Here is a 127,983-nt window from a genome sequence, read left to right on the forward strand (position 1 = left end):
GTTTAATCCCAGTGAGAGTCAAGTTGGGAATTGATAATTTCCTTTTTTTTTTTACAGAAGATCAGTTTAGTATGCATTAAGTAAAGATTTCAATCGTTTGCACCCCCATAGAAACACAAAGTACAATATACTGTTTGAGTACTCGTTATAGCATTAAATCTCAATGTACAGCACATTAAGGACAGAGATCCTACATGAGGAGTAAGTGCACAGTGACTCCTGTTGTTGACTTAACAAATTGACACTCCTGTCTATGGCATCAGTAATCTCCCTATGCTCCAGTCATGACTTTCCAAGGCTATGGAAGCCCTCTGAGTTCTCCGACTCTTATCTTGTTTAGACAAGGTCATAGTCAAAGTGGAGGTTCTCTCCTCCCTTCAGAGAAAGGTACCTCCTTCTTTGAAGACCTGTTCTTTCCACTGGGATCTCACTCACAGAGATCTTTTTGCCAGAGTGTCTTGGCTTTCCATGCCTGAAACACTCTCATGGGCTTTTCAGCCAGATCCGAATGCCTTTAGGGCTGATTCTGAGGCCAGAGTGCTATTTAGGACATCCGCCATTCTATGAGTCTGCTGAGTATCTCACTTCCCATGTTGGATCACTCTCCCCTTTATTTATTCTATCGGTTAGTATTAGCGGTACTAGACTTGTTTATGTGCTCCCTTTGACTCTTAGTCCTTTCATTATGATCAATTGTGAACTGAAATTGATCACTTGGAATAGTGAGATGGCATTGGTACATGCCACCTTGATGGGATTGTATTAAAATCCCCTGGTATGTCTCTAACTCTACCATTTGGGGCAAGTCAGCTTGAGCATGTCCCAAATTATACATCTCTTCCCTCTCTTATTCCCACTCTTATGTTTAACAGGGATCACATTTCAGTTAATTTTCAACACTTAAGAATAACTGTGTGATAATTACAGAATTAAACCAGTCATATTAAGTAGAACAGACAAAAAAAAAATACTAAGAGGGATAGTGTATTAAGTTGTTCATTAACAGTTAGGGCTATGCTGATCAAGTCACCGTTTCTCATAGTGTCCATTTCACTTCAACAGGTTTCCTTTTTGTGGGGAGCAGCCCGGACTGGACTGAGTTACTGGAATTAAGACTTATTCTATGCATCTGCTCTCCCACAATATGGCGCTGGGAGAGAAGTAAACAGCTTCCGCACAGCTGCCTCCAGTTCAACCAATAAACTGTAGGACTTGCTCCTGATTGGAGAGCAGCGTACTCGGCGTGTGGGCAGCCGAGTTGGGATTGGCGGAGGAGGACTATAAAGGAGGAGAGAGACGGCATGCACCAGGAACATCTAAGGGGAACACCTAAGGGGAACACCTGTGCAGCCCCCGAGAAAGCCGGCCGGCGGTGTGCCGCTCCCCTGCGGAAGTGGGGAATGTGGCCAGGGGGAACTGCCCTTCCACGGAGGTGGAAGGGACAGTAGCCAACCCGGGAAGAACCAGCAGCAAACCCGGGGAGGGCCGAGCAGACGAAAGAACAGCGCAGGGTCCTGTGTCGTTCCTCCACGAAGACGGGGAGCGACACTTTTTGGTGTTCAGTCAGTTGTCACCGATCAGGGAGAACATATGGTATTTGTCCCTTTGGGACTGGCTTACTTCACTCAGCATGATGTGTTCCAGATTCCTCCATTTTGTTGCAAATGACTGGATTTCGTTGTTTCTTACTGCGGTATAGTATTCTAAAGAGTACATATCCCATAATTTCTTTATCCAGTCTACCGTTGATGGGCATTTAGGTTGGTTCCAGGTCTTGGCTATTATGAATTGTGCTGCGATAAACATTAGGGTGCAGACCGCTTTTTTAAAAACACAGATTTTTGAAGGCAATTTTACAATACCATTTCTCAAAATATACTAAAAAATGGCAGTCATATTTGTCAGAAGATGTTTAAAAGACACCAAGTGAATACTTCAGAAAATAATAATGGACATTCTATGGATTCTGGTCTGTCGAATTAGGACTAGTTAAATGTCAGAGCAGCCAGGCCATGTTAAGCACCTGTGTTCTTCAACACACAATGCTCTACCCTGTGAGAAGTACAAAAATAAATCAGATCCCAAATGTTTTCCATACTGAATTGATATGTTTGAGAATAAAAGGAAAAGATACATGTTAAACAGTTTTTAACTATCTAAATCAATGGGGAAAGTAACTGGAATGGCTCAGTCACAAGTGACAAATCCAGTGGATTTTTTTTAAAAGTGGAGGAAGGATTTATTGGCTCTAGAGGTTAAAATCCATGAATATTTAGCTTCGAGAATGGCTAGATCAAAATACTCAAGTGATGTTGTAATCTATTTCTCTGTGTGTGCGTGTGCATGTCAACTCCAGTCCAGCATTTTTCCTTTGTTGATTTCTTTTTCAGACCAGTTATCCTTTGTGCTAATAAGAACCTCAAATTCCAGTCCTCAAAACTCAGTAACTATAGGAGTAATAAAGCTTCTTTTCCCCATTGGCTAAAACAAAAGCCCCAGGCTGCCTCTCCTTAGTTGGTATGGATCACGTGACCATCCTAAGTGAATTACTGAGGCTCAGCAGATGAAATTCTACAATGGGCAAGGTAAGTCTCATATGACTTTCCCTGGAATTGGAGTGCTCAGGTCAACCTCTTTTAATCACACGGACAAAAATGAAAAAATCTTGGTGGTGTTCCCTGAGGAACTGGAAGTGTATGTTGCATATGAAAAAATACTACAGAGCATATCAGGTAAGATAAAGTTAGAATCTAAGTGCCAGAATAACTGCAAACCATACTACTTTAGGCGAAAATAGAAGTTCATTTTTCACAGTCAAGTATCCCAGTGAATCAGACTGAAACTGCTAAGGTGCACCAAGGTGTAAGAGATCCTGGCTCAGCTATCTTGTGACTGCCTCTTTTGGGATTTCTGCTGTTTTTTGTTTTGTTTTTGGTTTTTGTTTGTTTGTTTGGGTTTTTTTTTTTTAAAGATTTCATTTTATTTATTTGAAAGAGTTACAGAGAGAGGTGGAGACAGAGAGAGAGAGGTCTTCCATCTGCTGGTTCACTCCCCAATTGGCCGCAACGGCCGGAGCTGCACCGATCCGAAGCCAGAAGCCAGGAGCTTCTTCCATGTCTCCCATGTGGGTGCAGGGGCCCAATGACTTGGGCCATCTTCTACTGCTTTCCCAGGCTGTAGCAGAGAGCTGGATCAGAAGAGGAGCAGCTGGGACTAATACCAGTGCCCACATGGGGCGCTTCAGGCCAGGGCTTAGCCCGCTGAGCCACAGTGCCAGCCCCATGTTTGCTTGTTTGCTTTTTAAGATTGATTGATTTGAAAGACAGAGTGTAGGGGGGTAGAGAAAAGAACAAAAGAGAGAGAGAAAGGAGATCTTCCTTCTCTGGTTCACTCCCCAAATGGCTGCAACAGCCAGATGATTGCCAGACCAAAGCCAGGAGCCAGGATGTCCATCCCAGTCTCCCACATGTGTGGTAGGGGCCCAAGTACTTGAGCCATCATCCACTGTCTCCCCAGGCACAGCAGATGGAAGCCGGATTGGAAGTAGAGTATCCAGGACTCAAACCAACACTGGTATGGGCTACCAATGTTTCCAAGTATGGCTTATCACACTGTGCCATAATGCTGGCCCCTGGAGATTTCCACTGCAGAGATCATCTCACAGTCCAAAATGGTTGCTTTAGCTGCAATGATTACATCCCTATTCTATCCAACAGTTAGAAAGCAGTATACAAGAAATGCAGGGTCCTCCTGCAATAAACATCACTTCCAGTTACACATCACTGAACATTTGGCCACATTAAGCTACAAAGGAGGCCGAAAAGAATGATCTTTATTCTGGAGAACCTTAAATCCAATAAAGATTTTGGACTTAGTATCACCATTGAATAAAGGAGGGATGAATACTAGAGAGGGAGAAGCCTAGAAATCTTTACCACATCTATTTAAATAATTGAAATACAGCAAAGCTAGTAACTGCTAATAAAACCAAATAAGAAGATGATGGTTTTGACTTTATATTTCTGGAAGGCTAAACAGTATGATTAAAATTATTCTCCTGATAACACTGTAAATTAGGGAATTGTTCATCCAGAGGAATACTAGGAAATGATAAAAATAAAATTGTGGCAGCCAGATACTTCAGGCACATTATTTGAATATCGTTAGAATAATGCTAAACAATGATCAAAGTAAACCTGAGACAGCCAGAGACTTCAAACCTATCACTTCCATGGCTTTAAACACTCACCAAAGACATAGTTTTGAAAATAATAATGAAATAATTTCTTACACATCAGATCTTCAAATCATGTCACAAACAGTAACAAGTAATTTATAGACAACTTTGAGAATAATATTAAATAAATGTCATCTCTGTTCTATGACAAAGCATACAGAATCAAAGCTAAGAGTACTTTGAACTCTACAGAGTCCGCAGAACAAATGAAGAGCCTGGTTTCAGAGGTTCTTACCACTTCCTGCCTCTTCTCCCAGAAATCCCCAGTACAGTGAGTGCTGCAACCTAACTATGGGTTAGCAGGAATGTGAGGGTAGTAAAGGTGATGCAGGCAGGCATATAGGATAAAATTGATTAGATTTGTGAGCTGGAAGACCAGGCCCCCTGTGTGATTTCATGCCCCTACCTGACCACACCTGTGCGCCCACCTACCAATCAGACTAATTAACCACCCCCCTTTGGAAGTGGATTAAAGGCCTGAGACACAGTGGGCCCAGGTCTTTTAACCTTTGCCCTTCTTTTCCTCCCTGCCCTTGATCCCCTTGCTCCCTTCCCACCTTCGGGGCGCGTGGCCTTCCAGCCACCCCCTCCATGCTTCGCAGCATGCATGCTCCTCCATGTGGTTGCTCCTGGCCTACTCTCTGCTCAGTAGGAATCCAGATTTCTCTTTCTCTCTTAGATAGAGCCCTCACTCTCCTATGTACTTCTCTCATTAAATAAAAAGCTTAAAACTTACCACGCTGCCTGGTTTCTTTGAGCCACTATTCAGAATTCTCTGAATTCGTGGCAAGAACCCACGGACAGCTTATTAATTTCAGATATGTTAATAAGCAAATCGGTAACAAAGGCAGAAAATGCACAAAGAAGGAAAACAATAAAACTATAACCACGAATGGTGGACAAAGACAGCAATACTGTGTTGCACAAAAATGTGTTATATTAGGGGTTAGGCAAAAGGGAGCCAGGCTATGGAAGGAGCTGAAATGCAGGTCCAATGCTCAGGAAACCAAAACTAAAATAGGAAAAGCAGTTTTCTGTATTCAGAGGGCTTCCTGCAAGAAAAGAAATAGGATGAAGTTTTAAAAATAAAACAGAGTAAGTTGGCACTTTATATGATTTTATTTAAAGTGAGCACTAAATAATTAAAAAGCTAAAATGTACTTAAAAATATAAGTCCCACTCCCCAGTACCTGTGAATATGACCTTATTTGGAAATAGGGTCTTTTCGGATGTAGTCAAGATGACCTCTTAGCAGGGTGGGCTCTAAACCCAGTGACTGGTATCCTTATAAAGACAGGGAGATTCAGAGGAATCAACACAACAAAGGGGGAGGAAAGGCCACAGAAAGACACAGAGATTAGTCAGACAACAATAAACCAAGGGACCCCAAGAGTTGCTGGGAGCTACCAGAAGCTGGGAATACACAAGACAGGAGCCCTTGTGGTTGCAGGGAGAGCAAGTCTCGCCTTAACCAACACCTGAATTAGGACTTCAGAATGGAGAGAGAATAAATTACTGCTGTGTTAAACCACGGAGTTATGGTAATTTTGTTAACAGCAGCCCTAGAAAACAGATGCAAATAGTTTGTGCAACTTTTCTCGGTCAAAATTCTACACTGCATCATCAGGAGTTAGTGGCAGATAGTAGACCCTCAGAGATATAGGAAAATCTGGCGCTGATTATTCAAGCTTAAGAGTGAAACTCGGGCCGGCACCGCGGCTCACTAGGCTAATCCTCCGCCTTGCGGCGCCAGCACACCGGGTTCTAGTCCCGGTCGGGGCACCGGATTCTGTCCCTGTTGCCCCTCTTCCAGGCCAGCTCTCTGCTGTGGCCCGGGAGTGCAGTGGAGGATGGCCCAAGTGCTTGGGCCCTGCACCCCATGGGAGACCAGGATAAGCACCTGGCTCCTGCCATCGGATCAGCACAGTGCGCTGGCCGCAGCGCGCCGGCCGCGGTGGCCATTGGGGGGTGAATCAACGGCAAAGGAAGGGAAGACCTTCCTCTCTGTCTCTCTCTCTCTCACTATCCACTCTGCCTGTCAAAAAAAAAAAAAAGAGTGAAACTCATGTTAATGCTTAGAAACAGACTTTTGTAGCAGCCCATAGCACGCTGTGGTGAATTATCTCATTAAACTAATTCCTGGGATTACCTGGAATAAATTGACCTTTAAACAGATTTAGGAAAACTGAGCTGTTCTCTGGTCTTAGAGTAATGTGAATATGAGGAATTCAAAACTGAAGGATAGCCACTTTAAACAAAATCAGATTTAAATGAGAAGAGAGTGTCAAATTCTTAAATTCTCTGGGCTATGATAAACTAAAGTCTTTCTATTGTTATCCAGGACCAGGGCAGATATAACTGGGAACCAAACTCCTTCAGGTTGCTGAGTTTAATCTCATCATTTCTTACATGACAATTGCAGTATTGTTCCCAAAGGGGTAGGACATCAAGAATTCTACTGACGGGGTGGGCATATAGCACAGCAGTTAAGATGTCACTTAGGATGCCTCCATCTCATTGCACAGTGCCTGGGTGTCAGTCCTGGCTCTGCTAATTCCACCTTCCTTGTGATATATGTACCATGGGAGACAGCAAATGATGCCCCAGGCTCCTGGCTTTAGCCTGGCACAAGCAGATGTCTGTCTGTCTGTCTCTCTCTCGTTTTATATCTCTCTGCCTTTGAAAATAGACCAATTTTTGGGGGAAAAAAAGGTTTTTACTTAGTACACACAGCAGGCTTTAGAAAATCTGGGTACCCCCAAGACTCCTGCATGACCAATCTCAAACAAGTGATTCAGCCTCTCTGGCCCCACTGAAGTAGGCAGGCATACAGGTTAAAATTGATTAGGTTTGTGAGCTAGACCACGCCTTTGTCATGCCTTCACCATGCCCCTGTGTGACCTCATGCTCCTACCTGGCCACACTTGAATGCCCACCAGCCAATCAGCTTAATTAACCACTCCCCTTTGAGATTGGATTAAAAGTCTGGGACAGGGTATGTCTGACCCTTTCCTCCCTCCCTCACCCTGGCTTCTGGCCACGATGGGGCTGGCTGTAGCCCTGTGCCTCCAGGGCGCCCTAGGCTTCCTGGCCTAGATGCTCTTCCATGTGGCTGGTTCCTGGTGCTCGGTATGAACCCAGATTTATCCCTCTCTCTCTTAGATAAAGCTCTCACTCTCCTATCCATCTTTCACACTAAATAAAAGCTTAAAATGTACCATGCTACCTTGTTCATTTATGACGGTACTTAGAATTCTGTAAATATTAGGCAAGAATACACTCAGGCTTATTAATACTGAGGATTTATAAGCATATGGCGATATTGTATGGTGCCCCAAATTTTGATAACATATGTGGCACCCCAGACTCGACTTCTGGGGAACTTTAAGGGGCCACATTTCAATGTAATTTTAAGGGGTCAAATTCCGATATTACCGCCTGATTCCTTGCCTGAGCAAGACACTTTGCCAAAGGAAGCAGATTCTCAATTCTCATCTGAGTCTCTCCCTCCCCTCCTTACAGTCTTGTCATACTAACTAGAGGAAGATATAGCACATGCTCAGAGACTAAATCTAGGAGGAAAAATCACTGCTTAAGTTTCAGGAAAGATGCTGCCTCAAAAATATTTTTAGAAATTATAGTTAATAGATATCTCAAAAAGATGCTGAAATTGTGTCATTTATAGCATACACTTGCTAGATGTTCTGTAAATAATGAATTAAAATAACATTTTTAAAATTTTGCTTACTATCTTTCAATAGAATTACTTTCTTATTTTATATCTCCTTGTATTTTATCTTATTTTATGTATCTAAAAGCAAGACTGAGAAAAGGAATCAGATTAACAAGGGTACATTTCTTGTCAGGTCAGACTGACCACTTCTGCATGGGAGATTTGAAAAGGCATACATTTAACCTTTGTTGTAATTGTGTAACCCTCCCAATTACATTTTCTATTTGCCATTCAGCAATGCTAGTCATGAGAATACAACAAATAAAAATTTTTTAGGGCAGAAGCAAAAAAAAAATAAAAAAAAAAAGCTTTACTCCTTAAGGCTTTTGTGATAATGAAAGTGGACTAATATATATGCTGTTAGAACAGCTGGCACGTGATCAGCGCCATGCATGTCTGAGCCATCATTGGATGTTGCATTAAGCTAGCTTTAGGATGCAATCTGCTTGGGCTCTGCACAGCAATTGCTTCTTCGTGTGGTTGGACTCAGACCTTTGCCGCCATGCAGGCTCCATACTGATGTGCTTTGTACCACTGTAGACATAAACAGTCTATACATCTTCTATTGTGAGTAGGTGCCTGCAGCCAACGAAGCAGACACAGCCCCAAAGCTGTATGGCTCACGATCAGTTCCATCTTACTTAAGCTGCAACATGGGAAAGTGGAAGCACACAGTGATACCAAGACAGTGAGGCCCAGTTTACAGCTTCATCATTCAGTGTGACAGATATTGTTTGCTTTCCCCTATACAAGCTGTTGTGAACTGGAAGTTTATATGCCACCGCCTCTGCCCAAAAGTGTATGTTAAACTGCTCTTGCAGTGTGATGGTATTTGAAGATAGGGCTATTGGGAGATCATTAGATGCCCTCACAAAGGGATTAGTTTACAAGAGCTTGTGCTAGAGATCTCTCCGTGGTCCTATCCACTACGTGAGGGCACACAGAGAAGGTAGCAGCTGTTTTTATAAGGCAGGAAGAGCTCACCAGAACCTGACCAAGTTGACACCCTGATCTCAGATTTCCGGAGCTGTGAGAAAATACATTCTATTGTTCAACCCACTCGGTCCACAGCATTTGTTATGGGAACCCAAGCTGACTCAGGCACAGGTACTGTCCTTTGTCCTCTCTAGAGTGCACAAGTTGCAGACCCTGCTCTAAGAGAACTTCCAGCTTGTTGACTCAGTACTAACATTCGAGTGAACAGGCACAGTGAGAGGGAAGTGCACCAAGCAGAGCTGAGGGAAGGAATCTATAAGCCATCCCCTTAACACACACACAACTCTGCCAAGTGAAAGGCTTTGCTTGTTTCTTTTTTCTGGTGATAGCAAGCAATTTGAAAACAACATCAACAATGTGGAATATATGTTTCTTGTCACACTTTGCCCAGCAAACTCTAAGAAGCACTCTGCCTCCCACACTCTCACCCTCCCTCACTCCCTCCCTTCCTCTCTCCTTCTCCCGCTATATGTGTGTGTGTGTGTGCGTGTGCATGCATGTTCCCTCACTTCTGTCCCCACATGCTTAGAATTCTTGGAAGAGATTGGACCAGAAGTCACCAGTATCCTGAGATTTCCAATCAGGCCCTGCTGGATGTGGTGGTTTCAGAACCAAGGACAGCACTCTGTCCACTTGCTGAGCTTACAATTTTTATTGGTAGTAGTATGATTGGATTTCCCCCAAAGTCACAGTTAAGACAGATCTCTTGTATATCACTCCAAGAAAATAATATTAATAGTAAAATAATATTGGCCATATCTAACATTTATTGAGTGTTTAATAGAGGTTATGCATGTACTATTTCATTTTATTCCTATAAACAACCATGTCAGGTAGCTATTTTGATTAACCCCATGTTAAAATTGACTAATTCAAGAGGAGGAGAACTGGTTTGTCTAAGGTCACAAGAATAGTAAAAATCAGAACCAGAACTGGAATCGAAATTAGGCATCTATCATTATGCTACTTGACATCTCTATTTGTATATGTGCCAAAATTACTGCTTTTGTGAATAATTTTTCTGTCATAAGGTATTTTTCCAGGAACACTGTTTGAATTATCTGCATTTCACTGTGTGAACCTTATACTGACATGATTTAATTAATTATAGGACATAGCATATCCATGAATCAGATAACATGCAGAGTCTCCTGCAAGGAGCCATATTGTGAGGCTGAGAGAAAACATCCCAATTAACTACTGCCTTTATGTGGACACTGGTGAGTTACTGCATCCTTGAGGAAGAAATGATAAGGGTAAGTAATATTTCTGAAAAATTGCTCTTTTGGGGGGAGACTTTGCTAGGCATTTTTGTAATATTTTGAAATTTTATGTTCATTGCTTAAAATACAGTTTAGTGTAGGTTTTCAATTCATATAGTTGCTTCATATCTAAGAGTTAACTAGAACCAAAAAGTAAAATACCTTTATTATCAAATAACCAGAAATAATCATTCTTTCTGTTTTTGTGTATTTCTCACAGTGTTTTCTGCATAAAGTTAATTTCACTAAGTGGGGAAGCAAGTGCATCAAAGTTTGTAGGTATTTTTGTATTGAGAATTTTGGATAATATCATGGAGATTTCAGGTTGATTTTCAATTATAAATCTTAAATGTGATTCCATAGGACAAAATCTAGAATCAGAATTTCTAAAATTTCAGTATCAACTTGCAATATGCATATACAACACTAGGTGGTACTAGGAGACTTTCTTCTCTGCTTAAAAGCTTGGGAGGATGTCCTGTGTGTGTGTGTGTGTGTGTGTGTGTGTTATTCTCTACTTTGTGCCTGTCAAAATGTAAAATTAAGCTTGTGGGAAAATTTGGGGTTACAGAAAATTTCCAAAACTGGATTGTGTTGATGGCTCATAAATTTATATAAACAAACTTGCCACAAAATCTTGAATTGTAACTTAGTAAAGCTGTTAAAAAATTAAAATAAACTTTTTCATAACTAGTCTTTCTTGAGAATCTAAAAATTTTGTCTATATTGTTCATAATAAGCCTCTCTGGTTTGCTGTATGATAAAATTCTTAATTCATCTATATGACCTAGACATGCCTCCACCATTGTACTCCTGTAATCTGCATCCTTTCAAAATTGCCTTAAAACATCAGAAAACAACAAGAATGTTACAAGTAACTAATTCACCTGTATAACTAAATGCTTATTTAAAAACTGTTTTTCCGGGGCCCGTGCTGTGGCACAGCAGGTTAATGCCCTGGCCTGAAGTGCTGGCATCCCATGTGGGCGCCAGTTCAAGACCCAGCTGCTCCACTTCCCATCCAGCTCTCTGCTGTGGCCTGGGAAAGCAGTAGAAGGTGGCCCAAGTCCTTGGGCCCCTGCACCCACGTGGGAGACCTGGAGGAGGCTCCTGGCTCCTGGCTTCGGATCGGCGCAGTTCCAGCCGTTGTGGCCAATTGAGGAGTGAACCATCTGATGGAAGACTCTCCTCTCTCTTTCTCTGCCTCTCCTCTCTCTGTGTAACTCTGACTTTCAAGCAAAATTTTAAAAAAAGACGTTGTTGCTGTCAAAATAAATAGAAAAATAAAAACTTTTTCCTGGGGGTATACAGTACTCTAAATGAGAAATTATCCGATTTTTAGTTCTGGCTTTCCAGTGTCTTTTCTTTACCACTCAGAGTAGCTCCATGAAGAGCAATCTCCATGCACCCACCTTTCATTAATTTGGACCTTTTCAGCATGCTATTGTGTTTTTCTACAAGGTTAGTACATGGAAAAGCATATTCTCACAAATCCAGGCTTACCGTGTTACAGAAGTTAGAGAATTGGAAAGCAGGCAAAATAAGTGCTGTAAATACCTTGCCTCTTAGATCTACGGTGAACTCTTGGTACTAAGCTCTGGGAATGTGGACAAAGCAAGTAGGAAGTTGTCTAACCTGTGCAGACCATCTCCTCATGTGTAAATATGGAGAAAAAAAAACTTTCTCATAGAAATTTTGTGAGGATTAAATGGTTTCAACATCAGCAATGTAGAAGGGAAAAGCATGAAAACTGCCTGGCCAACTGTGCTTGTCAGAAAGTAGCTAGCACGACATTTCAGTAAAACTCAATCTCCAGTCTTCTACTTAACAAACATGGATGAGAAATCCGGGAACAAAACACAAAATGAAAGCTTTGGCTAAAGTAGTCAGAGAGCCAGTTGTTTTTAATAAAGACATTAAAGATGCAGATAGAGGAACTATCAAAAACTCTAGGCAAGAGGGATATAGGGACAAAACAATAGATTATAACATGCATGTTTAACATTCTATTTTAACGCATTTGCACTATTGCAGCATAACCAAATTTACCATTTCCAAGTCTCTTAAGCCTGCTACACAAAGGCTCAAAGTGAGTCTTGTAACATAATTACAGGACAGTTATAATCAAAACAGCATGGTACTGGTACAGAAACAGATGGATAGACCAATGGAGCAGAATTGAAACACCAGAAATCAATCCAAACATCTAAAGCCAACTTATATTTGATCAAGGATCTAAAACCAATTCCTGGAGCAAGGACAGTCTATTCACCAAATGGTGCTGGGAAAACTGGATTTCCACATGCAGAAGCATGAAGCAAGACCCCTACCTTACACCTTACACAAAAATCCACTCAACGTGGATTAAAGATCTAAATCTATTACCCGACACCATCAAATTATTAGAGAAATCAGGGAAACCCTACAAGATATAGGCACAGGCAAAGACTTCTTGGAAAAGACCCCAGAGGCACAAGCAGTCAAAACCAAAATTAACAATTGGGATTACATCAAACTGAGAAGTTTCTGTATTGCAAAAGAAACAGTCAGTAAAGTGAAGAGGCAACCAAAAGAATGGGAGAAAATATTTGCAAATTATGCAACCGATAAAGGATTAATAACCAGAATCTACAAAGAGATAAAGAAACTCCACAACAACAAAACAAACAACCCACTTAAGAGATGGGCCAAGGGCCTAAATAGACATTTTTCAAAAGAGGAAATCCAAATGGCCAACAGGCACATGAAAAAAATGTTCAGGATGATCACAAGCCATCAGGGAAATGCAAATCAAAACCACAATGAGGTTTCACCTCACCCCAGTTAGAATGGCTTAAATTCAGAAATCAACTAACAACAGATGCTGGCAAGGATGTGAAGGAAAAGGCAAACTAATCCACTGTTGGTGGAAATACAAACTGGTAAAGCTACTATGGAAGACAGTTTGGAGATTCCTCGGAAACCTGAATATGACCCTCTGCAAGACCCAGCTACTCCTCGGAATTTACCCAAGGGAAATTAAATTGGCAAATAAAAGAGCTATCTGCACCTCAATGTTTATTGCAGCTCAATTCACAATAGCTAAGAGCACCTAAAAGGAAATCTGTAGAAGTGAAACGGACACTATGAGAAACAATGTCTTGATCAGCCCTTGTCCAAACTGTCGAGGAACAGCTTACAATTTTATTCTTTTTAGTATTTTCTTTTTCTACTTAATACCATTGGTTGAACTCTTTAATTATCACACAATTATTCTTAGGAATTTAAATCCAACTGAAAAGTGATCCCTGTTAAATATAAGAGTAGGAATAAGAGAGGGAGGAAATATACAGTTCAGCACATGCTCACTCAGACTTACACCAATGGTAGCACTAGAAATGTGCCATGGGACTCCAAATCCCATTAAGTTGGCAGGTACCAATGCCATCTTACTAGTTCAAGTGATCAGTTTAAGTTCATAATTGATCATAAAGATAGGATTAAGTGTCAAAGGGATCACGTAAACAAGACTAGTGTCTGCTAATACTAACTGATAGAATTAAAAAAGAGAGAATGATCCAACATGGAAAGCAGGATACACAGCAGACTCATAGAATGGAAGATGCCCTAAACAGCACTCTGGCCTCAGAATCAGCCCTTAAGGCATTCGGATCTGACTAAAAAGCCCATGAGAGTTTCTCAGGCATGGAAAGCAAAGACACTGTGGCAAAAAATGACCTAAATGAAAGATCTCTGTGAGTGAGATCCCAGTGGAAAGAAGGCACCATCAAAGAAGGAGGTACCTTTCTCTGAAGGGAGGAGAGAACTTCACTTTGATTATGGCCTTGTCTAAGTAAAGTGGGAGTTTGTGAACTCAAGAGGCTTCCATAGCCTTGGCAACTCATGACAAGAGCCTTGGGTGATTACTGATGTCATAAATAAGAGTTTCAATCGTTAAATCAACAACGGGAGTCGCTGTGCACTTGCTCCCCATGCAGGATCTCTGTCCTTAATGAGTTATACAATGAGAATTAACAGTAAAACTTGTCTTCAAACAGTACTTTATGTGTCTGTGTGTGGGTACAAACTGTTGAAATCTTTACTTAATATATACTGTCAATCTTCTGTATATAAAGATAATTAAAAATGAATCATGATGAAGAATGGGATGGGAGAGGGAATAGGAAATGGGATAGTTTGTGGGTAGGAGGGTGGTTATGGGGGGGGGATCGCTATAATCCAGAAGTTGTACTTTCTAAATTTATATTTATTAAATAAAAGTTTTCTAAACAAAAATAAAACTGAATGGTACAAAAAAAGTGAGTCTTGTAGGATGAACTCAAAGAAAGGGAGTTGAGTTCCACCTCTAGCTTGAAATAGAGCAGAAAGAGCAGCTGCAGAGACCAGCAAGATCAAGGGCTTAGGAGGAATACAACTGGAGGTAGTTTCTATTGAACACAAAACCCCAGGATTGCACAAACTTCTTGGAAACATATATCAAATTCTTTTTTAAAAAAGATTTATTTATTTATTTATTTGAAAGGAAGAGTTACAGAGAGGCAGAAGCTGAGAGAGAGAGGTCTTCCATCTGCTGGTTCACTCCCCAATTGGCCGCAATGGCAAGAGCTGCACTAATCCAAAGCCAGGAGCCAGGAACTTCTTCCGGGTCTCCCACATGGGTGCAGGGGCCCAAGGACTTGGGCCATCTTCCACTGCTTTCCCAGGCCACAGCAGAGAGCTGGATCAGAGTGGAGCAGCTTGGACTCGAACCGGTGCCCATATTGGATGCTGGCACTGCAGGTGGTGGCATTACCCGCTACACACCATAGAGCCGGCTCCTCAAACTTTATAGGATGTGGGGTAGAAGGTTCCAACCAAATGTATATGTATACAGTCAATCTTCATTATTCAAGGATTCAATATTCACAAATTCACTTACTCACTAAAATTTATTTTTAGTCCCAAAACCAGTATTGGAGGCATTTTCTCACTCATCTGTAGACACACACAGCAGCAAATTATTTAAGTCCTCCATTGTATATGTTCCCAACTAAAATCAAACAAACAAGGAAACGTTCCACCTTCTCATTTCAACTCTCATATCAAAAATAAGTGTCTTCCACACCCTAGGAAGTACCACAATTTTTGCATTTTGGTACTTTATGAGTGACATTACTGTTTAAAATGGCCCTCCCAAATATAGCACTGTTAAAGAAAAGGTGAGGGGCTAGCACTGTGTCACAACAGGTTAAGTCACTGCTTGCCATACTGGCATCCTATGTTGTAGTTCTGCTTTGAATCATGACTGCTCTGCTTCTGATCCATCTTCCTGCTAGTGCACCTAGGAAGTCAGCAGAGCATGGCCCAAGGACTTGGGACCCTCCCATACATGTGGGAGACCAGAATGGAGTTCCTGGCTCCAGGCTTCAGCTTAGCCCAGACATGGCTGTTACAGAAAATGAGTGTGTGTGTGTGTGTGTGACTCTTTCAATAAATAGATCTTTTCATAAAAAGAAAGAAGACTGAAACCAGTTCACCTCAACAGTTTCTTCAAGCAGAAAAATGTTCTAGAATTGGGCAACACTTCCTATTCAAAGCCAGTTCTGAATGTCCCTTGCTACAATGCAGTAAGTTACTTTTATAACCAGAAGACAGGAAATGAAGTACAGAGATTACAGGATTGGTGCAGTCTGGTGTTTGCCTTTTTTTTTTTTTTTTTTTTTTGGCATGATCTGGCAGCCTTCAGCCTGAATCTGGCTAAGGGGTCCTCTGCTGAAACTGGCCAAGGCTCAGTTATAATAGTACACACATAGGGTAGGTTATGGCCTGCTTACCGTTCAAGCCAGGACCAAGTTCATTACATTTGGAGGTCCCTCTGGGCCAAACCCATTGTTGAACTACAGTGGCTGGTTTAAGCCAATTTATTCAAGGTCAGCTGAAGGGTCAGTAATGAAGGGTTGTCTAGTGTCCCTAAATGTGGAAGGCTGTGACAGGCCTGAAGAAGGAAATACTTGTGTAGATAAGCTGTGCTCAAACAAGACCTTGTGCTCTTGGTTAGAAGTTCAATACCAATGAAATCAACAATAAGCATGAGCAGCAACTGAGATGTCTTTAAACAGAAACACATGTTAAGGAACTAAAATACAATTGTGACACTAACCATCTACCCATAGTTGGCATTCATCATCATAGGTTGGAGGGCGGAGTCCCCAGCCCTGGCTGTTGTAAGCATTTGGAAAGTGAATCAGTAGATGGGAGACCTCTGTCTATCTCTGTCTGCCTTTCAAATACATAAATAAAAAATTTTAAAAAGGAAGAGAGAAACTGCTGAAAGACCAGTACAACAAAAGGAAACAAGAACACTGCACGTTAGAGCTACTTACATTCAAACAGCTCCGTAATCTTTCAAAGCCCCCAAAGACATTGGTCACAGGATCCCAATATTTCTTCAGAGTATTTCTGTTCTGAATTTTAGAGTCACCAAAATGTCACTACTCAAGTATTTATCCTTTTTTTAAACAATAAACACAGACTCTGTGCTGAGCAGTTCTCCGTGGACTGTAGGGGCAGAAGATTGATACATTCCTCAGCCCTCGCGTGGGAGCTTTCAGAAATGAAGACCCAGAGATTCTGGGGAACTGTCTTTGCCTATGCTTAGATTTGAGGAAGAATGGACAGCCATGCCGAAATGTGACCAGAGGGGCCGGTGCTGTGGCATAGCAGACAAAGCTGCCACCTACAATGCACGCATCCTTTATGGGCGCCAGTTCGCATCCCAGCTGCTCCACTTATGATCTAAGACTCTGCCTGGGAAAAGCAGCAAAAGATGGCAACAAGTGCTTGGGTCCCCGACTCAGATGAAGCTCCTGGCTCCTAACTTCTGCCTGGCTCCACCCTGGATGTTGCTGCCAGTTGAATCAGTGGATGGAAGCTCTCTCCCTCCCTCTCTGTGTAACTCTGACTTTCAAATAAGTAAATAAACCGTGACACACACACACACACACACACACACACACACACACGTGCGCACAAAACCCCAGAAATGTGATTGGAATAAAAGAGTAGCAGATTTGGGGGAGGGGAGCCACTGGTGAGGGCTGGGAGACCAGGGCAGCAAAGCCTGTTGATTTGGATTCTTGGCCTCTGTGTTGCAAATGAAGTCCTGCCTCTGGATACAAGAATGGTCAAAGATTATAGCCAGGTCGGAGTTATATTGCGAGAATTTAGGGCTTATTTTGTGAGAAAGCTGTTCTAATTTCTAGGATCCACCTTAGGGAAAGGGAATTCTGGTTTCTAAGGCCTGTCTTGTTTTCTTGGGGAATAAAAGGACCAGAGAAAATCACAAAGGGACTTTGCTTCTGAGGCCCCTTCAATGTCCTTTAGTTCAAAATACTCAGCCCAGGGACAGTGTCTGGCCTAGCAGTTCCCATGCCAGTTAGGACGCTCCTGGTCCCACAGTGGAGTGTCTAGGTTTAATACCTGGCTCCCCTCTTGATTGCAACTTCAAGTTAATGCAGACCCTAGGAGGCAACAGTGATGGCTCAAATAATCGGGTTCCTGCAACCCACATGAGAAACCTGGATGAAGGGCTAGAGTATGGGATTACCAAGGGTCACAGAAGAATTTTTATAGTTGACTTGTATGTTCACTTTTTTGTATTATGGTGATGATTTCAAGGGTATATGCAAATAACAAAACTTATCAAATTGTGCATTTTAAATGTGTGCAGGTTATAGTATATCAGTTACATAATAAAAGTGTTAAAATTGATTTTATCTGTTTGGGTCTACTCCTGAACAATCTATTCTTTTCCATGTATCTATGTATCTGTCTATTCTACAATACCACAGTGTTATTAAGAGATTTATATTTATTTGAAATGGCAGAGTGGCACAGAGAGAGAGTGAGTGAAAGAGAGAGAGAATTTCCATTCTCTGGGTCAAGGCTGGGTCAGGCTGAAGCCAGGAGTCCAGAACACCATCTGGGTCTCACACATGGGTAGTAGGGGCCAAGCACTTGGCCTATCATCTGCTGCTTTCCCAAGGGCATTAGCAGGAAGCCAGACCAGAAACAGGACTGACGAAACTTGAAACAGCATTCCAGTATGGGCTGTTGTCTCCACAAGCAATGGCCTAACCTGCTGCACGTACGATTCCAGCACCCCAAATTTACTTTAGCTTTGTAGTCAGTCTTGGAATCTTGTGGTTTGAGTCCTACAACTTCATTCTTAAAATAGTTTTGACTATTCTACTTATTTTTGCCTTTCCATACAGATTTTAGAACCAGATTGTTGATTTCTAAAGGAAAGAAAAAAATCTGGGGCAAGCATTGTGGTGTAGTGAATTAACCCACTGCCTGCAATATCAGCATCCCGTACAGGATCTGGTTGCTCCACTTCCGGTCCAGCTCCCTGCTAGCATGCATGGGAAAACAACGGAAGATGGCCCATGTGAGACCTGGAGGAAGCTCCTGGATCCTGCCTTTGGCCTGGCCCAGTTCTATTGTTGCTTTTTGAGGAATGAACCAGTGGATGGAAGATCTCCTTCTCTTTCAAATAAATAAGCCCTTTTTAAAAAATCCACTAGAATTTTAATTAGGATTGTGTTAAAATCTATAGGTCATTTTGGTCATTGGAATCTTCCAATCCATAAATACAGTATACATTGCCTATTAAATTCATGACTTTTCATCAGTGCTTTGCTGATTTTTAAACTTTACATATGAAGAGACTATATTACCTACAAGTTTAAGATAGCAAATATGGTATATAACACATTGATTATTAAATATATTTGATATTTATATATTTGTTTTATATTTGTTATATATATTATATCCTATATAAATATATATTAAATGTTTAATTAAAGGTTATTAAGGCTAATTGGGTTTGAGAACCTGACCTGTCGCATCAAAGAGAGGACTGATCTTCTAAGTATACTAGGACTCGAAGCTTCGTGAAGGAAAAGCAGGATGCAGTAAGAGACTGAGAAGGCAGACGCTGCAGACAAAAAGGAAAATGAGTTATCAACAAGGACATATGAAGAAAGAAATTTATACAGGAGGGCTTGATCCAATTGTGTCAAAGACTCACCATGTTGTATAAAAGGAGTGGTCAGAATTTGCCTACAAATTTCCTAATATAACCATCATTGGTGATCTTGACAAGAACTGTTTCTATTAATAGAAGTGGTAGGAGTGGGAGTATGAAAGCCTGATTGGAATGAGTTGACAGAGAATAGAAGTGGAAATAAATCTTCATGAAAAAGGAGCAAAGAAATGGTGTAGTATATGCTGAGGAAAGAGAAAGTCAACAAAAGATGCTTCTGTGGGGGTTTTATAAGTATGGGAAGTCTTACAAGGATAGTGATGGGAATGATACAATAGAAAGGGACAAATTCAAGTTGCAGGAGAGAGGACATGTAACTGCACCACTGATTTGTGTGTATGTGTGTGTGTGTTTAATATTGAATCTAAGGGCAACCGAAGAGTTGATTTAAATTGGCAGCACTCATCCATTTTAGGGAAGAAAAAAATATATGGATCTAGAAGGAGATATACAGGTAGCTTTGAGGATTAGATGATGTAAAAGTTCTTTTGATTGGTATCATCTTCTTAATGAAACACTAAAATCATGGACTAAGAGAAAATGAGATGAGGCACGGTAAAACCAATCTCAGTGATGGATTGAATTGAATTGGGAAGTGTAGTCAGATTACCTTGACAGTACTGAGAACCACTTAAGAGTTTGAAGTCATAAATTACAAGTGATATTAATAGGATGGCTATATTTTTCTCTAAACATTTTCGGCTCTAAGGTACAGATAAGTTGATAGAAAATCAAATAAAATCAGGTTTAAGTTTTCCAGGTGAATACGATGGACACAGATGCGGGTTTGTAGCTCTGTGTATGAGGATGGCTGCAGCAAAGGACTTTTGAATACAAGTTGTGTAAGGACTAAAACAAGGATATAAATATGATGAACAATGCAATGGTTAAGATCACTGCACTGGAGGCGGCGCCGCAGCTCACTAGGCTAATCCTCCACCTTGCGGCGCCAGCACACCAGGTTCTAGTACCAGTCGGGGCGCCAGATTCTGTCCCAGTTGCCCCTCTTCCAGGCCAGCTCTCTGCTGTGGCCCGGGAGTGCAGTGGAGGATGGCCCAAGTGCTTGGGCCCTGCACTCCATGGGAGACCAGGATAAGTACCTGGCTCCTGCCATCAGATAAGCACGGTGCGCTGGCCACAGCGCTCCGGCCCCAGCGGCCATTGGAGGGTAAACCAACGGCAAAAGAAGACCTTTCTCTCTGTCTTTCTCTCTCACTGTCCACTCTGCCTGTCCAAAAAAAAAAAAAAAAAAAAAAATCACTGCACTGGATCTGGGTGGGACAAAATAAATAGTTGCCGTAACCACACACACACACACACACACACACACACACACAGAGAGAGAGAGAGAGAGAGAGAGAGAGAAAGTAGATAGATATGGGGGACAAAGAGAAATGAATTGTCTCCAAAATCTTTCTGTGGAAATCCTCTATTAAAACTTCTCCTGCATTTGCCTTCCCAGATTCAGTGGACCTGAACAGCAATTCCTTCCCCAATAAACACAACTCTGTCCACTTTTTTTTGTCAACAATCTTGAGGTGCTTTATCAAATTATATCGATAATAACTACAAAGAGTTTCTAAACTTATCTCTTAGAAACACAGTTGACGGCCCTAAATCAATTTTACCACTTATGCCCAAAGCATTCCAAGAATGTTGTCAGATGGTCCATACCACATAGCTCATAAGCATATGCAGAACATTTTCTTCATTTGGTACAGCAGTCGCCATTCACACAGATTAACTATGTCATGAGTAATATAAAAATGATGTCCATTATTATACGACCCAAACTTCTCACAGGTGGTAGTTTAAAGTCCTAACACAGCTAATGAACTCTAACCAACAGAGAATGGCCAGTAATACCTTGACCCATTGCTGGCTATATTCTCTCACATCCTAAACCCATTTCTTTCTGTTGCTAGCACTCATAGCTCTACCAATTCTGGTGGCATCTCTGCTCTAAGTCCTCCAAACTCTACTATATACCACACACTCAAGGAACTTTGTGCACATCTTGGCAGTGTGGTCCACAGACCAGCAGCATCACAAGCCCTTCCGAGGCCTATTTTTAAGCCTTCATTTGTAATGTCCAAATGACTTTTATTCTAATTATTTTTACTTTGATTTCAACTTTGAGTCTTTATACTTTAACTTAAGGACTGAAACACAGGAGTTCAGTAGCAGTCTTCACCAGAACAAAGGAGAAACTACTTCACCCAGATCACTCCTCTCCAAAGTAGACAAGGCAACAGGTGTAAAGGCTAAACTCAATAAACCTTCCGGAGCACTGACTTAAGTGGCTTTGATGCTGTGAATCACACAGCTCTTTCTGCCTCTTGATATTAAAACTGACTCCTCTAACACACAACTCTGCTGGATATTGAGAGCTATGAATCACCACTGAGTAGCTTCTTGTCCCACTTTTACCTTTTTTCTTACCAGCACGTATCTTGAAAACAAGTACTGAATCTTATTAAACTCTTCAAAATCCCCAAAGGTAAACAAGTGCTGTGCAGATATCTGACAGAGTCCTTTGCAAACTAATGAATGAAAATAATAATCTGGTTGCTGATTCAATTCAAACACATGCAAAACTGTCTTATCTACTTCTTAGGTTTTAAAACTACAGAATATATATTTTACTTAATTTATTTCTTCTTGGGTGCACTTCTACTCTAGGTAGATTCCAAAGATTTTAGGTCATACATTGTAGTTTCCATGATTTGTCATTTCCCATGTGTATATACCCTATCTCATCTGTGCATCCAGAATGACTCCTATAGGCTCTGGTCCAGACCTGTTAAATGAATGAGTAATTTTCAAACTACAAGGAAGGCATGTGCTGGCATGTTACAATTAATGGGAAAAAAAGGTTCCAATGCAAAACATTTTAATAGGATGTCAAATATACAGTTATTAGAATTATCTAAATATCACTTATAAAAATTGGTATATCACATTAGATGATTCTATAAAATAAAAACACAAATCACATTGACAATAACCCCTGCAATCCAAGAATACCCCACATCAATAGTACAAATTACAAACACATAAAAAGACATTAAGACATTTAAACCAAAGTGTAACTAAATACATTCATTCATCAAGTACAATTAACATAGCATTGCTGCTTATAGTCACTAAGAACACAATTCTAGGTGCAATTTCACATGCTTTCATAAATCTTCCAGTACAGTCCCCATAGTAAAGTGTCTTTGTGCACACTATTTTCATTTATATGCAAGTGCATCACATTTCATACTTAAGACTATTTCACCTCATAATTAAACTGTTTATATATTGCAAGTGAACACCAGGCCAAAATTCAACCCCAATCATGACAAAAATTTTAAAAGTAAAAAAAAAAAAATTATTGAAAGTACATCCCAATTTGTTTAATTGCAGAGGCTACCAGAATGAACTTAATAAGAACTTGAAAAAGATGGAGAATGTAATCTTCCTAAAATATTAATAGGCATTTTAAGCAACAGTACTGTCAGTCAAAAAGTAATTTCATATTCATTGCCAATTTAAAATACCAGTGATGAAGATAAGTTTGAGGCCTAATATATTTGTATTAAATTGAGAAATTAAAAAAAAGTGCAGTTAGTTTGCCTGTGAATATGTAATGGAATGTTTTTCACAGTACTTATGTTCAACACTACTCTAAATGGACAGTCTAATTAAACGTACCTTTACCAGCAAGAAAAGTGAAAAATTAAGGCTTTCATTATATTACATATAACTACTGCCCTAATTCAAAAGTCTAAAAGAGGTCACAATGCTGCAAAATATTATTTCTAACCTAACATACTGTTGCTCCATCTCAACTTGATATTTATCCCTTATTTTTACACAAACTCAAATGCTAGTTATCTTTAAATACATATTTGCTTACATCTCTAAGTCCCACATCATCCCATCTAGACATAATGCTGGAAAAGGTTAGTCTTAACTCATTAAATCACAACTGTACATTTGTGAGCTAAAAATGCATCACACTGGGTTTATATCCAATAAATATTTTTGAATGAACTAAGAGTAAGCAGGTTGACCTCCAAAGGCAAACCTACTGTTTCTTCAAAGTATTAACAGGTAATGGTTATATCTTTAGATAACCACATCAACAATTAAAAAAAAATTGATGACTTCTAGGCTATGAAAACATAGGATGCAATAGAAAGGATAACTGAGGTGACAAATATATCAAATCAAGGTTAAAGGCACTGGATAATTACAAAGCATTGTAAACAGTTTTTTAAAGCAAATTAAGTTTTAAAAGTATAAAAAGCCAAATTGCTAAGAGAGAACTGATAAAATGGTAATGCTTTAAAGTAGTGGACACAATTTATATAATTTCACATATAAAATCCTTTCACTGTCCTATCATTTTCTTTTAGCCTATGTCTTTTCCAATATTCCAAATCTTTTAAAAATGTGTTTTCATCTGCATGAAGCAAAAAAACTTGCAAATGAAACACATATTTTTAACTGATGTTATAAATTTGATATTTAGACTTTATAGATATGATATAAAGAAAAATACCTAGGAAATCATTAAGTATTATATTCAAAATTCAGAAAAAATTCTTATTCAACTGAACACAGTCTAGAGCCCCTCAATAACAAAACTGTAGTGTAAAGAGGCATAGTAAGTACAATCTTCCCAGACACATCAAACAAAGAATCAGGAATAGAGTTGAAATACCACAAGCTCCATGGTAGAGCCATTTAATATACATATTTTCATAACTGTTTCTTGAAAAACTATTTAGATAAAATATTAGCATTTATAATTGATTTTAATTTGAATCTATGCAACTTCCATTGATATTAAAATATCAAGTATTGTAAATACTTTATTATAAAACTATTATACAATTTAAGTTTTTATTAGAGAAATGTTTTATTCACAGCCACATTCCTTTAGAAGTCTTTTTTATGAATGCATTCCATAGAAATACACTAAAATCACTATGTTTCCTAGGGCAAAAAAGCTATGATAATCCTATTACCCCAAATGATATCCTTACTTTACTTATTTCTTAAACGTTTACACGTTTAAAATACACTTGGTGAATAGTGATCATTTATCCCCACAGTGGTAAATTTCAACATAATCATAATTGACAGGAACTAGATACAGATACTTATTCTGTTACATGTAAGTTTACTTATAAAATAACATAAAATCAGCATTGGATAACAGTGATAAAAAATGTAAACAAAAGAATTAGATGTTAATCCCTTCCCTGAAAAACAAAAGATAGAAATGCTTGTTTTATTTAAACAAAACATGCTCTATTGTATCAAAAAGATACGACACAGATTTTACAAAACTATATTTCCAAATACAGATAAAAGAAAATCTGGAACAGTTGATTCAGACTTTATTGAGCTAAAATGTGCAAAAAAATCTGATAATACTTCAGTTTATTAAATTCATTGTACATAGGCTGACACCATCCCATACAAAAAAGCCTCTTGTCTTCTAAGATTGAAAATAGTGTTTATTATTTAGCTTAAGGTTTATTGAACCACTACCCAAACAATAACAAAAGTCCATATCATAATGGAAAAAAAAAACTAAAAACTTGTATTAATTATGACTTAAATCCAATCCCACAAAAATCTATAGCCAATACCCATTTGGGCAGCAGAGTAAGGCCATTAAGTCCATATGAAAAATACTTATACTGATTCTAAATAAAAAAATTAAAAGAAATCAAATTTTGCTGTAACAAAATGCATATGAATTTTCAAGTGATTTTAGTTTAATAGATTTACTAAGCACGGAATTCACAAAGCATTTGGTACTTTTATTTGGCTTCAAATATTTGAAAAGTACCCTCAAAAACAGTTGGAAAATAAAGAAACATAAAATTGTGATACTTTCCTCCAGGACACAAAAAAAGTGCTTAGATTTAAAGTGTAATTTGTAAATTGAAGGGAAAAAGGAGGAGAAAATAACAATTTACAAGCCCAGAACATATTCCAGGATTGTGGTGAGCAAGACTGTTGATTGCTTAAATGAGTTAGTAGTGAATCACAGTGTAGGGGATGGCAGAATTGACAAACATATTCACAGGTTTAAGTATGAAGTTTTATATGTTTTCATGGCAAACAACTAGTTAGCCTGTGAAAAGTGGTGAGTATGAAACATAGCTAAATCCTTACAAATCCATGTTTCCAGGAAATGTAGCTTTGTCCCTGTCCACCATAGAATTATAGTAACTCTGCTGAATATGACAGAAAACTGTTTTTGAGAAATAGAAACATGCATCTCAATACACACCAAACCCTGTGTGATGCACTAATTTTGTTAACTCAAGATTGGATATTGTCTTTCATTGTCTAACAGGAATTCTGAGAAACACTATTTTAAACAACAAAATTTTCATATTACTGATGAACTAAATAGAGACAAGTATAAAGTTTTAAAGAAAAATCTCAAAATGTCACTTAAAGGAGAAATAAAACAAGGCTTCAATCAGTCAGCTTTTTGATGCTGCAGTTACAGAAAAAGGTATTCTATGGTAAACTCTACTTTTCACAATGTAGTAAATGTAGATTCTAATTTTCCCATAGATCAAAGATTTCTAAGAAAATATTTTGCTCCTTATAAATAATCTTTCTCTTCTTAATCCCAGTAAGAATATTTAGCATTCTTAATTTGAAGATTTTTGTTGTTGTTGTTGTGCATTTCGGTTATCTTCTTTATTAAGTATGATATTTTGTAAGATATCTACAAATGGAAATTAAATGGAAAATCTGCTTTTGGAATGCAACAATTTTAAGTAATTTCACTATGAAGCACCTTTTGATATGCTGTTCTGACTTTTAATGTAAAACCTAATGAGTATTTAGTTCTGAAGCAATTTTCTCCAGTTTTAATCACTTTATACATAGCAATACTAATGATATCAATCTGTGCTTTCTAGATTTTAGTAGGTATAGTAATAACATAGCAGTTTAGATATGGCTCACTGTCAAGGTGGGTGGACAGAGACTTCATGATAAATTGGCTACAGAAAGCGAAATAAACTCTTAATGACTAAAGAATGATTTCCATTTTGCTTGAGCCAAAAAGGTGTTTATGCCATGTACCACCACATTCCCTGCTGAACACTTCACTTCTAAGTGTCTTTTTCTTCATAGTTTTCTAATGAACAAATTAGTTTTCCTGAGTAAGATTATAAAAAAGTTAACCTTTCTACCAAAAGTATAAAGACAAATAAAATGTCAACACACAATACAAACTTTTTACACAGCATTAGAGGGGCAGCTATAACAACTGCTGCTCTTCATTGTGATCAACCCACCCCTTAAAAAGACTGCAGCAAAGGAGTCAATTGTCTAAAACACTTCGAAGTACAGTGATTAAATGCTTTAGCCCATAAACATATCCCTCATCTATTGCGTTGCTAGGAAACACATGAGCAAAATCTATCATTCGCACTTCTACTTCTGCAATCTCTTGGCAACCAGTGGGAAGATGGTAGAAAACTTTTTCCAGTTGGGAAAGTACATTTCCGTTTAAATGCTCCTGTGACGTGCTTTTCCACCCATTGTCTTGCTCTATATTTTCAACTTTCAAGGAAGTCTGACTGTGATGCTTTTTTGAATACATTTTTCTGTGTCGAGCATATATCTTGGATAAGCTTTTGCCTACAGAAGCCTCTATTCTTCCATTCACTGGGGAACTTAACACATGAAAGTTATTGTTGTACTCCAGTACTTCGGTATCTGACAGTTGTCCTTTGGACAAAAACTTTTCTGCCAAAGTTCTGTCATTCGATTTTGTAGTGGTTATCTGAGATGAACCTTCATAAACAAACAGTAATGAACTTGCATAAAAGTTAAGCTGCTTCTGGCTTTCAAACCACTGAAGAATTTTCTCAATCTTCTGAATACTGGCAGCAACAGCATCTTTTCTTAAGCACAACCCATTATGAAAAAACTTGGAGACTCCTATACAAAAACAAAATCATTAGGATTATTACCCAATTATGAAATAGACAGGAAGAAAATTCATCATAGATACAATTCTTCAATTATTTCCCTATCATAATTCCTTGCAATTAATTCAACAACTAATCACAGAAATTTAAGAATTCTAGTCAGAGAAATTTAGACCTCAATTGAATTTTTGGTGAAGATGCTTACTAGAAAGCATTTAAACAACACTGACAGGAACAGGCATTGTAGTACAGCAAGTAAACCTGCTGCCTGTGACTCCAGCATCCTATATGGGTGCTGATTCGTGTCCTAGCTGTTCTACTTCTGATCCAATTCCCTGATAATGTGCCTGGGAAAGCAGCAGATGATGGCCCAAGAAATTGGGACCCTGCCACCCACTTGGAAGACCCAAACGAAGCTCCTGGCTTAAGCCTGACCCAGCCCAGGCTATTGTGGCCACTTGTGGAGTGAACCAATGGATCAAATATCTCTTTCTCATGTCTCTCCCTCTCTCTCTGTAACTATGACTTTCAAATAAATAAATAAATCTTTAAAAATAAAACGATACTAACGTAAAATGAAACATTCTATTTAGATAAAGTAGAAGTTTATTACAGATAGACTACTAGTTTAGTTCTACTATAAGAAATCTAATGCCAATATTTGCTCTATTTACTCTTGGGAGGAATTTTACAGTAAATTACTTGATTACTTGTTTTTTTTTTTTTTTTTTTTTTTTTTTTTTTTTTTGGGATTCACATTAAAGAGCTACTCTAAAAACCCAGAGTCAAATGAAAACCATTATTAATAGTGTTAACAGGCCAGTGCCGTGGCTCATTAGGTTAATCCTCTGCCTGTGGCGCTGGCACGCTGGGTTCTAGTCCCGGTCAGGGCGCCGGATTCTGTCCCAGTTGCTCCTCTTCCAGTCCAGCTCTCTGCTGTGGTCCGGGAGGGCAGTGGAGGATGGCCCAAGTGCTTGGGCCCCTGCACCCGCCTGGGAGACCAGGAAGAAGCACCTAGCTCCTGGCTTTGGATTGGCACAGCTCCAGCTGTGTTGGCCATTTGGAGAGTGAACCAACGGAAGGAAGACATTTCTTTCTCTCTCACACTCACTGTCTATAACTCTACCTGTCAAATAAATAAATAAATAAATAAATAAATAAATAAAATAGTCAATTTGGATAATTATCTTGGTGTTGACTAAGTATACCAAGGCAAACACTAACTGCTAAGTTCCCACTGTGGGTGTTTGTTCTCTATACATAAAAAATTCTTTCATAAATTCTATACAGAGCTCTTCTCTATCTCAGCAGATGTAAAAATAATCTAATATCACTTCAAGAAATCTTGGCGGCCGGCGCCGCGGCTCACTAGGCTAATCCTCCGCCTGCGGCACCGGCACACCGGGTTCTAGTCCCAGTCGGGGCGCCGGATTCTGTCCCAGTTGCCCCTCTTCCAGGCCAGCTCTCTGCTGTGGCCAGGGAGTGCAGTGGAGGATGGCCCAACTGCTTGGGCCCTGCACCCCATGGGAGACCAGGAGAAGCACCTGGCTCCTGGCTTCGGATCAGCGCGGTGCGCCGGCTGCAGCACACTGGCTGCGGCGGCCCTTGGAGGGTGAACCGACGGCAAAGGAAGGCCTTTCTCTCTGTCTCTCTCTCTCACTGTCCACTCTGCCTGTCAAAAAAAAAAAAAATCTTGGCTATCACTACTTTTCTAATATCTCAGCCACAAATGTTTTAGAAGCATATACTTATACGTTAACAGACTTTATTTAAACACTTTAATGTCACTTGATTATTCACTATAATAGTTCAACTACAGATGAGAAATTTCAGTAAAAATACACTATATTTCAGTAGAAATACACATTTTGAAGTCTCTCAGATAGTGGCTTATTTCAATACACCACTATCTAAACTTTTATTTGAAAAATGATTTTTAAAGAGGATCATTTGTTATGGTGATTAGGATGACATTTGGGATGCCCAAATCCCTTAGCATAGTGCATGAATTTAAGTACTAACTCCACTTTTAATCCACCTTCCTACTAAATGCTATCCTGGGAGATCCTTGAGTCCTTGCCATGCACACAAGACATGTGGATGGTGTTGACAGCTCTGGCAGGTATCAGGGGATGAACCAGCAGACAGAAGATCTCTGTGTGAATGTGTGTGTCCATCACTTGCTTTTTGAATAAATAATATTAAATAAAATTTTAAAATAAAAGATAATTTAAAAGACTCCTAAGTCCGGTATTCAGCCAGATATCTGGTTCACAGACTTTTTTTTCCCCCTAAAAAAAGCATACTAATAAGAATAAAAATGTAAAACAGGACTATCCATGGATTCATGGTTTGGGTGCATCATGAACCAGAGATTATCATTAATCCAATTTTGTGAGTATAAATTTCTTTTTGTAAAAAAATGGTTTATTTTTATTTAGTCATCATTCAAAAGTAAATTAAAAGTGAAATAACTTGGGGCCGGCGCTGTGGCGTAGCAGGTAAAGCCGCCACCTGCAGTGCCAGCATCCCATACAGGCGCCAGTATCCTGGCTGCTCCACTTCCCATCCAGCTCTTTGCTATGGCCTGGGAAAGCAGTAGAAGATAGCCCAAGTCCTTGGGCCCCTGTACCCGCGTGGGAGACCTGGAAGAAGCTCCTGGCTCCTGGCTCCAGATCAGAGCAGCTCCGGCCATTGTGGCCATTTGGGGAGTGAACTAGCGATGGAAGACTTCTCTCTCTCTCTGCCTCTCCTTCTCTCTGTGTAACTCTGATTTTCAAGTAAATAAATAAATCTTTTTTTTAAATTTAATTTAATTTAATTTATTTTTTTGACAGGCAGAGTGGACAGTGAGAGAGAGACAGAGAGAAAGGTCTTCCTTTGCTGTTGGTTCACCCCTCGATGGCCACTGTGGCCGGTGCACTACGCTGATCCGAAGCCAGGAGCCAGGTGCTTCTCCTGGTCTCCCATGGGGTGCAGGGCCCAAGCACTTGGGCCATCCTCCACTGCACTCCTGGGCCACAGCAGAGAGCTGGACTGGCAGAGGGGCAGCCAGGACAGAATCCGGCGCCCCAACAGGGACAAGAACCCAATGTGCCAGTGCCGCAGGTGGAAGATTAGGCTACTGAGCCGTGGCGCCAGCCAATAAATCTTTTTTAAAAAAAGTGAAATAACTCTAGAATTATTTTAACTATCCAATAATAAGAGCATTATTTAAAACTAATTTATTTACTTCTCTGAAAGAGTTACAGTGAAGGAGAAGGAGAGGGAGAGAGAGATCGATCTTCTCATCTAATGGTTCATTCCTCAGATGGCTGCAATGGCCAGGGCTGGGCCAGGCTAAAGCCAGGAGCTTCATCTGGGCCTCCCACGTGGATGCAGGGGCCCAAGAACCATGGCCATTTTCTGCTACTTTTCCCAGGCCACCAGCAGGGAGCTGGATAGGAAATGGAGCAGCTGGGAATCAAACCAGCGTTCATATGGGATGCCAGCATTGCAAGCAGTGGCTTTACCCACTACAACACAACCAATAAAGGCATTTTAAATTGCTTACCATCCTTTATAGTTTCTTTTGTTAAGTTTCTTCCATAGTGCTGGTTCTGTGTCTCATAGCTATCAGAATGAACATGATAAACCTGTCAAAGACAAGCAATTAAAAGTTAAAAAACTAACGCTTTACCAAGAAAAAAAAAAAAAAAGAAAACACACACACACACAGCTAACTAACTAATGTTTCTTGACCATGAGGGGTTTATTCTAGCAACACAAGGGTGAGGAAAGATGAGATCTACTGATGTAATAGATTTCTGAAGAAAAAAATCAGTCTTAAGAATGAAGCAGAAAGACATTTTACTAATTTAATATCCACTATCGATGAAAATGTTTATAAGAAGAATAAATATTTCCAATATTAAAAGTTATTTACTTTAATCCACCAAAAGTTAACCTGAAGTGTAAAGGGAAAATAATGAAGCATTTCTTTTCAAATCAACAATACGTATGAGGAGGATTAGCCTAGTGAGCCGCGGCGCCGGCCTAAAAGAACTCTCTTATGTGAGCCTAGCTCAAATCGCAAATCCACAGAATTCCAAGCAAAATCTAAAACAATCACCTAATGTTTTAATTTCTATTTTGAAAACATAAAAAAATTACAGAAGATATAAGGAATATTTTTCTCATGTTTTTTGGTGCCAAATTACCATATAAACATAATATCATGTTTACTTTAAAAATCTACTTTGCACTTAACCTTAAAGCCTCTTTAAAACAAAATTACCAGAGTCACAGAATTGTGGTTGAAGCCTTCATTGGTTTATTAATCACCTACTATGGGCCAGGACTATTGAGACACTAACCGTGTTTCAGTCAACGAAAAATAAAAATCTCTGGGGCCGCTGCTGTGGCATAGCGTAAAGTTGCCGCCTGCAATGCCAGCATCCCATATGGGCGCTGGCTTGAGTCCTGGCTCCTCCACTTCCAATCAAGCTCTCTGCTATGGCCTAGTAAAGCACTGGAAGATGGCTCAAGTCCTTGGGCCCCTGCACCCACGTGGGAGACCCTGAAGAAGCTCCTGGCTTCATACTGGCTCCACTCCTGCCCTTGTGGCCATCTGGGGTGTGAACCAACAGATGGAAGACACCTTCTTCTCTCCTTTCTCTCTTTCTCTCTGCCTCTCCCTCTCTGTAACTCTGCCTTTCAAATAAATAAATAAATCTTGAAAAAAAAAAATCTCTGCCCTCTTGGAATGTCGAGTTGCATGCATGAACCCTCCAAATTTACACTGGTTGATAAATCTGCCTTCTGCCCCCATGATTCAGGTCTTGTTTTTACATGGGTTGTTATTTGTCTCCATTTGTATTAAATTGCTACCTACTCATCTGTTCTTAAACACAATCCACCTGGAAAGTGTCTTTACTTCTCCTACCACCCTGTTTTCTGAATGCTGTGGACTTTTTTTGAATGAAAAATAAAAAGTTTATTGCACAATTAAAAAAAAAATCCCTGCCCTCATAAGCTGACACACTGGGGAAGAGTCAATTTAATCCCAAAATATGCTGTCCTCTGATACACTGGTATTGTTATAATGACATCCATAATTTCCAAGGGAAGAACACGTGAAAAAAAAATCCATGTATTTTACTAATAACCATTCTTATTCTTACCCTCATGCCAAGCACCAGGAATCCAATTTCTTCCATTAATGGGTACTTGCTGACCTGTTGCTGAATCTTCTCAGACGATGCAAATGGATCATAGCTTTTTTGCCCTATTTTTACATCCATTATACAGGGCTTATTAAATTTGTGGGTCACATCTTCCAGTTTTAGGTATAAATCTGTGATCATAGAAAAACCCTAGTTAGTAATGCTTGTATTATTATGCAAGTGTCTGCCTGGGAAAACAAAAATGAGGAAATATTAAAACAGAGAAAACAGTTAAAATCAATCTGGAGTTAACAAATGGCATTATTCCAAATGAAAGGAAGACTGACCAATAAATTTATAACAAGTGTGAATATCATAGAGGAACTCTTACAAGAGAAATTTTTTTTAACTTTTATTTAATGAATATAGATTTCCAAAGTAAAGCTTATGGACTACATTGGCTCCCCACCCCCCATGACTTCCCTCCCACCCGCAACCCTCCCCTTTCCCACTCTCTCTCCCCTTCCATTCGTATCAAGATTCATTATCAATTTTCTATATATACAGAAGATCAGTTTAGTATACATTAAGTAAAGATTTCAACAGTTTGCACCCACATAGAAACACAAAGTGAAAAATACTGTTTGAGTACTCGTTATAGCATTAAATCTCAATGTACAGCACATTAAGGACAGAGATCCTACATGAGGAGTAAGTGCACAGTGACTCCTGTTGTTGACTTTACAAATTGACACTCCTGTTTATGGCATCAGTAATCTCCCTATGCTCCAGTCATGACTTTCCAAGGCTATGGAAGCCTTTTGAGTTCTCTGACTCTTATCTTATTTAGACAAGGTCATAGTCAAAGTGGAGGTTCTCTCCTCCCTTCAGAGAAAGGTACCTCCTTCTTTGAAGACCTGTTCTTTCCACTGGGATCTCACTCACAGAGATCTTTCATTTAGGTCTCTTTTTTTTGCCAGAGTGTCTTGGCTTTCCATGCCTGAAATACTCTCATGGGCATTTCAGCTGGATCCGCATGCCTTTAGGGCTGATTCTGAGGCCAGAGTGCTGTTTAGGACATCTGCCATTCTATGAGTCTGCTGTGTATCTCGCTTCCCATGTTGGATCTCTCTCCCCTTTATTTATTCTATCGGTTAGTATTAGCAGGCACTAGACTTGTTTATGTGATCCCTTTGACTCTTAGTCCTTTCATTATGATCAATTGTGAACTGAAATTGATCACTTGGACTAGTGAGATAGCATTGGTACATGCCACCTTGAACAAGAGAATTGTAACACTCAACATGAGAAAAAGGTATGAGGTAGATATAAGGCTTCCAAGGACATTAGAAAGGGAATGAGATTATTTCAAAAGTTGTTCCAGAATGCATTCATTTCCCCTTTGATATCATTTATGCCATCTATATTTCAGCAAATTTTAGTATTTTAGTTTTTTAATGATTTTTAAAAGTTTATATTCTTCAGTGCTAGTGTTGTGGCGTAGCAGTAGGACTGCCGCCTGTGACACAAGCATCCAATACTGTCGTTGGTTCAAGACCTGGTTAATCCACTTACTTTTTTTTTTTTTTTAAAGATTTTCTTTATTTATTGGAGAGGTAGAGTTACAGACAGTGAGAGGGAGAGAGAGAGAAAGGTCTTCCATCTGTTGGTTCACTCCCCAAATGGCTGCAAACAGCTAGAGTTGCACCGATACGAAGCCAGGAGCCAGGTGCTTCTTCCTGGTCTCCCATTGGGCCATCTGCTTTCCCAGGTCACAGCAGAGAGCTGGACTGGAAGAGGAGGAGCCAGGACGAGAACTGGCACCCATATTGAGTGACCCTAGGAAACTGTCATCACATCTATACCATAAGGTTATTATTTTTTACTTGTCAATTAGTAGAGGTTAAAAAAACAAACAATAAGCTGTTCATCTGCTAGACAGAGATGACAAAAGCTATAGTGAATATAAAACTGTGTAAGTCTTGAATATAAAGTTCCCATTTCTTCCTTCTCCTCTTCGAAAACAGAAATATAAATGTGAACTCTGTATATATCAGGATACAATATTTGCAGAATAAATGAGGGTTTGCCCTTCCCAAATATACTACACAGAACTTTGGACTTGGTCTTCCTAACAGTATAATAAAATTGAGTCATTCCTTCAGTAAATGGGACTATCACAGGTTTTATTTACTATTTATTTCGACTGCCCAAGATGCCTTTCTTTATCTTACTTTCAGGTTCTCAATACGCTTTATATGACTGGAATTGCCAAATTACTACTAGATTATTTATTCTTGGCTTTTAGAAGTAAATCTTTAATTTAAGGCCTAGTTGTCACTCCCCCATTCGCGGAGGAACGACACCAGATCCTGCGCTGTTCTCTTATCTGCTCGGCTCTTCCCAGGTTAGCTGCGGACGACACTGTCCTGGGTTAGCTGCCAGCCCCTCCACGGAGGTGGAGGGGTGGCACCCCCCGCCGCTTTCCCCGCCTTCGCGGAGGAGCGGCACACCGCTGGCTGGCTCTCTCGGGGGCTGCTCAGATGTTCCTCAGGTGTTCCTTCAGATGTTCCTGGTGCATGTTGTCTCTCCTCTCCTTATAGTCCTCTTCCACCAATCCCAACTCTGCTACCCATGTGCCAAGCATGTTGCTCTCCTCCAATCAGGAGCAGGATTAGCTCCTGCAGCTTATCAGTCAAACTGGCGAGAGGCAGCTGCATAGAGGTTGTTTGGTCTCTCTCTCAATGCCATATTGCGGGAGATCAGATGCATAGAATTAGTCCTAGTTCCAGTAATTTAGTGTAGTCTCAGTTGCTCCCCACACTAGTGAGGATTAGGTTAGTGTTTGCCTTAGTTCTTTTGTCAATTCTTTTTAATTGAAAATAAAAATCTCAGATTCTTATTTCTGCCTTTCCTTCTATGTTTTAAAAGTAAACATCAAGGGGCCGGTGCTGTGGCACAGTAGGTTAATCCTCGGCCTGAAGTGCTGGCATCCCATATGGGCACCGGCTCCAGTCCCAGCTGCTCCACTTCAATCCAGCTCTCTGCTGTGGCCTGTGAAAGCAGTAGAAGATGGCCCAACTGCTTGGGCCCCTGCACCCGCATGGGAGACCTGGAGAAAGCTCCTGGCTCCTGGCTTCGGATCAGCACAGCTCGGGCCATTGCGGCCAATTAGGGAGTGAACCAGCGGATGGAAGACCTCTCTCTCTCTCTTCCTCTCACTGTCTGTAACTCTACCTCTCAAATAAATAAATAAATACAACCTTAAATAAACAAACATCAAAGCCTGCTTTAGAGAGAATTCTTGCAGCAGCTTACCACAAGTGCTACTAAAAAAGGTAAACAGTGAAATGGGTCATGATCTGGGCCTTGAGATCTTTACTGATGTCTCAACAAGTTATCATGACAGAAAAAATATGAATATTCATTCACTGTGAAAAATGCAATTAGCAGATTCTTTCTATGGATTCGAGCTTTCTTCAAGGTAGACCATGCCTGAGATTCGGATATTAAAAATTCAAAGTCTCACAAGATGGTTAACACTGCACATGCTTGCAGCCAGCCCCTCTGGGTATAGAGTAGAGAAGTATCTTCCCATTTATAGGATTACAATAATGGATTACAAATTCAACGTAATGGTTTGTAACCAACATCTCCTTGAAGGAAAGGGAAAAGAAAAAATATGAGACTGTCTCACAAATTAGTAGCAGTAAGTATGTTTGTGAGGTTAGGAATCAAACTTATGATGAGCTGCAATGTAAAAAAGAATTACAGGTCATAGACAAAGAAATTTTAAAAAGCAGTGGACTAGACAGAACATCACTGTCATGGTGTCTACCTATCTCAAGAACTATTCTCAAACTCATAACAGTAAATGCTTTGGCTTTGCAATCACTGTCATACTTTGGGAATTTAATCCCTTGGCTATAGTCCCCAAAGCAAAAGTCAACACCTGCTACAAGCTTTGCTCATCTTGTCAATAAGGAACTGAGACTTAGCCATAATCTACTGGTAACCTTTGTGGGTTAACAGTGCTATATAACATGTAAATCTCTTAGTGGGGAGGTAGGAGATGGGATGACACAGGAAAACAGAGAAGAGAGGAGGAAGGATAAAGAAAATGAAGAAAATATACAGAGATCTCCTTTGGCCCAGATAGGTTTTGGTGTCTGGTTCCAAACCAGACACCCTTGGGCTCAGATGCATAGAACCTGACTTTTTTTCTTCTAACATATATCTATTTTATTTATTTGAAAGACAAAGGTACAGATAAACAAGGGTGATCTTCCATCCACTGGTTTACCTCCTAAATGACTGAAATGGCCAGGGCTAGGCCAGGCCGAAGCCAGGAGCCAGGAATTTCATCTGGGTCTCCTACATGGGTGACAGAGGCAAGTACTTGGGCCATCTTCTGCTGCTTTCCCAGTCACATTAGCAGGGAACTGAATTGCAAGTGGAGCAGCCAGGACATGAACCAACACCCATACAGGATGACAGTGTAGCAGGCGGAGGTTTAACCCACTACACCACAATGCCTGCCCCTACATGTTCACTTTCATGTCACTTCTGGTACCCTTATTAATAAACTTTTCCATTTTGATTACAGTTTAATTTTATACACAAAGAACTTTAACTGAAATGAAAGAAGTAATTGTTTTAGAAGCAAATAAATTAGGTTCAATTCTATCATTTGCTAGCCTGTGACCTCAATAGTATGTCTTTAAAACTTAATTGTGGCCAGCGCCACGGCTCACTAGGCTAATCCTTCGCCTTGTGGCACCGGCACACAGGGTTCTAGTCCCGGTTGGGGAGCCGGATTCTGTCCCGGTTGCCCCTCTTCCAGGCCAGCTCTCTGCTGTGGCCAGGGAGTGCAGTGGAGGATGGCCCAGGTGCTTGGGCCCTGTACCCCATGGGAGACCAGAATAAGTACCTGGCTCCTGCCATCAGATCAGCACAGTACGCCGGCCGCAGCGCGCCAGCCGTGGCGGCCATTGGAGGGTGAACCAACGGCAAAGGAAGACCTTTCTCTCTGTCTCTCTCTCTCACTATCCACTCTGCCTGTCAAAAACAAACAAACAAACAAACAAAAAACCCTTAATTGTATGTAAAATGGACATCATTATATACCAAAGAGATATCATGAAGGCTAAATGAGATACTATATTGTAAAGTGCTTAGCATAGTGTAGGTCCTAGTTTCATAAATGAAGATTATACACTCTCTCTCTGCCTCTCTGTAACTCTGCCTTTCAAATAAATAAATCAATAAATAAATCTTAAGGCAGGGGGGTGGGTGGCACTGTGGCATAGCGGGTGAAGCCACTGCCTGAAGTGCAGGAATCCCATATAGGTACTGGTTCTAGTTCCAGCTGCTCCACTTCCAATCCAGTTCTCTGCTACGGCCTGGAAAGGCAGTAGAAGATGGCCTGAGTCCTTAGGCCCCTGCACACCTGTGGGAGACACAGAGGAAGCTCCTGGCTCCTGGCTTCAGATCAGTATGGCTCTGGTTATTGCGGCCATCTGGGGAGTGAACCAGCAGATGGAATACCTCGTTCTCTCTCTCTCTCTCTCTGCCTCTCTATAACTCTGCCTTTCAAATAAATCTTTAAAAAAAAGAAAAAGTTAACAATGCTCTCTCTGCCAGGGCCACGGCTCATTTGGCTAATCCTCTGCCTGCAGTGCTGGCACCCCGGGTTCTAGTCCCGGTCGGGTGCCGTATGCTGTCCCGGTTGCTCCTCTTCCAGTCCAGCTCTTTGCTGTGGCCCAGGAGTGCAGTGGAAGGTGGCCCAGGTCCTTGGACCCTGTACCCACATGGGAGACCAGGAGGAAGCACCTGGCTCCTGATTTCAGATCGGCGCAGCGCACTGGCTGTGACAGCCATTTGGTGGGGTGAACCAACGGGAAAGGAAGACCTCTCTGTCTGTCTGTCTCTCTCTCTAACTCTGCCTGTCAAAAAAAAAAAAAAAAAAAAAGGAAGAAAGAAAGAGAAAAAGAAAACAATGCTCTCTCAATCTCTCCAAAATAACATGTTATTCATTCAATATGTAGTTAATGAACAAGGTACTCTTCTGGGATATATAACAGCAAAAGTCCTGTTTCAAAATTGTTTTTTTTTTTTTCTTTTAAAGATGTATTTATTTATTTGAAAGTCAGAAAGAGAGACCAAGTGGGAGAGACAGAGAGAGAGGAATCTTCCATCCACTAGTTTACCCCCTAAATGGCAGCAACAGCCAGGGCTGGGCCAGCTTAGGCTGAAGCCAGGAGCTAGGTTTCATCTGGGTCTCCCATGTGGGTACCTGGGCCCAAGCACTTGGCCTATCATTCACTGCTTTCCCAGGCAAATTAGCAGGGAGCTGGATAAGAAATGGAGCAGCCAGGACTTGATTCAGCACCCATATGGAATGCCAATGTCAACAGGGATGGCTTAACTCCACACAACAACAGTCCCTGAAGCTTTTTTTTTTTTTTTTAAGAAAAAAGCCATTGTGGAAAACAGTATGGAGATACCTCAGAAATCTGAATATAGAACTACCATATGACCCAGCCATCCCACTCCTGGAAATTTACCCAAAAGAGGGCCAGTGCTGTGGTGCAGTGAGTTAATGCTCTGGCCTGAAGCGCTGGCATCCCATATGGGTGCTGGTTCACGACCCAGCTTCTCCACTTCCTGTCCAGCTCTCTTCTGTGGCCTGGGAAAGCAGCACAAGATGACTCAAGTCCATGGGCCCCTGTACCCGCATGGGAGACCCGGAAGAAGCTCCTGGCTTCGGATTGGCACAGCTCCGGCTGCTGTGGCAAATTGGGGAGTGAACCATCGGATGGAAGACCTCTCTCTTTGACTCTCTGCCTCTCCTTTCTCTGTGTAACTCTGACTTTCAAGTAAAATAAATAAATCTTTAAAAAAAAAAAAGAAATTTACCTAAAGGAAAAGAAATCAGCATATGAAAGAGTCATCTATATCCCCATGTTTATTGCAGCTCAATTCACAATAGCTATGATATGGTCTCAATCCATATGCTTGTCAATTGAAGACTGGATAAAGAAATTATGTGATATATACACTACACTATGGTTAAAAAAAAAAAAAAAAGAAAAGGAAATCCTGTTGCTTTCAACAAAATAGAATCAACTGGAAAACATTATACTTAGTCAAATAAGCCAGACCCAAAAAGACAAATACTGTATGTTCTCCCTGATCTGTGGTAACTAGTGAGTACCTAAAATGTAATCTATAGAAGTGAAATTGACACTTTGACATATAATGACTTTAAACAGCCCTTGTCTCCACTTCTGAGGAACAGGTTGTTTGTTTATTTTTTTCATACTATTTGTTGAACTCTGTTCTTAGTGTAGGGTTAACCTTCTATGTATAAAGTTAATTGAAAACAGATCTTAGTAAAAAATAATGGGTACAGGAGAGGGAGGACGAAGAAGGGTGGGAGTGAAGGTGGGAGGAAGGGTAGAGTGGGAAGAATCACTATGTACCTAAATTTGTATTTATGAAATGCATCAAGCTTGTATACCTCAAATAAAAGGTTTTTGGGGAAAAAAACAAAAGAATTCAGTGGAAATAGCATTATATGTATCATAATTTTGGTGCAAATCTGGCACTCATTATACATGTTAATTTTACCTATAAGCATTTTACCTGTAAGCATATTAAACATGCACACAACTGTTAAATATTAAAATCTGCTGTGTTAGGTCACCAAGGGGTCCAGGTTGAACTTTAATACTAAGCAAAAAAAAAAAATTAAGTTGATTTTTTGGCATCTACACACACTTCAAGATAAGACAAGCATAATTTAATAAAAAATCAAAAGATATAGTCACAATTCAATTAGACTATCCAATCCTGAAGCTAATAGCAAGCCTTGACCTGCAGTTAAATATTAACAAGAACATAGTACTTATTATGTATTGATTTTTGTCTCAAATTAAAATAACTTGTTAAATCATAACTTCAAAACATCAACTGATCACTAATCTCAAGCAGGCCCTTAATGTTGCCCAGCTGTTATATACAGTTCCCAAATCTACCCACTTTTCCATCCTCTGGGATTACTGTTTGACACTTTCATCCTCATCTATCTCCCAGGCTGCCTTTTTTTTAATTCTGAAGAAAAAAATTACAGATTAGTTTAACATCATATATGCTAAATATTACTGCAGTAAATATGAGAGCTGTTTTGGTTTATTCATTCCATTTTAATGTAAAAAGATGTTGTCAAATATGGTCTATCTGGAATAGTTTAGGTTCACTCTGACCTAGGTCAAATATATAAAGTAGCCTGTATTAACATGTTTGGAAAACAGCTTTTAAAATATTTACTATGAGGCACATTAAAAAAGATATAATTTTGAGTATTTAAAAAGCTGATATTTACATATGTAAAAATGTATACGTACAAATCCTGAAAACAGATACCACAATTAAGTAGATTTACTTTTTAAGGTTATCTAAATTCTATTTAGGACAACTGATTTTTTTAAGACAAGTCTTTTTTGTTTATTTTATTATTATCTTATTTATTTGAAAGGCAGAGTTACAGAGGGATAAATGAGAGAGAGAGAGAGAGAGAGAGAGAGAGAGAGATATCTTCCATCTGCTGGTTCATTCCCCAAACGGCTGCAACGGCCGGGACTGGACCAGGTCAATGTCAGAAGCCAGGAATTTCATCCAGGTCTCCCATGTGGGTACAGTGGCCCAAGGACTTGGGCCATCCTTTGCTGCTTTCCTAGGCACATTAGCAGGGAGTTGGATAGGAAGTAGAACATTCGAACAGGTGCCCATATGGGATGCCGGCATTGCAGGCGGTGGATTTACTTGCTGCTATGCCAAAATGTTGGATCCAGAACAACTGATTCTTACAAAGATGATCTTTCAGTAGCCTAATAACTGATACTATAAATCCCAAATCTAAGAGAAACTCTATAAAATTTAATATTAGTATAGTAAATAAACTATTCATTAATAGGTGAAGCTCATTTTTAGAGTTAGCAATAACTAAGAATACAGTTAAGTTTAAGAGGCTATAGCCAATAATCTAAAATTTAACTCTTTGTAAATAATACAGGGGGAGGCATTGGGCACAGCAGCTAAAATGTTGCTTGGAGGCCTTGCCTGTCATATCAGATTGCCTAAATTAGAGTCACAGCTCTACTCCTAATTATAGCTTCCTGCTAACGTACACCCTAGAAGACAGCAGAAGATGGCCGAAGCAGTGGGTCTCTGCTAACCAAGTGAGAGAGATGAACTGTGTTCCCAGATCTTGGCTTCAACCTGGCCCTGCCTGGCCATTGCAGGCATTTGTGGAGAGAACCAGCAGAAGATCTCTGAACCTCCCTCTTCCTCTCTCTGCCTTGGAAATTATACAACACTACTGTGGATGAAGGAAACTTTTCTGTTTTGTTAAATGTATATAACTAGTCTAACTAAACAAACATAAATTGACATATACTATTTTATAATATGCTAGATATATATAAAAAAAAACCTCCCTTAAGCTAATTTTCTTCTAGCGGAATAAAGTTTCAACAATCTAGGAAAGAGAGGCAGAAAATTTCCCAGTACCACAGGATGAAAAATGTAAACATCTGAATTATCGGAAAAATATTAAAAACTTACAGATAACAGTAAATATGGAAAATGTCATCTTTTTTAAAGAAAAGACAAGGGGAAGGGCATTTAGGGAACTGAAGTCTTAGATCCTCAATGAATATTAAGGATTTAATAAATTATATAAATACAGGGGCCAATTTCTATTAGATTTTTGTCTACTATATCTTGACTATCTACTAGGTATTAGCTTCATCTTTATTTCTGAACTTTCCAAAAAAGAAAGGCCAAATAAGGAACCAAGGCCCCCTATGAAGCTAAGTGGAAAACCACAGAAGTTTCTGCTTTTTCATGTTAATCATCAACCATTTCTGAGAACAGAAGCTGAAAGTAAAAAGAATTACAAGTTGAGACTTTAAGCCCTCAAATCTAGGGTAACAGAGATGGGAGAGAACAAACTTGTAGGCCAGCTTGTGTTATGAAATTCAACTTCTGTTTCACAAAACTTCACTGGTAGCTAGATCTAGAAACCTACCAACCCAGCAGGCTGAAGCTTGCATTTGAAAACAATTTGCTCAAATCAGCTTGATGTTATTCTTTCAAATAACTACCAATATCTAAAGATACATGTACTGTGTGTCTATATACAAGTACAAATGAGATTTATCATATCTAACTGGCCTAAGTCATCAAAGATGACTTCATTACCAAAAATTGTGATGTTTGGAAAAAAAAAAACACTAGTCATGTCCTAAAAATAGATAATGGTGCTGACTATACAATTGTAAATACAGTAAAACCAATGGAATTTTATGATTTAAATGGCTGAGTTTTATAGTATGTAAATTATCTCGATAAAGCTGTCATAAAAAAGTCAGAGAGAAAAAAAGCCTTTCTTACTTACTGGTCAGTACATTCTCATGACCAAAGTTATGCAACAATTTTGTTGAATAATTTGGCTTTCAGTATTTTCCTACTTCTAACATATTACTACTATGAAGTCTAAAAAATTCTAACAGTTTGAAAACATGTATCCTAAGTCCATAAAATGCCCAGACTAAAGAAAAATCAGTCAGTAAATAATGTCATTAATTCAATGAGAAAGAGAAACAGACACATCAGGGGAGGAAGTGGCAGGAGGGAAGCAGAGAAATACAGGCTGAGCACCCCTAATGAGAAAATCTAAAATGCAAAATATTTTAAAATGCGAGACCTATTGACTGCCAATACAACACCACTAATGGAAAATCCCACACCTGACCTCATGTGGCAGGTCATAGTCAAAACAAAGGGAACACCAAAAACACTGTAAAAATTTACCTTCAAGTTATGTGTATAAGACACAAACAAACATAAATAAATTGTGTTTAGACTTGGGTCTCATTCCCAAGATATCTCATAGTGTATGTTGAAATGTTCCAAAATCTGAAACATTTCTGTCCCAAGCACTTCACATAAGGGTTTCTCAACCTGTACACAGCTAAAGAGCCTCAACTCACTTTCTTTTTTTCCACACAACAGACTCCTAAATACTCAAGGGAGCCAAGAACTTACTATCACCTAGGTAAGAATACTCCCAAGGAGACACAGATTTCCCATTAATGACTTAATGATACTTGGCAAAGAAAGTCAATGAATGAAAGCAAAAGAACTGAAAGGAACCAGCTCAAACTGGTTCCTCCAATACAGAACTGCATAATCCTCCAATACAGAACTGCATAATCAAAATGTCTTGAGAGTTAGGCCTAAAAATTTGGATTTTAATCAGGCTATAGGTTATTCTCCTCCCCTGCTCCCCGCCCCCCAGATGTATTTATTTACTTGAAAGGCAGAGTTAGCGGGAGGAAACAAAGAGAGAGAGAGATCTGCCATCCTCTGGTTCACTCCCCAGATGGCCACATAGGAGCCTGAAACTCCATCCAATGTGGGTACAAGGGCCCAAGCATTTGGGCATCTTCCACTGCTTTCCCAGGAGCATTAGCAGAGAGCTGGACACGAAGTGGAGCAACCAAGATTGTAAATTATGGCATACACGTTATTCTTAAAGCCATTCAAGTTTGAAATCCTTTCTATCCATTGTCATCAGTGGTTTGGCAGTCCTGTTTCTCCATTAATAATTACATTTTGTCTGCTTTGGCAAAGGCCTTTAAGGGGCAAATACTGCTTCAAGCATTAACTAATGTTAAAAGAAAAATTCTGTGTCCTTAATATAGATCACTTTATCCTCCATGAAACTTTGACCAGTGTTTTTCAGAAGGCTGCAATTTAAAGCCTGGAGGTGAGGGATAAAGGCTTACGTTAAGAAATAGGGATGGAGTCATGGAGAGAAAACAGTTTTCTTATTTTTTTATCATTGAAAACGCAAATGAAAAGCAAGTATATTGTTCTGCTTAGTAGACAAAGGATAGAAAATATGTATTCTGTATTTTCATAATGCCCAATTAGTTTAGTTTTACATAAAGCCTTTTGAAAAACCTACTTTCCTGAATTACAACTAAAAATGAAGGTTTTTAAGAGAACATTACCATTTGGTGCAGTGGGAGGTGACCAAATGCCATAATATTTTGGCAAATATTTTCGTAGTTCTAGAAGAACACTGTCACTACAATCAGCAGCATACACCTGGAACAAAAATATAACGCTTGTTAGTTTCTCATAACATTCTATTTAATAGCCCTACATATTTCTCAACAAATACAACTGAGTCACTGTTCATGTGGTATAAGTTTTCAGCTGGAAGTAAATTTGAATTAAGTAAAAGAGATGATTGTGTCTCTAGTAAAAAAAAAAAAAAATATGTATTATCTGCAGAACACTCCTTTGGCTATCTAATTCCAGGCTTTCACTGTCCTTGAACTGTTTTACAACTGTGAAAGTTGCAATAAATGATAACAAATGCAAAATAATTCTTGTCCCTAACATGCAAATAATTCTGGCCATAGGAGATGCAGGTGACTTCCTTCCATACTCCAAAGGAAGAGGAGAACTTTGTATACAAATCTAAATTCATATCATCTTCTTTCTATTCCATATAAATTTGCGCTTCCTTCTCTTCTCTTTTAAAACAACTGTAACAGAGCCAGCTCTGTGGTATAGAAGGTTAAGCCTCTGCCTGCAGTGTCAGCATCCCATATTGGCTGCTCCACTTCAATCCAGCTCCCTGCTAATGCACCTGGGAAAGCAGCGGAAGATGGCCCAACTACTTGGGTCCCTGGGAGACACAGAAGAAGCTCCTGGCTCCTGGTCCAGCCCCAACTGTTGTGGCCATTTGGGGAGTCAAACAGAGGATGGGAGGTCTCTCTGTCTCTCTTAGTCTCTCCTCTCTATATCTCTGCCTTTCAAATAAATATTTAAAAAAAAAAAAACAGCTGTAACATCTGCCTAGTTTCCTCATTAAATATATTAAGTTAAATACATGTTTATATCAATAAGGGAACTGATTTTCACCTTTTTAAAAATATTACCCTTCAACATAGTAAGTTTAATTTTTGCACACTTAATTCCTTGATTTATAACCACTAATGATTCTAGAAGATGCTAGAAAATTCTAGATAATCCTGGAGCCAGGTTCTAGTTTTATTCCCATAAAGTGAACAAAATATTTTTGTTTTAAAAATGACTTGTGGGGGCCGGCGCCGCGGCTCACCAGGCTAATCCTCCACCTTGCAGCGCTGGCACACCGGGTTCTAGTCCCGGTTGGGGAGCCGGATTCTGTCCCGGTTGCCCCTCTTCCAGGCCAGCTCTCTGCTGTGGCCAGGGAGTGCAGTGGAGGATGGCACAAGTGCTTGGGCCCTGCACCCGCATGGGAGACCAGGAGAAGTACCTGGCTCCTGCCATCGGATCAGTGCGGTGCGCCGGCCGCAGCGCGCCAGCTGTGGCAGCCCTTAGAGGGTGAACCAACGGCAAAAGGAAGACCTTTCTGTCTCTCTCTCTCACTGTCCACTCTGCCTGTCCAAAAAAAAAAAAAAAAGACTTATGGGGAGGACAGCATTGTGGTGTAGCGGGTAAAGCTGCCGCCTGCAGTGACAGCATCCCATATGGGCGCTGGTTGAAGTCCCAGCCACTCCACTTCCAATCCAGATCTCTGCTATGGCCTGGGAAAGCAGTAGAAGATGGCCCAAGGCCTTGGGACCCTGCACCTTCGTGGGAGATCAGGAAAAAGCTCCTGGCTCCTTCAGATCAGCTTCGGATCAGCGCAGCTCCGGCTACTGCGGCCAATTGGGGAGTGAACCAGCGGATGGAAAACTTTCCCCCGCCATCTCCCTCCCTCTCCCCTCCCCCCTGTGTAACTATGACTTTCAAATAAATAAATAAATCTTTAAAAAAAAGTGACTTGTGGGGTAGATATCTGGCATAACAGTTAAGACACCACTTGGGGGAGGGGTGCTGTGGGGCAGCAAGTTAAGCAGCCATATGCAGTGCCGACCTCCCACATGGGCACTGATTCGAGGCCCTGCTGCTTCTGCTTCCAATCCAGCTCCCTGCTTATGTGTCTAGGAAAGCAGCAAAGGATGGTCCAAGAACTTGGGCTTCTGCACCTACATGGGAGACCCAGAAGAATCCCCTGACTCCTGGCTTCAGCCAGGCACAGCCCCGGCCATTGTGGCCATTTGGAGAACAAACCAGTGGGTGGAAATCTCTCTGTCTCTTCCTCTCTCTCTGTCACTCTGCCTTTCAAATAAATAAATCAACTGTAAAATATATGTATTTTCAATTAAAAAGTTTTCATTTTATTTAAAAGACAGTGACAGAAATAGATCTTGCGATCACTGGCTCATTCCCCAAATGTCCACATTAACCAGGGTGAGTCAGGCTAAAGCCAGGAGCTGAGAACATCTTTTGGGTCTCTCATACAGGTGGCAAGGACCAAAATACTAAAGCCATCACCTGCTTTCTCCCAGGGTGTGCTATTAACAGGAAGTTGGATTTAAACAAAGCCAAGACTCAACCAAGCATTCAAATACAGTATGCAGATATCCCAAGTGGCATCTTAACTGCTGTGCTAACACTCACTTCTAAATTTTTTTTTTTAAAGTAACAGGACTGCTGTTGACATTGTGGCACAGAAGGTTAGCCATATCTTACAAAGCCAGCATTCCATACAGAAACACTAGTTTAATTCTCAGCTGCTCCACTTTTGATCCAGCTTCCAGATAATGAACGTGGGAAAGCAGGAAGTGATGGTACAAGTACTTGAGCCCCTGCCACCCATGTGGGAGGCTCCAATGGAATTCCTGGCTCTTGGCCTTGGCCTGTCCCAGCCTTAGCCATTGGGGCCATTTGGGGAGAGAACCAGCAGATGGAAGATTTCTTTCAAATAAAATAAATCTCTCTTTAAAAACTAACAGTACTGGTATTTATCTTGCCTGTCATGTTGCAGTAATCTAAAAGCCTTTCCACAAAGGTCGAACAATAATAAAAAGAGTGCAATAGAGGCCAGCGCTGTGGCATGGTGGTTAAGCTGCTGCCCGCAGTGCTGGCATCCCATATGGGTGCCGGTTCAAGTCCCGGCTGCTCCACTTCCTATCCATCTCTCTGCTATGGCCTGGGAAAGCAGTAGAAGATGGCTGAAGTTCTGAGCCCCTGCACCAGTGTGGGAGACCCAGAAGAAGCTTCTGGCTTCAGATTGGCACAGCTCTGGCCACTGCAGCCAATTAGGGAGTGAACTAGCGGATGGAAGACACTCTCTCTCTCTGCCTCTCTTTCTCTGTGTAACTCTTTCAAATAAATAAATAAATAAATAAATAAATCTAAAAAAAAAAAAAAAAAACAGTGTAACAAATATTTTCTTAAATGCATAGAATTCCAGGGGGCATGAGGTTCGGACAATCAACAAATCCTGAAAATGTTTGGGCTTCACAGTGGTTCACTATGAGGCCGTGAACCTTTGAAAGGACCCCTGAGCTTAGGGACCAAGCAGACCTGAGGACAGAGTTACTACACTAAAACATGGATAATAAATTTTAAAAAATCTTAAAAACTGAATAGTGAAAACTCTGACTTCCTTTTCCCTTCCCCAACCACTACAACACTTCAAGAATGCTGGCATGCCAGGCTGACTGAGAAAAACAGGGAAGCGGCAAATAAAAACAGGAAAGAAAAGGGAACGATAATTAGATTTAGCAGAAAGAGCAACAATAAAATATTACGAAGAACTCTGTCAAGTGGGTAATTCCAAATAAAAAACAAAATCGACTAGTTCAGGGGCCAGTGTTGTGGGGCAGCAGGTTAAGGCCACCTGCAATGCCAGTATTTCATGAGCAACTGTTTGAACCCAGGCTGCTTAGCTTCTGATCCAGCTCTCTCTGCTAATGTGCCTGGGAAGGTGGCAGATAATCCCCCAAGTTCTTGGACCTCTGCTACCCATGTGGAAGACAAGAATGGAATTCCAGGCTCCTGACTTTGGCCTGACACAGCTCTGGCAGTTGCTGCCATTTGGGGAGTAAATCAGTGGATGGAAGAGCTCTCTCTCTAACTTCACTCTCCTCCAAATCCTTAAAAAAAAAAAAAAAAAAGTTTCTTCCCTTTTCCTTTCTCTTCTACTATTCTTCTCCACCTAGAGGCTGACTTGAATTAACTGTATCAGTGGAGACCATTCCCGCTTGCCAATGGGAGCAGGTTCAAGTCCTGGCTGCTCCAGTTCCAATCCAGCTCCTGCTAACACACCTGGGAAAGCAGTGGAAGATGGCCCAAGGGCTTGGGCCCCTGCATCCAAGTGGGAGACCCAAAAGAAGCTCCTGGCTCCTGCTTTAGCTTGGCTTAGCCCTAGCCATTGCAGCCATTTGGGGAGTGAACCAATGTTTGAAAGATCTGTTTCTTCCTGTCTCTTTATAACTCTGCCTTTCAAACAAACAAACAAAAAATCATCTTTTAAAGATTTATTTTAGTGGGTTAACACCCTGGCCTGCAGCATCAGCATCCTATACAGGCACCAGTTCGAGACCCAGCTGCTCTACTTCTGATCCAGCTCTCTGTTATGGCCTGGAAGAGCAGTAGAAAATGCATCTGCGTGGGAGGCCTAGAAGAAGTTCCTGGCTCCAGATCGGCGCAGCTTCAGCCGTTGCAGTCAATTGGGGAGTGAACCATCGGATGGAAGACCTCTCGTTCTCTCTCTCTCTTTGCCTCTCCTTCTCTAACTCTTTCAAATTAGACTGCTAATATAAAAATAGTATATAAATATCTGTTTCATTCTTATATACTGGAAATCACTGGGAAACTTAATTATAAACAAATAGAATATACAATGAAACTAAGATACTTATAAGGAATACAACAATCTATGTATAAGACTTGTATAGAGGCCGGCGCCGCAGCTCACTAGGCTAATCCTCCACCTAGCGGCGCCGGCACACCAGGTTCTAGTCCCGGTCGGGGCGCCGGATTCTGTCCCGGTTGCCCCTCTTCCAGGCCAGCTCTCTGCTGTGGCCAGGGAGTGCAGTGGAGGATGGCCCAAGTGCTTGGGCCCTGCACCCCATGGGAGACCAGGAAAAGCACCTGGCTCCTGGCTCCTGCCATCGGATCAGCCTGGTGCGCCGGTCGCAGCGCGCCGGCCGCGGCGGCCATTGGAGGGTGAACCAATGGCAAAGGAAGACCTTTCTCTCTGTCTCTCTCACTGTCCACTCTGCCTGTCAAAAAAAAAAAAAAAAAAGACTTGTATAGAGTAAACACAATCTATGTAGAAGACTTGTATAGAGTAAACACTTTCTTCAAAAAGGCAGCAGCATACAGTAGCTTAAAGTGCAGATTCTAGAGTCAGACTGCCTACATTCAAATCCTGGGGCCACCATTTACTGATCTTAGTCAAAGTAATTAAACTAGTTGCACTTTGGTGTGTACATCTATAAAATGGGGACAACAGTATTTAATTTGCATGTTGTTGTGAACTGATATTGGTAAAGCACTACAGGAGTATCTAGCAAAGGTTCTGCATGTGTTCAATAAAATAACATCAAAGAATAAATGGAGATAAATGTCATGAGGATGATTCAATATAGTCAAAACATGGATTCTCACCACAATAATCCTAAAGCTGTACCCTACGAAATTTATATTCATTAAATAAAAGCATTCTAAAACAAACAAACAAACAAAAAACACCATGGATTCTCTTAAAAGTAATTTACAGTTCCATATTTCAGTAAGAAAAACAAACCAAGGGCAAAATGAGTAAAAGTTATAAAGAAAAAAATTCTTTTTATTTTGTAAAGATTTATTTATTTGAAAGAGAGAGTTACAGAGAGATAGAGACAGAGGGAGGGAGGCGGGGGGGGGGGAGGTTTTCCATCCTCTAGTTAACTCCCCAAATGGCCACAACAGCTGGAGCTGAGCTGATCTGAAGCCAGCAGCAAGGAGCTCCTTCCGGGTCTCTCATATGGATGCAGGGGCCCACTGCTTCCTCAGGCGCACTGGCAAGGAAGAGGATCAGAAGTGGAGCAGCTGGGACACAAACCAGCAACCATGATACCGGCACTACAGGCCAGGGTTTTAACCCAATGCACCACAGTACTGGCTCCAAAGAGAAAATTTTTGGACTATAAATGAATACAAACAAACCAAAGGGGCAGGCATTTGGTGCAGCAGTTAAGATGCAGCTCAGGACACTCACTTCCCACGTGAGTTCAAGTCCCAGTTTCTCTGCTTCTGACTTGCTTCCTGCTAATGTGCACCCTAGGTGGGAACAGGTGCTATGACTCAAGTACTTGGGTCCCTACCACTCACAAAAGGAGACTAAGATGGAGTTCCAGACTCCTTCTGTTGTATGAATCTGGAGAGTGAACCAGTAGGTGGAAGATTTCTCTCTGTACTGCAAATAAAATTAAATCAATAAAAATGTTTTTTAACAATGAAAATACATTGGATAGCAATAGCAATTAGGCACATAGAATAGTAAAATCTCATCTATTAATGTTTGGTAAAAATTTACTTTATTTGTATTAAAATATATTTTATTTATTTCCCCCCCCCAAAAAAAACATTTTATTTGAGGAATACAAACTTCATGCATTTCATTAAGTACAACTTTAGAAATATAATGATTCTCCCCACCATACCCGCATTCCCCCCCCTTCCTCTTCCATTCTCAGTCCCATTCTCCACTAACATCCATTTTCAATTAACTTTAAACACAGAAGACCCACTCTATACTAAGTAAAGAGATCAACAATTAACACACACAAAAAAAACTTTCTCAAAAGTCGACACAAGGGCTATTCAAAGTCATTGCATCTAAAAGTTCATTTCATTTTTTCTAGAAACTTAATAAACTTTAAAGAAGCACCCAAGAACAATACACCTTTTGCAAGCACTTAGACATGACTATACCTTATGAGACATAAGAATATCCCCTACTTTATATATTAAAAGAAAGTAAGTCCTTGAGAATGAGTTTTATCATTAATTAAGGAAGCACCTAAGAAAACAAGCAATGTAGCTGGACTTCGGCATAACTAAAACTAAAACTCATGAGACATAAGAATACCCTCCACTTAATGCTAAACCGAAATAAATCTGTAAGAACACATTTTATTGTTAACTCTTTGAGGACAGATGTCCTGCATGGGAAGTTAGTGTGCAGTGACTCCTGTTGTTAATTTAACAATTCACACTCATGTATGATGTCAGTGATCACCCAAGGCTCCTGACATGAGCTGCCTAGGCTAGGGAAGCCTTTTGAATCCACAAACTCTGTCAGTATTTAGACAAGGCCATAAGCAAAGTACTTCCTAATGTGATGACCATGTCTTTCTACTGGGGTCTCACTCACAGAGGTCCTTCATGTAGGACATTTTTTGCCACTGTGTCTTGGGTTTCCATGCTTGAAATGCATTTGTGGGATTTTCAGCAAGAATAGAATGCCTTAAGAGCTGATTCTGAGGTCAGAGGCTACTTAAAGCAACTGTCATTCTGAGTCTGCTGTGTGGACTTCTTCACATGTTGGTGCATTTACTCCTTTTTAATTCTATTATTAAATACCACTTAATTCTATTTATATGTTCACTTTACCATTTAATCCTATCTATATGATCACTTTACCGCTTAATCTTACCCATATGATCACTTTAACACTTAAAATGCTATGTTTACCACCCAGCTTAAGGGGATCTGGGATTCCATGACAAATTTTTAACTGTACCCTTAGAAGTCATGGGAATGTATGCAGAACTATACAGCTTTACAGTTACAAACTTCATACACTTCACAATTACAACTTTAGGAACATAGTGTTATTCCCACCGTGCCCACCCTCCCACCCCTCTTCCTCCTTCATCTCTTACTCGCTTACTCCCAGTCTCATTTTCTACTAACATCTATTTTCAACTAACCTTATATGCAAATGATTAACTCTTAAGTTAAGAATTCAACAAATAAAATGAAAAACAAACTCTCAACAGTCAAGACAAGGGCTGTTCAAGTCACTGCTTCTCAAGTGTCAATTTCACTTCTATAGATTGCCTTTTAGGTTCTCTATTAGCTATCACAGGTCAGGGAAAATATATGGTATTTGTCCTTTTGGGACTGCCTCATTTCACTAAGCATGATGCTTTCCAGATTCATCCATTTTGTTGCAAAAGACCGGATTTTTTTTTTAAATTGTTGTGCAGTATTTCATGGTGTATATATCCCACTTCTTTATTCAGTCTTCAGTTATCAGGCATTAGGGTTGATTCCATGTATTAGCTATTGTGAATTGATCTGCAATAAACACTGGGCTGCAGATAACTCTTTCATATGCTGATTTCATTTCTCTTGGGTAAATTCCCAGGAATGGGATGTCTGGGTCACATGGTAGGTCTAAGTTCAGATTTCTGAGATCTCTCCATACTGTCTTCCATAGTGGCTTTATCAGTTTACATTACCTCCAACAGTGGATTAGGGTACTTTTTTCCCAACATCCTCCCCAGCATTTGTTGTTTGTTGTTTTCTGTATGAAAGCCATACTAACAGAGGTGAGGCGAGACCTCATTGTGGTTTTGATTTGCATTTCCCTGACAGCTACACAGCTACTGATCCTGACCATTTTTTCAAGTGTATGTGGCTACTTGGATTTCCTCTTTTGAAAAATGTCCGTTTAAGTCCTTGGCCCATTTATTAACTGGGTTGTTAGTTTTGTTGTTGTGGTGTTTCTTAATCTCTTTATATATTCTGATTATTAATCCTTTATCAGTTGTATAGTTTACAATTAATTTCTCTCATTTTTTGGTTGCCTCTTCACCTTCCTGAGTGTTTCTTTTATAGTACAGAAGCTTCTCAGTTTGATGTAATCCTAGTTGCTAATTTTGGCTTTGACTGCCTATGCCTCTGGGGTCTTTTCCATGAACTCTCTGTCTATCCCAATGTCTTACAGGGCTTCCCCAATGTTCTCTAGTAATTTGAGGGCATCAGGTCATAGAGTTAGGTCTTTAATCCATTTTAGTGGATTTCTGTGAAAGGTGCGGGTCTTGTTTCATACTTCTGCATGTGGAAATCCAGTTTTCCCAGCACCATTTGCTGAAGAGACTGTCACTATTCCAGGGATTGTTTTAGCTCCTTTGTCAAAGACAAATTGGTTATATATGCTTAGGTTGATTTCTGGAGTTTCTATCCTGTTCCAGTAGACTATCCATCTGTTTTGATACCAGTATTAGGCTGTTTTGGTTAACACTTTCTTGTAGTATGTCATGAAATCTGGTATTGTGATGCCTCTGGCTTTGTTTTTGTGGTATAAGATTGTTTTGGCTATTCGGGGTCTCCTAATGAATTTCACCATCATTTTTTCTGTATCTGAGAATATCCTTGGTATTTTGACTAGTATTGCATTGAATCTGTAACTGCTTTTGGAAGAATGGACACTTTGATAATACTGATTCTACCAATCCATGAATACCGAAAAGTTTCTTTTTTTTTTTTTTTTTTTTTTTTTGCACCTTCTTCTATTTCTTTAACATTTTGTAATTCTCATCGTAGAGAACTTTGACATCCTTGGTTAAATTTATTCCAAGGCATTTGACTTTTTTTTTTTTTTTTTTTTTTGTAGCTACTGTCAATGGGATTGATCTTCTAGGTTTTTCTCAGCCGTGGCATTGTCTGTGTATACAAAGGCTGTTGATTTTTTTGCACTGATTTTACATGTTGCTACTTTACCAAACTCTTCTATGAGATCCAATAATCTCTTAGTATAGTCTTAGATCACCTATATACAGAATCATGTCATCTGCAAATAGGGATAGTTTGAATTCCTCTTTCCCAATTTGAATCCCTTTGATTTCTTTTTCTTGCCTAATGGCTCTGGCTAAAAGTTTTAAGACTATAAAGAATAGCAATGGTGAGAGTGGGCATCCCTGTCTGATTCCGGGTATCAGTGGGAATGCTTCCAACTTATTTCCCATTCAATAGGATGTTGGCTGTGGGTTTGTCAAAAATTGCCTTGATTGTGTTGAGGAATATTCCTTCTATACTCAATTTGCTTAGAGTATTCATCATGAAACGGAGTTGTATTTTATCAAATGCTTTCTCTGCATCTAATGAGATAATCATATGGTTTTTGTTCTTCAGTTTGTTAATGTGATGCATCACATTGAATGATTTGTTAATGCTGAACCATCCCTGCATACCAGGTGAATGATCTGATACTTTGTTGGATTCTATTAGCTAAAATTTTGTTGAGGATTTTTGCGTCTGTTCATCAGGGAAATTGGTCTGTAGATCTCTTTCTCTGTTGCATCTTTCTCAAGTTTAGGAATCAAGGTGATGCTGGCTCCATAGAAAGAATTTGGGAGGATTCCCTCCCTTTCAATGATTTTGAATAGTTTTGAGAATTATAGTTAGTTCTTCTTTAAATGTCTGGTAGAATTCAGCGGTGAAGCCATCCAGCCTGGGCTTTCCTTTGTTGGGAGGGTCCTTATTACTAATTCCATTTCCACCTTGGTTATGAGTCTGTTTAGGTTTTCTATGTCTTCATGGTTCAATTTAGGTAGTTTGTATATGTCAGGAAATGATCCATTTCTTCTAGGTTTCCCAGTTTGTTGGCAAAGCTCTTTGTAGTAATTTCTGATGACCCTTTTTATTTCTGTGGTGTCTGTTGTTACATTTCCTTTTTCATCTCTAATTTTATTAATTTGGGTCTTATTTCCTTTTTTTGGTTAGTTGGGCCAATGGTGTGTCAATTTTGTTTATTTTTTTCAAAATGCCAGCTCTTCACTTTGAAGATCTTTTGTATTGTTTTTCCAGTTTCAATTTTGGTGATTTCTTCTCTAATTTTAATTACTTCTTTTCTCCTACTAGTTTCAAGTTTCATTTTCTATTGTTTTTCTAGATCCTTGAGATGCACTGATAGCTCATTTATTTGATGCTAATTTCTTTATGTAGGCACTAATTGCTAAGACTTTACTCTTAACATTGCTTTTGCTGTATACCATATGTTTTGATATGTTGTACTGTTGTCTTCATTTGTTTCCAGAAATTTTTTGAATTCTCTTTTGATTTTTTCTATGGCCCACTGTTCATTCCAGGAGCATGCTGTTCAGTCTCCATGTGTTTGCATAAGTGCTTGAGATTCCTGAGTTGCTTATTTCCAGCTTCAATGCATTGTGATCAAAGAAGATGCATGGTATGATTTTGATTTTTTTTGAATTTACTGAGACCTGCTTTATGTCCTAGCATATAGTCTATCCTAGAAAAAGTTCCATGCACTGATGAGAAAAATGTGTATCCTGTGGCTGTAGGATGAAAAGTTCTGTAGATATCTGTTAGGTCCATTTGGCCTATAGTGTCAATTAATTCTGTAATGTTTCCTTGCTGATTTTCTCTCTGGTTGATCTGTCCATTGCTGAAAGTGGGGTACTGAAGTCCCTCATTACTACTGTATTTGAGTCTATGTGTTCCCTTAGGTCCCTTTAAATTTCTTTTAAATAGCCAGGTGCCCTATAATTAGGTACATGTACATTTATAGTAGTTACATCTTCCTGTTGAATTGATACCTTAATCATTACATAGTGTCCTTCTTTGTCTCTTTTAACAGTTTTTCTGTTAAAGTCTATTTTGTCTGAAATTAGGATGGCTGCACCAGCTCTTTTTTGTTTTCTGTTAGCATGGAATATCTTTTCCCATCCTTTCACTTTCAGTCTGCATTCATCTTTGTTGGTGAGATGTGCTTCTTGTAGGCAGCAAACTGATGGGGTTTTTTTGTTTTGTTTTGTTTTGTTTTTTAATCCATTCAGTCAGTCTGTGTCTTTTAACTGGCGAGTTGAGACCATTTACATTCAAGGTGACTATTTATAAGTAATTTGCCCTGCCATTTTTCCATAAATATTCCTATTTTTTACTTTGGATTTCCTTTACACTTTTACTGGGAGATTTTCTGCATTTACCTTCTTTCATGGTGATGACCATATTTCTGTATTTCTGTGTGCAGCACATCCTTAAGCATCTTTTGCAACACTGGATAAGTGGTGACAAATTCTTTCAATTTCTGTTTGTTATGGAGGGCTTTATTTCGCTTTCATTCATAAATGAGAGCTTTGCAGGGTACAGTGTTCTGGGTTGACCATTTTTTTTATCTTAAGATTTGAAATAAATGAGAAAAAAAAAAAAGATTTGGAATATATCTCACTATTCTCTCTTACCCTGTAGTGTTTCTGATAAGAAGTGCACTCTGAAAGTTATCTGGCATTTCTCTCCTGCACATTTTAGAATCTTTTCTACTGTGAAGAGTTTTATTACAATGTATCATGATGAAGATCCTTTCTGGTCATGTCTATTAGGAGTTCTATGTGCTTCCTGTACTTGGATGTCCCTTTCTTTCTCAAAATTAGGTAAGTTATTATTTCATTAAAAAGGCCTTCTAATCCTTTCCCTCTTTCTATGCCTTCAGAAACTCCTAGAACCGTATGTTGTATGTTTTTTAGTATCCTGCAGATTCTCAAAAGTTTTTTCTAATTTTCAAACTTCTTATTGTTTTCAGTCTGACTATATAATTTCCTGCCATTTGTCTGCTAATTCAGATATTCTTTCCTATTTTTCACTGATTCTGTAGTTAAGGCTTTCCACTGAATTTTTTATTTGTTCTATTTAATTCTGCATTTGTAAGATTTCATTTAGATTTCTCTCTTTTTTAAAGATTTATTTATTGATTTGAAAGAGTTACACAGAGAGAGGAGAAGCAGAGAGAGAGAGAGAGAGAGAGGCCTTCCATCTGCTGGTTCACTCCCCAATTGGCCACAATGGCAAGAGCTGCGCTGATCCAAAGCCAGAAGCTAGGAGCATCTTCCACGTCTCCCACGTGGGTGCAGGGGCCCAAGGACTTAGGACATCTTCTACCGCTTTCCCAGGTCACTGCAGAGAGCTGAATCGGAAGTGGAGCAGCTGGGACTCAAGCCAGCGCCCATATGCGATGCTGGCGCTTCAGGCCAGGGAATTAACCTGCTGTGCCACAGCGTTGGCCCCGATTTCTCTCTTAAAATATTTATTTATTTGAAGGTCAGCGTTACATAGAGAAAGAAGGAGAGGCAAAAAGAAAGAGAGACAGAGAGAGAGGGAGGGAGGGAGGGAGGGAGGTCTTCCATCCACTGGTTCACTCCCCAGTTGGCCGCAATAGCCGGAGCGGCGCTGATCCGAAGCCAGGAGCCAGGAGCTTCCCCCAGGTCTCCCGCACTGGTGCAGGGGCCCAAGGACTTGGGCTACCTTGTACTGCTTTCCCAGGCCATAGCAGAGAGCTGGATTGGAAGAGGAGCAGCAGGGACACAAACTGGCACCATATGGGTTGCCAGCACCACAAGCGGTGGCTTTATCCACTATACCATAACGGTGGCAACTGATTTAAGATCTCAATTTTGTGTGAGAATTTTCTTTCATGTCATGTATGGATTTCATTAGTTTGTGCATTTGCTTCTGATTACTTTTAAATAATTCAACGATCAAATTTTGAATTCTATTTCTGGCATTTCTTCAATCTATTCATCTTCACAATCTAGTACTGTGTTCTTTGGGGGTGTCACAGATAAGCTGGGACTTGAATTGGCATTCCAACATGGGATGCTGTCATCACAAGTGGCATTATCAACTCATTGTGTCAGAACATCACCCCTTGTGTATTTTTTTTAAATCAACGCATAGTAATTGTACATATTTGAGGATACTGTTCAGCAACTCAAGAAATGTACATGAAATGTCATGATCAAATCAGAGTCACTTGTCTATTTATCACTGCAGATATATCATTGCTTTGTGTTGGGACTGTGACCTGGAATAAATCTTAACATGTTCAGCTGTTGTTATAGCAGTTATTATAATGAAATGAGGTTTAGATAGTATTTAATTCACTCAAAGTCATACAAATACTAAGTAGTGAAACTGAGAGAAAAAACTGTCAGAATTCTAAACCATTATACTATATTTTGCCTTTCTGATGTGAAATGAAATTGGACATACTTAACATCATCAGTCTTTCCTAAAGTTAGAATAGAGAATATACATAGAATGTGCTCACATTTGCAAATCAAAACCTACAATTCCTTGACATGAATAAGTACATTTAGAATAAGACTACTTTAAGTCAAGACTATTTAAAATATACCATGTATAGCTGTCCGAATGGATCTATGCCCACCCATTCTCATTACATGAAAGACAAAAAAAAACAAAACAAAACAAAAAAAAACTCTAAAGGCTAAGTTTATGACTTAGTTTCCCAGATACAATACACTGCATCCCATTTGTCCTCAAAATTATAATTTCTTACAAGCTTAATGATTTTTTTTTTTTTTTGACAGAGTGGACAGTGAGAGAGAGAGACAGAGAGAGAGAAAGGTCTTCCTTTTGCTGTTGGTTCACCCTCCAATGGCCGCCGCAGCTGGCACGCTGCAGCCAGTGCACCACGCTGATCTGAAGCCAGGAGCCAGGTACTTCTCCTGGTCTCCCATGGGGTGAAGGGCCCAAGTACTTGGGCCATCCTCCACTGCACTTCCGGGCCATAGCAGAGAGCTGGCCTGGAAGGGGGGCAACCGGGACAGAATCCAGCGCCCCAACAAGCTTAATGATTTTTAATTCTACTCATTTAGATATGCTTCAGGCTGACAAGTCAATAGATTAGATTATTCTTAAGCTGGGGAATAGGGAAGTTCCTTGCTTTATGGTAAGGTCTAAATTGTTAATGAATTTATACAAGGTAGAATACTATACAAGTCAAATCTCACTACAACAAATTTCCTGGGAAAACTATAATATAATTTTATTTTTACCAGAAACTTACTTTCAAGTCTAAAAGGGAAAGAAAATTAAAGTTAATATCTCCAGAAAAACAACAAATAACTAAGTGAATAAGAAACGGTCTGCATTGACCAGAATAAGAAAATGGCACTGTGACTGAAACATCCTACATGGATCACAGGCTATCACCTAAATCTCATTACAACTCATAGTTAACACCTCTGGCGGGGTATAAGGTATAATGGTGGGACTGAAATCAAGACACAGATCTGTTTCATTCCAAAGTCTATGCCCCAAGGCAAGCTCACCTCCCAGAAATGCAAAGAAAACAAATCTTCACTTTGGAGAGAACCAACCTATTGCAATGGGCTGAACTGTGTTCCACCAAAAGTCATACGTCCTAATCCTTGGTACTTCTAAGCGTATTTGGAGATAGAATATTTAAAGTTGTTATAAGGCTAAATGGAGTTACCAGGGTGAACCTTGGGCTGATGACTGATGTTCTCATTAGAATAAATGAGGACATAAACATATTCAGAGGGAAGATCATGTAAAGATAACAGGGAAAACAGCCATCTAACAGCCAAGCAGAGAGGGTTTTAAAAGAAATTGACCCTAGCAACACCCTATCTTGGACGTGTAGCCTCTAGCAATGTGAAAAAACGAATTTCTGTTGTTGAGGACCATCAGTCTGTAGTATTTTGTTTTATGACAGCCATAGAGAATGCATACACACATCTATTCCTTCCACTATAATCTATGAACCTTCTGATGTCTTATTTGATTTTGTGGCCTCAACATTTAAGAAGATTCCTGGCCAGCGCCGCGGCTCACTAGGCTAATCCTCCGCCTTGCGGCGCCGGCACACTGGGTTCTAGTCCCGGTCGGGGCGCCGGATTCTGTCCTGGTTGCCCCTCTTCCAGGCCAGCTCTCTGCTATGGCCCTGGAGTGCAGTGGAGGATGGCCCAAGTCCTTGGGCCCTGCACCCCATGGGAGACCAGGATAAGTACCTGGCTCCTGCCATTGGATCAGCAGGGTGCGCTGGCCGCAGCGGCCATTGGAGGGTGAACCAACAGCAAAGGAAGACCTTTCTCTCTGTCTCTCTCTCTCACTGTCCACTCTGCCTGTCAAAAAAAAAAAAAAAAAAAAAAAAAGAAGAAGAAGAAGAAGATTCCTTAGGGTCTGGTGCTGTGGTGTAGCAGGTAAAGCTGCCACCTGCATCCTCAGCATCCCATATGGGTGCCGGGTGAAGTCCCGGCTGCTCCACCTCTGATCCAGCTCCCTGTTAATGCGCCTGGGAAGGCAAAGGGAGATGGCCCAAGTACTTGGGTCCCCATACCCAAGTAGGAAACGCGGAAGAATCTCTTGACTCTGGCTTTTGCCTGGCTCAGTCAGCCCTTGCCATTGCAGACATTTGGGGAGTGAATCAGTGGGCAGAAGAGCTCTCTCTGCCTCTGCTTCTCTGTAACTCTGCCTTTCAAACAAATAAATCTTTAAAAAAAATTAAAGATATATTTTTATATTTATTTAAAAAGCAGAAGAGGATTCTTATGGGGTGAGATAATAAATAGTAGAATATGTTAGGAGAGAGCTTCCAATAAGGGGAAAAATTACCATTCATGTAACACTTAATGCAAGTAAAAATATACTAACCAATACCAAAAAAATATAAAGGACAACAATAAATGAGTACAATTTACTTACAAATAAATCAGATTAAGAATTATTTTAGAGCTGGCATTGTAGTATATCGCAGGTTAGGTTGCCACCTGCAACTCCAGCATCCTGTATGAGCCCCACTTCAATTTCCTGCTACTCCACTTCTGATCCAGCTCCATGCTAATGCACTTGGGAAAGCAGCAGAAAATGGTCCAAGTACTTGTACCCCTGCCACCCATGTGGGAAACAGACCCAGATAGAATTCCATGCTCCTGGCTTTGGCCTGACCCAGACCTGGCTATTGCTGCCATTTGAGGAGTGAGCTAGTAAAAGGAAGATCTATCTCTTCCTCTCTCTCCCTCTCTCTGTCTGCAATTCTGCCTTTCAAATAAATAAATAAATCTTAAAAAAAAAAAGAATTATCTTCAAAGTCATACAGAGATCTCTCAAAATTTATGCCAAACTGAAATAGATAATACTAAATATCACTGACTATAGGTCCAGGAGCCATAGTAATTAGCTTGAGAATTAGACATTAGACAAATGACTTAAGAGTTATCACAAGTAAACAGCACCATATTTTTAGTATAGAAATAAGAGTAGTGTAAGCATGAAGATTTGGAAAGCATTTGAGTTTTTTATTAAAGCACATTTGGATTATATGGCAAATTAAAATTATAAAATGTTTTGGAATGCACAAAAGGAATTCCATAAATTGTATAACTGCATGTTATTCCTTAATTGATGACTTTACTCACATAGAATGAGTATCAATTTAGGGGCAATAAGGAGAAACTACACAGTGAGTTAAGCAATGAATATTTAATACAAAGATTATTAAGCACTGATAAAAGAACAATACAAAGATATAAATAGAGCTCTGAAAGATTCCCTATGGCTGAAGGAATGTACCCCGGGAAGGACAAACTTGGAAAGTAGTCCTCAATGGGGCTGGGGTTGTGGTGCAGTGAGTTAAGACACCACCCAGAAAATATATTGGCATTCCCTATGTGCAGGGCTTGAGTCTTGGCTGTTCCATCTCCATCCAGCTCCCTGCTAATGTGTGTAGGAAAGCAGAAGATGGTCAAAGAACTTCAGCCACTGCCACTCACCTCGGGGAGCAAGATGAATTTCCAGGATCAGCCCCAGACATCTGGAGAGTGAAACAGCAGATAGAAGACTTCTCTCCTTCCCTCTGTCTCTCCCTCTAACTTTGCCTTTCAAGTAAATCCATCTTTTTTAAAAAAGGAAGCTTTCATTGTAACCACTAAATGAGAAGTCCGCAATTGCCCAAAGCTGGCCCATGTTCAATAGTGACATATGAAGCAACCATTCAGGGAACAGATAAGACATAGCCAGTGGGCAGAGACATGATCACATAATGGAAATTCAAGAATCAAAGTAGGCAGAAAGCCTGGAGTATATGATGTCCATGCAAGGATGTGGCAAGAGACATGCCCTTAAGAAGCAAATGTAAAAATAAGTCAGGGTACCAGTGTTTTCAGGATGCCCTCTATGTTCATCTCTGAGTTTGTTGAGTATCTGCACATCCAGATATGTGGTTATGCCAGAAAACCATTCACTTCTGACCAATGGGGCAGAAGATGGAATCAGCAGCAGATGGAATCGGCAAAAAAAAAGACCTTAAACTCACAGTGCCCTTCTGGCACTCTACTGAGATAAACACTGCACTCATTGTAAGAGAAATACTTACAGGGGCCAGTACTGTGGCATAATAGGTTAAGCCTCCACCTGTGATTCCAACATCCCATATGGGCTCTGGTTTGAGTCCCAGCTGCTCCTCTTCCGATCCAGCTCCCCATAGTGGCCTGGGAGAGCAGTGAAAGATGGCCCAAGTGCTTGGGCCCTTCCACCCACATGAGAGACCTGGAAGAAAATCCTGGCCCCTGGCTTCCAATCGGCCCAGCTTCAGCTGTTGCAGCCATGTGGGGAGTGAACCAGCAGATAGAAGACCTCTTTCAAATAAATGTGTTTTTTTAAGATTTATTTATTTATTTAAAAGTCAGAGTTAGAGAAGGAAAGGCAGAGGCAGAGGGAGAGAGAAAGAGAGCTAGACAGAGATCTTCCATCTGCTGGTTTACTTCCCAAATGCTTGCAAGGGTCAGGGCTGGGCCATGCCAAAGCCAAGAGCCAGCTTCATCTGGGTCTCCCACGTGGGTGAAGGACTCAAGGACTTGGGCATCTTCCACTGCTTTCTCAGGCACACTAGCAGGGAGCTGGATCGGAAGTGGAACAACTAGGATTCAAACTGGCACCCATATGGGATGCCTGCATTGTGGCTGCAGTTTTACTCACTCTATGCAGTGCTGGTTCCAATAAATCAATCTTTTAAAGAAAAAACCAAAAGAAGAAGAAGGAAAAGAAGACGACGACGACGACAACATATGCCCTATCCCACTCCTTCAAAAAAGAGAGAAAGAAATGCTTAAAGCAACTGACTCTATCGCCAGGTCACAAGGGTGAATATGGGACTGTGCTGTGGAGGGCCATAAACTGTTAACTTGAAAAGAGTAGTTAGTAGTTTTCCAGCACACGAAGAGTTTTCATTTTATGCTAATATTATTTTCTGTTTCAAACTGAGTCTTTTTTAACAGCCAAAATAATCTGAAAAAGAACAAAGTGGGAGGATTCTTACATTACAATTTCAAAACTCACTATATAGCTAAAGTAATCAATAAAAAAAGGATAGACATTTAGATCAATGGAATAAATTTGAAAGCCTATAAAGCATACTGTACCAATTATCAATTTATTGCCTCTCAATTCCAAATTCATTCATTCCTTCATGCAATACTAGACAGAATTCCTTTAAGCATTTTTCCTTTATATTTATGGCCAACTGATTTTAGACATGGCTGCTAAGATAATTCAGGGTGGGAAAATATAGTCAGCTCAACAAACTATGTTAGGACTAGAAACCCAAAGGATTAAGTTGGATGCCTTCCTCATTCATACACAAAAACAGATGAAAGGCCTAAATTTTAGGGCTAAAGCTATAAAACTTTTAGAAGAAAACAAGTATAAATTGTTATGACACTGGATTAGGCAAAAGTTTCTTAAACAGGATACCAAGAGCAAAGGCAACTGAAGAGAAATAAAATAGAATTCATTAAAATTTTAGAAGCTTGTGCTTCAACGAACACGACCAACAACATGAAAAGACAACCTGCTGGGGCTAGTGCTGTGGCTTAGTGGGTAAAGCCAGCATTCCATATGTGCATCAGTTAGGGCCCTCAGCTGCTGCACTTCTGATCCAGCTCCCTGTTAATGCACCTGGGAAGGCAGCAGAGGGATCGTCAAGTACTTTGGCCCCTGCATCTACATGGGAGATCCAGAAGAAGCTCCTGGCTCCTGGCTTAGGAGCAGCCCAGTTCCAGCCTTTGCAGCCATTTGGGAGGTGAACCAGCAGATGGAAGAGTTCTTTCTGTTGAAAGGAAGGAGGAAAGAAAGGGAAGGAGGTGGGAGGGAGGGAGGAAGGAAGGAAGGAAGAGAGAGGGAAAGAGAAGAGAGGAGAGGTGAGGGGAGGGGAGGAGAGGGAAGAAGCAAGGAAGGAAAGAAAAGACAACCTGCAGTATTGCAAAAAAATATTGCAAACCATGCATCTGAGAGGAATAAGTATGTAAAGAACTCTGCAACTTAAAAAATGAGAACTCTAAAAATGGGCAAAATATCTGAATAGACATTTTCTGCAGAAGATACAAAAATAGCAAGTATATGAAAAGATGCTTAATATCATTAGCTATCAAAGAAATAAAAATCAAAACAAGTCATAATAAGATAACATTTCATATTCAAGAGGGTGGCCATTGAAAAAAATAATATAATATGAGGATGTGGAGAACTCTCATACACTACTGGTAGGAATTTAAAATGGTGTATCCATTTTGTGTAGCCATAGTTTGATAGTTTCTCAAAAAATTAAGTGTATTATTATAGGATCCAGCAATTACATTCCTAAAAATACATCCAAATAAATTGGAAACAAATATTCAAACAAAAACTTCAACATGAATGTTCAAAGTACCACTATTAACAAAAGCCAAAAGGTGAAACAATTTAAATGCCCATCAACAGCTCAACGGATAAGGAAACTCAGCCATCAAAAGAGAAGATGCACTGATGTATGCCATAAAGTAGAGGAACCTTAAAAACATTCTATTAAACAAATGCCAAAGGTCACATTTTGCAGGACTCATTTATATGAAACACCCTGAATAGGAAAATCCACAGATAGCAGACTGACAATTAACGGGGTGGAGGGAGGGAGAAATACTACAACCTGGCTTAACAAGTAGAGGTTTTCCTTAGGGGTGATGAGAATGCTTTGGTGTTAGTGGTGATTGCAGTACACTGTGAATGAACTAAAAACTATTCCCAGTCACACGGTGCATGAGATGTGAAGCACAGCCCTTTTCTCTTTGTGGAGAGGCATAGCACATATCAGGACATGGAAGACTTTCAGAAATTCTTAAAATAGTAAAAACATCTAATGCAGCATTTCTGAGAACTACAAAAAGCCTCTCAGTGAAGTGTTTTTCAAACTGCAGGTCAAATCCATACTTTGTTGGGGGCCGGCGCTGTGGCATGGCAGGTAAAGCCCCCACCTACATTGCCCAGCATCCCATATGGATGCCAGTTCGAGTTCCGGCTACTCCACTTCCAAACCAGCTCTCTGCTGTGGCCTGGAAAAGCAGTAGAAGATGGCCCAAGTCCTTGGGCCCCTGCACCCACAAGGGAGACCCAGAAGAATGTCCTGGCTCCTGGATCCTAGCTTCGGATCAGCGCAGCTCCAGCCATTGTGGCCAGTTGGAGAGTGAACCAGCAGATGGAAGACCTCTCTTTCTCTCTGCCTCTCCTCTCTCTGCGAAGCTCTGACTTTTCCAAAAAAAAAAAAAAAAAAAAAAAAAAAAAAAAAAAAAAAAAATCTATACACTGTCATCATTTTAGCAGCTTCAAATAAGAATCTTTAAGAAATCACATAGAATAGGTAATACTAGATTATATCACATAAAGACAAGCATTGTGGTTTTTTTTAAAGATGTATTTATTTGTCTGAAACACACAGTTACAGAGAGGCAGAGAGAGAGAGAGAGAGAGGTCTTCCAACCACTGGTCCACTCCCCAAATGGGTGCAACAGCCAGAGTTGGGCTGATCCTAAGCTAGGAACCAGGAGTTTCTTCCAGGTTTCCCACATAGGTGCAGTGGCCCAAGGACTTGGGCCATCTTCCACTGTTTTCCCAGGTCATAGCAAAGAGCTGGATTGGAAATGGAGCAGCCGGGTCTTGAACTGGCAACCATATAGGATGCCGGCACCGCAGGGGGTGAGTGGCTTTACCCAATATGCCACCGTACTGGCCCCTATAGTGCAGTTTAATTTTGATGTTTGATTTTTTTTTTTTGGTCTAGATGGTCTGACCATTGATGAAAATGAGGTGTTGAATTCTCAACATTTAATATATTAGAGTCTGTTTCATATAATTAAGTGGTCGAGCATCAGATGCATATATTGTGATTATTTTTTACAGCTATATATTTTTAGCACCTCATTCTAAAGCACTGTGTTTCATGAAGCTTTTGTCTGTTACACATAGTAAATGAGGATACACTGTCAAATATATATATTTTTCACAGACTTATTTGAAAGGGAGAGTTACAGAGAAAAGGAGAGACAGAGAGAAACAGACAGATCTTCCACCTCCTGGTTCACTCTCCAAATGGCCACAACCTGCAGAGCTGGACCAGGCCTAAGCCAGGAGCCAGAAGCAGGTCTTCCATGTAAGTAGCAGGGACCCAAGTACTTGGGACATCCTCTGCTCTTTTCCCACACACATTACAAGGGAGCTGGATTTGAAGTGGAGCAAGCATGCCCATATGGTATGGCAGCATTCCAAGTGAGGCTCAGCCCGCTATGCCACAATGGTAGCCTCCAAATATATTTCTTATTTTGAGTCAATACAAGAAAACGTTGAAAAACACCCTGAACACAGAAAATCTGACACCACTTACCATATTATAGAATTCCAGCTCTCTTGGGCCCCTTGGAGGTGGTTGTAACTGTTTTAAAACTGTGCCATCTGGATGCTGCAGTATACCTATAAAACAAAAATCAGAAAATGTTAATTCTTTCATAATACCACACCTTGCTTCACAAGGTAACTTGTTCCTGAAGTTACAGATAAACCACTTTTATAAATTTAAGATTTACTAGGCCAGCGCCGCGGCTCACTAGGCTAATCCTCCGCCTTGCGGCGCTGGCACACTGGGTTCTAGTCCCGGTCGGGGCGCCGGATTCTGTCCCGGTTGCCCCTCTTCCAGGCCAGCTCTCTGCTGTGGCCAGGGAGTGCAGTGGAGGATGGCCCAAGTGCTTGGGTCCTGCACCCCATGGGAGACCAGGAAAAGCACCTGGCTCCTGCCATCGATCAGCGTGGTGCATGGGTCGCAGCGCACCGGCCGCGGCGGCCATTGGAGGGTGAACCAACGGCAAAAGGAAGACCTTTCTCTCTGTCTCTCTCTCTCACTGTCCACTCTGCCTGTCAAAATTTAAAAAAAAAAAAATAAAAAATTTAAGATTTACTTTTCCTTAAGAAACTTGAACTTTCCACCAACATGTTTCAGTACTTTTTGTATGCAAAGCAACAGAACACAAAAGCTACAAAACAGCTTAGTTTTACTATCTCCAACCACTACTCCCTTATGGCCCCTCAGACTGTTTGATAAATGAAACATACATAAAAATTTTCATAGAAATTCATCATTAATAGACTTTCTGTGAGATGTTAAATTATAATGAAACAGGACAAACATAATAGCACCACTTTTATAAACAAACCAAAAAAAAGTGTTAACAGTAGCTATATATGAATTTAGAAATTTTGTCTCTCTCATCCGTTAAAAGAAAGCACTTACAATTTTTTTATACAGGTGCACTGTGCCCAGCTACACACATAATATACAGGTATACAGCCAACAGGAACCATGAGGACTAAAACCAGGCACCCATACTGAAGCAGGAAGGGACACCTTTTTATAACTGCCCACTCAAAGAGTGAATATTTTTCTAAAGTATATATATTATGGGTATATTAACACTAGCCCTATCACCATATGTGAAAACTCATTGCCAAATTTAAATTTTAAAATATTGGGATTTTACAAAAAGAAAAAAAAGCAGAAAAACAAGATGAAGGCATCTAAGATGTGTGGAATAGTATCAAGCAGTGTACAATAACTATCACTATTATCTCAGAAAGAGATGAGAGAAAGGCACACATACCCATGTTGATTATAGCATTATTCACAATAGTTCAGAGATGGAAACAATCTAAATATCCATGAACAGACAGAAAGACAAGAAAATTATTTATGTCCAGGCAATGGAAAGTGATTCAGTCTTTAATAACACATTCTGTCTTATGCTACAAAATGGATGAAATCTGAAGGCATGCTAAGTGAAACTCAAAAAAAAATATAAAGACTGCACCATTCCACTTACATGAGGGATCTAAAGTAGTCAGACTCATAGAAAGTATAATGAATGGTAGTTGTCAAGAGCCTAGGGAAAGGGAAAAAGGGGAGCTGTGGTTCAACAGATACAGAATTTGACTTTCTAAATATTTATTTATTTATTTGAGTGGAAGAAAGGAACACAGAAAGGTGGGAAAGCTCTCATCCACTGGGTCACTACTCAAATGTCCGCACCAGCAAGGGCTTGGGCCAGGCTGAAGTTCAGAACCCTAGTCAGTTCTCCCACACAGGTGGTAGGGTCACAAATACTTGAGCTATACCTGCCTTCCAGGTTGATCATCAGTAGAAAGCTGGAATCAGGAGAGGAGCTAGGAGTAGAACACCAGCACATCTATACATAATGAGAGCATCCCAACTGGGTTACTAACGCTGAGCAAATGCTGCATCCCCACCAACCTCCAGGAGTTTCAGTTTCAAAAAATGAGAAAATTCTAGGGATCTGCAGTTAAGAGTGTAGGATTTAGGCTAGAGAAGGGCACAAGAACAGAGGCAGAGAATCTCAAACAGTTTGCTTGTCAGAGCTTGTTTTTCAGAGAATGTTCCAGGAAAGCTTATCTTACAACATGTACTCAGAGGGAGGCAGATCACTAGTCAACCAAGAAAAACTATAAGAAGTTTGAGTCTGGATTTTTTTTTTTTTTAAGAATTATTTATTTACTTGAAAGAGTTACAGAGAGTGAGAGGAGAAACAGAGAGGGGGAGAAAGACAGACACACACAGAGAAAGAGAGAGAGACAGAGAGAATCTACCATTCGCTGGTTCATTCCTCAAATGGCTGAAACGGCTAGGGCTGTGCCAGGCTGCAGCCAGGAGCCAGGAGCTTCTTTCAGGTTCCCCACATGGGTACAGGAACCCAGGGAATTAGACCATCTTCCCTGCTTTCCCAGGTGCATTAGTAAAGAGCTGGATTGGAAGAGTAACAGCTGGGAGTCGATCCAGCGCCCATACAGGATGCAAGCCATGGCTTAAGCAGAAACATCGCCAGCCTCAACTCATGATTTTCAACATACAATGTATGAACATGTAACCCGTTGCTTGAGCACAAAGAGCCCTCCCGCTCCCTCTTTTCTACATCCTGGATTCTTTCCTAACCTTGCTATAATTTGCTTCTCAGGAAGGCAGTTTCTATGAGAAACTATACCTTCCCACTGTCTCCTTCACTTGACACAATAAAGCTTTCTTCCAGGCAACTCTCACTTGAGGCTAGTTATTCAACAACACCTGAAACAGAATCCTGGGTACAGTACGACAATATATATGCACTGTTAACATTACTGTACATTAAAAATGGTTAACATGGTAAATTCTTACATGTTTATCACAAGAAAAATTACAGATTCTGTAGGACTAAAACTTCACAACAGGGGCTGGCACTGCAGCATAGTAAGTTAAGCCTCCGCCTGCGGTGCCAGCATCCCACAGGAGCACCTGTTCCAATCCTAGGTGCTTAACTTTCGATCCAGCTCTTTACTAATAGCACGGGGAAAGCAGTGGAAGATAGCCCAAGTGCTTGGGCTCCTGCACCCAGATGAGAGACCCGGAAGAAGCTCCTGGCTTTGCCCTGGCCCAGCACTGGCTGTTGCAGCCATTTGGAGAGTGAACCAGCAGATAGAAAACCTCTCTCTCTTTTTCCCTCTCTCTGTTAACTCTTCTTCTCAAATAAATAATCTTTTTTTTTTTAACAAAAATGACTTAAAAACTTTATAACATAAATTCATGTTAAACTTCCTATCTGCGCAGCTGGCGCTGCAGCTCACTAGGCTAATCCTCTGCCTGCAGTGCTGGCACCCAGGGTTCTAGTCCCGGTCGGGGCACCGGATTCTGTCCCGGTGGCTCCTCTTCCAGTCCAGCTCTCTGCTGTGGCCCGGGAGTGCACTGGAGGATGGCCCGAGTCCTTGGGCCCTGCACCCCATGGGAGACCAGGAGAAGCACCTGGCTCTTGGCTTTGGATCAGCGCGGTGCACCAGCTGCAGCGCGCCAGCCACAGCGGCCACTGTGGGGGTGAACCAACGGAAAAGGACCTTTCTCTCTGTCTCTCTCTCACTGTCCACTCTGCCTGTCAAAAATAATTTCCTATCTGCACAAGGAATATTCTATGCAATTTTTATTTCCTTTGTTTATAACTGCTGTACAGAAATTTCTATGATAAATATATACTGCTTTAATTATTTAAAAAAATTGTGATTCAAGAAAATAGCACTCATATACAGTAAGAACTATATATTCCATTTAATCTCAATTTTATAAACACAGCATTGAAAAAGATGGGGGAGAATTTTAAAAGGAGAGAAAGAGACTGAGGAAGTATATGACAATACAGTGGTTGAAATATTGACAAACACAGAGCCAGAAGGGTCAGATGAACCCCAAACAAGATGGGAAAATCCTTCAGCACTTTAAATACAAAAACACAGGGATGGCCAGATGCCCACATCCCAAATTAGATTGCTAGTTCAAGTTCTGACTGCTCTGCTTCCCATCTAGCTTCCACTAATGCATCCTGAGAGGTAGCAGATGATACGTAGGCTTCTGCCACCCACGTGAGACCTGGATGGGGTTCTGAGCTCCTGCTTTCCACCTGGTCCAGTCCTGACTCTTGCAGGAATTAGGAGCAAGAATTAGCAGATGTAAGATTTCTCTTTTTCTGTCAGTCTCTCTCTCTCTGTTGCTCTTTTAAGTATATGAAAATAAACATGTAAAAAGAACCAATGAACTACAATTATACAGGAAAGACTTGAAAGGACACAGAGATTCACAAAGGAAAATCCCAGTTACTTTCTCAGTAACTGATAATAAGCAGACTTTTTTCGGCTAAAAAAAAGAAAAAAAAAAATTCGAGCCAACACTATCAAACAACTTCACTAAACTGATACAGAATGCTACATCCAATGGGATATATATTCTTCTCAAGTATAAATGGAAAAGGCGTACCAAAATCAACTATGTGCTAGATCATAAAAACAATCCTACAGTCTGAAAGGATTAGAATCATACAGAATATTCTCTGCCCATAATGAAATTACTCAGGGGAAATATCAAATAGTTGAAAAGTAATTGTGGGGCCAGCACTGTGGCATAGCGGGTAAAGATGCCTGCAGTGCTGACATCTCATTTGGGTGCTGGTTTGAGTCCTTGTTGCTCCACTTCTGATCTAGCTCTCTGCTATGGCCTGAGAAAGCAGCAGAAGATGGCCCAAGTCCTTGGACCCCTATGCCCATGTGGGAGACCCGGAAGAAGCTCCTGGTTCTTGGCTTCAGATCAGCCCAGCTCCCGCCGTTGTGGCCAATTGGGGAGTGAACCAGCGGATGGAATCTCTCTTTCTCTCTCTCTCTCTGCCTCTCCTCTGTGTAACTCTGACTTTAAATAAATCTTTAAAAAAAAAAAAAAAAGAAAAGTAACCATCACACTTCTAACTATCCATGGATCAAAATTCACAAGGAAAATTAGAAAGTATTTTAAATTAAATAATAATAAAAACAATATGTCAAAATTTGGGGGGCCAGCGCAGCAGCTCACTAGGCTTATCTTCTGCCTGCGGCGCCAGCACCCCGGGGTTCTAGTCCTGGTCAGGGTGCCAGATTCTGTCCCGGTTGTTCCTCTTCCAGACCAGCTCTCTGCTGTGGCCCGGGAAGGCAGTGAGGGATGGCCCAAGTGCTTGGGCCCTGAACCCGCATGGGAGACCAGGAAGAAGCACCGGCGGTAGCAGCCACTGGGGGGTGAACCAACGGAAGGAAAACCTTTCTCTCTGTCTCTCTCTCACTGTCTAACTCTGCCTGTCAAAAAATTTTTTAAAAAATAAAAAAAAAATTTTTGGAATGCTGCTAAAGCTCCACTTAGTATTTAAAGAGAAATAGGTAGTTGTGAATGTTTGAATTAGAAAAGAGGAGGGGGTAAAGCCATTGCCTGCAGTGCTGGCATACAATATGGGCACCTTTCTGATCTAGTTCCTTGCTAATGCGCCTGAAAAGGCAGCAGAGAATGGCCCAAGAGCTTGGGTCTCTGCATCCATGTAGGAGACCCAGCAAGAGGCTCTTTGCTCCTGGCTTTGGATTGCCCAGTTCTAGCCACTGTACCCATTTGGGGAGTGAACCAGCAGATGGAAGACCTCTCTCTCTCTCTCTCTCTCTCTCTCTGCCTGTTAACTCTTTCAAATAAATACAAGAAAGAAAGAGAGAGAATGAGAGAGAAAGGAAGAGAGAAATGGAAAGAAAAGAGAGAGAGAAAGAGAAGAGAAGAGAAGAGAAGAGCAAAGAGAAGGAACTGGCATTTGGTGCAGTTAAGACAAATACTTGGGATGCTTGCATATCTTATCAGAGTGCCTTGGGTTCAAATACCACCTCTGTTTCAAATTCTAGCTTCCTACCAATGTATATTCTGGGAGGCAGCAGGTGACAAGGTAAGTAGCTGCACCCTTGCAACCCATGGGAGACACCCATGGCCTCTGCCTTTCAAATAAATTTTTATAAAGGAAGAGAACGTTTAAGTATTAGGAAAAAAGCATAATAACTCCAAGTAAATAGAAAGATGGCAAGGTAAAATTAAAGAAGCAATAAAAAATGAACAAAAATCAATGAGAACAAAATGTGGTTCTTTGAGATCAAAAAACTTGATAAAAAAAAAACAAACTTCCAGCAGAATGGAAGATTTCTGTCTCTTACTCTCATTGTGTAATTCTAACTTTGAAATGAAATAAATAAATCTTAAAAGAAAAAATCTGAAGTACCATATTTCTACTAAAAATACTGAATTCATAATTCAAAAATCTCCTAAGACAAGCACAGGCTCAAATGGCTTTACTAGTAAACTTTATCAAACATTTACATTAAAATATTAATCTTCCCACATTTATCATAAAATAGTATAGCAAGACATTTGGACAGAGAAACGCGACACTGAGGCTTTAGCAGGAAGCAGGATTTATTTATGCCAGCAAAAGGCCCCGTGGATTCATATCCAAAAAATCTGAGCCCCAAACAAAGCAAGAATTGCCTTATATACAATCTGAGTTCCTCTGTTTCCCTTTATATGAATACATACATTCCGACTGGGTACTTTAAGGTTATAGGATCACTATAAGTAGTTGTAAGGTTTCACATGCATTAACAGTTACTGGTTAGGTCACATTGCCCTTTCTTTGTTCTGGGAGAGCCATTAACTTTCCCTTTTGAAAGTCCCTACATCAGTAGGAAAATATCACCCCCATTTTATGAATTCAGTATAATCATGATTTTTAAAACTCCAACAAGGACTTCATAAAAATTGAGCATGACGTCATATGAACATAGTCATAAAAATCTTTAACAAACACTGAAAAATCTAATCCAGCAATATATGTATGTATGTACCGGATAGTTTATCATGACCATGTGGAATTGACATCCCAGGAATCCAAGTTGGTATACAAATATGTATTTCAAAATGAATAAATATATTATTGGAAAAGACAGAGTTCCTGACAAAAAAGGGAGATGCCTATATAGGATGGTGGAAGGCAAAGAATAACCATGCCGTGTTGGATTTAAAAAATAAGTATGAGAATGAACTCAGATTTTTAAGAGTATGAAATTATATATTTCATAGTCCATTCTGCTGAAAGGACAAACAGCAACCACATACAACAGTCAATGAGCACATCTAGTGTCCACGCTATGTTTCTAAACACTGTTCAATCCTTTAAAAATCAGAATTTCTTGATGAAAACCTGGCTCACTGGCCGGCACCGCGGCTCACTAGGCTAATCCTCCGCCTTGTGGCACCGGCACACCGGGTTCTAGTCCCAGTGGGGCGCTGGATTCTGTCCCGGTTGCCCCTCTTCCAGGCCAGCTCTCTGCTGTGGCCCAGGAGTGCAGTGGAGGATGGCCCAAGTGCTTGGGTCCTGCACCCCATGGGAGACCAGGATAAGTACCTGGCTCCTGCCATCGGATCAGTACGGTGCGCCGGCGGCCATTGGAGGGTGAACCAACGGCAAAGGAAGACCTTTCTGTCTCTCTCTCTCACTGTCCACTCTGCCTGTCAAAAAAAAAAAAAAAAAAAAATCCAACCTGGCTCATTCCAAGTCTAGAACAAAGTACCAAAGGAACATGGAACATCTTTTTACAACAGAGAGTAAAAAAATGCTGTAAAGGAAAAATTGAGACATGTCCAAAGGACCCAGAGCCAGCTTCAAGAGGCTTCTAGAGGCTCTTAGGCATCTTGAGCATCAAAAGAACCAGCAAGAATGGCTACCATCCCTCTCCTGAAGTTTGAAAAACCTGTCGGTCCATCCTAGAATAAACTAATGAGGAGAATTAAAGAATGAATAAGAAGAATTTTTTCTTTAATGTATAATGGCAGGTAACAAATAAACAGGAATGAAGGAATTTTGCCATTGTGCCACTACTATAATAAAAAGTGACTCTGTGAAATACCAATGGGTGTGTAAATGATTGAAGTTTGAGAAAGAACAAGATACACAAGTTTCAAAATATTCTTCTCAAATTACTTAATTACAGTGTAAAAGCAGTAACTTCAGAGTAGAAAAAAGTAGGTATCATTTAACCATGTGTTCAAAGTTTTACCTTCAATAATATAAATGATATCTTGTACTTTAGGATAAGAAACTTTGAAGACACAACATAATGTATATGCTGCACTAATCCTCCACCTAGCGGTGCCAGCACACCAGGTTCTAGTCCCGGTCGGGGTGCTGGAATCTTTTCCGGTTGCCTCTCTTCCAGGCCAGCTCTCTGCTGTGGCCCAGGAAGGCAGTGGAGGATGGCCCAAGTGCTTGGGCCCTGCACCCCATGGGAGACCAAGAGAAGCACCTAGCTCCTGCCTTCGGATCAGCGCTGTGCGCCGGCCGCAGCGCGCCAGCCATGGTGGCCATTGGAAGGTGAACCAACAGCAAAAGGAAGACCTTTCTCTCTGTCTCTCTCACTATCCACTCTGCCTGTCAAAAAAAAAAAAAAAAAAAAAAAAAACAGCAACAACAGAAATTGAGGAAGGACTACATAAATGGAAAGACACCATGGCTGGGTACTGGATGACCCAAAATTCACAAAAGCAGTCTATAGATTCAAAGCAATGCCAAACAAAATCTTATTAAGTTTTCTGGGAAAAGTGGCAAACTGACTTGAAATCTATATGATATATCAAAGCAGAAAGTAGGATGCTTACTCTAACTGTTCAAGAATTAGTATACAGAAACTGGAATCAAGACAATCAGGTTATTACCTAAAGACAAATAAATAAGTCAATGGAAAAAAAATAGAAAGTCAAAAGCAAATCTAGGAAATTGACTGAATAAACTTTGATATACATACATCATGTTATACAAATGGGCTGTGAAAAAGAATTAAGAAGAGCTCTGTGAACTGATCAATACTGATTTCTAGGATAGATTGTTATTTCTTAAAAAAAAAAAGGTATGCTCACTTGCATCTTCCTGTAAGAGGCCTACTAAAATCTGTGAAAATGATTCACTAGACCCAGAAAATCCCACAAAATCCTACCAATCAAGGGGTTCCAATCTTAATGTTCACTTTAAGAACACCCGTGAAACTGGTCAGACCATCCAGGATAGGCATTTCTAAAAAGCTACCAAGTATCTGAAAGATGTCACTTTAAAGGAGCATTCTGTGCCACTCCCTCAACACAATAGTGGAGTCAGTAGGCGTGCCCATGCCAAACAATGGGAGCCAACAAAGGGTCAGTGGCCCATAGAGTACCGAATTTATGCTGTCTGTGTTTAAAAATGCAGAGAGTAGAGTCAAAATGAAGGGATTAGATGTGGATTCTCTGGTCACTGAACATATCCAAGTGAAAAAAGCACCCAAGATATGCTGATGTCCTTACAGAGTCATGGTCAGATTTCACCCTCACAGGAGCTCCCTGTGTCACAGAGATGATCCTTAGTGAAATGGAACAAAATATCCCTAAGCCAGAAGTTGCACAGAAGAAAAAGATATCCCAGGAGAAGCTGAGGAAACAAAAACTCATGCTGTGGGAATTCAGCATAAAACAAGTACAAATAAAAGTTGAGAAAAAAAATCAATATTTACTATTCCAAGAAGAAACTCAGGACAATTCAGAAAACAACTGAGATTGGTTACCTGTAGGGGATTCTGAGCAATGGGGTGTGTGATGAGGAAATGAAACTTATGATTTTGTTTTTTTGAAAAGTTTTGACTTTTGGAAGCATTTAAATTTGTTAAGTATTCTAATATATAACCAAATAAACAAAAACAGAGGAGAAGGAACTGAATTTAAACAAATAAATGAACCCATTTGCATTTCAAATAAGTAACATTGCTGTGAACCTAATTATTTTTGAACGCAGTTTTCAACAACATACTCTCAGTATAAGGGCATATTCTCAAATTCTGTATTTTACGTTTGTTTCTGCAATATAATAGGTATACAAATTTTGTAAATTATAGGAGTAAGCAAAAGATTAAACATTTGGAGAACCATGATTCTCACTATGGAAGAAGGAAAATACAAATATAATATCAAATAAGGAAAGGAAGAACTCGAGGTTAGAATTAAATTCATGGCATGAAATCATGATTTCTAAAACATACACAGAGCAGCTTTTCTTAAATCCACTGAAAAGGACTGGAAATGACACCTGAGCAGCAATGACCATACTAGCACCCATTTCTTGGTTTCTAAATACCATTTCAAAAGGTAAAAGGAACTATGGATCTTTGGAGAAATGGATGATATTAGAGCTGGAGAACAGAGGGATGCTATCAGTATAAAATCATTTGTAACAGAAACAAAGAAAATACTCCCAATGGCCAAATTCAGGACAGTGTGAGTAGTGAAGTAAACTAGTTCTGTAACAAGTTCTTATACACGTTATAAAATATGAATCCATGAATCCAAACTGGTCATAAATAAGAATACATATAACACAGGAATAAAAAGAGGGTTATTTCTCCTAACAGAATTCTAACTGTTAAAATGGAAGAAGTGGGCCAGTGCCGCGATTCACTAGGCTAATCCTCTGCCTGCGTACATGCACCCCGGGTTCTAGAGCTGGTTGGGGCGCCGGATTCTGTCCCGGTTGTTCCTCTTCCAGTCCAGCTCTCTGCTGTGGCCCGGGAAGGCAGTGAGGGATGGCCCAAGTGCTTGGGCCCTGAACCCGCATGGGAGACCAGGAGGAGGCACCTGGCTCCTGGCTTCAGATCCACGTAGCATGTCGGCCATGGCAGCCATTTGGGGGGTGAACCAACAAGAAGGAAAACCTCTCTCTCTCTCACTGTCTAACTCTTCCTGTCAAAAAAAAAAAAAGGAAGAAGTGGTAGAATCAGAAAAATCATGATTTTTGCAATTATCAGAGTAAAGATTGCTTCAGGCAAGAACTATCAACGGACAGGAAATCTAGTGGAAACATTAGATAATGACCTGAATATTTACATGATCTCAAACTGTCTCCCTATAGATAAAACTACAAGGGGAAAATATTAACTATGTACTGAAAAAAACAGACCACACTTGGACCAGATGATCAAAATGTATACCACTCATAAATAGCAGATGGATACTGTGGGCCTCCTGATGTGATACTTTAAATAGTACACTCTCACATTATGTCCCAGGTAGAAATGCCTCACCTGTATCTCATCATCAGGACACAACAGAAAGTTAAACTGAGTCATCTTTCATAAACTAACTGGCCAGTACTCTTCAAACTGACAATATGATAAAGAGAATGCTGAGACCATAGAAATTAAAGGAGACAGAGATTTAAGAAATATATATAATCTACTATCCTCAACCGAGAAAAAAAGTATCATAGACATTTCTGGGCAAGCTCACAAAATGAGAATATGAACTATAAAGTATTGTATCACTGTTAAATTTCCCGTATTTGGTTAAGATGCTGTGGCTACAAAAGAGAATATACTTGTTCTCAGGCAACACTATTTAAGTGGCATGATGTATACAATCTACTAACAGTTCAGAAAAAAATAATACAGAAAAAGAGATAATAAAACAAATTTGCCAAAAATTAAGTTCTAATTTTCTTTCGGCTTTTCTGAAAGTATCTTTTTTTTTTTTTTTTTTTGACAGGCAGAGTGGATAGTGAGAGAGAGAGACAGAGAGAAAGGTCTTCCTTTTGTTGTTGGTTCACCCTCCAATGGCCGCCATGGCTGGCGCGCTGCGGCCGGCACACCGCGCTGATCCAAAGCCAGGAGCCAGGTGCTTCTCCTGGTCTCCCATGGGGTGCAGGGCCCAAGTACTTGGGCCATCCTCCACTGCCTTCCTGGGCCACAGCAGAGAGCTGGCCTGGAAGAGAGGCAACCGGGACAGAATCCGGCGCCCGGACAGGGACTAGAACCCGGTGTGCCGGCATTGCTAGGTGGAGGATTAGCCTAGTGAGTCGCGGCACCAGCCTGCAAGTTTCAAATTATGTTAGGTCAATTATTTGCAGAGGATATCTAGTAAGGCCAAACTAGTTCATCTTCACGAACATCAATGTAAGCCCTTGTTTTTGGTATAAACTACCTCATTTGTTTTTTAAAAGGTTTATTTATTTGAGAGGCAGAGTTACAGAGAGAGAGAAGGACAGAGAGGTTTTCCATCCACTGGTTCGCTCCCCAAATGGCCGCAACGACAATGAAAAGCCAGGAGCTTCTTCTGGGCCTCCCACATGGGTGCAGGAGCCCAGGTACTTGGGCCATCTTCCATTTCTTCCTCAGGCCACTAGAAGGAAACTGTATCGGAAGTAGAGCAGTCAGGTCTTGAATCGGTGCCCATATGGGATGCCAGCGTCAGAGGCGGAGGTTTAACCTACTATGCCACAGTGCCAGCCCCAGACTTAAATATTTTCAATTACTAAAGGCTTTATCAGGCTGTAATCCCAACATAGGCCAAGGATCACATGTATATACTGAGTCCAAAATACAGGTATATGAACATACACAGTATAGGCTGGAAAAGAAAAGTTGCTGCTACATGCTTTGTACGAAAAATAGAATTGTGGTAATGCTCAGAAAAAAAGGCCTAAAAGGACACACAGGAAATACTTACCAGTGATTGTTCCTATGAGAATCAGTAGAGAGATAAGCACCCCTTAAAACAAAATTTTTCCCAAAATACCATGTCCTATTTTTACAATTTGAAAAAATACTTGGAGTATGCCTTCTGGCTGCTCCACCTGCCATCTAGTTCTCTGCTAATGCACCTGGAAGACAGTGGATGACGGCTACGTGTGTTTGCCCCCGCCACTCATACAGGAGACCCAAATGGAGTTCCTGGCTTTAGCCTGACCCAGCCTTGGCTGTTGTAGCCATTTTGTGAACAAAACCATTGGATGGAATATCTCTACCCCTCTCTGCTGCTCTGTTTTCAAATAAATAAATAATTTAAAAAAAAAAAAAAGTCTTCTTAGAATTAAGATTTAAATATACTTTGATGAAATGATTTCAGTGAAGAACACACAACTAATATCAGCACTACTAATATAATCTTAATCTTAACTTAGCTATAACAAGATCCATGTTTCTGTTCAAGCACCTTTGCTGTATCGGGTTCCATGTTTTCCCTTTTCAAACTAACAAACCCAACAATCCTTTTAGGAAATAAGTAAGACATGAATCCTAAATTGAACTTCTGATTACTTAATAACAAAAATTTAAAAACAAATACTCAAACAACATCTTTAACAAAACTTATTCTGAGAATTATTTCAGTTGACAAAGTGTGATCTAAACAATGTACTTTAAACTCTAAGCAATTTATGACCCTGGAAAGACACAATGAACTGTTGAACTCTGAATGTTAATCATTTTATGAGTAGGGAAGATTATCATCATTCAGGTGATCTTTTACAGTACTACCAATATAAGTAGGATTGGATAATTATCTGAGAACTAAATTTGACAAATACATATTACATTTGGAGCACAGTATTTCAAGATGTTGTACCCTGGTGATACAAAGAGTATATGGTCAAAAGATGCACTCAACATTGCAGGAAGTTTATTTTAAATTGAATGTAATAAATAAAATTAAGCTCTACAAATTTCTTCTCAAGAATCTAAACTACTAATTTCATTAGGCAATTTGGATAACAGAGTAACTATTTCAGCCACTGTTTGCAATGTAGTTTTAGTTCACATTTAGGGTACATTTTTAATTAGAGATAACTACTATTATTGAAAAGCAGAGGAAGGTACATAATAAACAAAATTTATTTGAGATACAAAAGACAGAGACAGAGAGAGCAAAAGCTGCCATTCACACACTTCCAAAATGCCTGTGAAGGTCAGGGTTGGGTGGGGACTAAAGCCCTGAGCCAGGAACACAATCCAGGTCTCCCACATGGGTGGCAGGAACCCAATTACTTGAGCAATTGCCACTCCCTCCCAGGATGCATTATCAGGAAGCTAAAGTCAAGAGACTGAGCTGGGTATTAAACTCTGGCACTCACATACCAGACCTGACTGCCAGGTTAAACACCCGCCCCAGCAGTGGTTATTCTTAAGCAACAATCATCACAGAGATTTGTTTACCTTGGATTTTTTTTTTTTAAATCTATTCTTCTTTGCACATAAATCAATCTCTAGAGACCCTTATGGAAAGAATCATTTTTTATCAGGCCTGCTGAATATTATTGGGGCCATTCTCATCACAATTTATTCATTTTACTTTTAATATTTATTTATTTTTATGTATTTGAAAGGCAGGGAGACAGGAAGATTTCTCTTTCATTGGTTTACTTCCAAATGCCTGCTGAAGGCCAGGGCTGGCCAGGAGCTGGGAATTCAATCCCAGTCTCTCACATGGGCAGCCAACACCCAATCACTTGAGCCATCACCTGCTGACTTCATGATGAGCATCAGCAAGAAGCCAGGACTCTAATCCAAGCATTCTGACATAGGATGCCAGTATGCCAATTGTAACCTTAACCTCTGTGCACCTGTCCTCCCCCACTAATAAGTCAATCAGCATTCCTCTATGAGAACGAGATCTGAGAACTGTGAGATTCTCAGTTAAGAACTCACAAACTGTAGTACAGAGATCATGAGATAGTATTTTTTAAAAAGATGAACTCTCAATCTTCTATTCCCAGGCATGACACACAAGCGGAAACTTCTATGCTAAGCAGCTTGAGAAATTCGTTTCCTTCCCTCCGTGTATCAAAAGAACTGCCCACTTTCACTCTTCCAACATTTCCCCAGTGTAAATGAGTTCCAGTCTCTACACATGACTGTAAGATCAATAGGTTTGGTCTTTTTTTTTTAGTTTGTATTTTTTCTTTTTCTTTCTTTTTTTAACTTTTATTTAATGAATATAAATTTCCAAAGTACGGCTTATGGATTACAATGGCTTCCCCCCATAACGTCCCTCCCAACCAATAGGTTTGGTCTTTAACCTCAAAGAACTCACAACACAGAGGGCAGATAGGACGCATACAGACAATGTAGATGGCGATGACAGCACCATTAATGCACAATTTCCATCAAGAAAAAAAAGTAGGTGAAAATAATGTAAAATGTTTCTAGTTGCCAAGAAACATAGATTCCAACTAGTACTTATTCATTCTCAAAAGGCCTCGTTGGAATAGTTTCTGCAAGCTCCACACAAGACATTGCTCCAAAGGACAATTCCTTGGTTTCATGATTCTGATACACAGCACCCGTGTGACTTCAGGTTTGTCACTTACTCAGGCTGAGTCTTAGTTACCTCATTTGAAAACGTCAGTTTTATCTTATCAACGAAACATGAATCATTTTACCAGCATAAGCTAAATGTTCTCCAATGGCTGCTGCCGGTCAAAGATCCTCAAAAGTCATACACTCTTCTATGGGATTTCCCCCCAGGTCATCAATAGCCAGGGAACCAGTTAGGCGAATTACAGTTCCTCATCTGAGATAGGTCCTGTGCTGTGCTTTAAGTTAGGAACTCACAAAATGGACTGCAGAGGCTATGAGCAGTCTTACAAAGATGAACAAGAATAAGTGAATGTTTTAGCGGTGGACCATTCCAGTACAACAGCAGGGTATATTTCGTACCAGAATTCGAGTTTTTGCACTGCTGAAACCACGCCTCCCAGGGAAATCAAGGAGACACCAAGAAAAACCTCCTCAATGGGGCAGGGAGAGATCCCGGATAAGCCAAGTCAAGCTTTCCCCCTCTCTTCACGAAAAGAAAAAAAAAGGAAAAAGAAAGAAAGAAAAAAAGAAAGAAAAGGCAAAGCTGTTTTTTTTCTTCCCCTCCAGCTATGCAGCTGCACCCAACAGAGAAACAGTAGATTAGCATTATCTGCATTTCATTGCTTTTCTTTTGCAATAGCTCCTCGCCTATAATAAACAGACCTTGTGCTCACGGGAGAATTTCCTTTCCCGTCCAGTAAAAACCAAGTTCCTTATTTTTACTAACAACGTTGTCTCCAATCAACACCCACCCTCCCCAGGGAGACCAGGCCGCCTCTCCCTGCCACCCCTCTGTAAGCCCATCGCCCCACACGCTGGAAATCACCCCACTTGCAGGGTGACAAGGCTCCGGGGCAGAGCGGAAGGGCCAGGGCGCGGCGGGCAGACCAGGGGAGACGTCCAGCCCGGCCAGAAAGAGCCCGACTGCTCCGCCGGCCAGGGGGCGTGCGGGGGCGGAAGGGGCGCGCCACCCCCACTTACCCACTTTGTCCTTCCCGTACATGTGCCCGGCCACCTGATGCGAGAGCGGCACGCAGCCGTTGAGGAAGCGGAGCCTCCCGCCCGCCGGCTGCTGGGTGCCCTCGGGGGCGGCCTCGCTGGCCGGTGGGGTCCGCATTTCTGGGGGGCCGGGCGCCTCGAGCCGGAGAGGGGATGGCGGTTCCGTTGCCATAACGGAGAGCACAAACGGCAACGGCGGCGAGAGCAGGAGAAGAAAAAAAAAATAGGACGGAGGAGGGAGGGGGCGCCGGAGAACCCGGGGGTCGCTCAGGCTCGGCCGCCGGGAGGCCCGGGGGTTCCCGCGGCTGGTGCCCGCTGAGGCCCAGGGAGGGGGCCCATGACGCCGCGAAGGCGCCGGCACTCCCCTGCCCAACTCTCGGCGGAGCGCGGTTCCCGGCTCCCACTCTCCAGCCGCCGCGGCCACCAGCGCCGGCGCTGCCCAGGAGACGGAACCGAGCAGAGCAGCGGCGGCGGCGGCGCCCCGCGCTCCCTGGGGCCCTGACGGCGACGGCGGCCCCACCTCCCGCGCCCCCGCCCCCTCCCGCCGTCCTCCAGTCCCCTCAGCTGCCGCGCGCGCGTCAGCGCCGCCCGCACTGCCGCCGCCGCCGCCGCGAGCTTCCGACTGCGCGACCCGCGGCCGCGGCCGCTACTGAGCATGCCCAGAGGCCGCCCGACGGGACCCCCGCGGCGGGCCGGGCGCGCGGCCGGGCGGGGGCCGTCTCCCGGTCACCTGGACGGGGCGAGCGCGCTGGCGGGCCTTCTCACCCCCAGCGCGGGGCTGGCGTCAGGTTGTGGCCAGCGCTGCTGTGCCCTCATTCATTGCAGGCGGGTTCCAGCGCTCCCCAGGGGTGGGCTCAGAGATGCCAGGGGCTTCCAGGAGTGAGGGGCAGCCAGGTATTTAGGAGGGTTGGGAGGCAGTGGCAGTGCCAGGGGTGGCGTGGGAGGCCACCCTTAACCTGCAAGCAGCTCCCTCAAATCCCACCCCCCACAGAACCAACGGAAGTTAAAAACAGGTCGCGTGTTAAAAGACGCACCTTCAAAATACTCGACAAATTCATCCTAGCCCCCTCCTCAGTTAATGCTTATAAACTGGTCTCATCAAAAAATTTTAGAGCCGAGACGTGTTCAGGCTGCAGAAGCTATTGTCCTAATTCTTTTTAAGTGGAAACGTTGTTTGAAGAAATGAGCAGGTTTTCCCTTTTCTCTGCCACGCGACCTTCAGCTAGGGCAGGTCCTAAGTATGGGACTCAACTCGGTCAAAGGCAGAAGAGAAGGATAAATGCACACCCGCAGCTACGGAAGATTCTGGAATGGGACTCTATCCCCGATCCCCCTGTGTCTGCCACAGGCATCTTACATGAAACCTGGACCTGGCCTTGCAGCTAAAACAAAAACAAGAATTGAGCAAGAGAAAATTCGGGGTAAAAGTCTTAGATACCTGGTGTAGGTGGTAGGCAAGTGCCTTACTAACACCTGTCCGCCGCCGCCCTACACACCTGGAGGAGACAGAAAATCTGGCCTGGACTCGTTATTCCCAAAACTCTACCTCTGGACTCCAGGGCCCCGCCCCTCAGCGTTGCGCAAACTCAGTCGCTACCCCGTTCAGTCCCTCCTCCTCCCCTCCTGCGGCTGTCAAAATCCGGACTCGACTTCCTCAAGGCCCGGGGCTCAGCTCTGCGCATGCGGGTGGATCTCTCGCTCACACACACGTGCTGACGGCCTGCCTCGGCGCCTGCGCGCTAGCCTCCCGGTGCCCGTGCCCTTAGGACGCCTAATTGCCTTAGCTTCGGCTGTGGACGCTAGCGGGTTCGTGCTGGGTGGCCTGTGCGCACGCCTTGCGAACTGACGGCGCCATGAGTCTGACTTCCAATTCCAGCATACGAGGTGAGGTGGGGCCTGGGAGAGGGTGAGGTTGGCGCCTTGCGCGCAGCTTGCAGCGCCCGCAGCTCCTCTGTGTGGTTTGCGCTGCCCTGCGCACCCGCGCGTCCAGTAACCTTGAGGTGCAGAAGGACAAGCGCTTTGCCGGGCCGCGGGCTCTGAGCGGGACGCGGAGAAGGGGCGAGGTCGGGTTACGGGGTGATGGTGTCACCGTGCATAAGTGGCGTGGGACCGTGCAGCCATCTGCTTTTCCTGCTAACTATCCAAATCCCAAAACCTAATAACTCCGCTGCTGGCTTTTCCTGATGTCCCCTGACTCGCTTCTCTATCCTTAGATCGCAGGGCCTGTTGGGGGAAAGTGTTCTCCCTTCTCACGTTTCTATCAACGTGTAACGAGAAAGTCGGTTTCCTGCAATCCTGAAGCGGTGCATGACTAATCACATATTAGTTTTGCAGATTTTTTTTTTTTAAAGAGAAGAAACCCAATCCGAGGTCCCCAGTTTTCCCTGTTTTTTATTATGCCGCTGGCATGCGGCGCTCCGTGAGAGAGCACTGAAAACTGGGTTCGTTGCGCCCTCAGTTTTTTCAGCCTTCCTTAGATAGCTTTTGGAAGCCGTACTTCGCAGAAGAGCCACTTACAATTAAAAGAATATATAGAATTTGTTGAGTGTGGAGTTTCACTTTATAACAATTCTTGGTGATGTTGCAATTGTTAAATTACCGTCTCCTAGCTACGTGCCCACTCATAAAATGCCACTCCCCAGGGTTGGTTACCTGTAAGTCTAGTTGAGTATAGGTAAAGAGGTTATCTACAGGTTAAAATTAACCCACTGATTCATTCAGTCAATACTGAACGTCTGTCATACCAGGATTTGTAAAAACCTCCCTACTAACTTGAGCCCTAATTTTTTAGTACAGAGGTAGATCCCATAAATGAGAGAGTTCCACTTCCGTTGACAAAATTTACCTGGCAGTGTGAGGGTGATAATCCATGACATTTATAAGTTACTAATGATAAACAGTAAAAATTACTTCAAAGTATATTCATCTTAAGACTTTTACATAGAGTTAAGCCTTGGTACATTTCAAATAGGGAGTGATTTATGTGTATGATTTAAAAAAAAACTATTTGAAAATAAGACTTGTAAAATCATATGATTTTGTGACTTGCACCACTGATATTTTTATACAAAGATGGTTTGCTCATGTGTGGGATGGGTTGAAAGACTCCAAAGTCTGTTTTTGTTTAAAATGTGGGGTCATGTCGTATAAGTAGGCATAAAATTCTGTTTAGGTAGCATACTGTTGAAATGTGAAGTAGAACTTAACATCACTGTCTAGAGACATATCTTTGTTGTAATCAAGATGAGTTTCTTGTTTTTTAAGTGTAACCATAAGGGAATTCAAAGGTGATTTTCCCATTAGTGTGCCACTCCAAGGAATAGGAAATTGATGAAGCAGATTATGAGCTTTAAGTATTCAGCTTTGTTGTTTATTTCACTAAAAAGCAAAAAGGTTCTGAGGCCTCTAAGGGTAGCCCCAAACCCCTGTAAATGTCTTCTACCCACACATATCTAGTCAAATACTAGGGAAGGCGGAGACAGAGAATGTCTTGGGAATCTGTTAATGCTTAGGTCTCATAAAAGTTTGATGCTGCTGGTTGTTTTTAAAAATTCCTATGGGTCGAACATCAATTTAGATCTTCTAATTAGGGGGAGGGTGATCATATCTTAACTAAATTAATTCATCATTATAAAGAACTTAGAATGGTATAAAACAGTGGTAATCACTATATCCATATATGTCAAAAAAAAGTTAGAAGTACAAATATGTGCGTAGATTCTTGTTTATATTCAGAAAACAATGAGTGAGTTATAAATAAAAAGTAATGGTCTTCAGCTGAAAGTCACTCATAATTCGCCATCTCCTTTCAAAAAAAAAAAAAACTGACTACACCATATACTTTTAAAGGACTTCGTTAACCTGTCTTCCTCTCAAGTCACTTTTTCATGCTTTGCTTTACCCTCAAGTTCCAAAATGGAGACTTACCTGTCCACCTTGTGCTCTGTTACCCATCCCACACCCTGATTTTTCTAATACAGGGAGCCAAAACTGCATCTCATAAATTCTTACTCTCTGACTTTTCTATCTTTGTGTATTTTATTGAAATGAATTCTTAATTTTCCAATTCATTTCATCTCAATATAGGAAAACACCGTCTTGGTATCCATAAATTCATTAAGTTATTTAAAGTAACTGTTCAAAGCAGGGCTGAGGGCCATTTGGATATTTATAACATCATTCGTGGGCCATACAGGCTCACCAGCTTGAAAATTAGCCTGCTATAGATTTATTGAATTTTGAGTCCCACCTGCGGCTATCTTAGCAGGGCCTAACCACACTTGTAAAGGGTTCATTATTTGCCTGAGAAGGAATATGCAGATCATATTTACAAAAAAAGAGCTCCTATAGGTTATGAACAATAAATAAATATTGGGAGGGTGGGATTTGGAAGCAGAGATGAAACAAGATTGGCCATCAGGTGATACTTATTGGAGCTGAGAGAGTTAAATGGGGATTCATTGCGGTGTTCCCTATGTGTAACCCAGATGTTGCATATAATAAAGTTTTTTTCCATTCTTAGGAAGTAAATTCCGTACTTTGAAACAGTAAATTAAGAAGGCGAAGGTGTAAAAGCAATGCAGTGGTAGTTGGACAGATGGAACTGCAAATTCAAATGAATCAGTTATTTCTTTTGAACTCTTGAATGCTGCATGAATGCCAGACACAACCTAGCAATGTATGGCAGCCTCAATGACATGAAAAGATTGCCAAGCCCAGCATACAGTATACCAGATCTAAGGGAAGGTTTTTTTTGTTTTCTTTTGTTTTGTTTTTTGACAGTTTCCCTCCCTTGGTTCACCCCCCAAATGGCCACTACGGCCAGCACTGCGCAGATCCGAAGCCAGGAGCCAGGTGCTTCTTCCTGGTTTCCCATGCAGGTGCAGGGGCCCAAGCACCTGGGCCATCCTCCACTGCCTTCCCGGGCCACAGCAGAGAGCTAGACTGGAAGAGGAGCAAGCAGGACTAGAAGTCCGGCGCCCATATGGGATGCCGGCGCTACAGGCGGAGGATTAACCAAGTGAGCCACAGTGCCGGCCCAGGGAAGGGTTGGTTTATTTATTTATTTATTTATTTTTGACAGGCAGAGTGGACAGTGAGAGAGAGAGAGACGAGAGAAAGGTCTTCCTTTACCGTTGGTTCACCCCCCAATGGCCACTGTGGCCAGTGCACCGCACTGATCCGAAGCCAGGAGCCAGGTGTTTCTCCTGGTCTCCCATGCGGGTGCAGGGCCCAAGCATTTGGGCCATCCTCCACTGCACTCCCTGGCCACAGCAGAGAGCTGGCCTGGAAGAGGGGCTAGAACCCAGGGTGCCGGCGCCGCAGGCGGAGGATTAGCCTATTGAGCCGCAGCGCCAGCCATCAGGGAGGGGTTTAAATAGAACTCCCCTCCCCCTCTCCTGATAGAAGAGGAACATTCTGATTCTATGACAGTTGACAGTGGCAGTGGTGAGCAGTTTGGGGCAGACAAGGAGCCAAAGGAAAAGAATCGAGGTACGGTTTTATCTAAATTAGAGCAAAATAACCCTCACAGTAAGAAAAATTAGGGAATGGGTCATAAAGAAAAGGTGTGGGGCTTAGGAGCAAATCTATGCTCTGAATAATTTTAAGAGTTTCATAGACCTAGGAAAGAGTAGGAAAAGGAGACTGACTTTGAATTGTTACCTTTATCTGTATTATTGTTCTTTAATGGTATTTGTGTAGGTAGAAAGTATTGTTAAATGATGTTGGGTAAGGTAGGGATTGATCTAACTGTAGCAATCTCTATACCTTAAGAAATGTCTGTGGGAGAGGAAAGTGAGGATAAACCAGAAGAGGTAAAAATCATGCTCAAGTCTCTTCTAGACCTGAGTTCTAAGCCATTGTCTGAAAGGTGCCAACTGAAATTATCTTCAAGACTTGGCTCTTCCTAAAGTCCCATTGTTAACTCAGTTGTGACTGCTCCTAATAGGCTTTTCTCCCTACTAAGGACTTAAAGCTCCTTGAGTTTTATTACTTGTGTTTCTTTACTTTTCCAGGTTTTCAGTTCTTTGTCTATTCTAATTATTGACTTTTGATTCTGTCATTGTTTTTGCCTGCCTTAGTTGGTATGGTTTCTATTTGCTTCTTTTCCCTATATAGTTACCAGTGGTATCCGCAACTTTTTTGTCAGAAAAGACTAATTTGGGCTCCAGCAATGATAAAATAGCAACTTTTGTTTTCTTTACTTCTGGGAACTCTTAAATTTGTCCCTAATGAGATTAGAGAATTAGGATTCAGGGGAAAGGACAAAAAATAAATGGAGATTCTTTTCTCTGTGAGTCTAAAAACATTCATTTAGAACAAATACGAAGCCATTTTTTTCTAGCACGTAAGGTACTATGATATTTACAGAGGACGATAAGTGACCCTTGCTAAGGTAGCCCAACAGTGCACATTTTGATATGAGGCAAGCCCATCTTGGGTAATACCTACAGGAAGCTTCCGGTTCTCCCAGTGGTGCCACTGGTGTTGCCTCTTTTCTCTGCCAGTTATTCTGTCACCTCTGTCACTGTCAAAAAACCCAGGGGAAGTAAACAATTTTTTTAAGTTATTGAGTGGGGGCCCAGAGTTATGGCACAGTGAGTTAAGCCACTGCCTGCAGCACTGGCATCCCATTTGAGTGCTGGTTTGAGTCCTGGCTGCTCCACTTCCCATCTAGCTCCTCCCCAGTGTGCCTGGGAAAGCAGCAAAGGAAGGCTCAAGTGCTTGGCTCCTGCCACCCACAAGGGAGACCCGAATACTCTGGCTTAGGTCTGGCCCAGCCCAGGCCTTTGCAGCCCTTTGGGGAGTAAGCCTGCAAATGGAACATATCTTTCTCTGTCTCCGTTTCTCCCTCTCTGTCACTCTGCCTTTCAACTAAATATAAAAAAAAAAAAAGTTAACAAATGGATTCAGTTGGTAATATGAGAAAATTTTTATGAGTAGAATTTTTTAATGAGCTGGAGAGATTCTTTTGACATATTATGATTTTCAGACAGAAACTCCTGTAGAATTCTCTTTATATCAGGAAAATACTAGCAAAGTAATACTAGCAAATTATAATTGTTCCTTGGATCTCAGGACTTTTAGCAATATGGAGTCACCATTAAAACAAATATGTTAGTGAGTACTTCATAATTCACCTAAAAACAATGGTATTACTAAGATCAAACTGCATTTAGGGAATTGTGTTATTTTAGTCTTTTAAATTTGTACTAAAGGCAGTATTCAGCAAACATTGAGTATATACTATACAAAGCAATGTTTAGCCCATTTGGTTATAGATACATTAGCTACTTAAAGTTGTTTTCCATTAGCTAAGAAGTGGATTGCTACAGCATCTGATGTAGGGAATATGGTCTCAAGAAAGTTCCATAGTAAATAATAAATCAGAAAGGGAGATCTTGAATCAAGCTAGAAATCACAACACAGTGGTGGCCCTACTTGGAATTGCCATAAAGTAATGCCATGAAGCAGTATTAACATTCAAGACAAATCTATGCAACATGTGTATTAAAAAAAAAAAAATCCTTCCAGGAGGCCAAAGGTTTGAGACTGTCAAATAAATTAACTTGCTTTCTCAGTCATGCAGCACTCGAACACAAAAATTTTAGTTAATGTTTATTTTAGGAGACTATAGCAAGGGGGAATGCAAATGTGGTGGGAAGGAAAACAGCCTGAAGTGCCTTGTAAAGAAAAATATTACTGTAATTGAAATTGAAAATAGAATCCAGGGAACATGGTAATTAGAAACATTTGATAAAAGCTAAATTATTAAAACTACACAAGAGAAGACCAAGATAAAAAGAACTGAATGTGAAAATGATTGCTCCTTTCCATTAGAGTTTTATAAGATTGAGCTTCAGTTCTGGGTAATGATCACATTAGTGAAATAAGAAATTTGATTCAGTAGTGCAACTAAGCCATAAAGTTAATTATTCATCATATGTTTCTATCCCATATTGGAATATGGGGTTTTTTGTACTTATCTGTCTAGGCCTTTGTTTGATAGCCTGGGAACTTATTTTAAAAAAAACTGAAGGTCTGACTCAGGAAGTGCTGGGAAGCAGTCCAGTGTGTTTATTCTGACCCCTGTTCAACTTCTTCCTGCAGCCCACTCCATGCTGAGAATAGACAACTCTTCTCTGAGGCTGAGACTAACCAGATTATGCAGAGCTTTCTTCTCTCCATCCTTGCCTGGAGCTGGGGTAGTTGTTAAGCACTTTTGGGTTTCTAAGGATCCCTTGAAAAGCTACACAAAATAAATGGCCTGTTAGTCCAACAAGTATTTTTATTTTATTATTATTATTATTATTATAAGTAGAATAGTGTTATTAAATTTAAGAAGAGGTTTGTAGGGGATTCAAATAATAATCCACTTGTGGAGAATAGAAATTTAGAATTTATTGACTGAGATTATAACTATAATATATAAAGCATGTTTTCTACAAAATGTAAGATTAATGTATTTTGATTTTTATTGTACTAATGAGAAAGCACTTTGATGTTTTACAAAAAAAGATTTTTTAATGGTGTTAGAAACTAGAATCTTTTTAAATGTTTTGCTCTAAGGGTGGTTTTATTTGTCCTTTTTTGTTGTTTCTTCAGATACAAATCCTGTTTGTAGTTATACTCTTTGCAGTGGTTGCAATTTAGTTTTGGTAAATTAACTCCTTTAAAAATAACCCCGGGGGGTCTTGCTGTTTAAATTAACTGTGATGAGTCATGTTTGTTAACATAATCACCTCCTGATTTGTCTTTAATTTGTAATCTGAGTTTTTAGGTTTTATATTTTTAAGGATGTATTTATTTATTTACTAAATTTGAAGGGCAGAGGGAGAGGGATGGAGGGTTGAGGGGAAGACATCTTCTATCTGCTGGTTCACTTCCATCTGCTGGTTGCATCTGCTGCCACATGGCTGAGACTGGGCCAGGCTGAAGCCGTGAGCCTGCAACTCCATGCTGGTCTCCCTCGTGAGTGGCAGGCTCCCAAGTATTTGGGCCACCTTCTGGTACTTTCCCAGGCACTTTAGCAGGGAGCTGGATGGGAAGCAGAGCAGCCAAGACTCAAGCTAGCACTCTGATAAGGGACCCCGGCATTGCAAGTAGAGGCTTAACCTAAAGCACAACTCTGGATCCTATGTTTCATATTTTTTTAAACACTAGCTACCTGAAGTCACATACAGAATTTGAAATCTATTTATCAAAACTTTTTCGAAGTCTAGGCCTTGTTTTTCCTTCTCTATCAGTCAAATGTTTGTTTTGTTTTGTTTTTAAAGTTTTTCTCTTCTATCTTGTTTTGCTGCCATCACTGGATAGGATACACACAATCCCTCAGTGAAGGCTGGGGGAGCTTTTAACAATGGATGTTACACAGTGGTCCTAGACATTTTGAAAATTCTGTAAGAGTTGGGTTGCTTAATACTGAAAAACTAGGTTTTCTGATCATTCATATTAGTTCATCTGTGTATATTTTGATTTTGATCATTATTCCTGCTTTCCCTCCCTCTAGTTGAATGGATAGCAGCAGTTACCTTTGCTGCTGGGACAGCTGCACTTGGTTATCTCGCTTACAAAAGATTTTATGTTAAAGATCATCGCAGCAAAGCCATGGTAAACCTTCATATCCAGAAGGACAATCCCAAGGTAGTACATGCTTTTGACATGGAAGATTTGGGAGATAAAGCCGTGTACTGCCGTTGCTGGAGGTCCAAAAAGGTGAGGAAAGCCAGTCCTTCTTACAAGTGCCATTTCATTGTCACGTTCTCTTTCAACTATAAAGCTTGTCACCAGATACTTTTGAAATAGACATCTCTCTTTTTTTTCCTTCTTTCTTCATGGATTCTATTCTTCTGTTTTTTATCCACTCTTAAGGAATGTGTTTACTAAAATATATAACCACTCTGCAATAAAACTGTGTTGTACCCTCTTTGAGTTCAAGTGTGTTTAGCAGTATTCTTGGCCAAATGAGAGAAAATCCCCTTTAATTTCCTCTTGGGATTTCCTCCGCCATAGTAGATCTTAGCTTCTATTACCCAGGGGGAAAAATGCATAACCTAAACACAAAGGGAAACAAAAGTCAGTTCTTTTTTGTGAGCTTTCAGGCTTTGGATTCTAAGACAAATTTTTGAAATTTTCAGAAGAAAGTTTTTAAAAATTGCCCTTGAGAATTTCGTATATAATAAATATCCTAAACCTTTCAGCTGCAGCTCCTGTAGTTAAATGTCTAACAACAGAGCATTCTTAAATACTGTATTTCTTTTAAGAAAATTTCATTTTATCAAGTTCCTTGTGGAAGTATAATCTTTGATATCTATAGGTTTTAAACAAGATGGCAGCTAGTGATCAATAGAGGGTAAAATCCTCTCCCAAGGTCATTTTGAAAAGATTTGTACACTGAATGACTTCAAGATTTCTGGTGAATTGTGAGAAATTTGGCATAAACACTGTATGTACTGCCACATTAGCATTCAAATAAAATATGGTTTTATTATTTATTTATTTGAGAGTCAGGCTTACACAGAGAGAGGAGTGGCAGAGAGAGAGAGGTCTTCGATCTGATGGTTGGCTGCAACAGCTAGAGGTGCACTGATCCGAAGCCAGGAGCTTCTTCCAGGTCTCCCACGCAGGTGCAGGGGCCCAAGGACTTAGACCATCTTCTGCTGCTTTCCCAGGCCACAGCAGAGAGCTGGATCTGAAGTGGAGCAGCCGGGTCTTGAACCAGCGCCCATATGGGATGCCTGCGCCTCAGGCCAGGGTGTTAACCCACTGCGCCACAGCACCAGCCCCAAAATGTGTTTTACACAGACACTAGAAGAATCCTCCCAAACAAACCAATAAAAATGATACATTTCTTTCTTTCTTTTTTTGTTTTTTAGGGTTTATTTTACTTGAAAGGCAGAGTGAAAGAATGGGAAGGGGAGAGACAGAAAGAAATCTTACATCCATCATTCAGTCCCCAATGGCTGCAATCGTTGGGTCTGCACCAGGCCAAAGCTAGGAGCTAGTAACTCTGTCTGGGTCTCCTGGGTGCAGGAGTCCAAGAGCTTGGGTCTTCTGCTGCCTTCCCAGGTGCACCAGTGGAGAGCTGGGTCACAAGAGAAGCAATCGAAGACAGCAACTTCACCTGTTGCACCACAACACTGGCCCTGATGTATCTATTCGTGAAGCATGTTATGTTGGGGACCTCTTCCCATAGTGGACACCATTTTCACAAATCCCATATCACAAATAATGGAAGGGGGCCAGCATTGTGGCATAGCAAGTTAAGCCACCACCTGGGTCACTGGCATCCCATGTGGGTGCCCATTGAGACCCAGCTGCTCCACTTCCAATCCAGTTCCCTGCTAATGCACCTGGGAAAGCAGAGAAAGATGGCCCAAGTGCTTGAGCTCCTGGCTTTGACCTGTCACAGCCATTGCGGCCATTTGACTAGTAAACCAGCAGGTAGAAGATCTCTCTATTCTCACTCTCTCTCTCTCTAACTCTGCCTTTTCAAATTAATAAAAAATAAATCCTTTAAAAAAACATTAGAAGAAGCCACATATGAGATACAGGAAATTATATTTCACTGATGCCTTTCTCCTGATATGATTGATATTATACAATTCAGTGAAATATTGCTTTACTTATGTCATTATGTTCGAAAACTGCTTGGTACACATGTAGAATATGAACCAAAAAATAATAGGCCCATTACAACAAATTGTACATTAAGACAAGCCCTGTTTGTTTGGCATAGTATTGTCACTAAATATCCTTATTTTTGCTGCAAAATAGTCAGTCAGTAATGTTCTATAGACTACACTTGGTCTGTTCTTTAAAACAGTGTGCTTAAACTGAATGGGCTTCATTCTCTTGTTGCTCACTAAAACACAGGAAGTAATGCATGTAGAAATTGTCAAAGTTGTAATAGTTCTTTAGTCAGTGATCTTAAATAATTTATTTACTACCTACTATATATACAAGTACATGCATGAGAAAAGTTAAATAGTAAAATATCAGGTATCATAGATACATATAGTAGAGGTAGCACAAGTATTCCAGATAAAAGGAAGCGCTTACTCCAGTCTAGAATCTTCCAGGAAAGCATAGTCATGCTCTTTGGAAGTTAACTTGCCCTTGGAAAGGTTGATTGCATTTGAATAAACTAAGTACATGGAACTCTTTCAAACTCTGCGGGAGTGGACCTGTAAGAGCAAAGGTAGGATGGATGATGCATCCGTTGCACTCCCCACAAGCATCCTTACACCTCCTCTGCCCCCAGAATAACTCTAAATTGAGTAGAGACTTGAGTTTCAACAGGAAGAGTTTGTGCCTCCAGATGTGGGGGGAGTTCCATTCAGGGATTTCAGCTATAAAGTTGTGATATTTAAAATGCTAGCTGGAAATGGAAAGAAGTAAACAGATATATGAATCTTTTGAGGAGGGTAGGATTAGCCCAATATAATCCTTTTTGTGTGGAAGGTGGGAGAAACGTCACTGAAGGGCCCAGAGCATTCTAGAAGAGGGTGATGTTGCAAACAGAAATAAGGAATTCAGATTGATGAGCTAGTTTTCCAGGACAGTGATAAGGATTTCAATTTCACACAGTGAATTTGAGGCAACAGTTGAATGGAAATACACAGATGACAATCTGAAATGTGGGAGTAAGGCTAGGGCATCGGGGTTAAAGATAGAGATCAACAAAACTGATGAGTCAAGTGTAGGAATGCAACTGATCCTTGATACAGATAGAAACTGAGGGCTAAGTATGAAATCTTAGAGCATTTTCTACATTCTGAAAAAGAGCAAGAGCCAATTAAGGCAATGGAATGAACTAGAACTAAACTAAAAATGTGGCTTCAAAGTGCAAAGGACAGAATTCCCAAAGATTTGGTACTGAACATCAGCTTGTGCAAAGACAACCAGCTAAATAGACTGACTATTACAATAAGACTGTTGGCTTAAGCAACTAGGCAATTGACCGGTATCATTTCAAAGAATAATTAGTATAAAGGCTACATCCAAGAGGATTAAGAAATGCTAGAAGTCAGGGTATGAGGATTTCAGTAAATATAACAGTGAATAGAAAGGAAAATAAGGTAACTGCTTGAGTAAACTCTAAAACTTGGCTTTGAGTTGAAGTGAAGGGTGCTTGCTTTTTTTTTTTTTTTTTTTGCTAGAGGGTAAAGGATCCAATAAAGTAAATATGGACTTTCATGAACTAAGATCCAAAGTATTTCCGGAAGAATCACAAAATGGACACAATCTAGTCTCTTGCATTTTACAGTTTCTAGTTTCCAGATGGTTACACAAGGGATTGCCAAGAGAAGAAATGCCAGACCAGTCATTTTATTTTCAATGTGTTTTTGTTTTTGTTGGCTTATTTTTTGTGCCATTTGGTGATCCTCTTTGCCCATAGGATTTGCCAGTTTTGTGTTTTCGCTGTATCTTGGACTCTTTTAATCCTGTATAAATCAGTTGAGTTCACTTTGCATATTATTAAAGTGAATGAGTGCTCTTATTCTTCAGACACCTTGGGAAACTCCCCACATTCCTGAGGCTGCAAACCCCAAGTCTCACTCACATGCCATTCACAGAAGACTTGTCAATATCTTTGACAAATTGGCTAGGTTGAGTTTATATTCAATAATTTTTCCTCATAGAAACCAGTTGTGTCAAATACCTTTTTACCAATCAATAAAATATTGCTGTGATATAAACTGTCATTCAGTTCTAATTCATTTTTCAAAAAAAAATTTATTTATTTATTTATTTGAAAGGTAGGGAGAGAGATAGACAGAGGAGAGGTATGTTCTATCTTCTGTTTCACTAACCAAATATTCACAGCAGCCAGTGGTAGGCCAAACCCAAAGTCAGGAACTAGAAACTCTGTCTCTGTCTCCCACATGCATGGCAGGAGCCTAAACACTGGGCCATCGTCTGCTGCCTCTTGGGTACATTGGCAGGAAGCTGGATCTGAGGCATGGAGTAGTATGGGAAATGGGCACCACAAAACCTGCTGCCCCACCACACCACCTCTCTAATTCATTTTCTTTTTTAAAAAAATATTTTACTTACCTGAAAGACGAATCACAGAGAGAGATAAAGAAAGAGATCTTCCATCCACTGATTCATTCCCCAAATGGTTGCAGCAGCCAGAGATAAGCCAATCCAAAGCCAAGGGCCAGGAGCTTCCTCTGGGTCTACCACATCAGCGCAGGGGCCCAAGGACTTGGGCCATCCTCTGCTGCTTTCCCAGACTCATTAGGGAGCTGAATTGGAAGGGGAGTTGCCAGGATTTGAACTGGTGCCCATGTGGGATACTAGTGCTGCAGGCCAGGGCTTTAACCTGCTGTACCATGGCTCCGACCCCTCTAATTCATTTTTGTGTGTGTGTGTATGGTAAAGATTTATTTATTTATTTGAAATGCAGAGGCAGAGAGAGAGGTTTTCCATCTGGTAGTTCACTCCCCAAATGGCCACAACAGCTGGAACTAGGCCAATCTGAAGCCAGGAGCCAGGAGCTTCTTCAGTATCTCCCACATGGGTGCAGGGGCCCAAGGACTTGGGCCATCTTCTACTGCTTTCCCAGGCCATAGCAGAGAGTTGGATTGGAAGTGGAGCATCTGAGACTTGAACAGGTGCCCATAAGGGATGCCGGCAGTGGAGGCAGTGGCTTTACCAGCTATGCCACAGCTCCAGCCCCTTTGATTCATTCTTAAGCTAGTCACTAGTGACCTATTGTATGTCTCTAAAATTATAAGTAGGTTTGCCAACTAAGATGAATCAGATATTTTTGTAATGTGCACAGATTACATTTTCTCCTTTCCTCTCACCAGGATTGTTAACTGGCCTATTTCCCTAGTATTTCACAAAGGACTACTGCTATTTGAAGTGAGAATGCCAGGAGTCAATAGAGAGGAAATGATTAAAATGACTTAAGGGAAAGGTATTGTTTGAGATGTTGTTATCTCGTAAGAGAGTGGAAGGAAATGACAAAGCAAAGATGTGAAACAGCCTTAAAAAGTAAGAGAGAGTCTTAGTTTCCAGTCAGAAAGATTAAAGAACTTTGATGTAAAAGGGAAAGAGTGTGCATCCTAGTCTTTCTGAACTTCGCATTCTCCCAGCCCTCACCTCAAGTGAGTTACATCATTAGGAAGCCAGGGAGGGGTTGACCAAGGACAGCAAGAGACTGCAGACTAAGAAATAGAGGAACGCTTTGCTGGTGAATCATTTTTTCATTGACAACTTTGAGATTTGAGTTACGATTTTGTTGGTGGTGGTGATGGGTTTGTTTTTCTTTTGGGGGGTGTATGAAACAGAAAACCTCCATCCGTTAATAGTTTGGAGGTTGGGTGTACTGAGTCCATTCCTTCATAGAAACAATATTTTTAATGTTGGTTAAGTTCCTTGGCCAACACCTACATAAGGACAGTCTGCTAAAAATCTTAGTTTCCCACACAATGTGTTTTCATGTTATATCTACTATCTTATATTTTTTTAAAAGTACATGTGATATAAAATGTCATTTTGTTCTCTAAAGTAGTAGTTAAGATCTCACTGTTGTAGTTTCCTTCTCAACCAGAGAAAGTGCATTTCTCAGAGTAGCTTGTAGTTCAGGAGCCAAATTGGCCCTGGGCAGTTTGGAACACAGAATCAAAAGTCTTATTAAAAGTACAAAAGTTTGGAAAAATAAGATAATAATTTTCTTAAAAAAATTTTTTTTCAAGTGAAAGCAAGAAGTCAGGAGCGTTTTTAAATTTCTGTCTTGACTCACCCTAAAAACAAACAAATTTGAGATGTGGAGCCATTAAAAAGAAACACATTTTGTGTTTATGATAAAAACCCTGATCAAGTTGCTAGTTTTCCAGAGGGAGAAGAAGGATCACTGGTGGTTTTTGTCCTAAACCTTCATTATGGCCTCTTTTCCCCACCCTCCCTTCTCCAGATGTTGCAGGGTGGGCATTTAGCCTAATGGTTAAGACACTGATTCCAGTTTCCTGCAAGTACATTGTCTTTGAGGCATGATAATGGCTCAAGTAATTGGGTCCCTGCCACCCATATAGGAGACTTGGACTGAATTCCAGCTCTTGACTTCTGGGTGACCCAGTCCTGGCTCTTGTGAACATTTGGAGAGTTACTCAACAAATACTAATACTCTCCCCCCAAAAAAAATTTTTTTTAAATATTGGCATTTGTAGTTTTCAAGTTAGAGTTAACAAGCAGAATATTTTCTGGACATACCAGAAAATACCAGCCTTAGTATAATGTATTCTTAAGAAATTTATAATCTGGGGAGGATTGTATATTTATAATCTTAAACTGCTTCCTACAATGCTGGCATCCCATGTCAGGTTGGTTCCAGTCCTGGCTGCTCTGCTTTTGGTCCAGCTTCCTGCTAATGTTCCTGGGAAGGCAGTGGAAGATGACCCAAGTAGTTGGGCCCCAGCCATCCACATGGGAGACCCAAATGGAGTTCCAGACTACTGGGTTTGGCCTACCAGGCCCAATTGTTGGGACTATTTAGGTAATGAACTAACAAATGGAAGATCGATCTCCATCACTCTCTCCTTCAAATAAATAAATTACTCATTTGAAAAAACTTTACAGTCCTGCCTTGAAAACACTCATTTTGGCCCTGTTTGGGGGGGAAAATGTTTTTAGTCCTTTCATTATCTTATAAGTGAGATTTCACCAATGAGCAAATATAATACGAAGTTTGGAAGATGATTCTGATTTAAGGTTGTAATTTCTTGGGTTAAGTGGTATAAAAAGTACCATTAAAAGATACCCATTTTTTTAGAACAAAGTTATTTTAATACTTAGTTTCCATTTTTAAAGCACCACAATTATATATACTTTAAAGGCATGAAAATTTTTTCTTGTTTGCTTTTCAGACATGAGGCAAATAAGCTAACTACAGTATTTAGGCAGAATTAGATTATTAGGAAAATATATTCCCATTTATATATGGCTTTCTAATGTTTTATAATATTTTCTTTGTATATTTCTATATTTCTCCTGTTCTTGATTCTATATATTGAAGAAGATAATTTGATTTAAAAATAGTTTCTAATATTTTCAACATGAGATAAAAAAGAAATTAAACATTTCCATTTTAATGAGTGCTTTGAGGTTTTTTATTTAGAAATATTTTTCATAAATATATTTTATAACCTATATAGACAAAACTTTACAGTAAAATGTTTTACTTATGTTATTTGTAAAAAATGAGGGTCTTTACAGTGTAAACTTTTATTCTCACTGTAAAATGATGTTTGTTTATTAAACATGTCACTTTGAAATGCTATATTTTACTATGAGATACAGTTTTCTTTGGTTTTTATAGTCTCTCAGCCATGCTAAGAAAAAAAGGAAAGCTTGTGTTCTTGTTTTTGCTGAAAGAATTTGTTTTTAATATATATTACATATACATTTTACTAACTAAAAAAAAAGAAATAATGTGAGCTTTACCTAAATTACTTTTACATTACCATCTACTGTGAGATAGAATTATATCTAGAGGGGCTGGCCCTGTGGCATAGAAGGTTAGGCCCCCGCCTGCAGTGCCGGCTTCCCATATGGGTGAAGGTTCAAGTCCTGGCTGCTCCACTTCCAATTCCACTCCTTACTGGTGCGCCTGGGAGGGCAGTGGGCAATGGCCCAAGTCCTTAGGCCCCTGCCACCTATGTTGGGAACCCAGAGGAAGCTCCTGGCTTTGGCCTAGCCCAGTGGATGGAGGATCTCTCTCTCTCTTTCCTTCTCTCTCTATATCTTTGCCTTTCAAATAAATAAAATATTTTTAAAAAATTTTATCTAGAAACATGATCGTAAAATTAAAATTGGATGTATTTACTATCATCCAAATACTATTTTAATCTAACTTCTGCATATCCTAGTTGAAGATTATATACCTTTATTGTCAAGTTTGAGTTACCTAAAATGATACTCCCTTGAGTAGGAGTAGTAAGTTGATTGTTCTATTAAAGGCCAAACCCCTTGTTAGTTTGCTTTTTTTCTTTTCTTCCCCTCTTTAATTTGGTTTAAGGAAAGGCAGAGAGAAAGATACAGATTTTTTATCTGCTGGTTCACTTCCTCAATGGTCTGCCAACATCCAGGGCTGAGTTAGGCCAGAGCCAGGAACCTGGAGCTCCATCTGAGTCTCCCATATGGATGGCGGGGACCCGAGTGCTTGAGCCTTTATCTGCTGCCTGCTCAGGGAATGCTATTAGCAGAAAACTGAATAGGCAGGACAGGAACCGAAGCACCCAGGAATGCAGGAGTCTGTAGCAGTGTCTTAACTACTATGTCAAATGTCTAACCTACTCTACTCCTCTAAATAGGCTCCTACAAGATAACAGCATACCATTTACTAAACAGTGAAACTCTAGAGTGTAGGTATGTTCAGAACATAAAAAATAACACAAAAACACAAGGATGTTCTCATCATTTCTCATGAAATACAAATAAAAGGTGTAAATACAGAAGGAAAGAAATAAAAAATGTACTGGTAATTGCACCTTCCAAGTGTGAAGTCCTGAGCAGTCACCTAAAACGTTGTATTCTTATTTCTGTCATGTAGCAATAGGAAGGATATACTTGGAAAACCCAGGAGTATTTGTCTGAAACAAGAGTATTCGGATATGAAATATACCTATTTATAATAATTATGAAAATCTTAACAGAAGATGCCTGAGTTCTAAGTATGAAAACTACAAGAGAAATGAGACTTGGAAAAAAAAAAGTGTTAAGTTTATCTGAAAGAATAAATAAAGCTTAATGAAGTTTAACGAAGAATAATAATGAAGGAAAACAATCCATATCAAATGCTGAAACTTATTTTTAAGCACAATTGCCCCCCTGTAGTAGACTGATCAAAATGGTAACATTATATCTATAAATAGGCAATTCAATATGTGGAATTTATTTTGATAAATTATACAAATATAACAAGCTGAGAAATAATGGCCTCTAATAAAACTGAAGCAACAGGATCTTACAAGAGCATTTTGCAAAGTATGCTCTGCAAAATAGTATGCAGGGGCCAGCGCTGTGGCGAAGTGGGTAAAGCCACTGCCTGCAGTGCCGGCATCCCATATGGGCACCGGTTTGAGTCCCGGCTGCTCCACTTCAGATCCAGCTCTCTGCAGTGGCCTGGGAAAGCAGTAGAAGATGGCCCAAGTCCTTGGGTCCCTGCACCCAAGTGGGAGACCCGGAAGAAGCTTCTGGCTTCTGGCTTCTAATCAGCACAGCTCCAGCAGTTGCAGCCAATTGGGGAGTGAACCAGCGGATGGAAGCCCTCTCTCTCTCTCTGCCTTTCCTTCTCTCTCTGTGTAACTCCAACTTTCAAATAAATAAATATTTTTAAAAAAGTATGCAAATGAATGGCAGTTTATGCTATCATTAAAGAGGGCTCTCTGGTTTGATTTTCAAACACAAAATGAAAGCAAATCAGAGTATTTTGCAGGATTCAGCTTCCTTGGTGCAGTCTGGGAAACAACAATTGGAAATTGTTTTGTTCCTTTCTCTCGTGAGACATCAACATGTCAGTTATATCCAAAATGTGAAATCATGGGAAGGAATGTAAATTTTCATTTATCGCGTCCCTAGAAGAAAGAAGTCTTCTTGAATGCCGTTTAAAAAAGGTGTATAAAAGTGGAGAAGTTTAGGATATGAAAAAAGTTAAAGCAAAATGGAAAGGTTTGGGGGGAAAATTCCTATGAGATAATCAAGATGGGATAACATACAGATTGTTTTTAAATGAATGAACTTGAAATCTTGCAAAATAAATAGGTAGTGGACATTGTTCACTACAAAGGAATGTAACTAGCACAAAACCATGCAGAAAGTTTCCAACATCCATAATCAAATGTCAATGAAATTCAATTAATAGTCTATTACAAGTTGATTTTTTTTCTTCCTACTTAGTTTATATGCTTTACATTTTGTTGTATATCTGAATTAATCATCACTCCACACTCTGCCAAGCATCATACTGATTTTGAGACTGGATGTTTCACATTCTCTCTTTTCTCTTCTAGTTCCCGTTCTGTGATGGGTCCCACACAAAACACAATGAAGAGACTGGAGACAATGTGGGACCCCTGATCGTCAAGAAAAAGGAAACTTAAATGGACAGTTTAGATACTGCAAACCAACTCGTCATGTTACCTTACCTGATTGTTTAATTAGAGTAATTACCACTTCTGTCTAATTCACCTCCCTTGGGTTCTAGATGTGGTATATTGCAAACTGCAGCTTTCACATTCATGGCATTTGCCTTACTTGTTGAAACATCGTGGTGCACATTTGTTTAAACAACAACAACAACAAAAATGTAAAAACCAACTTCATGGCCTGTGGGTTATTTTGGTCTTGTAAGGATCCGTTTCTTTAAATTTAAAATAATGTTATTAGAATATAGTTGTTATCTTGAGGTTGATGTATTAAATTATTCTCCAAATCATGCATATGCAGATTGTACTCGTAAGTTTCAAAGAAAAATTACCACCTTTTCATAGCACTTCGTTAAGCTAGAAAGTAAATAGGGTATGATTATGCTACATAAACTTAATGCAATCTAGGAAAAACCTGTTACAACCTTGATTTTCTTCTTGACAGTAGTAATGACATTGAGAAGATACTGCTGCTGTGTTTTCAAAGTTTTCGATCAAAAAATGAACTATTGAGTGTTACTCTGCTTAATTATAACTGTCCAGCTCAATAATAAAAGGGCAGTAACTTCTTGGTATTTATCTTGATGGATATTTCATTGATCAAAGTGGTAATAGATTTGAAGTCATGAAGAATGTCTTACAACATACTGTTCGAAAACTGTAGCCACAGGAATGGCAAGCACTGGAACCGAGGGCACCAGCAGTTGGAGCACACAGAGTCAGCTGTCTTCAAGACAAAGCCCACATCCATGACAGAAATAGTACTCACAAGGTTAGATCAAGGGCATGGCAAGATTTCTCCCACCCTGCCCCTGCCTCTGGGTAATTGAGTGCATGGCATACACTAGTAAAGAGGTGTTTAGAGAGGTACACCTTTCAGTTTATGTGATCTTTTATGGAAGGCAAAGATTTGAACACAGTGTTGATATAATATTCTTCAAGGACTCAGACCAGAAGCATTATATTTGTTGCTGATTCTAAAAAAAAGAAAAAAAGAAACTTGAAGCTAGTTAGGAGCAATAAAAGAAAACAGGAATAGTTAATATATGAAGGGTCTTCAAAAAGCTCATGGAAAATACATAGGGAAATCTATGGATGGATTTCCAAATTATTTGCACCAAAATGAACTAGCCTTTGAATTCCTTTTTTTTTTTTTTTTTTTTTCTGACAGGCAGAGTGGATAGAGAGAGAGACAGAAAGGTCTTCCTTTTGCCATTGGTTCACCCTCCAATGGCCGCCGCAGCTGGCGTGCTGTGGTCGGCGCACCGCGCTGATCCAAAGGCAGGAGCCAGGTGCTTCGCCTGGTCTCCCATGGGGTGCAGGGCCCAAGGACTTGGGCCATCCTCCACTGCCTTCCCAGGCCACAGCAGAGAGCTGGCCTGGAAGAGGAGCAACTGGGACAGAATCCGGCGCCCCAACTGGGACTAGAACCCGGTGTGCTGGCACTGCTAGGTGGAGGATTAGCCTATTGAGCCATGGTGCCGGCCTTAATTCCATTTTTTAATGAACTTTCTGAAGTACTTTAGTATAGTTTTTAAAGAGATTAGGTTCCGGATTTTATAGAATGAGAAAAATATAACAAGATACATATGCAATATGGCCAGCTGAACATTTAAAATGGGTAAAACGGGTAAATATTCTCATTTCTTTCTGTTCACTTGAATTCTCAATAGTCATTTGTAAGTTTCCACTTAAGAAAGTCCGCTTAACCTTAGAAGTCAGAAGAATCAAAGAAATCAGACAGCAGTGTTCCTAGTTGGATCGCTGCAATTTTTAAAATGTAGTTTTGTGTACTGTAGTAGGTTAAGATTGATATTAAAGTCATGTGGACTGGGTTTAAGTAGCCCACCTGACTTGGATGTGTCTTTATAACACACGGTGCAAACTCTAAAATCCTACACACCCTGATGCTATCATATTTATAGGATAACTTTTTTTCTAAGATTTTTATTTATTTATTTGACAGAGTGTCAGTGAAAGAGAAACAGAGAGAAAGGTCTTCCTTCTGTTGGTTCACTCCCAAAATGGCCGCTACGGCCGGTGCACTGAGCTGATCCGAAGCCAGGAGTCAGGTTCTTCCTCCTGGTCTGCCATGCAGGTGCAGGGCCCAAGTACTTGGGCCATCCTCCACTGCCTTCCTGGGCCACAGCAGAGAGCTGGACTGGAAGACGAGCAACCGGGACTAGAACCCGGCGCCCATTTGGGATGCCGGTGCCACAGGCAGAGGATTAACCAAGTAAGCCACGGTGCCAGCCCTAGGATAAATTTTTTCCATGCTTTATCACTATTTTTCAAATAGATATGAATGGGTCATCAAAAGAGAGATTTATGTTTTGAAAGATCTTCAAAAAATTTGTGAATTCCCAAAGTTTTTAGTAAAGGAACATTCTTGTAGCTTACCAGAGTAAACTATAATAATTTTTATTTTGAATTTGAAGTTGTTGGTTATATATTTTTATAGTTGGATGGGCCTGGAACCAATTCTAAGAAAACTATTTTTCAAAGGTATATTGGTATGTATGTATGTGGTACAATTGGAAATGATAGCTTAACTGGAAATACAAATTTCCTTATGCATTTTGATAGTCCAGGATAAGTAAATGTATTTTCAAGGTCATTTTAAAATTCAGTTACATGCTTTTGAACTAGAATTCTATTATAATGTTAAAACTTTTGGCCAGCACCGTGGCTCAATAGGCTAATCATCTGCCTTGTGGCGCCAGCACACCGGGTTCTAGTCCTGGTCGGGGTGCCGGATTCTGTCCCGGTTGCCCCTCTTCCAGGCCAGCTCTCTGCTGTGGCCAGGGAGTTCAGTGGAGGATGGCCCAAGTCCTTGGGCCCTGCACCTGCATGGGAGACCAGGAGAAGCACCTGGCTCCTGGCTTTGGATCAGCACAGTGTGCCGGCCGCAGCACGCCAACCGCGGCTGCCATTGGAGGGTGAACCAACGGCAAAAGGAAGACCTTTCTCTCTGTCTCTCTCTCTATCCACTCTGCCTGTCAAAAAAAAAAAAAAAAATTTTTGTCAGGGGCTGGTGTTTGGCCTAGCAATTAAATTGCTGGTTAGGATGTCCATGTCCCACATGAAGTACCTGGGTTTTAATACCTGGCTCCGGTTCCTGATTCCAGCTTCCTACTAGTGCAGCTTTTAAGAGGCAGCAATGATGATTCAAGTCATTGAGTTCCTTTCATCCATGAGGGGGATCTGAACTGAGTTCCTGGTTCCCTGCTTCCTTGAAGGCATTTGGGGAATGAACCATTGGGTGGGAGCTTCCTCTCTGTCTCACTCTGTGCCTCACAAATAAAAAAAATAATTTTTTAAAAAGAACTTTTTATATTTAACCTAAAAAATAGTGGGCGTTGTTAGGTTAATGTGAGATATTTTCAAAAAACATTGTGTGCAGTTGCTGTTCTAGTTAAACGCCTTAGTTGTCATTTGATTGTGATATCAGGGCAAGTGAGTCTTCCCTTTTTTTTGTTCCATCTTATTTTTTTTCATGATTTCTAAATATCCTGTTCCTAGTGTGAAGAGCCTTGATTTGCAGTGATGTTGAGTGACATTCATGTGTTTATTTAGCGGATATTTATTAGGTATCTACAGACCAGGGAACTGATAGACATTTTGGAGAATTAGAAGCTCACAGTTTAGATTATATCATTTATGACTTAAATTGTATGAGTTGAGGCTATATTCCTTGACAAATATTAATCACTACAGCCATTGTTAACAAAAATGTTATAAAGTAGGTGAAATTATTTGATTTTACATTGGTTATGGAGGTTTTTGATTTTTTTTGAAGATAAACATTGACAAAGGTTCCTAATCAGTGACATAGTTGCTTGAATGCCTGGGGGAGTGTATTATGTTACTAGTTGTGAGAAGTTAGTCTTTTCTTGACCCAATTTTAATACTAACTGACCTCAAGTAAAGCTTCTCATGTCTCAGCCTTTTAAATTACAGTGATTGAAATAAATGTCATTTTAGGCAATTGTTCCCAAATACCAGTGCAATTTTTCAGCTAATATAAGGTATTAACTCTAATTGTTATTATAAGAGTATTTTAACTTGTATGGTATTGAAGTATCCTTTTATGAATTTTTTTAGAGACGTATTTATTTGAAAGTTAGAGAAGGAAAGACAGAGAGAGAGAGAGATCTTCCATCCACTAGTTCACTCCCCAAATGGCTCTAATGGCTGGTTCTGGGCCCATCAGGAGCCAGGAACTTTCTCTGTATCTCCCATGTGGATGCAGGGGCCCAAGTACTTGGGCCATCTTCCACAGCTTTCCCAGGTGCACCAGTGGAGAGCTGAATCAGAAGTGGAACAGCTGGGACTCGAAACGGTGCCCACATGGGATGCCAGCACTGCAGGCCATGGTTTCACCTGCTGCATCATATTGCCAGCACCTGAAATATTAATAGTATAAGTTGCTTTAAATATTTTTACTTAGCATAAGAAAAAGTAAGCAGCTCTATATTGGTCATATACCCCCACTCCCCCCCCTTTTTTTTAAAGCATCTCCATGAAATTAAGTCTAGGTACCACTAAGCCAAGATCTTGTCTAAAGTACTGAGACTTGGGGCTGGTGGAGCACAGTGGGTTAAGCCACTACTTGCAATGCAGACATCCCATATCAGAATGCCAATTCCAGTCCTGTTGAAATCCCTGCTTCTTTGTTTCTGATCCAGCTCCCTGCTAATGTCCATGGGGATGCGGTGGAGGATGGCCCGAGTGGGCCTGTCAGCTACATGGGAAACCAGGGTGGCCCAGCCCTGGCTTTCAGCCATTTGGGGAGTAAATCAGCAAATGGGAGATCTGTCTTCCTCTCTGCTATCACTCTGCCTTTCAAAGTAATATTTTTTAAAAAATTGCAATTTTATTGATTTTGATATTGTTTTTGAAGTTTTTAATATGTAATTATAAGCACAATACATTGAGGCTTCATGGAAAGTTAATAATTGTAAGAAATTTTTTTCCTTCCATTCAGTTTAATATTATGGATCCAAACTAAGGCTAATGACAATCTATCCTAATCCCTTCTCAACCTATAACCTTAAATGACTAAAATACACAACTCAGAGATTTACAAAGGATGGGTTAACTGAAAAAAAATGTATTTTTATGGATTTAAGTGAAGAAGTATTTCACAAAAGAATAAATTAACAACTTGCCAGGAATTATACTAAACAATAAAGACTGGAGTAAGATTTTTAAATTGGTAAATCTGTGAAGAAAACGTATTAGATTGTGTTATTCCTTATGTCTCCAAACAGTTAAAAAAAAAGGCTGTAGGCTGGTCAACCTCAAACACAGAGCAATGCCAAACTCAGAATGTTCACTGTGTGCTGTGTAACTGAGGTGCTGTTCACTTTCAGTAATCCCTAAGTTGGTGGTCCTCACTGAGAATAGTTATTTCATTCTGGTTCTCCCAACCCATCTTTTACAGACAACGGAAAGTCAATTTTTGTCAAGACCTCGTTCTTTATAAGATTATTTGCATATGTAAGTGTTCACAGTTGCGTAGATTCCCACTTCTGTCTTTCATTTAAAATACTGTTGACCATTGCCTAGCAGTCCACGCTCATTGCTGGGAGACATTATGTTGCCACTGATAATGCTTCCTACCAACATTTAAGCAGTGGCTCTTGAAAGTACACAAGGTAGATGTGAGAGTTGATGTCTCAAGTGGCTCTGTCATCCATTAATCTTTGTTAAATTTATCTCAAAATCCACCAACTCTGAAAGGTAGAGTTGCTCTTTTGTGGTGTGTCTCTGCACAATCTCCCTTTTTCTTTATCTAAAACTCTTCATACAGATTCCCTCTCGTTATAAACCATAAGGCTGTGTCTTCACCTTAATACCAGGGGTTTCAGGCCAGTGCTGTGGCATAGCAGGTAGAGCCACCGCCTGCAGTGCCGGCATCCCATATGGGTGCCATTTCGGGTCCCAGCTGCTCCTCTTCCAATCCATCTCTCTCCTGCGGCCTGGGAAAACAGTAGAAGATGGCCCAAGTCCTTGGGCCCCTGCACTCATGGGGGAAACCTGGAAGAAATTCTTGCCTGGCTTCAGATGGGCGCAGCTCCAGCCGTTGTGGCCAACTGGGGAGTGAACCAGAAGATGGAAGATATCTCTGTCTTTCTCTCCGCCTCTGTGACTCTGCCTTTCAAATAAATAAATCTTTAAAAAAGAAACAGGGGCAGTATCAAAGAAATGCAAACAGAAAAGAAAACCGATAGCAGTTTAAAAAAGGGAGGGGGGATTCAAGTTTTAATTTTCTCACCCTTCATTTTTCTGATGCAGTCTGTTCTGTAACTCACGTGAACTTTTTCCACACGTCTTCACCTTCTCATCCCTTCCAGCAAAGAGCATTAAAGCAACCTCTGCTTTTTCTCTAATACTGTTTGAATCCACACGGAAGCTGCTTCTGGGGCAGAAGCTGTAACTTCGGCTTTCCGTTCCTGGTTGCAGCTTCCATCCTGGCCCTTGGCGCCACCTAGTGTAGAGTGGTGGTGAAAACATTGTCATAAATTACGTTTTATAATTTAATAATGTCATCCAGTATGCACACTTATTTCCCTGATCCTGAAGTGCCTTTGTACCCCCCAAAATTTATTCACTTAACAGCAGCTTACATTACTGTGACTTTTTTTGATTTCTTTGTTTGAAAGGCAGAGTTCCAGAGAGGCAGAGACAAAGAGAGAAAGAAGTCTTATATCCACTCCCAAATGGCCGCAACAGCCAGAGCTGGGCCAATCCAAAGCCAGGACCCAGGAGCTTATTCTAGGTTTCCCACGTGGGTTCAGGGTTCAAGGACTTGGGCCAAATTCTACTGCTTTCCCAGGCCATAGCAGAGAGCTGGATTGGAAGCGGAGCAGCTGGGACCCGAAATGGCAACCATATGGGATGCCAGTGCTACAGGTGACAGCTTTACCTGCTATACCACAGCTCCAGCCCCGTAACTCCATTTTGTTTTTCTTTTTAAAGATTTATTTATGTATTTGAAAGAGTTACACAAAGAGAGAAGGAGTGGCACAGAGAGAGAGAGGTTTCCAACTCCTGGTTCACTTTCCAATTGGCCACAATGGCTGGAGCTGCACGGATCCAATGCCAGTAGCTGGGAGTTTTTTCTGGGTCTCCCACACAGGTGCAGGGGCCCAAGACTTGGGCCATCTTCTGCTTTCCCAGGCCATAGCAGAGAGCTGGATCGGAACTGTAGCTGGGACTCACACCAGCACCCATATGGGATGCCGGCACTGCAGGCGGAGGCCCCACCTGCTATGCCTTTCTTTTAACAACTGGTTTTGAAAACCATTTGTAGTGTTCCAGCACCCACTTGTTTTTTTGTTGTTGTTTGCTTGGTTTTTGGTTTTTGTGGGATTTTTTAAAAAATTTATTTATTTTATCTAAAAGGCAGAGTTACAGAGAGGCAGAGAGAGAGAGGCTTTTCATCTGCTGGTTCACTCTCCAAATGGCTGCAACAGCTGTAGCTGTACGAATCTAAAGCCAGGAGCTTCCCCGAGGTCTCCCACGAGGATGCAGGGGCCCACGAATTTGGGCCATCTTCCACTGCTTCCTCAGGCCATAGCAGAGAGCTGGATCGGAAGTGGAGCAGCTAGGACTTGAACTGGCACCCATGTGGGAAGCCATCACCACAGGCAGTGGCTTTACCCACTACACCACAGCACAGGCTCCACCCATTTGCTTTTAATTGCCGAGAGAGAAAATAGTGTTTAGAATTTCTGGTCATTACAGTATTCTCGGTCCCTCAATAACTTGTAAGTTCATGGCATATGTTCAATAAATACTTGTTTAATAAGAGATTTGAATGTAAACTTTCAGTGGAAGATGGCCCAAGTCCTTGAGCCCCTACACCTGCATGGGAGACCAGGAAGAAGCACCTGGCTCCTGGCTTCGGATTGGCACAGTTCCAGCCGTTGCGGCCATTTGGGGAGTGAACCAACAGAGGGAAGACCTTTCTCTCTGTCTCTCCCTCTCCCTGTCTATAAATCTACCTCTCAAATAAATAAGTAAAATCTGAATGTAAGCTTTAAAGGACACAAAAATAATTGCCAAAAAGCAAACATATCTGTCTTCTGCCCCCAACCCTTGATTATCCTTGCTTCAGATTTGTGTCTCTTTATCTAGTATTAAAACTTTCAAACATGCCTATTAGGAAAATTTACTGTTATTGTGGCAACATTGGGTGTGCCTCGGTCTACCTAATCACCACTTCAGTGGCTAAACTTGAGATACTAACCCATCAACCAATAAAAACCATCCAGGCCTGCTTGTTTGAAACCAAAATGCACACGGTGCATCATCACTGGGGAGAAACATGGTACTTGGGTTATTTCAACTCTGCAAACAATTCTCTAGGAGAAAGCTATTATGAAAAAGACCAAAGTCTCTGGCATTTGGCAGGCTGGAAATCCTGCTCTGCCCCTGATGAGTTGTGGTTTGTGATGGTCAAGTTTATGTGTTATTTTGGGCCACAAGGTGATCAGATATTTCATCAAACATTCCTCTGGATGTTTCCAGGTTGTGGAATGCCATTAAAATCAGTAGATTGCGTCAAGCAGACTGGTGCCCCTAAAATGGATAGGCGTAAAAAGAAGGAAAAGGCTAAAGTTCTTCCAGAAAGAGAACTCTTCCTTCCTGACCCTCTTGGAACTGACACCTGGGATCTTCCTAGATCTCAAGACTGAAGCCACATCTTTTGTCATTCTGGATCCCCAGGCCACTGATTCTATAGATCTTACCAGCCTTGGAAATAAGATGAGCTGCTTTCTCGCTTGCTCTCTCCCTCCCTCAGCATCTCCATCCTATAAGGTTCTGTTTCCCTGGAGAACTCTAACATAGCCTATTTTTGGTTTCTCTCTTACATAAAGATGTACAAGGGAGGATATACCTACCTGCCCTGCGAGGGTTAGAAATAATGAATTGAAGCATCTATCATGGTTATATCACACAAAATACAGAATAGCTTAGCTTCCTTACCCTAAAACATCATTTGTGAAAGGTACCACAAATATTCAGAGTTGTATCCTATGAAAATAATACAGAGAAATAATTGAACATTGGTAAAATTATTTTGCTAACCTTCCCAAGACAGTATTGAAAAAAGTCCCCTGTTTTTCTGCATAGGAAAAAATCAATTTTTAAAGCTAGGGAGTCTTTCTACAGTATTTTTATAAGGTTTATTTATTTCTTTGAAGGTCAGAGTTAGAAAAAGATAGCTCTTCCATCCGCAGGTTTGCCTGCGGACAAGTGGCTGCAACAGCCAGGGCTGAGCCAAACTGAAGCCAGGAGCCAAAGCTTCATGTGGGTGGCTGGGGCCCAAGCACTTAGGGCATCTTCTGCTGCTTTTCCCAGGCCATTAGCAGGAAGCTGGATTGGAAATGAATTAACAGGGACTCGAACTGGAGCCCACATGGGATGCCAGCATTGCAGGCAGCAGCTTTACCTGCTGTGCCATCAATATGGGCCCTTGGTTTTTCTGCAAATAATTATTGGGTACCTACTATTTGCCAGGCTATAAGTAACAAGTAATTCCTGCTCTCTCAGAACTTATAAGTTTATCAACACAACCCTCCCTCCAACTCTAAGCAGGGGTAAAAGTCAGTGTTAGAGATAAATAATAAGGTCATTATTGAAGAATGATTAGGGATGATGGAGAGGAGTACAAAACAAAAAGCATGAGAGGCATAAATGTAGACCCACAGGCCAGGGTTTCAAACAATTGAAGAATCATTACATTTGGAATGGCAGGCATGTGTCCAGGCTGGGCGACCAGTTCAGAGTAGTCCACTTTATACCCTCCCTCAAGATGGCGCTGGTTGATTCTACCACTTGCTATATCTGCAGAGTACCTTCCTGTGGAATAATATCATTAATAGTATTACTCCCCCCCTTAAAAAAAAAAGTGTTTATTTTCATAGGCAGAGAGAGGAAGAGTCGGAGATCATTCTTCTGCTGGTCCACTCCCCAAATGGCCACAACAGCCAGGGTAGGGTCAGGCTGAAGCCAGGAATATGGAACTCCATCGGGGTCTCCCATGTGGGTGGCAGGGGCCCAAGCACTTGTGCCATCTTTCGCTGCTTTCCGGGGCACATTAGCAGAAGTGGAGCAGCCAGAACTCCAACCAATGCTTATATGGAATGCTGGCATCACAGGCGTGGCTTAACCCACTACACCACAATGAGGCTCCTCCTCCTACTTTTAATGCCCAGGATGAAATGCAGTTGTGAAAGTGCTACAAAGGCAAGATTAAAGCAGGGTAGAAGAGGTTGGCCCTTGTTGCCGTGGCCACAACTTAAAAGGTCTTGAATTCAACTATGACTACTTCACCAAAGAGGCTAAAAGTTTAATCAGTGGTGGTTGTGGAGGGATGTCATCCTGTAGTGAAGAAACACCTGATCCTTAGGGAAATGTTTCATGACCCCAGTACAAACAGTGATGTTTTAAGTTAAGCTGTACAACAATGTAACTTTGAAGAGGGTTCAGTGGGTGTTCATAACAAAACCATTGTCAGTACCCCCTGCCCATTAATGAGCACCCTGGGGGAATCCCTAACAAAGAGTTAAGGCTTCGTGATCAGGTCATTTAACCTCTGTGAGCCCCTATAAAGCAGGGATAATAGGACTATCTCACAGTGCTGTCATGCAGATAAAATGTATATGAAGCACCTATCATACAACATTGCAACCAACGTAGTTACAGATTTAATTGGCTTTTCTTTGCAGTTCACCAATAAGAGCAGCCTTCATTCAACAAAATGGAGCTCCCACTGGGCAATAGCAGAGCAGTAGGCTTTGAAAGGTTAAAGCAAGGAAACAGAATGACAGAAGGAAAAATAGAAGCTGATTGCTTAACATAAGATTCCTTCTGGTTACTTTTTTGTAAGAGTTAAAGCAGAGGAGGACTTCTTAGGAGCTTGACTCAGGGAGAGTACACTTGTTTCAGGAAAAACAGTTCTGTTTTGGATCTGCTCCCTTAAATCTCACTTTGACTATATAGCATTCAGCATGAGTGACTGTAGTTTGGTGTGGTCTGATTCTAGTGCAGAAGCTCAATCCTAAACAATGATTTCCCGTAACTTTTTTTTTTTTAGCTGCTGTGTCCAACACCGAAGTAACTGTTCTAAATTATTCATTATTGTCCATTTTATTCAACTGTTGAATAGCGTATCAGACTGCTATAAGAATCTTTGCTACTGAACTGTCATAATTGTTCCAATTCAAAGATGCTGTTTCTTGATCTGAAACTATAATTTGATCTTAAGTATTTTTTTTAAGACTTATTTATTCATTTGGAAGGCAGAGTTACACAGAGAGAGAGGTGCAGAGAAAGAGATCTTCCATCCACTGGTTCCCTCCAGTAATTGCTACAGTATAATTGCTGTAACGGCCAGAGCTGGGCTCTGGGCCAAGAGCTTCTTCCCAGTTTCCGACGCAAGTGTAGGGACCCAAGCACTTGGGCCATCTTCTACTGCTTTCCCAGTCCATAGCGGAGAGCTGGATCAGACGTGGAGCAGCCAGGACCCCAGCCGGTGCCTGTATGGAATGCTGGAACTGCAGCTGGAATTTGAACAGGGGCCTGTATGGGATGCCAGTGCCGCAGGCAGCAGCTTTACCCACTACGCCAAAGCACCGGCCCCAGTCATAAGTATTGTCAACCAACTAGTGCTGATTTGCAGTTTAAGGTTGCTTTGCCTTTGTTATACCCTTTGTTTGATCTACTCTGTGCAAAGACCCAGAATAAGAAGCTGGAAAAGGCCGGCGCCGCGGCTCACTAGGCTAATCCTCCACCTAGCAGCGCCGGCACACCGGGTTCTAGTCCCAGTCGGGGCGCCGGATTCTGTCCCGGTTGCCCCTCTTCCAGGCCAGCCCTCTGCTGTGGCCAGGGAGTGCAGTGGAGGATGGTCCAGGTGCTTGGGCCCTGCACCCGCATGGGAGACCAGGAAAAGCACCTGGCTCCTGGCTCCTGCCATCGGATCAGCGCGGTGTGCCGGCCGCAGCGCGCCGGCCGCGGCGGCCATTGGAGGGTGAACCAACGGCAAAAGGAAGACCTTTCTCTCTGTCTCTCTCTCTCACTGTCCACTCTGCCTGTCAAAAAAAAAAAAAAAAAAAAAAAAAAGCTGGAAAAAGAAGTAATAAACACCTCACACAAGGGTAAGGAGATCGGGGATTTGGACTGAGAGAAGCAGCCCAAACTTTCCTACATGTTCTGGTTCCTCTTTAGTCTTTAGTCCTTTAACCTCCTCTATTATTCTCTGCTCTGCTCACCCCTGGTGAGAAATGCAAAGTTCTGGAAATTCCCATGCATTGCACACCTGGAGGGAGAATCCAGGCCACACTTTCCAGGGCAAGATAAGTAGGTATGGTAGAACAAGTCTCTTTTTAATAAAAGTTTCTCATTAACATTTCATCAAGATCAGAAAGACTGCAGTACTATTGACTAAAGGGAATGTACTATTTCAAAGAAGTGATTTCAACCAGCTAAGTTTTCTTTTCCTAAGAAAAGAAAGAGGAGAATGTCAACCCCAGGGGCACAATCAAACACAGCACAGTCAGCTAATCAAAACAAGCAGATCAGCTACTATGGTGGTGCAGAGGTCACCTGTATCCCATATTGGAGTGCCAGTTCCAGTTCTTGCTGCTCTGCTTCCAATCTAGCTTCCTCCTAAGGCACCTAGGAAGGCAGCAGATGATGGCCCAAGTGCTTGTACCCTTGCCACCCATGTGGGAGATCAGGACGGAGTTCTTCACTCCTGGATTCAGCCTGGCCCAGCACTGGATGTTTTGGCCATTTGGGTCTGTCAGTAAGCACAGAAAAAAGGCACAAAAAATTGTCACTCATAGTATAAGAGCTCTAAGAAATCTCTCATGTAATATCAGAAAATTTCTAATTTTCTGTTACCTTCAAATGCATCTTAAACTATGGGGCAGTTTTAAAATTATATGCTTCCTAGCCGGCGCCGCGGCTCACTAGGCTAATCCTCTGCCTTGTGGCGCCGGCACACTGGGTTCTAGTCCCAGTCGGGGCGCCGGATTCTGTCCCAGTTGCCCCTCTTCCAGGCCAGCTCTCTGCTGTGGCCCAGGAAGGCAGTGGAGGATGGCCCAAGTGCTTGGGCCCTGCACCCCATGGGGCACCAGGATAAGTACCTGGCTCCTGCCATCGGAGCAGTGTGGTGCGCCAGCCGTGGCGGCCATTGGAGGGTGAACCAACAACAAAAGGAAGACCTTTCTCTCTGTCTCTCTCTCTCACTGTCCACTCTGCCTGTCAAAAAAAAATTATATACTTCCTTGGTGAAACACATTTCTCTTGCCTTAATCAAGAATTCCAAATATTCATAATTCTTAGCTAGGTAAAATAAAAAGTCAGTTATCTATGCGTATATATCTGTCTATGAAGGGACTTCAACAAGTTTATGGGAAAAATGAAACTGAAAAATAAGGTTTTTTAAAATTTTTATTTATTTCAGAGACAGAGGCAAGGAGAGGGACAGAGAAAGAGAGAGTATTCTCATCTACTAATTCACACACTAAATGCCCACAGTAGCTGGAATTGACTCAGGCTGAAGCCAAGAACCAGGAACTCAATCCAGTTCTCATACTTGAGTGGCAAGAACTCAACTATTGGAGCTATCACCTTCTGCCTCCCAGAATATGCATTGACAGCGAGCTGAATTAGGAGGGAAGCCAGGACTTGAGCCTAGGCAACTGCAATATGGGATGCAGGAACTTAACCAGCATCTTAACAATCAGGCTAAATACTTGGGCCAATAAGTTTGTTTGGGTGCAAACAATTTTGAAATCCATGTATGGGTTTTTTTATAAAATACATTTTTCATGAACTTTTTGAAGATGCCACATATGCATGGATTTACAATTTTATTGTACCAAAATAAAATAAAAAAAAGTAGCCATTTTTTTTTGAAAAGTAAAGTAACAGAGAGTGAAAGCAAGAGCAAAAGTGAGAGAAACAGGGCTGGCGCTGCGGCTCAATAGGCTAATCCTCCGCCTTGCGGCGCCGGCACACCAGGTTCTAGTCCCGGTCGGGGCGCCGGATTCTTTCCTGGTTGCCCCTCTTCCAGGCCAGCTCTCTGCTGTGGCCCAGGAAGGCAGTGGAGGATGGCCCAAGTGCTTGGGCCCTGCACCCCATGGGGGACCAGGAGAAGCACCTGGCTCCTGTCTTCAGATCAGCGTGGTGCACCAGCCGCAGCGCACCAGCCATGGTGACCATTGGAGGGTGAACCAATGGCAAAAGGAAGACCTTTCTGTCTCTCTCTCTCTCACTATTCACTCTGCCTGTAAAAAAAAAAAAAAAAAAAAAAAAAAGTGAGAGAAACAGGACACAGAGAGAGAGATTTTCCATCTGCTGGTTCACTCCCCGAACAGCTGAAACAGCCAGGTCTGGGCCATGATTGAAGCCAGGAGCCAGGAACTCCATCCTGGTCTCCACATGGATGGCAGGGGCCCAAGTACCTGCGGCATCTTCCCTTGGTTTCCCAGGCACAGTAACAAGGAGTTGGATAGAAGTAGCGTAGCTGGAATTCAAACTGAGGCTCTGATATGGCATGCCAGTGTCACAAACAGCAGCGTCATCTGCTGTTCCACAATGCCAAGCCCTAAATAAGCATTCCCTTTAACCCTATTTTCCATTAATTTTTGAAAATCCTCTCATATCTATGTATATTTATATGTGTGGTAGGTATCTATGATGTCTTACAAGTATCAGCTACAAGCCAAAAAGTCATTTGACAGATACCAATCAAGGTATAAAGCATGCAACTAGATTAGAAGTAAACATACCTTTGGGGGTCATAATTATTTCACAAGGTGTACAAATAGAAAAATACAGAGGGATCCAGAAAGATATTTAAATTGTAATTTTGTCCTTGTTTTTCAAGATTTATTTGTTTATTTGAAAATCGGATTACAGAGAGAGGGAGAAACAGAGAGCAAGAGATCTTCCATCTTTTGGTTCACTCCCTAGGTGGCTGCAATGACCAGGGCTGGGCCAGGCTGAAGTCAGGAGCTTCATCTGGGTCTCCCACAAGAGTAGCAGGGGCCTAGTTAGACCATCTTCCGCTGCTTTTTCCAGGTCATTAGCAGGGAGTTGGATCAGAAGTGGGCACCCACATGGGACCCCGCTTTGCAGGCAGCAGCTTTACCTGCTATTCCATAATGCTGGCCCCAATTTTGTCCTTTGACAGATACAGACTGCCATGTTCCTTGGGCTTCCATTGATGACACAGACCTCAACTTCAGCAACATCTAAAATAGTCTCTAACTGGATATAAGATTTCAAAGCACGTATTTCAGGACTCATTTGTCACAATACCACCAAACGTACATTTCTTAGGTCTGCATATCAAAAATCTCTGCTTTATATTACTGGATTTACTAGAAAACGTCTTCCACCTAATTGTATTATCTCCAGCCATCTCATTCTTGAGTAGTAATGTGTGTGAGCCATCTTTGACCTGCTGCTTAATGCTATTTCCTGTAAAAACTGTTCTTCAGATCTCATTTTCCTTCAGAAATTTCCTCATACATAAATCATAAGCCTTACATAACATTCAATGTCTCTAAACCTAGGCAAAGTGAGATTTTTCACATCAACGTTTCACCTGCAAAATCCCTAAGGACCAGCTGACATAGAGGCTAATCCCAGCAACAGGTAATCTTTGCAGAGATTTCTGATCCAGTGTTTTCTCTCTTAGACATTGCTGACCTTCCCTTATTTACAGCATGACCTTAGAAAAGTATGTGGATGTCCCAGCAGTATCAGAAGTCCCTTGGCCTTTCAACCTCCTTAAATTACATTGATATTTCTTTTCACTGTTTTTCTTTCTTTTGTTTTCGCAGTAAGGCACAGACACATAGTTCTTCCATCTGCTGGGTCACTGCCCAAATGCCAGCAACCTCTGGGGCAGGGACAGGTCAAAACCAGGAACCTGGAACTAAATCTGGGTCTCCCACATGAGAGCAGGGACCCATCATATTAAAAATAAATAAATAAATAAATCTGGGCCAGTGCCACGGCTCACTAGGCTAATCCTCCACCTGTGGTGCCGGCACCCCGGGTTCTAGTGCCGGTTGGGGCACCGGATTCTGTCCTGGTTGCTCCTCTTCCAGTCCAGTTGTCTGCTGTGGCCAGGGAGGGCAGCGGAGGATGGCCCAGGTCCTTGGGCCCTGCACCCACATGGAAGACCGGGAGAAAGTACCGGGCTCCTGGCTTCAGACTGGTGCAGCTTCGGCCGTAGCAGCCACTGGGGAGTGAACCAATGGAAGGAAGACCTTTCTCTCTCTCTCTCTCACTGTCTAACTCTGCCTGACAAAAAAAAAAAAAAAAAAATCTGAAAATCTCCCACATTTCTGAATAATGTCCACACCAACTACTAAAGCTGAATGCCTCCCCATATTCCCTATCTGCCCTCCTCAGGGACATCTAACTTCTCTTTCAAGAATAGACTTAGATATTGTCTCCTCTGGAAATCCAGCCCCACTCCCTCAGTGAGGGTTGACTCAACAGAACTTGATTTCAGAGTTTTTTGTTAAAAGTGGTTATGAAATCTTACATATTCTCCTGCTATGTAACATGTGTGTGGATGTACGAATAAATGGGCACCTACTATGTGTCAGAAACTCTGGTAGACCCTGGGAGGGGGAGCACAGTAATCATAATCCTTAAGGAGTTTACAGCCCAGGTCAGTCATAAGCTCTGTATCAGCGGCTGAGGATGAGGGAGAAGGGGGACATATTGAGTTGTAGTTGCCATCTGCTGAGCCTGGAGTGAGGAGAGAAGCAGGAGGATTCCCCAGCACCTACCAACACAAGGGCTGAAAACTGGGGGACCCATAGCCAGGAAAAAGCACAGGCAGGTTTTGTTGAGTCTTTTAAGCTAACATTAAAAAATCAAAGATTTTATATATTATGATGGATTTCTGGTTTTGTCTCAGAATGAAGAAACAGTTGCCTTTTTTAGAATATCATTTTGTGCATTTCCCAGTTTTAAATTTTTATCTTATTTTTTAAACAAATATTTGTTAGAAAAAGGGAGAGGGCAGGCATGTTCTAATCTACTGGTTTCCTTCCCAAATGTCCACAACAGGCACTGTGCTGAGTGGAAGCTGGGAGCAAGGAACTCAGTCAATTGGGCCATCACTGTGGCATCTGAGTGTCTGCATGAGCAGGAACCTTTGTCAGCAGGAGCTGCAGCTGGGCATCAGGCCAGGTACTCCTATGTGGAACAGAGGCATCTTTTTTTTAAAATTTTTTTATTTTTACAGATAGACAGTGAGAGAGAGAGACAGAGAGAAAGGTCTTCCTTCCACTGGTTCACCCCCCAAATGGCAGCTACAGCCGGAGCTATGCCGTTCTGAAGCCAGGAGCCAAGTGCTTCCTCCTGGTCTCCCATGCGGGTGCAGGGGCCCAAGCACCCGGACCATCCAGAGGCATCTTATCCACTAGTCTAAACACCTGCATCCCCTAGTTTTTTTTTTTTTTTAAATAAACATTTCTTTTTTTTTTTTTTTTTTTCTACCCTCCAATGGCCACCGCGCTGGCGCACCACGCTGATCCGAAGGCAGGAGCCAGGTGCTTCTCCTGGTCTCTCATGGAGTGCAGGGCCCAAGCACTTGGGCCATTCTCCACTGCACTCCCTGGCCACAGCAGAGAGCTGGCCTGGAAGAGGGGCAACCGGGACAGAATCCGGTGCCCCGACCGGGACTAGAACCCGGTGTGCAGGTGCTGCTAGGCGGAGGATTAGCCTATTGAGCTGCGGCGCCAGCCTTAAATAAACATTTCAACTAAGAAGAAAGTGACTTTAAAATAACTGTTGAGGCAGTGAGGATTGTTCCTAAATGATGGTCTGAGGCCATAGAGAGTGACCCATGGACTCTTGGGTTTACCAGCACTGCCCACTCCACCTCCACTCTCATCCTCCAATAATTTTAGTCAAATTGCAGATAGAAGTTGGGTGAATCTGCAAGATTTCTTGCACATTGCATCCTTTATAACGTGCCATCTGTGTCATTATTTTCTAGAATTAACCTCATCTGATATTCACATTGTAACCCCTACTTTCTTTTTACTTGTTTTTTTTTCTTAGAAAGTCTTTCTTCTTCCTCTTATTTTCAAACTTTCTGAATAATTTTAACTTAGTGTTTTATGTGCAGAGTATACAATGTAAATTTTCTTTACATTATAATTCAACTAGTCTTTGTAGGTACATTATAGCATATATATATGTTTATATATATAGTGTGTGTGTATGTATATGTGTGTATATATATATAGATATATATATAGCCATAGAAGATGATTCTTAGCCCCATTATTTTTTCTTTTTGGCTTTTTCAAGATAGGATTTTTAAATCCTATTTTGTTTTCTTTTGGAGTGTGTGTTTCTTCTGACAATTTGAAAAATTTGTATTTTTGTTTGAGTTTTTATCTTTATCATGAAGTGTACTTGATCTCCTATTTGTTTAGATAGCATTTAGCTACTACCTATTAAGAAATTATGACTTAAGCACATGGGTACCTACCTCCTTCACCCTGTTTCCATCACTGCTACCAACCTAAACAGATATCTGAAGATAATAGAAATAGCAAGTATAAAGGTAGGGGTGGGTTATGCCTGGTTTGTGTATGTGTTTGTTGGAGGAATAGCAGGGAGGCTTCTGGGGCTAGAGCCAAGTAAATCAGGGGTTGAGAGGAGATGAGGTCAGAGAGGTCATCAGTGCTGTGTTGGCCAAGGTTAGTACAGTCAGGCACCATAAAATTGTAATGGAGCTGAACAATTCCTAGAGCCTAGTGATGTCCTAGCTGTGGTCATGTCATTACCAAATGCATTACTCATGTTTTCATGGTGATGTTGTAGAGCAAACCTACTGTGTAGCCAGGCACGTAGAAGTCTGGCATATGCAATTATATATAGTACATAATACTTGACAATAATAGATGACTATGTTACTGGTTTATACCATAGTGTACTATACTTTTTATCTGTAAAGTATGCTCCTACTTATTTTTTAAAAATGTTTACTATAGGGGCCGGCACTGTGGTGCAGTGGGTTAATGCCCTGGCCTGAAGCGCCGGCATCCCGTATGGGCGCCAGTTCTAGTCCCGGCTGCTCCTTTTCCTTTCCAGCTCTCTGTCTGCTATGGCCTGGGAAAGCAGTAGAAGATGGCCCAAGTCCTTGGGCCCCTGAGACCTGGAAGAAGCTCCTGGCTCCTGGCTTTGGATTGGCGCAGCTCCGGCCATTAAAGCCATCTGGGTAGTGAACCATCGGACGGAAGACCTCTCTCTCCCTGCCTCTCCTCTCTCTGTGTAACTCTGACTTTCAAATAAATAAATAAATCTAAAAAAAGTTTACTGTAAAAACAGTAGACTGTGTTGTGTCAGCAGCAGCCTCACGTATCTTGTGTTTACCAAACCACTGGATAGCATTGAGAGGATGCGCCAGTGATTGACTTATACCATCCAGGCTTGTGTAAGTGCACTCTCTGATGTTCACACTATGGCAAAATCCCTAATGATGCATTTCTCAGAACATATCCCTATGATTAAGCAATGTGTGGCCATGCTTGGCTTTTGCTCTGAATAAAATAGAATGCTACTACTGAAGGTTTTTTTCTTAAGTTTACCTATTTATTTATTTATTTGAAAGGCAGAACAAGAGAGAGGCAGAAAGATTGAGAGTGGCATCTTCCACCCACTGATTTACTCCCCAAATGCTATGACAGCTAGGGCTGTGCCAGTCCAAAGTCAGGAACCAGGAACTGTATCCAGGTCTCCCACATGTGTGGCAGGGACCCATGAGCAATCATCTGCTGCCTTCCAGGGTGCAAGCAGTTGGACTGAAAGCAGAGGTGGGACTTGGTCCCAGGTACTCAGACATGAGATGCAGGTGTCCCAGGCAGCAGCTGATTCCACTGCACCACAACACCCACCCCTCCTGGAGGGTTTTGAGAAGGCGGATGACATCTGATTTACATACAATCAGGTTTCTGTTGCAGAAAGTAGAAGGTAGGACACCAAGCACAGAAACAAGGAAATCGTTTGAGAGGCAACAAGTATTGTAATAATCCACATGACCGAAATAATAGTAATCATGTCTCAAATGGTATGGTAGAAAATTGGTCAGGCTCAGGATATATTCTGATGGAAGAATGGAGCAGGTTTGTTGATGGATTGGAGGTAGTATGTAAGAGAAAGAGAAAGGATTACTGCAAGCTTTTTGACCTGAGCATTTACTGGAATGTTCTTCAGCTCATTGTAGGAGAATAGCAAGACCTATTATTAAACCCCAAATTAGCAAGTCAGATATTTAAGCCTATTATTAAACTACAATAAAAATTGAAATGGCATGATAAATGGAGCATGAATTTTTAAAAATATAATAGAAATTTAGAAAAGGTCTTAAGTCACATGAGAATTTGTTATAGAAGTCAACATGACCCTTCCTTCTCCTTGAACAATGCCCATATATGCACATGGCTTTTTCTCACCTTGTAAATAAACCTTATCACTTTGCACATTGTGTTTGTGCCTGTACTTAAGATGTATCTCTAAGTAAGAAGCAATAGCCTAGAATAGGAATTTAGGCCCAGTCTAGCCCAAAACAGTAGGAAGTCATTAGACTGATGTTCAGTAGACCAAGGCTGAGATATAACAATGGGAAATAACAGTAATGAACCATTTTCAACAACTGCTGCCTCCTTCTTTTCCTGTATCCCCCTCTAAATTGCCCTTCTCATGAACTATTCTCTTTGCTCACCAAGAAGTCCAAGCCCCCCAAGAAATCCACATTCCTATTTTTTTCTGGTTCCCCTCCAAGTCTGCTCCTTCTTCTACAACATCAGCCAGCCATACTTTCTTAAAAACAACGTTGTTTTTTAAAGATTTATTTATTTATTTGAAAGGCAGAGTTACAGAAAGGCAGAGGCAGAGAGAGAGAGAGAGGTCTTCCATCTGCTGGTCAACTCCCCAGATGGCCGCAACGGCAGGAGCTGGACTGATCCAAAGCCGGGAGCCAGGAGCTTCCCCCAGGTCTCTCACATGGGTACAGGGGCCCAAACACTTGGGCCATCTTCTACTGTTTTCCTATGCCATAACAGAGAGCTGGATCAGAAGTGGAGCAGCTGGGACTTGAACCGGTGCCCATGTGGGATGCTGGCATTGGAGGTGGCAGCTTTACCCACTATGCCACAGTACCAGCCCCAACATTTTGTTTTCTAAATAAATAGAATGGTTTTAAATTTACAAAACAAAGATTGTGAAGTAGTAATACAAAAATCTGCCATATAAAACCCATTCATTTTCTTGGCTAATTGCTTAGGTTGTGTTCATTTTCTCAGGATGTGTACCCCAAGTTGGACCTCTGTTGCTGGGTTCTCATGCTTGTCTTAGGACTAGCACAGCCAAGATCCTAACCGCATCTGCTCTGGGTTTCTCCAGGCCTTGAAAAGGACTAAGCAAGAATCAAACATTCCTCTTCTTTCAAGAATTCTCTACACTCTGCTCCTAGCCCTTTCGACCTTGTGAAGTTGGATGTCTTAGTCTAGGAGGCAGCTTTGTTTCTTTTCTAGTGTTTGAGATATGTCTCCAACTTTCCTGCTCGCAGTCAGTTTTCTGGCTCCCAGATGTAGGTTAACACTTTGTACACAGTGCAGACTCCAGCAATGTGGGATGAATGAACTGAAAGCCATAGGCTTTCATGGTAGGCTGCTTCGGAGGACCCAGCAGATGGTACATGGCATTCAGGGATTAATCTTTCATTCTAATGAAACTAATTTGGTTCCAGATAAGCTTTACAAGAATAAAAATCAGTGTCAGTCTCTGTGAAGGGGATTTTGACACTATCTTTAAAAATCAAAAAGACACTTCACTTCTAGAAATTTGTCCCAGAAGTTTATTCATGCATGAGCAAATGTTACAGTTTTAAGGGTATTACATGACATGCTGTTTGCAATGGTAAACCCAAAGAAACAACCTAAGGGTAAAATAATAGGGTTCAGACAAACTAAATCATAACACATGACTACAATAAAACATGAGGACTCTTCAAAAAGTTTGTGAAAATTTGTACTGTTACAAAAATTATTCATGGAGCTCAAAACGTTTTGATTTTTTTTAATTTTATTTATTTGAAAGGCAGACTTGCAGAGAGAAAGCGAGCTTCCATCCCACTGGTTTACTCCTCAAATGGCCACAGGGACCAGGCTGGGCCAGGGTGAAGGCAAGAGCCTGGAGCTCCATCTGGGTCTCCCACGTAGGTGGCTGAGGCCCAAACACCTGGGCCATCTTCTACTGCCTTCCCAGGTGCATTAGCAAGTAGCTAGATTGGAAATGGAACAACTGGGACTTCAACCAGTGCTCATATGGGATGCCAGCATACAGAAGGCTATTTAATCGCCTATACCACAACACTGGCCCCTAAACTTATTTTTTAGTTCAATTTCTTTGTAAACTTTTGGAAGTGCCTTGTAAAATGCATCCATGAGAGGCCAGCATTGTGGTATAGTGGGTAAAGCTGCCACCTCCAAAGCTAGCATCCCATTTAGATGCTGGTTCAAATCCTGTCTGCTCCACTTCTGATCCAACTTCCTGCTAATGCACCTGGGAAAGCAGCAGAAGATGACCCAGGTGCTAGGACCCCTGCACCCATGTGGGAGACCCACAAGAAGCTCCTGGCTTTGGCCTGGCCCAACCCTGGCCTTTGTGGCCATTTAAGGAGTGAACCAGCAGATGGAAGACCTCTCTGCCTTTCCCTCTCTCTTCCTCTCCTCCCCTCTCTCTCCCTGTAATTTTGCCTTTCTTTTCTTTTTTTTTTTAAGATTTATTTATTTTACTTGCAAGTCAGAGTTACACAGAGAGAGAAGGAGTGGAAGAGAGAAAGAGAGAGAAAGAGAGATCTTCCATCCACTAGTTCATTCCCCAATTGGCCACAATAGCCAGAGCTGTGCTGATCTGAAACCAGGAGCTAGTAGCTTCTTCCAGGTCTCCCATGTGGGTGCAGGGTTCCAAGGGCTTGAGCCATCTTCTACTGCTTTCACAGGCTATAGCAGAGAGCTGGATAGGAAGTGGAGCAGCCGGGACTCGAACCAGCACCCACATGGGATGTCGGCACTGCAGGCGGCAGCTTTACCTGCTATGCCATAGCGCCGGCCTCTGTAACTCTGCCTTTCAAATAAATAAAATAAAACTTTTAAAGAAATGCACCCATGAACAGAAATGAGGTAGTAATTTCTATACTGATATAAAACTGATCACAAGAGATAGTAAAAGCAAGATGCAAGAGTTTATGATATGTTGTACTTATAGCTAGCATTCATGTAAAAATATGTACTTGTGTGTGTATTTGTATGTATTTGCATATATACAGCAATTAATTTTCATAAAGTTTCAAGAAAAATCAGTAAAAAATATAGCTACCATGCTTGAAATTTACATTTATGCAGTAGCATTAGCTTCTTTTTTTTTTTTTTTTTTTTTTTTGACAGGCAGAGTGGACAGTGAGAGAGAGAGACAGAGAGAAAGGTCTTCCTTTGCCGTTGGTTCACCCTCCAATGGCCGCCGCGGTCGGCGCGCTGCGGCCGACGCACCGCGCTGATCCGATGGCAGGAGCCAGGAGCCAGGTGCTTTTCCTGGTCTCCCATGGGGTGCAGGGCCCAAGCACCTGGGCCATCTTCCACTGCACTCCCTGGCCACAGCAGAGGGCTGGCCTGGAAGAGGGGCAACCGGGACAGAATCCGGCGCCCCGACCGGGACTAGAACCCGGTGTGCCGGCGCCGCTAGGCGGAGGATTAGCCTAGTGAGCCACGGCGCCGGCCATAGCATTAGCTTCTAAAACTCAAGCCTAAATGTGAAGATGACTGGAAAGGATTAGGGTTGCCATTAGCCAAGCATATAATGAAAATAGATAGTCAGCACCTGTGGGCACCAAAAAAAAAAGGAGCAGATCCAACTTTGCGAGTTTTCTCATGTCATTCCTCTTTTGTTTATAGTTCTGAATCTAAGTACTCCCTTTAAGGCCCTGTTCAACACTTCTCCACAAAGCTTTCTCAACTGAGAGCCCCTAGTAATGGCTCCCTTTCCTTGTCCCAGGTCTTACTGGGCACTTGGCATATATTACTTTATTGTTTTATCTTTATGTATATGTTTCAAATTCCCAATTAAACTGTGAACACCTGCAGGGCAATATTACTCATTGGGAGGTAGACAGATCTGCATTCAAATCCACTACTAGTTAGAAACCACATGTTACCATGTAACCTTGCTTGCTTTACTAAGCCTCCCTAAGCTTCATCTATAAAATGAAGATAATGAAACCTACTTCAAGGGACTGATGTGATAACTGAACTAAGCAGCACATGAGAACCTGCCTGTCCTACATCTGATACATGCAGGAAGAAAGTCATTAGTCCATATTTATTTAGGGTAGCATAGGGGCTTCTTTAAAAAAAAAAAAGAAGCCAAACAAGATAGTAATTTTCAAAGATAAACAATGTAGTGGTCAAATATCTTGCAGATTAGATTCTTTAAAATAGTCCTCCCATTCTATATGAGAAACCTATTTTCAGTAATACCATGGAAATAAATGAATGACAAGAGCCAGAAAAACACAAATGGAGAAATTTCTTTTTTAGAAAAGTTATTTATTTATTTGAAAGAGTGATACAGAAAAAGGGAGAAGGAAGAGAAAGAGAGAAAGTTAAGAGAGAGAGCTGTTACCCAGTGGTTCACTCCTCAGATGGCCACAACAAGCAGAGCTGGGCTCCATCCGGGTCTCCCACAT

At 41.0% G+C, this 127,983-nt stretch overlaps 2 protein-coding genes across 5 annotated transcripts; one reads left to right on the top strand and one right to left on the bottom strand.

Annotated features, from left to right (window-relative positions):
* Positions 1-22,192: 22,192 nt before the first annotated feature.
* On the bottom strand, positions 22,193-84,618 carry IPMK (inositol polyphosphate multikinase). 4 transcript variants are annotated; one of them, XM_089314860.1, is made up of 6 exons: positions 84,455-84,618; positions 66,854-66,939; positions 44,511-44,607; positions 32,446-32,618; positions 30,837-30,918; positions 22,193-27,293 (listed from the first exon to the last, which is right to left on the bottom strand). In XM_089314860.1, the coding sequence occupies exons 2-6, from the start codon at positions 66,854-66,856 to the stop codon at positions 26,671-26,673; spliced, it is 978 nt and encodes a 325-aa protein (XP_089170986.1). In that variant the 5' UTR covers positions 66,857-66,939; positions 84,455-84,618; the 3' UTR covers positions 22,193-26,670. The 4 variants fall into 4 exon arrangements, with proteins under 4 accessions (XP_089170986.1, XP_002718530.3, XP_089170988.1 ...); XM_002718484.6 differs by lacking the exon at positions 84,455-84,618 and adding an exon at positions 82,999-83,520; XM_089314862.1 differs by lacking the exon at positions 44,511-44,607.
* A 134-nt stretch (positions 84,619-84,752) lies between these two features.
* On the top strand, positions 84,753-103,750 carry CISD1 (CDGSH iron sulfur domain 1). Its single transcript, XM_002718483.6, has 3 exons — positions 84,753-84,900; positions 92,528-92,733; positions 103,041-103,750. Exons 1-3 carry the CDS (start codon positions 84,870-84,872, stop codon positions 103,128-103,130), a joined length of 327 nt encoding a protein of 108 aa, XP_002718529.1. The 5' UTR covers positions 84,753-84,869; the 3' UTR covers positions 103,131-103,750.
* Positions 103,751-127,983: the final 24,233 nt, after the last annotated feature.

Source organism: Oryctolagus cuniculus, chromosome 15, assembly GCF_051225735.1.
Source record: "Oryctolagus cuniculus isolate XC-2025 breed Fujian yellow rabbit chromosome 15, ASM5122573v1, whole genome shotgun sequence".
Classification (NCBI taxonomy): domain Eukaryota; kingdom Metazoa; phylum Chordata; class Mammalia; order Lagomorpha; family Leporidae; genus Oryctolagus; species Oryctolagus cuniculus.

What these genes read in the sequence shown, in the direction of transcription:
- CISD1 (XM_002718483.6), top strand. Translation starts at nt 84,870, where the DNA reads ATGAGTCTGACTTCCAATTCCAGCATACGAG. An exon ending in TTCCAATTCCAGCATACGAG is followed by an intron (nt 84,901 to 92,527) that starts GTGAGGTGGGGC and finishes CCCTCCCTCTAG; the next exon opens with TTGAATGGATAGCAGCAGTT. An exon ending in GTTGCTGGAGGTCCAAAAAG is followed by an intron (nt 92,734 to 103,040) that starts GTGAGGAAAGCC and finishes TTTCTCTTCTAG; the next exon opens with TTCCCGTTCTGTGATGGGTC.
- IPMK (XM_002718484.6), bottom strand. Translation starts at nt 83,188, where the DNA reads ATGGCAACGGAACCGCCATCCCCTCTCCGGCTCGAGGCGCCCGGCCCC. An exon ending in GTACGGGAAGGACAAAGTGG is followed by an intron (nt 66,940 to 82,998) that starts GTAAGTGGGGGT and finishes TTTGTTTTATAG; the next exon opens with GTATACTGCAGCATCCAGAT. An exon ending in ACCTCCCACTGCACCAAATG is followed by an intron (nt 32,619 to 44,510) that starts GTAATGTTCTCT and finishes CTATGATCACAG; the next exon opens with ATTTATACCTAAAACTGGAA.